Genomic DNA, 144,179 nt, shown 5'->3' on the forward strand with positions numbered 1-144,179 from the left:
GCCAGATACATAGACACACAGACACATACACATACATTGTTGGTTGATCACAAATTCCACTCCCCACCTTTATTCTGGTATTCTTCTTTCAAGTTTCTTTTCTATAAAATCCTTCTCATATTAAAAATTCCCTATGTCCAAGGCACCCGGGTGGCTCAGTCAATTGAGCATCCAACTTCGCAAAGTTCGGGTCATGATCTCACAGTTCATGAGTTTGAGCCCAGCATCAGGTTCTGTGCTGACAGCTTTGAGCCTGAAGTCCGCTTCAGATTCTGTGTCTCCCTCTCTCTCTGGCCCTCCCCTGCATATGCTCTGTCTCTCTCTCAAAAATAAATAAACATTAAAAAAATATTTTAAAAAATTCCTTATGTCCTATCTTTATTCCCTAGCTCCATTCTTAGTTCACCTATCTTTTCTATTACTATACATAAAAGGAATAAAAGACACTGAAATTAAATATATAAGTATACATTAATTTTTCAGATTTGTTGTTAAGTGACATTGATGGAGAATAAAATATAATAAAAAGTAGATGTCATAATACTTTAGAAACAAAAAATAGGGGCGCTTGGGTGGCTCAGTCGGTTGAGCGTCCGACTTCAGCTCAGGTCACGATCTCACAGTTCGTGGGTTCGAGCCCCGCGTCGGGCTCTGGGCTGATGGCTCAGAGCCTGGAGCCTGCTTCCGATTCTGTGTCTCTCTCTCTCTCTGCCCCTCCCCCATTCATGCTCTGTCTCTCTCTGTCTCAAAAATAAATAAACATTAAACAAAAATTTTAAAAAGAAACAAAAAATAAAACTAAAAACTCTTCTAAGAAAGATGCAACCTCTCTAAAAAACGAGAATCAAAGGTACAAGGGCAGTGAGAAGCACAGAGTTGAACTGAAGACCAAATGTCATCACAGGTGTAAAGGGACCACTTGGCTTCCCATTTTATACTCACACGATAATGAAAAGATCCCACAGTGTGATCCCACAGAGGTTCCTGGAAAGGCCACTCCCTAAGATAGCCCCAAGGGAGGTAACAGACAGGAATTTGGGTGGAATCTTGAGTAAGAACAAAGGAAGGAATGTTTTATGGTTATGCACAAATATGTAAATTAAGCCATCAAAATCCATGCATGTCTGAGAACTTCTGGGACACCTCAGAACTCTTGTTTTTCCTGCAGTCCCTGACTGAGTCAGCATGGCAATATATCATGCAGCTGCCTATCCAAATTGCCTTGTCTACTGTAATAAGTGGTTGGCATTAAAGAAACTATGGACCAGGAATGCTGGTACATGCTTACCCAGTGCCCTGTTCAAGTTGGCCTGTTAAAGAAATAATAAGAACACCATTGTGTGCATCTTGAGTTGTCTTCCTTGCCTTTGTGGCTCTCTGGAAACGTCCAATGGGCCAAGGGGCGGGGGGGAATACCAATGTTGTTACTTTCCTCTTCACATCACCATAATAGTATCCACCTTGTTTTGTATCGGAGAAAATAAAGTTTAAGAAAATATAACATCATGAATGATATTAATCACCATGAACGCAGGAGCATTTCTCTTCTTTGATTCCTGCCCATACCTAAACATTGTCTATGCAGGCAGTATAAATTGATTACTCAGGGGCGCCTGGGTGGCTCAGTCGGTTGAGTGTCCGACTTCGGCTCAGGTCACGATCTCGCGGTGTGTGAGTTCGAGCCCCGCGTCGGGCTCTGTGCTGACTGCTCAGAGCCTGGAGCCTGTTTCGGATTCTGTGTCTCCCTCTCTCTCTCACCCTCCCTGTTCATGCTCTGTCTCTCTCTGTCTCAAAAATAAATAAATGTTAAAAAAAAAAAATTTTAAAAAAAAAATTGATTACTCATTTAATATTCTAATAAAAATGGTTATATTTTCTTGTTACAAATAGAAAAATAGGCAGAATGGCTTAGTAAAGGAGATACCTTTATTCTGAGGGATCCTATCCTAGAATGATGGGGTACACAGGTAATAAAAAATACACCTTAGAGTTGAAAAAAATAGGACAAGTCAAATCCTCCTTGAAAACCATCTGGTTTGATATATCTTTAAAAATAATTTTAATGACTAAGCAGATGGCCCTAGGAAACAACTTTGCCAACATGATTACAGATAATTTTATTAAATTCTCAATAACAGATATCTACCAGGGCTACTTAAGTGAAACATTCTACCATTAATCATCTCAGTTGTAACTGCATTTGTCTTCAGCATTAGAAGAGTTTTTAAAGGCTGGCCAAAGTCACTGTTAAGAGTAAGTAAACCACCAGAATGTCTAAACCAACATGACTTAATCAAATTTAAAAAGACAAAATGAAAGGACAAAGTACAATGTGGAAGGGAAAGACTTAAGTCTATAAGCAAAATAGAAATGGGAAAAATGTTCACAGAAACTGTAGCACCAGGTTTGTACAGCCAATGCTGTTGATGAGAATCTTCAGGCCAGTAGCCCCACACTGACACCTCTGTCTCACTCTTTACAGTTGGAATTTGAGAGAAAAGAAAGACAATGCTCTCTTCACATTCTCTCTACCCCAAAAATAAGGAAGATTTCATTCACAGTCACAATACTCCATGACATCCCAGCAAAATCTTATTTCAAGAAATTAGAATTAATAAAGAACTGGGGCACCTGGGTGGCTCAGTCAGTTGAGCGTCTGACTTCAGCCAGGTAATGATCTCACAGTTTGTGAGTTCAAGCCCCACGTCGGGCTCTGTGCTGAGAGCTCGGAGTCTGAAGCCTGCTTCGGATTCTGTGTCTCCTTCTCTCTGCCCCTCCCCCACTCATGTTCTGTCTCTCAAAAATAAATAAATGTAAAAAAAAAATTTTTTTAAATAAAGAACTGAATAGGTTAATGAAAAAAATATATAGAATATGCCTTGTAAATATAAAGGACTAGACATATGGGGTATAACAAGTGACCATTATTATAATGGGTTTATAGGGGAAAGGCTATTTAGAAAGTCATTAATGAGTTAAGATTGTAATTAAGCATATAGTTTATCTTCAATAAATGGTAAGTGTTACTATTAAATCATTATTATTAAAACACAGTTACTAGGGATCATGGACCACATCCACCAAACATTAGATAAAGTTTGTGATATATCTGATGTAATAAAATGGTAGAAATTCAAATAGTGATCAGGGTCCTGATTTCCTAATTCTTATTTCATTATATTACTTGGTCTTTAATCCTAAGAAAGTTGGGTACTAATGTAATTTTGATTAAACATAATAAGTTATGATAAATAAGCACATCTCACCTACAATTTTGCCACTGCCCCTTCAAAATTTCTCATTCTCACAATTTACTGTTTAAAAAATCAACTTATTTGAATTGAAAGAATATGGTTCAGTTGGAACAGTTCAATGCCCATTAAGTGCACCAGATCCATTGATGCAGAAAATCCCAGCCATTCAATGGTCAACTTTTATTTTAATGCTTTTCTTCTAAAAGTTTCTAGGAAACTGCATCCTTTTCAAGAATTCAAGTCACCCTGGTACCAATGAAGTAAAACTAGTATAAATGTACAAAGTCTAAGAACTGATCTCTGTTTTTCAAAAGAGGGTGCTGCATCCCAGATTTGTAAAGAAAACTGGTCTGGACACTGTGAGATTTCTGGAATTCCCAATTTTCCAGCAGGTGTAAACACTGAAATAAATCTTTTCTTGGCTGCCAAACCAGGAGGAATCTACCTGAAAAGAAAGGGAAAGAATGTCTTATCAGAGTGTGTTTTTTTTTTTTTAATTACATTGTTTCTTATAAAAGAAGATGATACAGTTAGTTCATGATCAATGAAATATGCATTTTGAGTTGGTCATTAGTGATGTCATCTCAGTCTCCATCAGGCCAATCAGCACTGACTCCTATTGTCTCCTGGACTGTCCATTGCCTCTTGCAGATCAACCATTCTCTGAAATGCCACATACCCCAAAATCACCTTTCTTCATTGTTTCCAGTTCTGTGAAATAATAGGAAAAATGTTTATATCCCTAGTTACTGGCACAGAGCTCCTAAAATTTTTATAATTTCCTAAGTGACAAGAGCACTAAGAGCATTTTGTTGTTGTCGTTAGTCTATTTGTCTTGGGCCCTGGTTCCTGACCCAGAGCTCCTAAATCTCTTGTAATTTGCTGGGTGATGGGCATGTCTTTTGTGCTAATGAGGTGACTCTTGGTGGGCTCCTGGATATCTTCAAGTCAGGGACTAGTCACCAGAAAGACCAAGCCATTATTATTAGAAACCTAGAAATTTCATCCACTTCCCATCCTCCAGGAGAGGGTAAGGGACTAGAGATTAATTTGCAGATTGACCATGATGAATGATCATGATTGATCATTTATATGATGAAGCCTTTATAAAAATCCCCAAAGTACTGGGTTCAGAGAGCTTCCAGGTTGCTGAACACATGGAGGACTGGGATGGTGGTTTGCCTGTTGAGGATACAAAACCTCATCCTTTCTCTGTGCCTTGCCCTAAGCATCTCTTCCATCTGGTTGTTCATCTGTGTCCTTTATCATAACCTTTTATAATAAACCAGTAAGTGTGTTTCCCTGAGTTCTGTGAGTCATTCTCACAAATTATCAAACGCAAAGAGAAAAAATCAAGGAACCGTGACTTATAGCTAGTCAATCAGAAGTACAAGTGATAACTTGGGACTTGGGATTAGCACCTGAAGGGGGGGGGGTAGTCAGTCTTATGGGACCAGCTCTGAACCTGCAGGATCTGACACCATATCCAGGTAAATGATGTCAGAATTGAGCTGAATTGTAGGACTCTCAGCTGGTCTAAGAGAATTGCTGGTGTCAGGGGGAAACACACATTTGGTAACTGGAAGTGTCAGAAGTCAAATGTGGTAGTAGCGTGACAGTAAAGGAAACACACAAGATTGTTTTTCCTATAGAAGTCCCCAAACTCTTATTCTTATCTCAGGCTTCCCTTAGTAACCCAACTCCCAGTTAGGAGTAGACCAGCTAATGAAACTAATTTAAACTAAGATCTAACATATGAAAGGGACTGTTTGTTAATACAAATAGCTCTCTAACCAGTAAGGCCTACAGAATTATGGGAGTCTGAAGGCTATCCCATACTCTGAGACCTTTCCATATACCCTCTAGCCCTCTATACCCTCTATCAACACCAGATCCTTCTCTTGACCAACAACAAATACTTAAAAGGAGGTAAACTAAGATTCAGAATGCAGTCAATCCCACAGATCAGAAATAAGCTTGCTGATATTGCCATTAGACCTGACAGCTAGGCCACTTCAGCATCATGCCCTATTTCATGTTACCCAGGTGTGGTCCACAAACCGGCAATATCACCATCTCCCGGGAGCTTGTTAAACGTGTAGACTATCTGGGCTCCCTCCACCTTGGATACACTAAATCTCCAAGGATTTGCAGACACAGTAAAGTTTGGGAAGCTGCTATAATCTAGAGAGCTGAACATCACCAGCAAGTTTTTAACAGGTGATCCATGGTTGCACTGTGTAAGCTGATCCCCTACTCTTTTTATTAGCAGGAATCATGGGGATATCTGCAGAGCACCTTAGTTCCTATCTGGTCCATATGAAGTAATGGGAGAAGAATGTTCTGGCAGTAGAAACAGCCAAGGCTGGAAGCAAGCTTTGCTCTGTTACCCTCATCTGTTCTCAGCTGCTTTCAGACTTCAAAAATGAACTTTCTGGTTTCAACATTCACACCATGTTATAGTCATTATGGCAGAATGATATCTGGAATCCACATAGGCACTGTATTGACACCTTGGCTATGTGTTACGTTACAAAACCAAAACCAAAGCTAAGGGACATTCAACATAACTGCTCCAAGTGACAAAAATACCTGGACAAAATTCTTTGATGAGCCTTTCTATTGCAAAGATAAATAGAATATTGTTGCCTATAGCAACTGTCACATAATTTTGTCATGTTCATTTTATATTTTGGGAGAGAAGTGAGGATGAGAGCTCACTCATAAAATGAATGTATTGGCAATGCATCTGAGCCAGCCACATCACCTAGAATGAAAAAAACTGTCAAGTGGTCCCCAAATAAGGAATAAAACTAAGTCTCATGTTTGACTCATGTGACTGCAAAAATGTATTTCTTTCATTTCTAAGAACTATGCAAGCCATGAAAGCTGGTGACATGCCAACAGTCAGGGCTCTAGCCTCTAGACCCACATTTGGGGACAAGGAAAAATACTTTCTCTGATTTAACACAGCTAAGCCTAGTGGAAGAATTGCATGTGTTCTCCCTAAAACTCTCCAAGCTAGCCTAATGTGAATATAGAATAGCATGTACTATGTATTTCTGCATAATTTTTCAATGAGTAGGAAAGAGCCCATAATGGAGAACGTGTAAGGGAGATCAAAAAAATGATTTAAAAAGTATAACAAAACACATTCTATCCCAGAAGAAATGGTAACCTGATCAAAACCACATCCTAGTAAAATATTTTGCCAGCATCTTCTGTGTATCGAGTACCTTTTTTCCCTTTGGGTTTTCTCATTAGAAATGAAAATATTAGATGTGGGATTTTTCCCCCAAGAATTTCCTCATTGGCCTTTTCTCACTAGTTTTGGTGTCCTTGTGAAATGAAGAGAAAACAACAGTGGTGAAGAAATAAGTATGTATATCAACCACAAGAGCATACACTAAGCCATGCCTGTGTCCCTAAGACTTGCAATAATATCAGGAAAGGCGCATTTAAAAAAATCAGGCACCAGAGTCCATGAAAACTTAGTCTGTATAATGTTTCGTTCTCATGAAAACTTGTCTTTCTAACTTCCCTAACTCTAGCTCTACTGTAATTACTTCTTCCACAGCTCTTAAACTACTATACAGACCTTGATGTGATTGTATGTGTAAGGACATTCACTGGACAAGGATCGTGTCTTAAATTCTTCCTACTGCCACAGTTCAGTGTTTGGTACAATGCACACAGAAGCAATCAATGAGTACTTGTTTTTTAAAAATAAATGAAACTCATAATTTTTGAAGCAAAAAAGGAAAGTTAAATGGCTCTTTGGTGGAAGCAGAGGGTTAAGTATGGTGAAGCAATAAAAATACTGCTGTCCAAGGAACAGCATGCTCAGTCCATACAATTTGAATATATGCATGTCCGTGAGACATACTGAGAGGAAATCCTTGGCCTAAGCTTTCAAAGCCCTGACCCCTACTGACAGCCATTGCGAGGGGGTGGCCTCAGCCCTTACTCCTGTTGGCTTTCACTTACTCAGAAGAGATGCTAAAAGTCAGGCCTGGATTGCTAATCCTGTCCTTGGGCCCCCCAGAACCACAGGACAAGCTTCCTCTCATATCCATTATATTCATTTGTCAACAACCCTGAAAATTTTGGATAAAGACAGTGGGAGTAAGGAAAAGATGAGATAGAAAGAGAGACAGAGACACAGAGACAGAGAGATAGAGAGAGAGTAGGGACTGCACCCCATCTGCCAACACACATACGACATAGCCCAGATCTACCAATTTGGTTTAAAAGATCTACCTGAAGCTACACTGTCCTCATTAATGCCATCAAGAAATGTCAGCCTTAGGCACCCTTTATCTTCATGACTCTTTCCTTCACTATGTCTTGTTACTATTTTGTTTTACCTGCCAATTGTGCATGATCTACTTAGCTGTCTCATGAAAATGCTATGTAACAATACCACAGAAGACATTAAACTTAATAGAAAGTCCTCTAATATTTTGGCCCTTCATTTTCAATATTAAGCTTTCTTATTCAATCACAAAAGAAGCAGTGGGTAAGGTAACAATGTTTAATTTAATGACTTCTTTGAATTTTGAAAATGATTTAAAATTATCTCCTGCTTATACTGGGAGAAAAATTTAAATAAAGTTCTCAAGTAACTTCATTTGGCAGTGAATTTTCAAAATAAGTGATGATCATAGAGTCATGACCAATTTTAGATAGATATGTGTGTTGTTCCCAGAAGGTTGACTACCTCTGGCATTGCTAAGTCAGGAGGGGACAGCCCATGAGTCTCCCTTTGGCAATGAGCACCCATATGTAGTCAGAAGTACATATATGGAAAACATAAAAACATCCTCTGTTTTGCCAAAAGCCTGTCTCAGTGTCTCCTCTGTGTGGGCTCCACCATGTCTTCCAGAGCCTAGAAGCCCCACATCCATGTCTTCTAGAGCCCCACATCTTTTGATGTCTCAGGAATGAAAACTTCTTGCTCTTGATGCTTATTGTCTAGACTTCATCATTTTGCGTGCTAACCCATGACATCCAGGACTACCTTACTGTATGAAATCAAAATCCTTCCCTTAGTCTGTCTGAAACTAAAGCAAACCAGGCCGCTCCTGCCAATTCATATTCTTTGTCCTGTTCACTTTCATTATTCCTGATCTTCTGCTGCCCCAGAGTGACAATTTGGCATGAGTTTGCATCCTTTACAAGTCCCTATATATGCACTCCATTATTAATGAAAATATGGCGTCACTGCTAAAATTTCTCCAAAGAGGAATTTGTGGTGAAAAGCCTTAGAAGGCAAAAAAGAAAAGGGCATGGCCTTTCACTACATTAGGAACATCCACGTGACCACAGAGAGGTTGAAATTAGCCATGCAACAGGCTTAGGGGTAGTGAATTCTCCACTTTATGCTCAGCTCCATCTTTGTGACCACCAACGACCAGTGTGATTCCTTGAGAGACTAACCCCCATCAGCAGTTGAGCTTGGCACAGAGCCCATTTTCTGCTCCACTTGCAAATACCTTCTTAAACCACCTTATATGAACAGTTCAGTTCTCAGGCTACTCTAGCACAGCTGTGGCCAGCTGCACTCAGCCTCCAGCCCAGTCATGGATTATGTACCAGATGATTCTTGTCCACTGAAAATACTAGAAACAACAAGGAATACATCATACTGCTGAGAAACTGGATCCACCAAGAGAGACCAAAGGAAAGCTATGACATCTGAGGAACAGGCAAACACTTCTGCAAGTATTTGCTGAAACAGGTATATTATGAGGAAATTAATCCCTGGATTCCCAGACACACATTTATTTTCTGGTTGCTTTGTTTTTAATTTTGTTTCTTTCTGGTGGGAGGAAGTTTAGGAGAAAGAGAAACTCATACTTTACCCAATACGTTTTCTTTTCTTCTCTGTCAGACTGTAAAAACAACTTTGGATACTCTACTGGAATGTTGTCACAGTGCTGAATTTGGAAGCCGATATAACTATGGCCGGAAAGGACAAAGAACGGAGGCTCCACGTGGTGTAATGAGTAACACCTTTTAAAACCCAGAAAACTGACCAACATTTGAGAACTTGGTCCAACCAAATATTTCTATATATAAGAGTAGGCAATTAAAATTTGAATTGCTGCTATTAGGTAGATAATTTAAACTCCACACAGTAGCTGGATGTTTTCAAGGTAAAGGCAACTTAAAAGCATTATTATTTGAGCATTATTAACCTCTTCAAAATGCTTCTTGGCAGAGGTTCCCAATGGCCTTCACTGAGTTTCTGTTGTTCTTTCCCTCCTGCTGCTCTGTGTCTTCCCACACTCAGTGAGTGGAACATTTGGATCATTTTTAAAGTGGGTGAGGGAAGAGACTGAGAAAAAGAAAAAATTGAAGAACAGTGTTACTCTCTAGTAGGAATAAATATTTGACTTGAAAAGTGCCTAACAATAAATCTCAGCTACACAGACAGACACACAACTGCAACACTGCTATTGTGTTCACATATAAGACCTTTGAAAAATACTCTCAGTATTCAAGCATGAAAAGTTAAATGTGCCTTGATTTGATTCACTCTTTCCCAGTGTGCCCAAGTCTAATAAAGTTTTCCTTTTCAAAGAGCTAAGTGAACTCCTACCTCTTGTCTCTCCACTTGCTAATTATTTAAGAGATGGTTTAATGCCATGGTTGAAAATGTAAGAAGTTTTTATTACTGAGGGTCAATATTCAGTCCATGGCAAAACAGTTTACTTCATGATACTTCTTAAAATTCTTTTCCCACTGACAAATTTGGCCCTTTCACAGAGGCAGGATCAGTGAGCTTCTGGAGGGAGAAAGACTCAGGTTTGCCAAGAGACTCCCCTACTAGGCTGATGACACCTATTAAAACTCCAGAAAGGAAAATCCTCCGGAGGTCAGGCAGCAGGATTTGCAGTCCCAGGTCCCAACTGTTTCTCAATTTAAAGTGAGTCAGGCAATGGCGCAAGAACATTCCAGGTGCCTGAAGGAGCCTGAATTGTTTTGCAACTTTAAAGGCATCCTTATGAAGCAAACAGGTCATGCAGAGATGATGCTACTGTTTCTGTGAAATTTTAGTGGGACCCAGAGCAAACGGCAAACCCATTTGGCATTCATCTTTTTTTTAATACCAGCTTCTGCCCACCATATATCTCAGGGCATTAAAAGGTGTTTTTGCATCTCAGAAACAAGTTGGAAAGAACAGATTTCACTGAAGGCATGCTCTTTCTGGATTTAAAATCATTTACATGTGGGACTTGGAGCAGAGAACAGAGTGAGAGTCATCTGTGGCAGAAACTGCTATAGTTGTCCCTCACTATCTTTTTTACTTATATTTTATTTTATTTTATTTTATTTTATTTTATTTTATTTTATTTTATTTTATTTTATTTTATTTTGCTTCCTATGGTCATAGAATTCCTAAGCTAGTTAGGTATTTGACCACCTGAAATAAAGACTTTTTTCCCAGTGTCTTTTCATTTAGGTATAGCCATTTTCTAAATTCTGGCCCGAGGGGTATAAATAGAAGTGATATGTGTGAGCAAATTGTAAATAATCTTAAAGGGAGAGGATAGATATATCTTCTTCCTTCTCCTTCTTCCTGCTACTTGAAAAGGAACATGATGGCTGGAGCTGAAGCAGCCTTCTTGGATCATAGGGTGACCTTAAAAAAAGATGTCATATGTGGCAAAACACCAAGCTAATAGGCACTAGATCCCTGAGGGCTTTGTGGAGAACAACCTTGTTAATGGCAGTGAAATTTTTTCTCCAGACATACAACAGAGACATAAACAATCTCATTTTGAATTTTAGTGTTACTTTAAACCAACTCTTTTCCCAATATATCATCTGACACATTTTTACAATGCTCTAGCTCAAAATGCTTCCAGATGCAGTTTGTGTTTATTTTTGTTTGTTTTTTAATGCATCCATAGCTTTAAAAAGGAAAAAGGAAAGGAAAGGAAAGGAAAGGAAAGGAAAGGAAAGGAAAGGAAAGGGGAGAGGAGAGGAGAGGAGAGGAGGGGGAGGGGAGGGGAGGAGAGAGGGGAAGAGAGGGAAGGGAAAGGAAGAGAGGGAAAGGGGAGAGAAGGGAAGGAAAGGGAGGGGAGAGGAGAGGAAAGGGAGGGGAGGGGAGAGGGAGGGGAGAGAAGGGGAGAGAAGAGAAGAGAAGAAGAGAGGAGAGGAGAGGAGAGGAGAGGAGAGGAGAGGAGAGGAGAGGAGAGGAGAGGAGAGGAGAGGAGAAGGGAAGGGAAGGGAAGGGAAGGGAAGGGAAGGGAAGGGAAGGGAAGGGAAGGGAAGGGAAGAGAAGAGAAGAGAAGAGAAGAGAAGAGAAGAGAAGAGAAGAGAAGAGAAGAGAAGAGAAGAGAAAAAAAGAAAAGAAAAAGGCTGCCATTGTAAGAGTTTCCTGTATATTTATTTCCAAGCAGAAGAAAAATAGGGAGGATTTTCCTCTCCCTTATTTGACCATCTACTCTCATACCATATCCTATTTCACTTTTCTCACCCAGTCTGGAGATTTTAAGCCTTCTACAGGATGAATTCTTCAGCAGACAGTTACAACATGTACAAAAATGAAGTGTTTATAGAGCTTTAGAGATCTTTGAAAACACTTTTATGAAAACAGCCATTTTAGTAATACAAGGCCTTTGATCAATCTTCTGGGATCAAATTCTCAGTCTCTGAATTTAGTAGGAACTTATTGAATTAAAAAAAAAAAAACATCTAAATAGTAATCCGTATTCTCCAAATGTGTTCATTCATGTAAGAAGCTACTGCTGTGGAAAGTTATTTATGGTCAAATAAAGCTCTTTGTTTATGCACATCCTACTGCACACACGCACGTGCACACACACACACACACAAGAACATGAGCTTTATGAAGTCAGAAATAATTTACCCAATAACTATTTCCAAATCAGGACAAAAATACTTTTTTTATCAGCACAAAGCTTCCTGGGTTATTTTTATTCATTTACATATCTCTTCCAACTTCCTTCTAAATCTGGGTTAATGGCAGGAAAGAAAAGGAGAAAGATTCTTTGGACAAGCATTGGGATAATTAGAGAGGTCCACTTAGTAAAGTATGAGATCTACATTCTCCATTCAAAGGAACTCCACCAGATATGAAATAGTCTCTTACCTACTAGAATCACACACCTGGTTTTATTATCCCACCAAAACTTCTGCATTGATCTTGTCACAGACTTGCTTTAAACCTTCCATATTTGACAACTGGTTTACCATGGCACCATTGTTTAATGGTAAAACAGCTGAAAAGAGACTTTGGGTTTTGAAGTCAGGGAGATGTAGGGTCAGAGTTCTTTTATCACTTAGCTGAAAAGTGAATTCCCCCTCGAATTCCCCCTCTCTTTTTTTCCCGTTCAACAAGGATGCAAAAGTAACTCATTAAATTATTGCAAGGATTAAATAAAACACTAGGACACTGTGTAGCACACACACCAACATAGCAATGATGATGGTAGTTGTTATGAGTCCTTGTGGTAGCTATCACAGGGCTTCTCTGTGATATGCCTGGCTGATGCCACTAGGTGTATGAATGAATAGGCACATATCAGGTCTTCCTCCTTCATCTGAAACAGAAAGACTTGGACCAGGTAATTTTCTAGGAACTGTCTAACTCTAATATGTGATTAGTATGCTACTATAACTCTATGTTAAAATAATTGAGAAAATATTAAACACATATTTCTTTTTTCTTAATCTGAATTTAAGGGAATAGCATATTTGTATTGGATATTTCTCACTGTGACTCACTTGTTGGATAACTTTTGTCAAGTCTAAATATATTAAACTTCATACTCTACATTTATCAAATAATTGGGAATCCTATGATTCACATAGCCAACAGGGGTATTGAGAAAACAATTTAACAAATGCAGATGGAATTCATGCAAAAAACATTGAGCTTATTGTCAAAATTATATTATTCCCTGAAACAGTTTTATAAATTTAACCTGTAATATAATTCTCTTGTGAAAATTATTTTTGACCTAAGATTGTTCATTGTCTATCTCACACAATTGAATCCAGGGGGCTGTATGAAGTAAGTGTGAGATAATAGAAAATATATATGTTCATCTTTGTCCCCCATTCATGGCACAGAGCTACTAAAACCCTTGTAATTTCCTAAATGACAAGGAGCATATTTTGTTCTAATATTTGGTCTTTAACCCTTGTTCCTGATCCTGAAACCCAAGTAATTTCCTGGGAGATAGAAATATCTGTTGCTCTAATGAGACATCTCTGGGCAGGCTCCTGGTTACAGGAAAGACCAAGCCATGATAAGAAGTTTAGAACTTTCAGCCCCACCCCGCATTCTCTTGAGAAGGGAGAAGAACTGAAAATGGAGTTAATTACGTGATGAAGGCTCTATAAAACCCAGAAGTACCAGGTTCAGAGAGCTTCCAGGTTGGCAGACACATCCACACCAAGAAAGTGTCACATCCCCACTCCACAGGGACAGAAGCTCCCTGCACTTGGGTCCCTTCCAGACTCCACCCTATGTATCTCTTTGTCTGACTATTCATTTATACCTGTTGTCATATCCTTTAATAGACTGGTAAATGTAAGTCTTTCCCTGAGTTCTGTAAGCTACTCTAGCAAATTAATCAAGCCCACAGAGGGGATCACTGGAATCTTTGATTTATAGCTGGTTGGTCAGAAGCACAGGCGATAACCTAGGCTTGTAACTAACATCTGAAAGTGAGGGGGTAAGGGCAGCCTTGTGGGACTGAGCCCCTGACCTATGAAATCTCACACTATCTCCACATAGATAGTGTTAGAATTGTGTCAAATTGTAGGACACCCAGGTGGTGTCACAGAAAACTGCTCATTGGTGTGGGGGAAAAAATTTTCCCATGCGGTGACCAGAAGGATCAGAAGTGAAGTTTTCTGTATGAGTAATAAAGGAAACACATAGGGAAGAGAATCACAGTGGGGAAGAACTGGGTTGGGTTGTTTTTTGATTTCAATAAATATATAACCTGAGATTCTAAAAGCATTATGTTCTTGAGCAAAGCATAGAATACGCTAAAGACTTTTACATTAAAGACATGAGATTATGTCTTCAGAGCTACTAAAACCCTTGTAATTTCCTAAATGACAAGGAGCATATTTTGTTCTAATAGAACAAAAGCATAGACAGTGAACAGGAAACATTTTGGTTAAACTATGACATATAGAAACTTAAGTGACTTTTCTATCACCTGTGTCAGAAAACAAATTACACTGTATATGGTTCCAACTTGCCACCACTAAAACCACCTAAAATAGCATGGCTTGCTTCTTAACTATAAAAGCCATGAGTCAAACCCAAATCCCTGGGGTGCCTGTTGTCCCTGAAATACATGAAGGCTGAATGCTCAGAGTAAGGGCAAAAAAAATTAGTTCTGAAACTTTTGGACAAATAAGGAAAATCATTCTGAACAGAGACTAAATTGGATTGGAACATATGTTTGGTTTATGCAGCCAAAGTACATAATCAAGTATAACAAAACAAAACGCTTGATACCAAACTTGCCAGGGAAACTTGTTTTGTCATTCTGAAATCTGCTCCACTTTAAGCAAATCTTCCCAAACCGAAACAAATATCTAATCAAACACTATGTTATTCACTGCACTGATTGTAAAGAATCAGTCCACTATTAAGAGAAAATCTTGATGAATTAAACTTAGTTTTGTATCTTACTAAAGTACATACCTACAATATCCTATAAGATGTATTTGTCAAATTAGTAGAAATCAATCAGTGAGTCAATCTTTTTACATACTCAACAGTGAGGCAGCCATATTGAAAGACATAAAAACACAAGGCTTCTGTCCTCATGACTGCTGCCTAATTAATTGAGCAGTTATTAATATTTGCAAAACCCAAGTCAAAAAACTTAGGATGAATGCAATAATTGAATATCATTGACTGTCAATTTCAGGTCTCAACTTCAATTGATTCAAATAATATAATTCTAAAATTAATTTATATGCTTACAAATACTCCCATATTAATTGTCACCACTCAAAATTTCTCTCTACATGTAGAACAATTTTTTTCTGTTCCTAGAACCACTTCTTCCAGGAAGTGGCTTCCATTTACAATTTAAAGCTGAATCTTTATCTTCAGCTCACTTTTTTAGCCCCCATCTTGGTCCAACTCTTGTGCTTCCCACTTTCCCAAACTTCTAGCCCATGTTGAATCCTTCCTCCTCTCTTCACCAAAGGTCAGACACTTGTATCAAGGCCACATTTCTAACATTAGCAGTAGACACCAACATTACAAAGTTTCTATGCAAATATATTCCATAAAAATCTATGCAAATTTATATAAACTTCTTTTTTTTTCTAATTTTTTGAATGTTTATTTATTTTTGAGAGAGACACACACACAGAGTGCTAGTGGGGGAAGGACAGAGAGAGATAGAGACACAGAATCCTAAGCAGGCTCCAGGCTCTGAGCTGCCAGCACAGAGCCTGATGTGACACGGGAACACACAAGTTCCGAAGTTGGATGCTCAACCAACTGAGCCATCCAGGTGCCCCTACATATATTTCTTTTAAATATAAATGTATAAACCTTTCAAAATGCTAGACTTTTAAGAAAGTTACATATTTTACACTTAGAGAAGAAAAACAACAAGGTGTATGGTTTCCTCGTCTTAGCTGGAAAACACGCTAAAGGAACTTTTAGGTACTTCTTTCAAAAAATACCTTTTCAGAATTTGTCTACAGGAAAGCACATGAAATAGAAGATCTTCACTCTTTTGGCCCAACCTGCCTCTCCAGACTTCCTTTTTCAGCAATCCTACACCCTTTCCCCACTCTCCCAACCCCAATCCCAAAATCTGCCTGAGGACTAACTATATATGTACTAAAGCCAAGCTTAGGTATCACCTTTTCCCTATAAGAGTCAACTGATTCTCCCAAGTGGAGTAAGCCCCATTTTATGCCCTCACTGATATCTGTTCAGACTTTTATCATGCTACGTATCATAGCAGAATATATATAGTTTGGCAGTCCAGAACTCTTCAGAATTGCTCTTCCAATCTCTACCCATGTAGCTGTTTCAAGAGGAGCCAAATTCTTACATGACCCTCTCCCAACAGCCACACTTGACCGATCTAGAATTGGACTCCTGGTCTAGGCCAAGATGATTGGAGAACATCTCAAGAAATTTTTAAATGCAAGCTTTGAAAGTTAATGAATCCCTCTCCTTTGCAGAAATCATAGAATTGGTAGCTAAGAGTTTCAATAGTGAATTCACCACTACAGAGAATAAACCTGATCTGTGATGAGGGATGATGAAGGTGTTACTCTAAAGAAACCACAGAGGTGAAGGAGACAAACTCACTCTTAGGATAAATTATTGCTGCCAGTTGTCCTCAAGGCTTGGCTGCATCCCTATCTTTTCATGCTTTGCTGTTAACTTCACTGGATTCTGAATAAATTTCCCATTTTTCTTAAACTAGTTTAAGTTGGGTCTCTGTCACATTCAACCCAAACAGTTTAGCTATACATTTGCCTTTCTTTTTTTTTTTTTTTTCATATGTCTGTTTCCCTTCAACAGATTGCAAACTTCTGGAAGGCATGCGACATGTGTTATTCATCCCAGTGCTAAGCATGACTCATGGTACAGAGTAGCCACCAAATGAATAAGTGAAAGAATGAATGAGTTATATGAGTATACCCTGAATTAATGAATCTAGTAGCTAATTACTCTATTCAAAAGCAACCTATATTTTTACTCTGGGCATAACTTTTGTATTGTCTCTGTTTTAGGTTCTAAGGTAATTAATTTAAACACATAATCTAAAAAGGAAGATGGAGTAGAAAATATACAAAGATAAACACATAAACATAATTAGCCATGGAAATAACTACTTATCTTGTTTACTACTGGTTAAATAACAATTTATATTAGGTACAAGAAAAAAAATCAACATCCTTTCTAAGCTTACCACAATTTTAAACTTAGGAACCATCATCATATGAAGCATATATTAAGTAAAAATTTCTCCCTCTTTTTTCCTGTTCTGACTTTAATATCTATGTCAATACATTTTCACAGAGCTCTTTATAGTCACAATAATTATAATACCAATGAAAACTTTAAAATATAATTCAAATGTCTTTGTAAAGACATTTCAAGAAATCATTCCTTTCAAAAGTAACAGAATGTTTCCTACACAAAGAAAAAATTTTTAAGAGAATAAAACGGAGTTTGAATGAAGATAGTATGGTTGGCTTATATTCTTTACACACACACACACACACACACACACACACATAATTGGTGGCAGGAGTGGCCTGGGTCTCACAATGCTGCAAGATGACTAATAATATATAAACCACACAAACCACCCACAATGAGCTGTTCATCCATTCAGTTTAATGTGAGAGAAAAATAAAGAGGGTTTTAGGCCTCCAAACTTCACACGGACATATAGTGCTCTGAGATATTCACTTTGCTTCTGCTTTTGTCGTACATTCCTGAATTCTAGACTCAGCCAACGCCAGATGGATTTTTCAAGTTTACTGAGGTCTAAACTCGAAGCCCACAGGAAATACTGTGAGCGCTCTGGGGTTTGAGATGCCGAAAGAGCTCTCAGGGGCTTACAAACAACCACTTTGTGTCAAATCAGCTTGATTTAGTTGGCAGGAGACTCACCACGCAGCTGTAGGGAGGTACACGGACAGTCCCTTAGCTACTGTAGCCATTGGCCAACTATTCTCTCTCAGAAAGGATTAATCAAATTCACCAATGTTTACTCTTCAAGGCCTTATTTCAAAACTATTAATGTTAACTTTCTGAGACCTCGAAGAAGAGATTTTATAGCAACTTCTGCAACCTGCTTGAACAATCACAGTGTCAGGAAATTTTGATTTCTAGATTAAATCCCTCATGTTTCAACCAAAGTCCTTTTTCACTTTCTCTTTCCAGGGGAGATAAAGTACAAATAGTCAACCTCTTCTGAGTAACAGCACTCCTCATGCTTGAGATAGTTCTCCCACTTAATATCTTCAAAGGCTTACTTTCTGATCAAATAACCATCTGGTGATTCTCCTCAAAACCATTTTCAAATTCTTATTCATAAATTGTGAAGTCCTAATCGGGATGTAATAGTCAACAGAAGCACTTCATAATATCCTTAACCAAGGTTATGTGAGTCACAATTTAGCTGTGAAAACTCTGAAGAGTCTTTTGTCCTCAATATATATATATATATATATATATATATATATATATATATATATATCCTGACACTACGCATTCACAATTCCTATTAGAGCACAAAGATGTGTCCAGAAAAAAGCCATACATGCTCACCATTTCCTCTCCCTCCCTTACATCTCAACCCAGGATAATCTGGCCTTGCTCACAAAATTAAAACTGTTCTTCCCAAGATCTTAGTTCACAAATCTAATGAAGATTTTTTGGTTCATATCTTAGACTTCTTGGCAGTATGTGACTACATGCTTCCTTCTGCCATGGTAACATCACTTTTTGTTCTACTTCTTAATGAGCACCTAAGTTTCCTTCAGGGTGCCTCTTGTCTTTCTTTTAAATTTCAATTATCCTCATGGTTCTGGTCCAGGCACCCCATCTTCTTTTCACCATACCTGCTCTCTCTGAGCCAGCTCTCTTTATTCCCACAACTTCAGCAATGCTTACATACCAGTGGGTGTTAGGTGAATGTCTTCAGCTTAGCTCTCCTTCATTAGTTTCAGTTCCTTCTACACAATGACTGCTAGAAACTCACCCACAAATACTTCAAACTCACCGTGTTCAAACTTCCACTTCTCATAAGCCTGTAAGTCGCCCTCTACTATCTATGAAGTGAACGGCACAGATTCTCAAGCTAGAAATCTAATTGTCAATCTTGCCTCTTTTGAATTCATTCATTATTCACTCAACAACCCTTTCTCCTTTTGCATCTCTTCTATTTCAGTACTGAACAACACATTTGGGATACAATAGTGAGCAAATCAAATAACTCTACCCTTGTAGAGTTACAGATTATTGGCAGAACAGAGGTTAAATAAACTACCATATAAATGGATTAGTGCTACAGACTATTATAAATTTGATGAAGTAGGGGCGCCTGGGTGGCGCAGTCGGTTAAGCGTCCGACTTCAGCCAGGTCACGATCTCGCGGTCCGTGAGTTCAAGCCCCGCGTCAGGCTCTGGGCTGATGGCTCAGAGCCTGGAGCCTGTTTCCGATTCTGTGTCTCCCTCTCTCTCTGCCCCTCCCCCGTTCATGCTCTGTCTCTCTCTGTCCCAAAAAAATAAATAAACGTTGAAAAAAAAAATTAAAAAATAAATAAATAAATAAATAAATTTGATGAAGTATAAGTATAGTATGCCATAAGAGGGCAAGCACAAGCATCTACTGTAGGCTTTGAGGATGTCACCTTCAACTAAGTCTAAGGATGAGCAGTGTAAGTCCTCCTGGTTCTGCCCATCTCCTTCATCTTCTCTATGACACATGGGTATTCATTTATATCATCACAATTCCTTCTGGGCTAAGCAATAACATAAATATTTCTTTCTCACCAATCACAACACCCATTCTCCTAATATGTAAATCTGATCCCTGTCAGCCCCACACTAAATGTCCCTGAGTATCTTCCCTTCACCATGAGTTTATAATCAAAACTCACTCAATATGGCACATAAGGACCTTCATGATCTGACCAGGGTTTTCCTCATCTGTGGAAAGCTTTGTGTTTGCAAAATCCCTCAAGTGGCTTGTCTTTCTACTCTCTCTAATCCCTTCATCTGATTTTTTTTCCCATCCATTTTTTAGTACCCATTTTGTGCTCATTCTAAGATTAATTTCAGTCCAGGTCATCTAATTACCCAACTCTAGAGAGCAATATTCACACAGGCTCCATGAGGTGCCATCGGCAGAGAATTCAGGGTGAATAGTGCACACCCAGAACTGTGTAGGCATTCATCCCTGTCCCCAGTCATGGTGTAGACTCTCTGCAGTAGTGCTTCCATGTGGCCTGAATACACATCTACAGTGCTTACATCACTAGTGTTCCTGCTTATTTTCTGTGACCTGCCTAGATGAATTCCCTATAGGCAGGACCATGTATTTATCTACATGTGGAAGCACATAGCAACACTCCTGGTACATAGTATGTGTTTAAAGACCATTTTTGGAAACTGGAAGCTAAATTAAATATTATAAAATAAAAAGGAAAGAAAATTTATCAATGGACAAGGATTTTGCTATTCTTATACAAGTTTGTACAAGAGATTGTACCTTGGATTGGTGGGCATTTTTCATGAGTGCCTTAGGGTGTTTTCCTCTTTTCATTCTTTTGCCACAAAGAAACTATTTTGTTAATAATCTGTTTCCAATGCTACAAGGCCTTGCCTCTCTAGAGCTAATTGGGAGAAAGAATCACAACTAAACAACGTTAAGAATGAAAGTGGACAACATTACTACATAGAAACGAAAGTAAAGAGAATACTAAAAAACAAGCCTATAATTTAGACAAAATAAGCAACTTCACAGAAAATTATACTTTATCAAGACTGTCTTATATCTATTTATTTTTTTAAATATGGAATTTATTGTCAAATTGGTTTCCATACAACACCCAGTGCTCATCCCAACAGGTGCCCTCCTCAATACCCATCACCCACCCTCCCCTCCCTCCCACCCCCCATCAACCCTCAGTTTGTTCTCAGTTTTTAAGAGTCTCTTAAGACTGTCTTATATTTAAGGGGCGCCTGGGTGGCGCAGTCGGTTAAGCGTCCGACTTCAGCCAGGTCACGATCTCGCGGTCCGGGAGTTCGAGCCCCGCGTCGGGCTCTGGGCTGATGGCTCAGAGCCTGGAGCCTGTTTTCGATTCTGTGTCTCCCTCTCTCTCTGCCCCTCCCCCGTTCATGCTCTGTCTCTCTCTGTCCCAAAAATAAATAAACGTTGAAGACTGTTTTATATTTAAAAAGAAGTCTGAATAGTCCCGTATCATTAAATAAATTGAGCAAAAACTTAAAAGAGTAAATACAAATTTACCATAAAGGAAAAATAAAACAACTGGGATCAAATAGTTTTATAATTAAGTTCTACTAAAACATTCAAGAAACAGATAATGCCAGGACACCCTGGGTGGCTCAGTCGGTTAAGCGGCCGACTTTGGCTCAGGTCATGATCTCTCGGTTCGTGAGTTAGAGCCCTGCATCGAGTTCTGTACTGACAGCTCAGAGCCTGGAGCCTGCTTTGGATTCTGTGTCTCCCTCTGTCTCTGCCTCTCCCCTGTTTGCTTGAGTGCTCTTTCTCCCTCTCTTTCTCTCAAAAATGAATAAACATTTTTAAAAAAGAAACAAAAAATGCCAGTATTATACAAACTTTTTCAGAAAAAATAAAAAAACAGAAGTATTCAACTCATTTTATGACAGTTACACTCTTGATTCCAAAACTAAAGAAAGACATAAAGAAGGAACAGTATAGGCTAATCTGATGTCTGAATATTGATGCAAAATGCTGAAACAACTATTAGCAAGCTAAATTCAGTAATTAATGAAAATGATGTGTTATACCAATCTGGTTTACCCCAGAAGTGCTGGAATGATTTGTCATTAGAAATTCTATCATTAAAACTCATTACTTTAATAGATTCAAGGGGGGGAAAGTGTGACAATCACAATAGATACAGGAAAAGCATTCAATAAAATGCAAATTTGATTCATAATAGAAGCTAAGAATGGAAGGATATTCCTTAAAAAGATGGTGATTACTAGACAGACAGATAGAAGAAGAAAAGAAAATTTCAGCAAAAATTATTATTTAATAATGAAGCATTAGAAGTATTCCCATTCAAATCAGGAACAAGTAAAAAGGAAAAAAAATGAAAGGTTATTTCCTAAAAGAGGAATAACTGAGCCATAGGGAATGAATATTTTTAATTTTAATAGATACTACTGGGGTGTCTGGGTGGCTCAGATGGTTAAGTGTCCAACTCTTGGTTTTGGCTCAGGTCATGATTTCACAGTTAGTGAGTTCAAGCCCTGCATTGGACTCTGATCTGGTAGTGCAGAGCCTGCTTGGGATTCTCTCTCTCTATGTCTCTGCCCCTCTCCTGTTCGTGCTTTCTCTCTCAAAAATAAATTAAAAAAAATAGTACTAAGTAATCCTCCCAAAGGTCTTGCTATTATAACCCCCACTATTAATATATACATTCCCATGCCCCACACTTCTATCAGCATTGAGTGTTATTGCTGATAAAAAAGAAAACCTTCATTTCAGCTTTGTAAAGTGCCTATCCATCTCCTTTGTAGAGCTTTACTTATACCGTAAGTTATTTTAGCATTCTATTATCACCGAATTAGTGTGTGCTGGAGGCATGGGGGGCACAGGATAACTGAGAGAAGTTGCTAGTAGTCTTAACTGAGCCAAATTTTTTTAGTCAAAAAGGAAAAGTATCTTGGTAAAAACTTGACCAAAGGAGAAAACAAGTCTGTGCAGTATGACAATGTTATCTGTGTCAGAAATTGAACCAGAAAATCCTTATCTCTGACTGATGCCCTATTCCAGCCACCAAACCCTTTCAGAGACTTCACAGTAGGAAACACGGTGGGATGGTTCTGCTGTTCCCAACCACAGAATTCTCACAACCACAAGGGAAGCCCTCTAAGATCTCCACCTGAGATGCTGCCCTCCAGCAATGGCCCTCAGGTGAATGTGGTAGTACACCTTCTAATGTCTCAAGTCTAGAATTTACTCACTAACATATATAGTCTGCATGCTGCCAGAATCTATGAGAACCAGTGATAAGAAAATCAGAGTCAAATTCTGTTAGGTTGTTGTTCTGAGTCTTTCTCCCAGCAAAGACCCCTTTTCTGGATGGATGATGTTCCACTGAAACCCATTCTGTAACCACAGATTCAGCATGAAAGTTCCATAGCCTAAACCTTTTGCTCAAATCACCAGAAAGAGGAGGGGCTAAAAAACATTTCAGAGTTGTATGAATTTTGAAACCTTTCCCAGCATCTAGGCTGCTGTTTTTTGTTGCTCTCCTTCAGGGATAACCTTAGTCCTCCCTCACAGAGCATACCAGGGTTAAGTTTTAAGAACGGAAGTGAAGAGGTCTTTAGATTCAGATAGTCCTGGATTAAAAACCAGCTCCTCGGGGCGCCTGGGTGGCTCAGTCGGCTAAGCATCTGACTTCAGCTCAGGTCATGATCTCGCAGTCTGTGAGTTTGAGCCCCGCGTCGGGCTCTGTGCTGACCGCTCAGAGCCTGGAGCCTGTTTCCGATTCTGTGTCTCCCTCTCTCTCTGTCCCTCCCCCATTCATGCTCTATCTCTCTCTGTCTCAAAAATAAATAAACGTTAAAAAAATTTAAAAAAAAAAAAAAAAAAAAAAAACAGCTCCTCCACACAGAGGCAGAGGCTGTAGGACCGTGGGCAAGTTCCTCTAAGTCTCCATGTCTCCATTTCCTCATCTGTTGAAGATAATAATAAAGCTCCTCATTAAGTGGAGTGTAAGAATTCAAGGACATAAATGCACTTAAATCATACCTGCCTCTTAGTAAGTGCTCAATAAATGGTAGCTGTTATCACTATTATTTCTCTCAAAGAATTTTCCATTTTAGGTTCCCCAGTCATCCTGTTTTTCAGTAGTTCTCTCACTTCCTCAGAAAGCTTCCAAATTCAGCCTTTGATTACCCAAGAATCAGTCTCATCTCCTAAGTGCAATTCATAGTTATGTCCATACTGCGCCCTCTAGTGGCATCTCAGGGACCATCTGACATTTTAGAGGTGCTTGCTCATGGCCTCTGGGGTGACGCTAGGACTGTGGGTCTATCTTATGATGTCAGGTACATACTCTCCAGTCCCAACTTCACCTACCCCACAGCTTGGCTGTGGTGATGCTCACAGGTCACTGATACATCCTGAGGTGTGAATGGGGCTCACACTCCTTAAGGCAGGACAGAAATCACCAGTCACTTCTGCCAGGCATCTTTCAAGTTCCAGTAACCCGGAGACTCAGCTACACCACACATTCATCTTCATATGCCCACCTGGGACTACTGGGTGCATAGATGTAAATTTTATTTTGAGCTAGCCCTCAGTATTTCATAATTCTACAACAGATAACAGATGATTAATAAAAGCCTATTAAAAAAATAATTTTTTAATGTTTATTCATTTTTGAGAGTGTGTGTGAGTGGGGAAGAATCTGAAGCAGGCTCCAGGCTCTGAACTGTCAGCACAGAGCCTGAAGATGGGCTCAAACCCATGAGCTGTGAGATCGCGACTTGCGCCAAAGTCAGATGCTTAACCGACTAAGCCACCCAGGCGCCCCAAGGAGAGTAGTATTTAAAATAAAATACTGGGCTCCTGTAGATGTCCTGATGTAATTTTTACTATGTTGTAAATGGTAAAGAGAGAGAGAGAGAGAGAGAGAGAGAGAGAGAGAGAGAGAGACTAACCCAAATCTTTCTACTAAGAAAATTCTCCTTTATAGACAAAATTTTAAAAGAGAAGTAGTATATATTATAAAAGATAGATTTTAGTTTTATGGTCAGGCACACTGGACCAGTCAGCTGCTCCCTGAAATTCAGATGGTGCTCACATCTGTGCTGAAGAACCACTCTAAACTCCTCTTGCTCTGGGTCACACTTTCTAAACCCAAGCCACATCTCCTCACCTAAGATTCTAAACCATACCTTCCACTAGGAAATAGAAGAAATGTAGCAGCTCTCCTGAAGGGCCTTCTTCATCCATTCACACAGATCAAAACATGGACAGTTAATCATGCTTTGAGAAGGTCCTAGGATGAGATGCTTATTGAGAAGTGATTTAAACAGGCTAAGAGGCTAACCCTGAAAAATGCCCTTGAGTAGAGCTGATTCTACACTGCAAGCAACAATAGTTACCCAGTTTATGTGTCTCTGGATCCTCCATTATCAAATTATTTATTCTTGGCTTGTTATGGTGGCAGTGGCAGACGACCATTGGCTGGGTACTAAAAGTGTGGTTTTCAACTCCCATCCCCAAAGGAATCTGCATCAGTGAAACTTTCCTTGGCTTTTCCAATTTATAGGAAGTGGGATATGCCTCCTTTTTGAAGTATAGTCCCTAATAATCCCATTCTCAGAGGGGGGACCCTCAAGCAACCTCAAATACTCTAATAGAGCCCTGCAGCATCCAAGGCCACTAATATTTGCCAGGCCACTCACACTGCCTCATCAGCTCTCCTCAACAGGAGGTTTTGTAGCATAGACACTCTTGACCTACTTAAAGAACTCTAAGCTCCTGTAGCAAAAATACATGCATAAATATGTACCAGATGCACAGATCAAATTTAAGAGGAATAGATTATGGACATGGAACTGTCAACATGACCCTCACAATCACATTTTTTTCATCCTCCCATGTGGTGTCCACCTGCAGTGCATTGTCAGTGGTTAGGTTGAAACTCAGTAGGTTCCCACTTTTGAAACTGGCTTTATGCCTGTGGATTTTTTTAGCTTTGCTTTCAGCAGTGTGCCTGACCATAAAACTAAAATCTATCTTTTATAATATATACTACTTCTCTTTTAAAATTTTGTCTATAAAGGAGAATTTTCTTAGTAGAAAGATTTGGGTTAGTCTCTCTCTCTCTCTCTCTCTCTCTCTCTCTCTCTCTCTCTCTTTACCATTTACAACATAGTAAAAATTACATCAGGACATCTACAGGAGCCCAGTATTTTATTTTAAATACTACTCTCCTTGGGGCGCCTGGGTGGCTTAGTCGGTTAAGCATCTGACTTTGGCGCAAGTCGCGATCTCACAGCTCATGGGTTTGAGCCCATCTTCAGGCTCTGTGCTGACAGTTCAGAGCCTGGAGCCTGCTTCAGATTCTTCCCCACTCACACACACTCTCAAAAATGAATAAACATTAAAAAATTATTTTTTAAATGTAAATACTACTCTCCCTGATAAAAATGCTTCCCATAAAATTCATTCTAAACTTTTCTGAATAGAGCCTCAAAAACATTTTTAATACAGATAAAACAGAACAAAGTAGAGGTATTGAGCTAAGCAGTAAGATCCTGGGTCAATTCCCAGGTTCACCTTGGGCAAGTGAATAAATTCCCCTTGTACTAATCAAGCAGCCTGCCTCTTCACCATCCAGAAAAGCTGAGAAGCAGGTTCAGTGCTTCTCAAAGACAAATTCTGTTCTTGCATTTATTCATATAAAGAGTTTCATAAAACAGAATCTGGATTCTCTGAAGTTCTTAAAACCAGACAATCTCCTGCTGCAGTTGACTGGGAATGGTATTATTCCCAAAGAAAGTCAACCATGTGATAAGAATATTGGAATCTTCTACCCCTTCAGCTTTAGAGCTAACATTCACAAAACAGTATACCAAGATATGTGCGAGGCTCTTTTAACTACATTGCTGTTAGTGACTGAGAACCTGAATCTTATGTAACCAAGAATGAAAGCAGAAACAAAATGGCCACTCTGAACTCATCAAACAAATGGAAAAATTCCTTTGTTAATAATAATCAGTCACTAGAGCTCCTCTATTCTGCCTAAATAATGTAATATCTATCCTCTTCCCTGTATTCCCAAGTGGTGCAGCCTTAGTTCAAGCCCTCAATACTTCTTGTCTGAATAATTACAATGGCCTCGTACTTATCCTTCCTGCCATCAGACTGGACCCCTGCAATCCATCCCTCCTACAATGATCTTTATGTAGCATAAATATAAAAATGTCTCTCTTGGAACTGAAATACTTCAGTCACTCCCAGAACCTTGTAGATAAACTTCAAACACCTTATCACCCTATCTAAGGGACTTTATGAACCACGTGGTCATTGCTGCTTCAGCCTCTCTCATCCCCTGGCCCTCCCTAGGCAGGCCGCTCTTTGAATCAGGACCTCCATGCCGAGATGGTTAGCAGACACATGGAGCCAGAGGGCAAGTAGTAAAACACTGCCAAGGATAACAGGTGTTAAGGGTCAGAGATCCCCACCTCAAAACAAAAGATGGATGAGGTGGTTATGGGTGCCTATGCATGGAACTTAGGAGATATTGGGGAATGAAGAAATTAGGTTAAAAATAGAAAGCAGACTCAATTATGCATAACGAACAAGTTCTGAAAATCTGAAGCACAGCATGTCCTTATAATTAACAATACTGTATTGTACACTTAAAATTTTATTGAGAAAATAGACCTCATGTTACGTGTTCCTACCACAACAAAATATATTTAAAAAGCAATAATAATGAAGAGCAGAAGGACAGTAAATCTGAGAGACAGTCTACTTTTCCCGCCCAAGGCCACGTTGTTTCCTTTAACTAAAGCGCTCTCCTTCCTCTCTGCCCTTCCCTTCACCTGGTTAACTTCAAGACTCATTACATATATAAAGGTCTCTGATAACAATTTCCCAGACTCTTCGCTGAGTTGGACCACCTCATGTGCTCCCTTAACACACTCTTTCTCTTTATTTCAATACCTCTTTCCTCATTGTATTTGTCAATGTGACCTCCCACTATCCTTGCAGAGCAACATAGCATTACTACACGTCAGCCATAACTTCACCTCTGAGCCATGTGTGATATTAGAGAATTAGAATCAATAATACTTGCCGAATATTTTTGTTAATTCTACAAACATATTACTACCTTTTTACATGCAAGTTGACATGAGACAATGTGAACAAAACGGATACTAAAATCAATCATTATAAAACCAAGACTGTTTGAATAAATTGTGAGTACTATATACTACAAGTAATCCCCTCTGTTCTCTGCATGAGACCATATGATCACAGACCTTTCCAAAGATTCCCACTGTGTCCTAAAGTTGATAATTTTAGAGACTGAGACAATTAATTTTTTTTAGGAGTTCTAAATCCTGAAATTACCAAGACAGCTTTACAAATCTGTCCTTTTCCTGATGGATGTAGAAATCTCAGCTGGGTTAACTACCCAAATTCCTCCAAAAAAAAAAAAAAAAAAGTAAAGAATCACCTCTTCTTATCCCAATTTGCAACCTTTTAAAATTAACTCCATAATTTTACAAACATTTGGTTTTATTTTGTCAACATCGTCATACTGTACCTTTTAAATATGTAGAGATTTTTTACTGATTTAGAGATAAGAGTACAGCTGAAAAAGACTTAGAAACTTGTTCAACATTATCAAACTTGTTCAACATTATCTGGCCACTTTGAGACAAGAAAAAAAAACTTACAAAGTTAGGCAAAAAGAAAACAAAGATTATTTATTTCTTAATACCAATTAGAAAAATAAGAATCTTTCCTATAGTTGAACTTGAGTGTTTATAATCTTGCATTCTTCTGAACTTCACATCCCACCCTCTTTTACTCTGAACTTGGACTGTACTCAATGAACTAACATTCCACAATTAGCCTGGGAACCTATGATGTTTTCCAACTAGTGAATCAGCCAGTGTACAAAACACTCTCACTGTAAGAAATGAAATAAAAGCTAATACAAAAGCAAACAGGATATTGGAAATATCAAGGAATGTACAGCAAGCAAAGAAAAAATAACATATAACCTGAGACAGAATTATCTAGAGTCGAGTACCTATCAATAATTTTTATAAGATATATAAATATATAAGATTTATAAGATTAAATGAAAATGAGCATCTTAATAGATTTATTTTCTGCTTCTAGTTTCTAGTGTTTTATAAAAGTGCTTGAAATTCAAGGTCAAAATTGACTCACGTGTGTATACTCAAGTGTAAAGTGGAGCATATTTTTAAAATAAAAACAATATACTTTCTTGCTTTGAGAGTGTGGCATAAAAAAAAAGCTGATGTAGGGCTTAATATATTTTTGACTGATAATAGTAACATAATTTAAACTTAAAAAAAGAAATATTTTGTCTTTAAAAAATACTTCATTTTCTTCATTTATTTTTTAAATTGAGATAAAATTTACATGGAATGAAATGCACATATTTTGACTGTACAATTCAAAGAACGTATAGAAATATTACACCAAATAGACCACCCAAATCAAGATATTAGATATTTCCCTAAGCCCAGGAAATGTTCTCATACTCTCTTCCAATCAGTCTATATCCCATAGATGTAGATCCCAAATCCTACTCTGATTTGATCACCATAGGTTAGACTTCCCTGGTCAGGAACTTCTTATCAGTGGAATCTAAACATATAAATAAATCTATATGCTGTATGTGTCCATAGTTTATTATTTTATATTACTGAATGATACTCCATTGTGTGACTATGCCACAATTTGTATATTATAAAGAAAGCTGCTATAAACATTCTTGTTGACATACTTTGTGAACAAAATATTTTCATTTCTCGTGCACACACGTAACCAATACCTTTTTGCTATGTCTTAGGCAGATGTTTAACTTTTGGTTATGTTTATGTATGTTTAAATTCATAAGAAATTGCAAGGCAGTTTTACAAAGTTATTGTACAATTTTACACACCTTCCAGTAGTATGGAAGAGTTCCAGTCACATCCTTGCAAATAAGTTGGTTTCGTTTTAAATTTTATTCTACAGAGAGTAAAATGCCATGTCATTTTGTAATTTCATTATGATTTTATTTGGATTTTCCTACTGATTATTGATGTTGAGCACCATTTTGGACATACATATATCTTTTACGAAGTTTCTCTTCAAGTCTTGTAGCCATTTTTAATGGAACTGTCTATTTACTATTACTATTTACTATATTATTTTTGTGATGATTTCATAAATACTGGTTGTAAATCCTTTGTAAGATATATGTATTGAGGGTCAGTCTGTCACTTGACTTTTCATTTTCTTAGGATTTTTTTAATCAACAGAAGCTTTCACTTTTGGCAAAGTGTGCTGTTTAGTATATTGTGGAACTCTACAAATTTTGTGCATGTATACTTCCTGAAGATACTCTCCAGTATTTTCTTCTCTATAGGTTTTACAGTTTTAACATTTACATATAAGTCCATGATCCATATAGCATAAATATATATGTTGGGTGTAAGTTAGTGATCAAGGGTTTTTTTTATATGTATTTAATGTTATTCTAATTTTTAAAGAATCATGCTCCACTTGTCTGCTATAACTACAAAGAAATTTCATTGATTTTTTAAAAAATATATAACAACCTCAGGGTGCCTGGGTGGCTCAGTCAGTTAAGCATCTGATTTCAGCTCAAGCCATGATCTTAGATTTCAAGAGTTCAAGCCCCACATGGGGCTTTGCACTGGTGGTGCAGAGCCTGCTTGGGATTCTCTTTCTCCCTCTCTCTCTGCCTTTTCTCCAGTTGCTCTCTCTCTCTCTCTCAAAATAAATAAATAAACTCAAATAAATAAATAAATAAATAAATAAATAAATAAATAAATAGCAACCTTGACAAATTTCCTTTTTACTTCTGGTAGTGATTTTGTAGATGTCTTTGAATTTCCTGTGTAAATGACTTGTTACCTGCAAATAAGCACAGTTGTATTTCTTCCTTTGCCATCAGTTTGCCATTTTTTTTCTTGCATTTTTGCAATCTAGACTTCTAGAGAAATATTAAATAGAAATGCGAACAGTGATTTCTTTGCCCTATTCTCACTCTAAGGAAAGAAGCATTCCAAATGAGCATATGATATTAAGTAAGATACTGCCTATAGGCTTTTTATAGATGTTCATTATCAAATTGTGGAATTTCCCTTCTATTGCTAGTTCTTAAAAGATTTTATCATAAATGGAGGTTGAACTTTTACAAATCCTTTTGCTATATTTATTGAGGTGGTCATTTTTTTCTCCTTTGTTTTGTCCATTTAGTGACTTACATTGATTTTTTTTTCAAACGTTAAACCAAACTTCTATTACTAGGATAAACCCCAACTTATCATGATGCCTTAAAATTTTTATCTATTGCTGGAATTAATTTGCTAATATTTTATAGAGAATATTTTTATTTATGGTCAAGAGATATATTGGCCTGTAGTTTTGTTGTTAGTCTTTTTCTATTTTCTTTATCAGGCTAATATTGGCCTCATAAAAGGAGTTGGAGAATCTTTCTCTTTTCTGAAAGTTTTCATAAAATTGGTACTATTTTTTTTTCTTACATGTTTGAGTGAATTTATCAGTGAAGAAGTTTTGATCTTATTTTTATTGGTAAGAAGATTTTAAATGAATATTTCAATTCCTACAATAAATATAGGGCTACTCAGCTTTTCCATTTCTCTTTCTAAAATCAGTTTTGAAATTTGTAATTTTCAAGAAATTTGTCATTTCATCTTACTTAAATTATTTAAAATACCCCTTTATTCTTCTTTCAATGTCCATAGAATCTGCAGTTATATACCCTTTTTAATTTTTTTACTGGTAATTTAAGTGTTCTTTCTTTTTTTTCTTTCTGTCTTAATCAGTCTTGCTAGGGGGTTGTGTTAGTTCCCATTGCTGCCGTAACAAATTGCCACAAATGCAATGGCTTAAGACAACAGAAAGTTATTCTCTAATGTCTGGAAACCATGATATTTGAGTCCTACAAGCCTAAAATCAGTGTGTCAGTGGGATGGCTGTTTCTGGAAGCTCCAGAGGGGTATCCATTCTTTGCCTCTTCCAGTTTCCGCCAGGTACTGGCATTCTTCAGTTTATGGTCACATCACTACAGTTCCTGCTTTGCTGTCACATTCTCCTCTTCTTCTGTAGTCAAGCGCCTTCTGCTTCCTTCTTATAAAGGCACTTGTGATTACATTCAGAATCCATCCAGATAATCCAGGATAGTCTCCCCCCATCCCAAAACCCTTAATTTAAGCACATCTGCCAAATTTCTTTGCTATTATTGTGTTCTATATTTTTACTGGTCCCTAGGTTTATCCTCATTGTTTCCTTTCTTCTAAGCACTTTGGCTTTAATTTGATCTTTTTTTTAGCTTAAAGTGGAAACATGGATCATTGATTTTAACCTTTTTTCCCTTTCTAATGTAAGCATAAGAACTATCACATTCCCTCTATACAATATTTATCTCTATCCCCAAATATTTTGACATATATTCATTAGCTGAACACACTCTCTAGTTTACCTTGTGACTTCTTCTATAACCCATGAGTTATTTAGAAGTGTTTTGTTTATTTTTAAGTGTTGAGTATTCAGAAATTTTTCTGGTATATTATTGTTATTTATTGTAGTTTAATTCTATTGTGGTGAGAGAACTGTCAAGGACTGTAAAAAGTCTGAGAATTCACCCCACTTGAAAGCAAACAAGTTAACCTACCACAAATTTATGGATGTTAGTAAAACACCCAAGACTCCTAAGTCAGGGAAGAAGGACTTCATTAGTCACAACAATAACAGTAGCCAGAGTTCAGAGTTCATTACACTAGTTACCTGAGCCTTCATTCCCATAGAGTAATATAAAGAGAGTGAGGTGATACCTACACATGCAGCAGGTTGTGACATGGGAGAGAAACCCCAAACTTAGGGAATTTGAATCTTTTACAAATAGCAGGAAACCTACCTGATCCTTATCCCATAAGTCATAAGACCCATCCATTTATTTTTCAGCACTTTTTCCTGTGTTCTTCAAAATGAATTGTTTCTATTGATCTGTGTCCAACCCATTGGCGCAACCTTTTTTCTCCCGTCTTCAATCTACTGTTCACTCCAATCACTAAACATTCCTTTTCAGTTATTATATTTCTCCATTTGATTCTTTTTTATAGGTTCCATTTCTCTGCTGAGACTTTCCATTTGTTCCCTCATTATGAACATAATTTCCATTAGATCCTTAAATATATATGGCTGCTTCAAAGTCTCTGTCTACTAATTCCAAAATTTATGTTAACTCAATCCATTTGTATTTGCTGCCTTTTCCCATGACTAAAGGTCATATTTTCTTGTTTGTTCACATGTATAAAAAATATTTATTGCATATGATACATTGTGAATGATACATTCAAGAGACACTGGATTGTATTATATTCCTCTAAAGAGTATTGATTTTTGTTCTAGCTTGCAGTTAAATTACTGGTTGACCAACTTAAATTTGAGGAGGCTTCTTTTATGGAACTTCCATAAATGTGGAGACTTTGTTGGGGCATGTCTTTTTAAAGTTAGCCCTTTGTACCAAGACAAATTGGTTAAGGAACTTAGTCTTTGCTGCTAAAGTGTGGCCCTTTATGGGTTTTAATCAAAAGCCCAAGGTATTTACCAATCCTTTCTAAATAAGCAGGGCTCAAACCCCAAACTCTGTCTCCCCTCTGGTGGGCATCTTTTGAAATATCTGTTCAGACTTACAGCCTTTCAACTGTTGCTTTCTACTAGACTTCTTGAAGTCCACGCACATTAAGATCAAGGATCAGACAAGGATTTGATGAGACACTTTATACATAGAGTTTAGTGCTCCCACCTTTACAAGATTTACCCCCTAAATTTCCAGTTACTTTTATAGTCCCAAGGTCTATCCTCCTTATACTTCAAACCAATAAGACTGCAGCTTTGTGCTAGTGCTAGTTGCCCAGACAATAGTCTGTAGTCTGGGTGGTGTACTTAGGAAAAACAATAAAAGACACAAAAATGTGTATCTTACCCAGAGAATTGTCTGCTTTCAGTGGGTAAATTCCCTTCAGTCCCTGCTTTCTCTCCAGTATTTGCAAATAATAAGAGGGTTGTTTTTTCTTCTATATTTTTTTTTGCAGAATTTATTATTATTATCTGTGGGAGAGTAAATCTGATACAAGTTACTCTACCACCACTGGATTGAAACTCAATTCCACTAGTATTTACAACACCAAATAGTAAAGAATCTGTATCATAAATAAATCAAAATAAAAGGTGATCCAAGGAAGAGAAAATTTTCCCATCTGCCCTCTATAAAATAGGTGAAGCAACCAACACAATATAATCAACATTGCAAGAGATGAGATTAATATTATAACTAGAGCTATAATACATATTTTATTAGAAATCTTCCAGAGAACAAGAAAAAGGGGAAGATGAAATCATTGACACTGGGGCTAGCTAAATCTCATTTGCAAATCAAGAACATTATTTAATCCTGCTTACCTTGGTGCTGAGAATCTTTTCTTATAGGCACAATAAAGCCAAAATTCTGTTTTGTATGTGTGCATGTGTGTGTATATTCTCATACATACGTGCAAACAGAATACATAGTCAATTCTGGTGATGGAAGGAACTTTAACCATCTTCAATTTGGCTGACAATCCTAAGTGAAAAAAAAGTTTTTTACATATCACTGTCAACCAAATGGAAGCAGAAAACTAAAATGTATTTGAAAACTAATACTGCAGCTACTAAAACCAATAGTAAAGTCAGGGAAAAGGAAAACAAAAAAACAAAAACTGGTAAATGGAGATTTCCAAAGCTAGAAGTATTTCATTCTGAAGAGTAGTCTATCATCTGAAGTTTTTGTTTTGATGATGATCATATATGAATCCATAGTGAAATGCAAACATTCTAAACTCTTTGGACCTCCCTTCCATCACAATTGCTACTTTCCCAAAAGGATCAATGGTGTCCATACACCCAAAATATTCCCTGAGGCAGCAACATCTATCACAATGACAATTGTCTAGAGCTGTACTTCTCAGAATATAACATGTATAAGAATGACCACAGATCTGGGGTGCCTGGGTGGCTCAGTCGGTTAAGCATCTGACTTTGGCTCAGGTCATGATCTCACGGTTCATGGGTTTGAGCCCCACGTCAGAGTCTGTGCTGCCAGCTCAGAGCCTGGAGCCTGCTTCAGATTCTGTGTCTCCCTCTCTCTCTGCCCTTCCCCTGTTCATGTTCTGTCTCTCTCTGTCTTAAAAATAAACATTAAAAAAAATTTAAGAATGACTACATATCTTTCTAGAATGCAGGTATTTATTCTGTAAGTTTGCAATGGGGCTCCAGATTTTGTGTTTCTTTCTTTTTTTTTTTTTAATTTTTTTTTTCAACGTTTATTTTTGGGACAGAGAGAGACAGAGCATGAACGGGGGAGGGGCAGAGAGAGAGAGGGAGACACAAAATCAGAAACAGACTCCAGGCTCTGAGCCATCAGCCCAGAGCCTGATGCTGGGCTCAAACTCACGGACCGCGAGATCGTGACCTGGCTGAAGTCGGACGCTTAACCGACTGCGCCACCCAGGGGCCCCGAGATTTTGTGTTTCTAACAAGCTCTCAGATGGTAATACTAGTCCACAATCTCCACACATAGCAGCAACACTAACAATCACTCATGGTCAGGCTAACACCATGCCCCGCTTCCAAAGAATTTCATTTCTCTAAATAGGGGAGATCATAGGAAGAGAGGTACCTAAAGTACAAATTTTAAGGAAGCACTCAGTCTCAGGTGTTGACCCTGCACTTGCACAACTCTGAGAGTGAATACCTCCTTAAACTGTGCACCCTAGGCACCTCTGTCTGGCCCATCTCTAGTCCTGACCCTGGGTGACAGTTAAGACAAGAATCATAATGAATTAGGGCATTGAGATTTCAAAAAGAAAAAAATACCAAACAGGAGAAGGAAGATTATTGGAAATGTGACATGACTTTCATCTATTCAGAATTATAATGGTTATAACTCTTTCTTAACCCCTGCAGTTCCTGGGACCACATGAAAGGAAGGAGGAGTTAGTCTGGTCACTCAGAATAGTAAGAACATCATAGTGGAGTTTTGCAAAAAGTGCCCAGTATTTCTTTTCTTTTCTTTACCTCTTTTTTTTTAGTAGCACATATTTATAATTAAGCCATTAAATATTTCACATAGATTGAAGAATTTTTTCACTATTATTCTGAATGAAAATTTGCTAGTTTTATAAGTAATTGAAATCAAGTAATTTAATCAAAATCAACAAATTCAAGAAAAGACAATAAGAAAGAACCTTGTTTAATTCCCTTGAGGTTACGAGTTTTGCTATTTAAAAATTATATTTATATTATTTATATTTATAACAGTATAGTATGGGAAAGAGTCATATGTAATATTAAGTGAAAAATACGTATGATATAAAAATTGTATCTGCAATATGATTACAACTATTTTTGGAAAATTTAGCATAGAAAAAATAACTAAAATAACATTTAAATTTTAACCAATGGTTTTCTCTGAGCAGCAGACTACAGTTAATTCATTTTTCTTCTTTCATGTCCCCTTTTTAATAACCATGTGTGTCTTTTTTTAGTGAACTCCTTATGTATTATCAAGATGAATCACATCCAGGTTTCATTCAAAATGAGATTTGATCAACAGAGAATCTAACAACTCATTTGTCAGTCATCAAGAATGTTACAAAGTCAGTTCTTATGTCAAATTTATAGTTAAGCATCAACTAGAACAATCACTATTCTAGAAAAAACTCTTATCAACAATGGAAAATTTTAGACAAAGTTAAAGTGGAAACTTGTCACCGTCAGAGTTCATGAAAGTCAAGGACAGAAACATAAGACATATGCAGGTGACTAGACTTCAAAAGAGCAGATGTTTTAAAGTTTCTTAAAAATTAAAACTTAAAAATATACATGATTCTACAACATCACATTCTGAAATATGAAGGCAAATCAAGTGGATTAGGAATGGTCAAAATAATTCTGGTAACTAGAAGCAGGGTCCAGGCCATGATGAGATCAAACACTAGGTAGGATGCAAGATATAACTCAATCTTAAAGACTGTCAAAGTAAAATTTTCAAAAAGCAAAAAAAAAAAAAAAAAAAACCAAAAACAGGATTCTCATATAGTTATAGAATAAATAGGTGTCAATGTCTTATTCAATGCATTAGTGAGGGGACCAGTAAGAAGAAAAGCTGGTTGAAAGAGCATGTGAAGAATCAGATGCTCACAAACATTTTGTAAAAGAACTTTAGACCTGTCGAATGACTAAAATCAAAAATATAAGAAACAATAAATGTTGACAAGGATGTAGAGAAAAAGGCACATTTGTGCACTATTGGTGGGAATACAAACTGGTGCAGCCACTGTAAAAAACAGTGTAGAGGCTCCTCAGAAAATTAAAAATAGAATTACCATATGATCCAATAATGCCACTACTGGATATTTATCTAAAGAATATGAAAACACTAATTTGAAAAGATATATGCACCCTTATACTCATTGCAGCATTATTTATAATAGCCAAATTATGGAAGCAACTTAAGTGTCCATTGATAGATGAATGGATAAAGAAGATATATAGATAATGAATTCTTGCCACTTGCAACATGAATGGACCTAGAGAATATCATAATGCTAACTGAAATAAGTTAGAGAGAGACAAATACCATATTCGTTCACTCATTTGTGGAATTTAAGAAACAAAACATATTAGCAAAGAAAAAAAAAAGACAAACTAGAAAATAAACTCTTAACTATAGAGAACAAACTGATGGTTACCAGATGGGAGGTGGGTAGGAAGATGGGTGAAATAGGGGAAGGGGATTAAGAGTATACTTATCATGATGAGCACTGAGTAATGTATAGAATTGTTGAATCACTATATTGTACACCTGAAAGTAGAATAACACTGTATGTTAACTATACTGGAAAGGAAGGAAGGAAGGAAGGAAGGAAGGAAGGAAGGAAGGAAGGAAGGAAGGAAGGAAAGGGGGGATGGAGGGAAGGAAAGTAGGAAGGAAGGATTTAGAATAGGATTGCTAGTTGGGTAAAAAAAAAAAAAACTGGTTAATGTCTAGAGGGCAGTAAGACCATAGTCTTCGGGTTATCATTTCTATTACAGACACCTCCATCTTATGATGGTTCAATTTTATGATTTTTTGACTCTATAATGGTATGAAAATAATATGCATTCAGAAGAAATTGTACTTCATTCAGATTTTGAATTTTGATCTTTTCCTAGCCACATGAGATACCAAAAACTCTGTCATGATGCTGGGCAGTGGCAGGCAGCCATGGCTCCCAGTCAGCCACGCCACCATGAAAGTAAACAACTGATAGACTTACAACCTTTCTGTACCCATACCACCATTCTGGTTTTTACTTTTAGTGTAGTATTTGATAATTACATGAGCTACTGAACACTTTCTTAGAGCTTTGTGTTAGATGATTTTAGCCAACTGTAGGCTAATGCCAGTGTCCTGAGCATATTTAAGGTAGGCTAGGTAGGCTAAGCTATGATGTTTGGTAGGTTAGGTATATTAAATGCATTTTTAACCTACTCTATTTTAGACTTATGATGGGTTTATCTGGATGGAATCCTGTCATAAATTGAGAAAGATCTATACACAGAAATATACAAATTAATATTTACTTTAACAGTGTCTGAGCTTTAACCAAATAATAATAAAATTGACGCAAGTGTATTGTTCTAGAGAATTAAATCATCCTTTGGTGAACAGCTAAACAATGCCATTGATGGATGTTGCCCTCTTTTGCCTTATTTCTACGTTTTGGATAATTTTCTTAGAGGGGGTAAGAAAAGTTTCCCAAAGAAGGTAATGTTTAAACTGTGATTAGATGACAAATAGTAATTTGTTATACAAAAGAGCATGCTGGAAGCATTCCAAGTGGAGGGAAATGCATTTTCAAAGTCACAAAAGGAAAAGAAAAGGGACTCATAAGTAAGGACACACATAAGGATGCAAAAACTTGCAAAATAGTGCTAGGAAGGCTAATTAAAGTATTATCTACCTGCAAGCTGTTTTGCCTCTTCTGGTTTTCTCTAGACTGCGGTCAGTGTGATCTTTCCAATGAGCTCACTGTGAGTCTGATCATTTTACCCATCAGCTTATAAAACTCCAATATGTCCCCTTCGTTTACTGAAGAAGATCCAACTTCCATAAGCTGGTTTCTAAGTCCTTTATTTGGACCTTTCTTAACCATCTCTGCTACCTCCACCCTTGGATCCAGTGATACAGCCTTGCTAAATCATTTAGTTCCCTGCCACAGTATCTCATTCCTCTCTTTTCTTCTGTACTATCTTTCTCACATTGTCTGCCTATGTCAGAAATTCTCAGCCTAGGTTGCATGTTAAAATAATTAGAAAACTGAAGAAATACCGATGCCCAGGTTACAACTCCATATCAATTAGAATCAGAATTCCTGGGGACAGATTTCTATCATTGATTTTTGTTAAGTTGCCCAGATAATCTTAATGTGCAGCATAGGTTAAAAGTTAATGATATCAACGGGCAAAGTAGAAAAGGTACCAGGTTCTACGAAATTCTTATCCCTCAAAGCTCTCCTCAAACATTGTATCCTCCATGAATGGTTCCTAACTCTCTGCTCCCACCTCTGTGCAGTTATCCCACTTTCGATACCCCCAAAGCCCTTGTAACATATCTCTTTGCAGTTTGCAATGGTTTATATGTACATATACTTCAGTGACAAGGAATTAAAAACTTCATTATGTCAGAGACCACATGTATTAATTTTTTTTTTTTTTCAGTTTTTATTTATTTTTGGGACAGAGAGAGACAGAGCATGAACGGGGGAGGGGCAGAGAGAGAGGGAGACACAGAATCGGAAACAGGCTCCAGGCTCCGAGCCATCAGCCCAGAGCCTGACGCGGGGCTCAAACTCACGGACCGCGAGATCGTGACCTGGCTGAAGTCGGACGCTTAACCGACTGCGCCACCCAGGCGCCCCATGTATTAATTTTTTAATTTCCACCGACTAGTACCATTTCTTACATATGGAAAGAATTATGTTAATGAAGAATAAATGAATATATAAATGATAAACAAAAGAAGGAGCCGTAAGCCTGTTTTTAACTTTTCACTGAAGAAAAAACATATAGGAGAAAAAGTTCACGTATCATATGTGTACAGCTTTCCGCACTCTCACAAATTAAACACAACCATACAAGTGTCTTCAAATCATTACCAATATCACAAAATCTCCCCCGCCCCCTTGCTTCCTTTCCAGTGCCTACTCTAATGCCCATTCATCCCCAAAGCACCACTATCCTGACTCCTAACACCACAGATTGGTTTTACCTGTTTGCCTACTTTATAAAAGGAACCATCAAGTATGATTCTTTATGTATTCTTTTACATTCAGCATGTGACACTCATCTTTATTGCTGAATATCATGTAGAATATCATGAATAATATTCATCATTATTGCTATATAGTAACACATTATTTGAGTAACAATAAAAGTTACTTATTCCTTGTTGATGGACATTAATTGTTGTGTTTTTTTTAAGTCTATTTATTTAGTTTGAGAGTGTGTGTGTGTGTGCCACCAGAGGAGAGGCAGAGAGAAAGAGAGAGAATCCCAAGCAGGCTTCACTCTGTCAGCACAAGGCTCAACGTGGGGCTCAATCTCATGAACCATGAGATGATGACCTGGCTGAAATCAAGAGTCAGATGCTTAACCACACCATCCAGTAGCTCCAGACATTGATTATTTTCTAACTGTTGCCTATGTGAATAGACTACAATGCTATTCTAGCACATATCTTTTGGTGATCATATGAATGCATATTTTCAGGGTATACACCTAGGATTAGAATGACCAGATCATGGGATACACATGTGCTCACCTTTAATAGATACTGTTAAGCAGTTTGTACCAAATTTATTCTTCAAATTGCAGTATATGAGAGATCCAATCCCCTCATCAACACTTGACATTTTCCATAATTTTTCTTTTAGCCATCTTGATGGTATCTCTTGTGAGTTGTTTACATTATATTGTTTTATTTTATTTTTTCTATTTTATTTAAATCCAAGTTAGTTAACATATAGTGTAATAATGGTTTCAGTAGTAAACTTTAGTGATTCATCACTTATATATAACACCCAGTGCTCACTCCAACAAGTGCCCATCACCCATTTAGCCCATCTCCCCTACCCAACACCCCTCCAGCAACCTTCAGTTTGTTCAGTATATTTAAGAGTCTTTTATGGTTTCCTTCCCTTTATCTTATTTTCCCTTCCCTTCCACTATGTTCATCTGTTTTGTTTCTTGAATTGCACATTGAATGAAATCATACAGTATTTGTCTTTCTCTGACCGACATTTCATTAGCATAATACATTCTAGTTCCATCCACATTATTGCAAATGGCAAGATTTCATTCTTTTTGATCACCAAGTAATATTCCAGTGTGTGTGTGTGTGTGTGTGTGTGTGTATCTCACATCTTCTTTATCCATTCATCAGTCAATGGACATTGGGCTCTTTCCATAATTTGGCTATTATTGTTAATAGTGCTGCTATGAATATGGGGGTGCATGTGCAAATCAGCATTTTTGCATCCTTTGGATAAATGCCTAGTAGTGCATTTCCTGGGTTGTAGGATACCTCTATTTTTAATTTCTTGAGGAACCTCCATACTGTTTTCCAGAGTGGCTGCACCAGTTTGCATTCCCACCAACAGTGCAAAAGGGTTCCACTTTCTCTGCATCCTTGCCAACATCTGTTGTTTCCTGAGTTGTTACTTTTAGCCATTCTGACAGGAATGAGGTGGTATATCATTGTGGTTTTGATTTGTATTTCCCTGATGATGAGTGATGTTGAGCATCTTTTCATCTGTTAGCCTTCTGTACATCTTCTTTGGAAAAGTGTCTGTTCATGTCTTCTGCCCATTTCTTCACTGGATTTTTTGTTTTGGGGTGTTGAGCTTGGGAAGTTCTTTATAGATTTTGGATACTAACCCTTTATCTGATATGTCATTTGCAAATATCTTCTCCCATCCTGTCAGTTGCCTTTTAGTTCTGTGGATTGTTTCCTTCACTGTGCAGAAGTTTTTTGTTTTGTTTTGTTTTGTTTTGTTTTGTTTTTTATCTTGATAATGTCCTAATAGTTCATTTTTTCTTGTTTCCTTTGCCTTCGGAGATGTGTCTAGTAAAAATTTGTGTGGCCACGGTCAAAGAGATAGTTGCCTATTTTCTACAATCGAGCATTTTTCTTTTGCTTACTGCATGTTTAAATATTCTCTTTTGTAAAGTTTTTGCCCACTCTGTCATTGGGTTGTTATAGTTTTCTTGCTAATTTGTGTTATTTCTTTATACATTAAAATATAAGTCCTTTGTTAGATACATGTACTACACATGATTTTTCAGTGTCTAATCATGTCTTTGGATAAACAGTTCTCAGTTTTATTATACTATTGCATCACCATTTTCTTCCATGTTATGGTATTTGATTGCTGTTTCAACTGGTTTACTTACTCCAAAGTCAGAAAGATATTCAGCTATATTTTTCTCTAAATATTTTATTTTATCTTTTACATTTAGACCTGCAGTCTACCTAGAATTTATATATATGGTGTGTGATGCATTTTTTTCACATGGATATCCAATTAATGCAGCACCTATTATCAAAGAAAACACTACATTCCAGTGTTACCTTTGTCATAGATCATTTGGCTATATAAATGTGTGGGTCTGTTCTGGACTCTATCCATTCCAATGGTCAGTCTGTCTATTCTTATACTAATATCTTACACTAATACTAATTCTTATACTAATATCTTATACTAATATCATACTATCTCAATTACTTATTATGTCTTTATAATAAACCTTACATCAGACAATATAAATGCTTTAGCTTTATTCCATTGAAGTTTACCCTAGCCATTCTTAGGTTTTTGTCTTTTCATGTGAATTTTAGAATTAGCTTATGAGATTTAACCTCCCAAAAAGAATCTACTGGCATTTTTTTGATAGTACATTGACTTTATAGATTAATTTGGGAAGAATTAAAGTATTAACAGTATTGAATCTTCTAACCTATGAACATGTCATTTATTTAGACCTTTTTGTTCCCAATATTTTTAAGTTTTCTATGTAGAGATATTACATATATTTTATCATACTTGTTCCCAGCAATAAGTTTGACCATTCAAGCAAAACGCTGTCTACCAGGAAAGCTTATTAGAGACCTAGTGTCCACTATATCAAAATCCCAGACTCCCAGAAGGAAAGCAGATATTCAGACTAAACCACATTATTTGCACAGTTTAGGCATAGTGAATAATTCTTATTATGGTCATTGGAACCCTCCTGAAATCCAAGTTCCCTGGCAATAGCTAAAGATCAAACTTGTTAAATCTTTTCTGCACATATCTTTTAGAATTTTATTTATTGTTTGGTTTTGGCTGGTATATAGGAATATAGTTGATTTTTACATATTGGCATTATATCCAATGACCTTGTTAAATTCACTTATAATAAAGTATGTGTAAATTCTTCCATATTTTCTAATTACAGAATCATATATCTATTGACTTTCTTCTTAATAGAAATATTGAACTCCTTCCCCCAGGATAGACAATTAATACGGTGATTTCATTGAGTTATAATTTTCTATTATTACATAAATACAGTGTGAAATATAACACAAAAAAGAGCCAAATCTTACTTCTTTTAAACTTACAAAAATGGAGAGGTGCCTAGTTGGCTCAGTTGGTTAAGTGTCTGCCTTCGGCTCGGGTCATGATCTCACAGCCGTGAGTTCGGGGCTCGCATCACGCTCTGTGCTGACAGCTTGGAGCCTGGAGCCTGCTTCAGATTCTGTGTCTCCCTCTCTCTGACCCTCCGCCATTCATGCTCTGTCTCTCTCTGTCTCAAAAATAAATAAACATTAAAAAATGTTTTTTAATTTACAAAAATGGAGAAGAAAAAGAGGTATAGACATTCACAAGTTTCAGAAAAACAAGCAGGCCTGTTACAATATAGGATAATAGTATAAGAATATAGTATAATATAATGGTGTAGTACAGTACAGTATGATATATTTTATAATACAGGTATACACACCCATCTAGTATTCCCAATCAGAAACATTTGGGGGGACAATCCTATAGGTAGGGGTGTATGGTTTTCTAATTTGGTTTTGCAATTAGTGATAAAATTATCTCATCCCAGAACAGGTTGAGAAGCTCTGCTCTAGGCAAGAATGGAATGATGAGCCATTTTTCCTATATCCTCTTATTAGTCTCCTCTTATATAATCACTTTATCCTTTCTGTGTAGCTTTTTCTTTACAAAAAGTGTTGGCTTAATATATATTAATTCAGATTCCTTTATGCAAGTGTCATAAGTGTATGTAGCTTAAGCAAAAAGGAAATCTTATTATAAGGAAAATGGTGTCCCACAAAACCTATGAATAAAATTGAAGCTGTGGTTCAGGAAGCCCTCATACCTCTCTGGCCAGCTTCTTAATCTGTCTCTGTAATTTGCTTTCTTCCCTCTCACACTCCACAAAATGTTCTCTCTAGCTCTCTGATGCACATAGCTAAAAACCTGGCCCCCAAAACTTGAGTTGTAGTATTTTACATCTTAAGTCATCGAAGGGATATTCACTTCCTTGGTCTCCCAAATCAGAAAAGATTACAAACAATATATATCTTTATCTAGCACAGACTTTATCTTATAGGTAGCCGTGATGATGATGATAATGATGATGATGATGGTGATGATAATGATGATGATAACCGAAGTGGTTAGAATACGAGGGTACAGCCCATAGTTTTTCATGAATCTCAAAGGCCAAATTCAATTGCTTGCACTCTGATCATTAGTATAGGACCAGGTCCCACCTCTTCATCATCCTAATCATTGATGGAAAAAGAAGATCTTTCACGTGATCAAGGTGAGCTCCATTGGTTTAAGAGCTAAGCCTGGTTGATCCTAGACATGGTTGATGTCCAGATCTACACCTTGGTGCATGCTAGGTACTGAAGTATCCCCACAACTACCACCAAATTCATGTTAAAGCCCTAACTTCCAATGTGACTGTTTTTGAAATAAGGTCATAGGGTGTGGCCCAAATCTGATAGGATTAGTGGCTTTTGAAGAAAAGGAGGAGAGAGAGAGATCTCTCTTTCTCACTTTCTCTCCATGTACACATGCCAAGGAAAGTCCATATGAGGACATAATGAGAAAGCAGCCATCCATGATCCAGGAGAAGAGCTCTCACCAAAAACCAATTTGACTGGAACCTTGAACTTAAACTTCTCCAGAACTGTAAAAACTTTAATTTCTGTTGTGTAAGTCACCTGGTATGTGGTAATGTTATAGCCTGAACTGACTAACACAGTGGACGTAGACAAAGACCAACAAACCTTCCTTGCAAATCTGTCCAACCATATAGTCTAACCCTGTTCCGGTTTCTATTCATTGCCTCTTCCTAGTTTGAGTCTGCTGATTTCATAGTGACGCTATAAGAAGGGCTTACTGTGGCTTAGCCTCCCTCCTCTTAGCCCACTCCTTGAGACCACAGACATTGAACCACTCTGAAAACCCATTCTTTTCATAAACTTTTGTTATCACAAAATTGCTTTGTCTCCTGAGTCCTCCCACTTGGGGAATCATTAAATTCCTGAGGCCTCCACCTTTTCTCCAGTTTATCATTCCAAGTCTCCAGGCCTACATCTGCATATCTGTCCACATCTGCTAGACTTCAAACCCCTGCCTCTGCAAGACCAACATGATCTGTGCATGTAAACAGTATGCCTCACAATAACCAGTCATGAAGGGTGGATGGAGCACCAGCTCTTCTGTTGAGGTCAAAAGGATCAGGACAGGAAGAAAGAGGTCAGTTTCCAGACAAGTCAACCATTACAGAGCCTGGAAAATTTATGAAGTCTGGTCTGCCATTAGCTTACTGTAGTTTATTTTTTCCCCCTTTCTGCCTACCTAAGACCCTTAAACTCCTCACTTTTCACATATCTGGAGGCTAATCCCATGTAAGAAACACTTAGAAAAACAAGTATGACAGCTCTGCTTGAGGCCCAGAAAGAAGGCTCTTTCTAAAAGGGGCCCTTTGGTTGTTTTCCCAGGTAAGATGTTTAAGACTTGATCCCTGTTGCCTGAATTCCTTTCTCACCACACCCAAGGTCATTTTAATGAAAATTCCAAAGTCCAAGCCAAGAGGATAGAATTGCTCTTAATCCTTCAGCAGTGCCGTCATTTGATCCCTAGACCCACTGGGGTGATTATTGTGTGTCTGCAGAGTACAGCTAAGCAGACAGAAGAAGGAAGTGGCCACTACTGCACGAGGCCAGTTTCCAACCTTTATTTCTGTGTTGGTGTGCTATTGTTAATTCCTCTAGTTCCAATGGCTTATAGCCCTCCCACCAGGCTTTCTCCCTATCGCCTCAAGATAATGCTGTCATAACTGTTCTTCACCTTTTGGAGAAGTTCACAAATTCACTGATATTTTTAAAATAGTATTCATTTTATTAAGAAAGTTGAATCAAAATGTAATTTATTTCCCAGTTTTCTCATACTCAGAGGAGGTTAAGTTTTGTGTGAAATTATACTTCTTGACATCCTTAGGTCTATGACTTAGCCTTTCATTAGAATGTTGAAAAATCATGTTGTATAAGGAAATGGAAAATGAAGGAAACAGCTCGGATGCTTTTTTTATTTTTTTAATTTGTTTTCATTTTCTTTCTCACTTCCTGAGTGATGGGGGAATGAAAGGGCTGACGACCAAATGTCTGGGATGTTCTGGGACCTCTCTGTCCCCTGAGCCAAATATGCATACATTCTCCAGTGCTGCAAGGACTAATCATCAATCTCAGTAGTTCCTAACTAATGACCAGACTGAGTGGCAGCCCCCAACTTCCTGTCATGCTGAACTTTGGAAGCCACTGATCGTTGGCCTGGCCAACCTGCCGCCAGCCCCTAGCAAACCAGCCGAAGTGATCTGTTTTGGTATTTTTTTGTCTCTGTGATTAAGGGGGTATATCCTTCCCTACAACTGGCTGAACAGAAGGGAGCCAGAGGAGCTCTGCTTCAGAGTGTAAGATGGACTCCTTTCTTTCCAAGCCTTAGAGGCAAACATGTCCAGGGAGCATCCTTCTCACAGAAGAAAATTTCCTTCTACTAAAAACTCAGGCTAAAATGGTTAGAAGCTTTAAGAGAGTATTGGACACTGAAAATCTAAGTGAAGATAAATTTGAAGATTGATCATGTAAGTGATGTCTTAAACTTTCTCATTTTTTTCCCACCACATACAAAAGTGCTTCAGGAAGATAAAAGTGAAGCTAATTAGAATGACTTAATCTCTTCCTCCTTCCCCCAGCCCTCAGAATTTTCTTCCCCCAAGTATTGTTCAGGGAGGCAAGGGGAGGTTAGGCAGTAAGTGGCTGTAACAGCCCTAACAGCCTAGGAGAATGCTGAGCCCCTACTATTCCTCATGACTCATCTACCAAGAGTCCTCTGGAGTTTTGACTTTCAAAAGGCACAGTTAAACATAACAGGAGTTTACTTCAAGCTGCTATGGATGGTGTGTTTGAACTTCTTGATTTACTAAGAGATATCCCTGACTTCCTTAAGGGAAAATGAGAATTTTTTTAATTCCATTCTAATTCTTTCAGGAAAAAAAATAATAAAGAAAAACAGTTTCATTTAGAAGGCCTATCAAGAACACAAAAGATGACTATTCCAGAAGTCACTCTATAAACTTCATTACCTGTCCCCTTGCCTCAATCTGTGCCTGTGTATGCACAAGGGACAGTGAGGTCACATGAATTATACTCCTGTTACAGCTTTTCAGAAAAGTCAAAATAATCCTCTCCATATAATTGTTGACATCATAAATAACCTCTTAAATAAACCAATAAAATGTGTTAACATTCCTTGACAGTTTTCAAATCCTACATTAACTTATCTGGCCCTCCAAACACCCTGTGAGATAGAATTTTACTTTCCTCCTTTTACCAGACAGGGAACTGATGTTCAAGAGGGCAAGAAAGATTAGAAAATGGGGTAGCAGCCAGAACCAGGGCTTCTGATTCTGAAATCACTGTCGGGTTCTGGTCATACATCCGTGTCCACTCACAAGCCATTTGGCCCTGGGTACATTGGACAATGATCTAGGTTAAGATTCCTTTACTGCAAAAAGGGGGAGAAGGAGAAAGAGATAAAGATTGGCCCACTTGATGTTTACAATTTCTTTGTGTCCACAGTTCAATAAATCTAAGAACCTTCTCAGGATACTTCACTGGCCGTAGCCTCATCTCAAGTTTTTCTAGAACAACCAGTAATGACTGTTCACTTTTTTTGTGTAAGCAAGAGGTCAACTAAAGTCAGCATAACCTTTGAGATTTCCATCAAGTTGGCAGATTCACTCCAAGCGGGCAGGCTGTTACCCTTTCCAAGATCTCTGCAGGTCTGTGGGGTTTATACCTCATGGTCTACATCAATTTTCTCATCCCCACTCAATCTTGAATACACTGTGACCTCTAGCAGCTGTTATTTCCATTTTTTTCCAATAGAGATTCAGATGTAAGCCACTGACCCCTCTCTGCAATTCCTCTCCCTACAGATACCACTCACAGAAGGATAGTCACTGGAGGATCTATCTATCCAGCAGAGTCCAACAAAGGAGGTGGCATCACAGCACTTCACATTAATATCCATGGTGACATAAGCACTTCTTAGAAGTACTCTGCTACTTTACCCCACATAGCATTCTGAAGAGACCAGCCATCTTGCTGCTCAGAACTTCTCAGACCACCACAGTCAGGGGAGGGGAATGAGGGGCTGGCCTTTTCATTCAAAGGGCCCAGCAAGAAGTTTTCTAAGCAAGAAGCCATCACCTCCAGTCAGCAAGTGCTCCCCTCCTATTGGGGCAGATGTAGCTGTAATCAGTTGTGTTTTTAAATAGCAGTTTTTCCCCTTCGCCACACTGATGTCAACTACTGTGGTAGAGCAGAGAGAACATTTGGGCTGCAGTCCAGTTCTGCTTTTGCACCTGGATCTTAGTTTCCCTGTTTGAAGAAGAAGGGGCTCAGAAGAGAATGGATTATATTTTTTCTAAATGTTTTCTTTATTTTTGAGAGAGAGAGAGAGAGAGAGCACAAGGGGGGGGAGGGGCAGAGAGAAAGAAGGGGACAGAGGATCCAAAGCAGACTCCTCTCCGTGCTGACAGCAGCAAGCCTGATGTGGGGCTCAAACCCACAAACCGAACAGTGAAATCATGACCCAGTCAAAGTCAGACGCTCAACTGACTGAGCCACCCAGGAGCCCCCAGAAAAGAATGGATTCTTAACTTTGTTTATAAAGACTTCTTATTATTCCCCACCAAACTTGAGACCACTGGAGAAGGATGCAATGCTGGCCACGGGCTGCAGGTGACAGCACAGCTACTGAGAGAGCAAGAACAGGAGAGCACAGTTGCTCAGCAAAAGGAAGCCAGGAATGGCAGTGCGCCTGACTGGAGTCAGAGAGCCCTGCCCTACTCTTAACTCTACAGCCCTCGCAGAAGTGTTGATTTTAGTCAAGTTGCCTACTCTGTTTAGATCTCATTTTATTCATGTGTATAAAAATCTCTAATTTCTGTCCCATCTATCTCACAGGGTTAAATGTGACTGAAATGAGGTGATGTGTGTGAAATCTAATAAAACGTTATGTAAAATGTGTAACATTTACTATCAGCTGGCAGGCACTCCCACTTCACTGGCCAGCAACATCAAGGAGCCATTCAGTGTAAACAGTTCATCCAGTGTAGATTTTGTTGAACGGGTCACAGATCCTGCTGACCAGCATTGCTTTGTGTCAGTTTTCTAAAACATGAACATCTAAGAAAAGGCAGGTGATCCTGTATAATGGCTGTGGGTAAAATTTGATCGCAACTGTCTTTTGTGTTGAAATATTGGCACCAGGAGGCTGTGTCAGCATCATACTTCATATATATTTTTTGTGAAACGCATATGAGGGGGTGGAGAAGGAACATAGTATTCCCCCCCTATATTTTATTTTCAAAGAACATAGAATTTATAGCATTATTATTATTATTATTATGGTATTGGTACCAATTTTTTTTATCATGCTTGTCATTATTATTGTGATAAACAGTTTATTTGCCTTTCTGGCCATTAGCCTAGATACTCTAAAGCCTCATCCTTTGAGATCAAAAGAAGACTTATGAGATATTAAAAACTGTTGTAATTAATTATATTAATTTGGGCTACCAGTTGCATCATTCCAAAGTTGTATAAATTAAGCCCACAAATATCATAGCTTTGGAAAATAAAGAAATAGAAATTAGATTTTGAACACAGGGATTTCAGAGAAAAGAATAATGGGATTAAGGCTCAAACCTACAGCCAAATTAGGAAAATAAGCACTCTCCACCTAACAATTTACTTTCTGGAGGTCCAAAGGAACATAAATATTTTGAATTATATACATCATGTTACATTTTAGCAATTTTTTTGCTTTTCTTTTTAAATATAGACTATGTGGAATTTTTACTGGAATTATAAAATTTCTACATGCTTATTTCTATAAAAGATAGATAAAGAGAATAAAATCTATCCCTGAGAGGTAATCACAGTACAACTACATGAAGTGAAGAAAAGGCTCTTGGGGCGCCTGGGTGGCTCAGTCGGTTAAGCGGCCGACTTCGGCTCAGGTCATGATCTCGCGGTCGGTGAGTTCGAGCCCCGCGTCAGGCACTGTGCTGACAGCTCAGAGCCTGGAGCCTATTTCCGATTCTGTGTCTCCCTCTCTCTCTCTGACCCTCCCCCATTCATGCTCTGTCTCTCTCTGTCTCAAAAATAAATAAACGTTAAAAAAAATTAAAAAAAAAAAAGAAAAGGCTCTTGAACACTCAGAGCAAGCAGCACTCAAAACTGCCAGGATTCTGTGCTTCCTTGTTCCCTTTGGGTTATTCTGGATTTGAGAGCCTGCCCTGTGGAAGGGGTGTTGAGTCTGACACTGCGCTAACCCAGAGGGTGGAAACAAGACCCAGCACTGACTGAAAGCACAGATGCAGGAAGTGTGACCCTTCCTGGGAGCTGTGCTGCGCAAAGCGCCCTCTCACGCTGCGCAGCACCAAACGCACCCAGGCAGACGCTCATTTTCTGAAACCCAAATGCAGAGTGAGCATGAATGTTGCACATCACTCCACTTGGATAAGTGCTGCCCCAGCAACTCTGAGCACTGTTCATGAAGCCTGCTCTGCATTCCAGAAAACCCAAAAATTAGAGCCCCGATAAGATAACCAGGTAATTAATGAGGCAATTGCCCCTTCCTGCTACATGCAGTATTTATTTTTTAATATAAATTTCTCATCATCTTAAGCAATAGCACACTCTCTTCCTGTAATCCTTAATAACTTGGCCAAACGAAGCAGTACAAACATATGATTCACATTTTTGTGTGTCTAATTTTTTTTTTTTTTTCAGTTTTTAGATTACACAAAACGATCTGGTAAATATATTCAGCCTTTTGGGGTTTTGGTTTTTCTTTGCTTTGTTTTGCTCCCCTCTCCCCACCTTTTTTTAAAGAACGGATTTTATCTTCTAGTTTTCTAATCAGCTTTTTTTTTTTTCAGGTTATAGTAAGTGAACATTTTTCATGTTATCGAATATTAATTTACTATCGTGAATGTTTAAACAATTTTACTGCAGGATTATTTTTCAATAAAATTGCATGTGGAGGTCAATATATAAAAAATAAATAAGAGGTACCCGGGTGGCTCAGTTGGTTAAGCATCCGACTTCAGCCAGGTCATGATCTCATGCTTTGTGAGTTCCAGCCCCACATCAGGCTCTGGCTGACAGTGTGGAGCAGGCTTCAGATCCTCTGTCTCCCTTGCTGTCTGCCCCTCCCCCCCCTTCTCTCTCTCTCTTTCAAATAAATAAACATTAAAAAAATCTCTTAAAAAATAGATAAAACCTGGGGTGCCTGGGTGGCTCAGTGGTTTAGCATCCAACTTCGGGTCAGGTCATGATCTCCTGAGTTTGAGCCCTGCATCAGGCTCTGTGCTGACAGCTGGGAGCCTGGAGCCTGCTTCAGATTCTGTGTCTCCCTCTCTCTCTGCCCCTCCCCTGCTCATGCTGTGTCTCTCTCTGTCTCTCAAAAATAAATAAACATTAAAAAATGTTTTAAAAAGATAACAGTTAAGCTATATGAATATAACATTATAGGGATGGCCTATAACCTACCCATGGGTCCCACCCCTTCCTCTTAACTCATAAATTGCCCAGGGGAGACAATAGAACATAAGTCCAAAAAGAGCCACTTCTGCTGCATCATTTCTTATGAACATATGGCATTATATATTGCTTACTATTCTATCAAAATACGTTCTTATACATTTTTTAGCCTCGTTGGGTAATTATTTAGATGGCCAGAAGGGAAATCGTTAAGCTGAGAATTTCATATTAGGCAAAATCATTAATGACCCAACTAGCAATGGGCAGGCACAATGTACAAACACTTATTCTTACAATTTGAGATTCTAAACCTTGTCAGAGAGTTCATGTATGCCAAATTGTTATGTAATCATTGAAATAACAAAGTTTGGAAGCACTGAGAAGATAGATAAAGCAATTTGAGATTATTTTGTTTTTGCCTGATCAGGGCAATCCATCTTTGAATTACCTATATGGCCACTCAAAGCATAATTTCCCAATGAAACTGTTTCTCAGCATATTATCTCCAATGGCACCCTGGCCTTTATCCTGATCACTGTTCCATTCGAAAATAATGAGCATCCTAAAGGACCATGGTTTCCCTACAGAACATCTTAGTTAAAAAGTCTATGCAATTGATTATAACCAAGTTTCACCAGCACTCCAAATTGTATAGACAGTGCCATGTTCTGAAAGAGAATTTTCTGAAAGACTATCATTTCAGCAGGCTAAAAATTCAGAAGATTTCTGCCATAGTAGATATCAGGGATTCACGCAAGTAGGTGGAAAAGAACATGAAATGTTTGTGTTCTAATAGACATTTGACCTGTAGTGGGAAGAATTTTCTAGGCTTCAAATCCAGTGCGACCAGACTCGCTGCCCACCTTTTATGGGCAGAAGCTCTATCATTTGTTTTCCAGGAAAAACAATGTGTGTGCATATGCATGTAGTGCTAAACAATAAATCTCTTATTCTTTCATAACCTTTCTGCCCCTTTTACGAAAAAGAATGATGTCAGGCCTCTGTTGATATGTACCTCAATTTCTAATCAAACAAAATATATGTATCTAGCACATTCATATCTATATCAGACCGTAAAAGTGTTATCTATCATCCATGCATTTGATTAAGAATACAACAGCAACAGAAGTATTCAGCGAACTCTCTGTTAAACAAGAAAATCCATGACAGACCACGGATGTGCTATGAGAAAGTGAAAGAGGGATTAAGAAATCAAGAGAGAAAATTAGGCAATGGGAATGAGAAGAGAAAAAAGAAATGAAAGTAGGTAAAAGTATGGAAAGCAAGAAAGAAGTAAAAGTGTTCTTCAGAAGACTTGAGTAGAAGTTTAAAGCATGGACACTAAGGTTGATTATGGAAAAGCTGCTTTACCTTTGTCCCAATTTCTTCGTCCATAAAATGTATCTCACATTTAACCCTATTCCCAGGCGTAAATGAGGAAATGCAGGTACAGCACTTAGCAAGGTAGTCAATGAAGTAAATGTTCAATACATGTTAGCTATTAGCATGAGTTAGTGTAACTGGCAGTATTATAATAACATATTATTTATAGAACTTATCTTACTATTTTAACATTATTTCATCTTTCATCTTCTAAAAATCAATTACTCAAAGTGCCAAATCTTGTGATTCTTCCTTTTAAAAAAATTTTTAAGGCTGGTCATAAGGTTTATGTTTCATATTGGTCATAAGGAAAATGTTTTAATATAAGGAATACTAGAAAAGATTAGTAACAGTCAAACCAGTTCATAAAGTATAATAGTTAGTGATCTGTAACCAAAATCTTTAAATCAAATTGTTCTTGTATAAATAAAACTGAGATCAGTTTCTTGTTTTTTTAATCCCCTGTCCAAAGATGGTTTGAATGTCCCAGAATTCTAGGAAAATTCTAAATCTTTCCACAAAGTTTATACTCCTCCCCAACTCTTCTTCTTCTCCTTCCTACTTTTAGTATTCTAAAAATCATTCACAAAATCTCATTGTACACAAGTGTTTATCTTAAAAGGGAACAACTTAATCATTCTTTCAGAGAAGTTATCATCTTTAAATTGAAATTTACGTCTATATTTTAACCTGATATTTTTAGTAACAGTGAGCTCTGAAGACAGAAGCTATATTTATTACTTTCATATCCATCACAATAACCATTTCAAACCTGTCCATGGAGCAGAAAATCAATTAATATGAATTAATGAATAATGTGTTTACCAAAGAGAAGAGGACGAGAAGCAGAGGTTAATTTCAAAGGTCAACCAATTTCAGATTCCTAATGAGAATTCAGTCTTTTGGGCTTCACCTTTTACACTATGATTAAAATGCCAAGTACAAGCTGAACAGTCTGTTAACCATCTGAAAAGAAAATATATTACCATGATTGTACAGGGAAACTGGAAGCGATTTTCTCTTGGGTTGGAGGTTTAAGCAAACAGGAAGCCCTGTTTAGGATTTGTCTTCATCATCTTTCATCACAAGTCAGCCTGACTTCCTGATAAAGAAATGTGCTTTCAGATACTTAACCAAACTGGACAGAAATGCCAACCCAACGATCCAACTTCAAATTCAAACTTGCAACTTCTGAACACCCCATCTCCATCAGATCACAGGTCTCTAAGTAAAGTTTTGCCTCTTAATTTCTATGAGAAGTGGGCAGAAAATGAGTCTTTGTTGGTATCTAACCTCATAATTAAAGGATTTCATTTTTTTTCTGCCACAGAACATCAGGAGGGTATGAGAAACAAACCACGTAATAGGGAAGAATAATAATCACAGACCCCTTAAAGTTTTTTCTTCATAACATTAATAGGGCAGTTCCTATAGCTGCTTAAAAAACTATTACTTAGGAAATGAAACTTTAAACACTTTCTATCTAAATCTTATAGTAATTTCCAGATGGAAAATGCATAATACCTCACAATTTGTCTCTAATACATACACCTAATATATACTTGTCGAAGCTATTAATTTCTCTTCAAACTTCAAGTTCCATGAAACTTTTTAGGTTAAACTACCATTGCTAAAACAACAAACACATCAGTTTTCAGTGAAAACTTAAAGATTTTTAATTCAAATAAATAGTTTTCTACAAAAAGCTCAACACGAATTGATAATTCTACATGAAGAAGCTAATGCCAAAAATTTGAGTCTGAAGTTCCAGGGGATACAAACTATAAAATGACTAGTATTTTGTCTAATATGAAGTAAAGAAAAATGCAAAATTAGAACTCTTGTTACTCTAAAAATTATATTGAATTATCAATTCACACAGTAGATTTTTATCCATTGGGACTAAATATATCTATTGTTTCACTTGATGAAAAATATTTTAAAATGGATTGTAAAATATATTCTCAGTAATATTTCCAAAAATTATTTATTCCAAAATTCCATTCTCATAGTATTTTTGAAAACTTTAAATTAATATGAGAAAGGGAGAGGTAATTGTAAGGCAGAGACAAAAACCAAGAGCAGATTCATCAAATATGATTTCTACTGGACTTATACCAATAAACATCTGTGATTTAAATATATCTTCAATTAAATTCTAGAAATCACTGGTTAATGTTGAAGCCCAGAAGAAGACAATGTAGACAACTACCACATCACAAACATTCCAGATGTTTCTTGAGCCCAGTTTGCTCCGCACTCACCAGCCTACAACAACCACCATTCAATCTTTTTTACTGCCTTTCAGAATCACATATTTAATATTCATGTCTAAAAAACAAAAGAGGCAAAGTAGAAAGAGGAAAATAAACTTGAACAAAGACATATAGCTTGTTTTCTGTCCAAGAAAATAAAATGTGCATTTGTTGAGAAACACATGAATGAATTTCCTTAGAATGATGCAACCCCTCCAAAAAACTCACAGGAGTCATCACCATGGGTGGTAGGATGCTGAATTTCCCATCGGAAACGGACTCAGGTAATTACTTGTTTGTTTTGTACTAAGAGCATTCTATTATGTGCCTACGGGTTTCTTCTATGAGGAAATCTGCTGCATGGCCCATTTTATTTCAGGCATTACATAGGCATTTGCCTCCCGTGTTTAGAAAGTCCATCATCTTAATAAGTTATGTAGAACAAATGACTAAACAGTAAATACATGCTGTTGGCAAACAAGCTATATTACAGCATAAGAAAAAAATACACAAATAATGTAAAGATATGAATCCAAGTTAGAAAGCATAGTCACTTCTGGAATAAGACCACAAATCGGAGAAGGGTTAGATTATCCGGCTGGTTAAGTTGTCTGGAAGGAATTTCAATGCTGAGGCCACTATTAGACAAGCCCCATGAAAGGAAGTAAGAATTACTTCATCACTGTCTCCATCCCCACAGATCCCAGTGAGGTCAGTTTAAGAGTTCTGTAAATGACCCCAACTTGTATACACTGCATCACACACCATGCTCCATGCTGGGGGTACAGAATTGAATACTATCTGGTCCTTGCTGTCATAGAATTTAGTTCAGCAGAAAAAAGCATACCCATAAACAGATCATTCCAAATTAAGAAACGACATCATGACAAAGCTAGTCACAGCATACAGTGGCATCCTAGGGAAAGAAGGGCATTTGGTCCAGTATAAAGAAGTGAAAGGCTGTCCTGGAAGGCTTCCCAGCAGAGACAGTCCCTGACCTGAGCTTTGAAAGATGGGTGGGGTCTTGTATTCAGCAAGGTGAAGATGGGCAGAGGAACATTCCAAATTACAACAGGTGTGAGCAAAGACACATATGTTCAAAGCAGGGTGGGATGTACCAGCAATTGCAAGCCATTTAGTATTACCACGGTATAAATTTTTAATTATACCAGGGTATACATTTTAAAAGCTAAGGCTGAAGAGGCTACAAGGACCCAGGCCTTGGAAAACACATCCACCATGTTGAAGAGCTTAGATATTATCCAGTGAGTACTGGGAAGTACCTGAAAAGCAAAACTTCTCCAATCCCTTTGCTGTCCTTCTCTTGCCACCAGCACACAAGATAGTCATGAGCCCATCACTTTCAGAAACCAGTGGGGAACTGGAGGGGTGAGGAAAATATCAGCCTGCTCTTTCTCTTCCTGCTGCTATCCCTGAATAACTGTTAACTCTGCTCCTTTGTCAACCTCATTGGATTGAATATAGGATATCTGCAATACAGAATAGAAGGCTAATGAGTATCACCTAGAAGCAATATTAGAAGAAATATTCATTCTAATACAGGGCAGGGGGAAATATATCAATAGCTAGAAACCAGAGGAAGAAGACTATGCAGGAATAAAGGAGCAGACATGTGTAGTATACATACATGTGGTATACATAAAATTCACAAATATGAGGTAATGAATATCCAGGAACACATAGAAGAACATAGAAATCATTGTTAAGAGGGATCATTGTAAGAGTAGGTCCATTCACATGTAAAATGTTGTTTGGATGCTTTAAAAAGTGAGTTCTATGCATACTGTAGGAGGTATAATAATACTGAGTTCTATTCCAAAAATTTCTCATGGGAACCAATTCCATTATTTTTAAAAAAATTTTTTTAATGTTTATTTATTTCTGGGGGGGAGGGGCAGAGAGAGAGGGAGCACAGGTTCTGAAGCAAGCTCTAGACTCCCCCAAGCTGTCAGCACAAAGTCCGATGTGGGGTTCAAATTCACAAACCGCAAGATCATGACCTGAGCCAAAGTTCAACGCTTAATTGACTAAGCCACCCAGATGCCCCCCCCCCACAATCCCATTATTTTATAAGCTCTGCTGTATATCCACGTATATAAAATAAATTAACCAAAAGACGGAAAACAAATATATTGGGGAAAATTGAGTGAAAGAGTTGATCTGAGAAGAAGAAAAACATAAGAAGAAAGAAACTAAACAAAGGAGAAGAAATACGAACTCCTGCTGTAATAATCAACAACCTAGTGAATGCTTACAATGTTCTACTCTATGTACCATGCTAAGGGCCTTAACTCTATCTCATTCAATCCTCCAACAGCCCGACTATTATTTTTCCCATTTTACAAGTAAGAAAACTGAGGCTTAGTGAGGTTGAATAGCAGAGCTGCTAAACTAAAGCCACGCAGGTAATAAATGGAACAACAGGAGCTGGAATCCAGGGGGTCAGAACCAGTCCCTCTGAGTGAGAAAATGTTGCTCTACTAAAGAGAACAAATCTGGGTTGAAAGCATGCATTAAATGAAGCAGTCCAACCCCCCCCAAAAAAAAGAGCCCCAAAAGGCTTCCCTGAACACAAATGCCATGACAAGAGAAAAAAAAAGTCATTTTAATTCTCTTAGAAGGTGTATGTTAAAAACATTGACATCTGCTATTTTCCACCATGTTCCAAAGGGCAGTACCATCGGCTATGAAGCATAAGTAACTTGTTACTAATAACAAAGCATCTTGGTTTGTAAATGAAAATTCTATAGGGAAAAAGTAATTTTGCACATCTAGAAGGAAGCTATAATCAACATAGATTACTTTATATGCATATGTATATCCTCCCATCAAAAAAAATAATAACTGATATGCACATAGGGCTTGGTTACAAAGGAAAAGAATTTTCCTAAAGTTATGACGGAGCAAGTGGAAAAATCACTTTAGAAAAGGCCTCTTGTCAGTAAAAAAAATTTCAACCTCGCTGTATCTTTTAGTTAAATAAAGAGAGCAACCAATTTCTCCGACCGGAAGTTTAGTCAACACTTTTTATTCAGAGCTAATAACCTCTACAGCTTCATGGTTCTGAATGTTTATTCATATTTGGGCAGTTAATCTGGGCTATTGGTCTGATTTCTCTATAAAAGGACACTGTTCTGAATATTGTTACATTACACAAACTACAGTTTAATTTTGTTACTTTTTAAATTTTTTTAAAGCTTGTTTATTTACTTTGAGAGAGAGAGAGAGAGATAGCGTGAGAGGGGGAATAGCAGAGACAAGGGGAGAGAGAGAATCCCAAGCAGGCTCCACACCATCAGCACAGAGCCCCATGCGAGGCTCGAACTCATGAAACCATGAGATCATGACCTGAGCCAAAACCAAGAGTTGGACGCTTAACGGACTAAGCCACCGAGGTGCCCCAACAAACTACACTTTAACTAAACCATAGAATAATGTTGGCTTTAAAATGACCAGCCTTGGGGTGCCTGGGTGGCTCAGTCGGTTGAGTGTCCGACTTGGGCTCAGGTCATGATCTCACAGTTCGTGGGTTTGAGCCCCGCATCAGGCTCTGTGCTGACTGTTTGCTCAGAGCCTGGAGCCTGCTTCAGATTCTGTGTCTCCTACTCTCTCTGCCCCTCCCCCATTCAAGCTTTGTCTCACTCTGTTTCTCAAAAATAAATAAATGTTAAAAAAAAAAAGAAAAAATTCAAATGACCAGCCTAGGAGACGCTTGGGTGGCTCAGTCGGCTAAGCATCTGACTCTTGATTTCAGCTCAGGTCATGATCTCACTGGTTGGTGAGTTCATGCCCTGCCTTGGGTCTGCAGTGATAGTACAGAACCTGCTTAGGATTTTCTCCCCCTCTCTCTGTCGCTCCCAGTTAGTTCTCCCTCTCCCTCTCTCAAAATAAATAAATAAACTTAAAAAAATAAATAAATAAAAAGACCAGTCTATAAGTCATTGTTTTTATACTTACAATGTCTATACTAATCCAATTAATGAATAATGCCTTTGTTATCATTATTAGTGCTTATTGGTAGCTGATAGTATCATTAAATAATTAATGCACACTTACACTCCAAACATCTTAAAATTCATTCATTCAGGGGCGCCTGGGTGGCGCAGTCAGTTAAGCATCCGACTTCAGCCAGGTCACGATCTGGCGGTCTGTGAGTTCAAGCCCCACATCAGGCTCTGGGCTGATGGCTCCGAGCCTGGAGCCTGGTTCCGATTCTGTGTCTCCCTCTCTCTCTGCCCCTCCCCCGTTCATGCTCTGTCTCTCTCTGTCCCAAAAATAAATAAAAAACGTTGAAAAAAAAAATTAAAAAAAAAAATTCATTCAGCACATCTTTATCAAATGTTTATTTGAACTGAAAGGATGTTTTAGTGATAAATAAAGCACTGAGCTGGAAATCAAGAACCTTACAATGTAGTCAACACCTCTTTTTATCTACTAACTCCTATAATTAAAATGTAAATATTTAAATAAACCAGCAAGCTAATCTTTCAGAATATCTCTAAGCAAAGTTTGTGTCCTAAGGGACAACCTCTGTTCTGTTTTCGGTATATCTTAACCATATTAAGAAACCCAGCCCACATAATAAGATTTCTATTTCTAAGACAGTAGTGAATGCTTGATATTTTTACTTTATATTTCTAAATTCAGCTAAGTTCTAAGTGTTCCTGTGGAGGAAAGAAAACCCACAACAAAAATCACTTGCTTTTTTTAATATAAAATGTTACATCCTCAAGTCATACTTTCCACAATGAAAACATGTCTACTTGTTGACATGTTCTACTCTAGCTGAAATGACACAATCATTTCAACCCCCTGAATTTAAAATTGAAATGCCTTTTCTTTCTTTCAGAAAAAACAAAAAAAAAAAAAACACCCTATGATTAAAACTTCCCACAGTTGCTTTTAAAGTGCTTGAACTTAAAAAAAGAAAAAGAAAGAAAGAAAAAGAAAGAAAGAAAAGAAAGTTGTCCTCTATTTTTATCAGAAATTACTCTCCCCACACAGACACTGTGGCTAGCTCAATGAGTGGTTGGCAAGTTGAGTTATTTACAACAGTAGACTTCCCCTCCCTCAATTCCCCCACTCTTTCCAGGAGCACCAGTGGACAGCTGCCTTTGAGGATATCCTGTCTTGTTCCCCTGCCCCCTTCAAGAACTCATTTCTTTCCCCTTTCCAGCTGTGGCTTCCCTCAAACTGCTGAACTGCACAGAATGTCCTCTTAACCCCACATTAGTTGTCATAAGAAATCAAGTCTACACATGATGTAATGTCCAAACAATATCACCTACTCAAATCTTCTCAAAGAAGAATATCTCCAAATTGCTTTTGAGGTCATTATTTGTCCATCTCTGCAGCCTTTATTAGGCCATTGCCATTATTAAGTTATATATTCACTCAATACTTACTGAACATCTATATTATGCAAGTCACTTTGCTAGGCCTTGCAGGAAAATTTTAATGCAAGGACACCATGACCGTCCTCTGGGAACTCATGGTCTAGAGGAGGTCAATGTAAGCCTCATAGATCTACTACAGAAACACTACTGAAGTACTAGAACAGAGGCTAGGGCTTGGGAGTGGGGGATGGCAGAGGAAATGGGAGGGTCAGGAAGAGAGTAGGAGAGTAGGAGTTGTTGACATTGCCAAAGAAAGATTTCACCGATATTTTGAGATCCAGCTAACTGAAAAATCAAAAAGCACAAAAAAATACTGAAATAAAGTTAATAGAGACCACAATTCCAAACAACTATAATACACATTGGCATTCTTTTTTGGAATAAGTATCAGTCTAACAATATCTGTGTTTATAGTTCTGGGGGAGATCCCTGAGAAAGGCAATAAAAATTCATATGAATCAAGTTTTAAATCATCATCATTGAAAGACATCAAGTACGTTCTCCAGGGACCTAGATGAGCCTGGAGTTTCTCTCTAGCTTATTTATAGTCTAATTGCAACAATCTACACTAATTGGTGCCACTCTCCTTTCAGACAAAGCTCCTTTGGTGGTCTGAATGGCTCAGGTTTAATGAAGCCAGAATGAGGCCTTCACCATATTCTTACGAAGCTCTGCCACTTTCAACAAACATTTGCTGAGCACCCACTACAGGCAAGTATCCGGGCTAAATAAATAAATAAATATGAACAAAATACAGTCCTTATCTTTAAGGAGCTCACAGTGGGGAAAGCCCACCTGTAAACAGTTATCTGAAACCAAACGGGAGAGGCATTGAAAGAGTAAGTAAGGAAAGGAACTTTGGACAAACACAGGAGGAGCATTTAAATGGAGGAGGGAGAAAAAGAAATATTCCAGAGAGAGCTCACAAGAAGGTGATCTCTGAGGAGCAACAACAAGTATGCTTGCCTTTTGCTTACAGAGCAGTAACCAAATTTCTAGGAATGAAGTCAAGAACGAAAATTTAAAGGGGGAAGGGTCAAATTAAAAGAGTTAAATATGCTCTGTGAAGGGATTTATACTTTATCCTCTAGGCATTAGGAAGAATTTTAAGTTACTGAAGAGTTTTAAATAAAAATAATTTTAAACAAAACAAAATATATAACAAATGCATATTTGTTATCTATAATCTAACATTATACTGTTATATTGTTATAATTAATATATTAATTACATATGTATGTAATTGCTCAGGCAAATTGGTACAAGATAAATGGGACAAATAAAGCTAAAAGCAGGAAGATGAATTAAGAAACTACTCTAATAGTTCAAATAAGAGATGAGGAGGATTTGAACTTAGTGAAAATTGAAAATGAGAGAAAGGGACAGAAAAATGCTTCAAATGTGTAATTGATAAATCTTGATTTTCATTACACATGTGAGGCTGAGAAACTAAAAATCTTGGAAGATCTGCAGGTTTCTGACTTGGAGAAGGGTTAGGTACAGAATTACCAGTAAAATATATCAAGCATAATAAAAGTAGAACTGTCTGTGGTGGAAGCTTGTTAACTATGAGGTACTCATGGATGATTTAAAAGGATAACTCCAGAAGATACTGGAAAAATTTGTGACAACACCCTTCTCCCTATACAAAGGTACATAGAGGAAGTGGAGAAAGAAATGCAGATTGATTCTTGGACTAAAAATAAACATTCACCATAAAGGTAGTTGGAAAATTAAAAGGTATTTGGAGATTTAACAACACACTTTTAAACAACACATGAGTCAAAAAAGAAATCTCAAGAGAAATTGAAAAATACAACTTAGCAAAATTGTGGGATGCAGTGAAAATAGTGCTTAGAGGGAAAGTGAGGAAAAGTAAAAAGATCTAAAAATCAATAAACCAAATTTCAACTTCAGGAAACTAGGAAAAGAAAACAAAATTTAATCCAGAGTAGAAGAGAACAAGTAATAACAATTAGAACAGAAATCAATGAAATTGAAAACAAGAAATAGAGAAAATCAATGAGACCAAAAGTTGGTTCTTTGAAACGATCAGTAAAATTGATAAGCCTCTAGTCAATATAACCAAGAAAAAAAGAGAGAAAACCAAAACTACTGATAACAAAAATGAAAAAGGGGACATCACTACAGATCTCATGGATATTAAAAGAATAATAAAGGAATATTATGAGCAACTCTATACCCAGAAATTTGAAAACCTATATAAAATTGACCAAACTTAAAAAACACAATCTGCCAAAACTCACATAAGAAATACGCCATCAAAATATATCTATATCTATTAAAGAAATTGAATCAATAATGAATAACTTTCAAAAGAGAAAGTACCTAGCCCAGATGGTTTCACTGGTGAATTCCACCAAATAGTTAAAGAAGAAATTTTACATTTCTTCTTTATCTACAATCCCTTCTAGAAAGTAGAAGCAAAGGGATAATTTCCTAAGTCATTCTATGAGAATAGTACTGCCCTAATACCAAAAACAAAGACATTACAAAAACCACACACCATATGTCTTATGAACATAGATACAAAAATCCTCCAACAAAATCTAGCAAATTGAATCCAAGACTGTAGAAAAAGAATTATATACTATGATTAAGTGGGATTCATCCCAGGCATCCAAGGCTGATTCAACATTCAAAAATCAATTAATGCAATCTATCACATCAGCAGGCAAAAAAATGAAAGAAATCACATAATAATATCAATAGAAGCAGAAAAAGCATTTGACAAAATCCAACACCCATTCATGATAAAAACTCTTAGTGAACTAGGAACAGAAGGGAATATCCTCAACTTGATATAAAGAACATCTACAAAAAATCTCCAGCTAACACTATTTTTCAATGGTGAGAAGCTAAAAGCTTTCCCACTATGATCATGAACAAGGCAAAGATATCCCCTTTTGCCACTCCTTTTCATCATCATACCAGAAGTGGAACTAATGCAATAAGACAAGAAGAGGCTTAAAGGAAACAAGGAGCAAACTGTCTTTGTTCTCAGATGACATGACTGTTTATGTAGAAAGTCTAAAAGAACTGACAAAACAAAAACAAAGCAAAAATAATAACAAAAACAAAAACAAAAAACGAAAAAAAAAAAAAACAAAGAACACCTGAAACTATTAAGCCATGATAGCAAGGTTGCAGAATACAAAGTTAATGTAGTAAAGTCAATGGTTTTCTTATATACTAGCATAAACAATGGAATTTGAAAATTAAAAAAAAAAAATATCATTTACCCAAAGGAAATAAAATACTATACTTAGTTATAAACCTAACAAAAGATGTACAAGATCTAAACACTTAAAGGTTAGAAAGTATTGTCCTATTTATGGCTTTCTGCTAAGTTGAGAACTTTTTAGTTTTAAGAATCATGTAGTAGAACATCTTCAGGGTTTTAGTCCATGTAATGAAGCTATTCATTCATGTGAATTAATTAAATAGATTGAGTACTCAAGGTATACAAACCATTGTGCTGGAAACTGGGATAAGAAGACCAATAAGGGACAGTTCTGATCATATTTAATTAGGGTATTGAAGAGGGAAAAGGAGAGTGAGGAAAAGTCAAAGACGAGAAAAGTTTACAGTGGGATTTGGGCTTATATACCCCTGGTTTGGCCTTCTTTATATTTTATATTTCTTCTGGGGGTGAAGTATAAGAAAATCACCTAAGCCAGTTTACAATTAAAGGTTTCCTATATGAGGAAATCCAACCAGGGATCTGTAATACAGGAAAAGTGCTTATCTTTCCATTAGAAGCACACTCCAAAGGATTAGGCACATACTTCAAAGAGTGTTTACCCTCCTGTCTCTTGGATGCCGTGGTCTAGTAGCCAGTACTAACACCCCATTAGCACCTCATTAGCCTAGGCTCAGGAATGCTGGAAAAGAGTCCTGGACCTAGGAAGCATCCCTACACTGAAACTAAGAGATTCCTCCATTTTTCTTACCTCTTTTGTAAATGCTCCAATAGTCATCCACCCCCCAAAATAATACATATCTGAGTTCTAGAGTTGGTGTCAGCTAGACATGTATAACAAGGTAGGGCAAATTTTAATATGCCCACATATTCACATCTTCCTTTAAAAATACACCAAAAATAAGCATCATGTCCAGGGGTACTTCGGCAAACGTGTCTCCAAAATCCTTAACTAATAATGAAATTTGCCCTCAACTCCAGATTTTTACAATAATTTCTTGATCTTTTCTGTTTTCTGTATACTACAATTCCTGCTGCCTGTAGACCATTAAACCCAACAATTCACAGTACGACATCTGGGATGTTGCGGACACCGAAATTCCCATACAGCAGTTCAAAACATTCTTTCCCCACAAAAAGCAAAATCATCTCCCTGAAGATTCTATTATTAGCACATGGAATCTGCTTCCACAGCATCCCGTAAGAGAACTGGACCCCCTCTATAAATTTTCCCAGATGCATTTCACATAGTGCCCATCAGACTGAAGAGCCAAACACTCCAACCTAACATAAACTGTACAGTTGCCAGGTAACTGAGATTTTCAGAAACTTTGTGTTGTTTGAATGTTAAAGAAAGATCAAGAATTCTATTATTAAGGGGTAAAAAGAGTGCCACCTCTTGGTGCGTTGTTCAAAAGTATAGTATAGCACTTACTCTCTATAAGTAGCTAAAAAGAAAACTGGAAATATATGATGAAAATGAAACGCCTATTATCCCTTTAAATTAATGGACATTACTGATAACAGTGGGTCAGTGCACTTCAAATCTCATGATCCGATTGAAAGGTTAAGATTTCCATAGAGTATTGAGCTGTGATTCTACTTGAGAATTCCAACTAACGAAGAGTGAGAGAAAAAAAATCTTCTTTGATATGCTATCTTTTAAAACACATTCATCAAATAAATATCCTGTCTGCAATTCTAGGCCAGTTGTGTAATCTAAGAGTAGTAGCTGGGGCAATTTACTGAGTATGTAAATTCTATTTTGTGGCTAAGAATCTGATGAGTGATTTAATGAAAATAATACAAATATAATAAAGAAAGGAATAAAAATACAAAAGAGAGACACAAGGAAAACTGATAGTTTGTCCCAGCCCTAATGTCAATTACTACGTCAACAGTTTCTTCATCGAATGCTCCATTCGAAATAAGTCACGAGAAAGTAATATATGCATAGAGAACATATAGTCAATAATATTGTAATAACTTTGTATGGTGACAGATGGTAATGAGACTTATCATGGGGATCATTTTGTATGATATAAAATATCAAATCACTATGATGCACAGTTGAAACTAATAGGATAACTGGTCAATTATACCTCAATAAAAAATGCTCCATTCATAAATCTATGCATTTTTACTCAAATGGACACATATACATTGTTCTGCACCTTCTTTTTTTATTTAAATAGTATATTTCAAGATATTTCCATATCCAAATCGGGATAGATCTACATTTTCTTTTTTATTGCTACATATTATTTCATTATCATTTAATTTTGCTTTGGATAAATTCTAGTTTAGTAAGCTAGGTATGAAATTTCCATTTTTTCAGAATCTGGCTTTAATGCTGTGGTAGTTTTGTAAAAATAAAGTGGAAGGCTTTTTCTATTCAGTTTCAGAGAAGTATATAAAGAGCTTTGAAAGATTCACATTTAAAATACCATGAGCTTTGACATTTTTCAAAGGGACAACACTTTAATATCTTTCAACACCATTTGAGTTTTCCCTGTTGTGTGATATCAATTTTAGTCACATGTACTTTCCTAGAAAATCATCCATGTACACAGGTTTTTAAATATTTGTGAAAAAAACTTAAACATATCTTATAATTTCCTCTGTATCTGGTTATTTTTCCTTCGTTTTCTAATTTTGTGTTGTTTGCGTCATCTCCTTTTTCTCTTTAATTACGTTAGTTAGTGATTTATCTGTGTTACTGGGAGATTGATTTATGTATTAGCACTATTGTTTTTCTATATTCTAATTTATTAATTTTTGGCATTACTTTTATTAAAACCTTATTTCCTCTTTCTTAAAAACCTTTTTAAAATTAGTTTTGCTGTTTTTTTCTAACTTACTCTGTTACAAGATCATTTCATTCATCCTTAAGGCCATGACTCTTCTCCTGAGCATGGCTTCAGTTTTAGAGTCTAGGTTTTTGTAATAGTGTTTTATTGTTATTTTCTACATGCTCTATAACTTCAGTGCTGAATTTTCTCTTTAACCTAAAAATTGTTTGAGAATTTGTTCTTCTTGTTACTTTTAATTCTAGATGATTGGGATTTTGTATTTTATTTCTGTAATAAATTAGTTTCAGTGTATGACCTGCTACTACATTATGTCCTCTTTTTCTGGTTTGTCCAATTTAGTAAATTCTGAGGTTTTCTTTGTGCCCAGACGTAAGTTTGTCTGTTTGTTTTTAATATTCCAAGAGCATTAGAAGTGAGACCATGTTCTCTGATTTCAAGTCAAGGAATTTGTATATACATATATATCTTTATGTATATATAGTTTAGGTTTCATCACCATGTACCTTTATAAAGAAAGACACATGAGTATCCTGTTGCTCCATTCTTTCATGTCTATGATGATCTGTGTCCTGTATACTCAAACAGCTCAGCTGGGCCCAAACTTCTCAGATTGTCTGGCAACACTTCCCTTACTTCACGACTTTCCCTTCTTTATTTTTCCTAAATGTTTATTTTGGGAGAGAGAGCACGTGTGTGCATGTGTGCCCACACAAGTGGGGCAGGAGCAGAGAGAGAGAGAGAGAAGGAAAGAGAGAATCCTAAGCAGGCTCCACGCTGTCAAGCCGAGTCTGATGCAGGGCTCTGTCTCACAAACCATGAGGTCATGACCAGAACTGAAATCAGGAGTCAGACACAACTGACTGAACCACCCAGGCGCCTCAACTTTCACTTCTTTGATTTGTTGTTTCCCTTCTGTGTGACTCATTTCACAAAAGTAATATTGTCTTTAATCTATTTGATAATGTGGAGAACTGTATGTTTGAAATTTTTTTCTAATTGTTATTCTGATGTGAATTAGTCATCTGTCTTATACAATAAAAATAATAATAATAACTTGATCACTTTCTACATGCTACTTTCTTTTGTCTTCAATACCTGTATATAGATCCCACGCTCATTCTTTTCAGAAAATGATATCTCTGAATGGGGATAGTTCTTTCAGGACCAGTCAAGACTGGTGTGGGAGGAGCCTGAGAAAAAAACTGGGACTGTGAGTATCTTGAATTCAAATATATTGTCTCAAAGCACTTTCTCACTGATTCTATGGCATAAATACGTCTCCTGCATTCAGGTTGCTAAACCTCTATTTTTCTGTCCCCATGCCCAGAACAGAGTGAGGACACTATCTTGCTGCGGCATTGCAAACATCTGTGGGTATTGGTAACTCCTTAACAGACTATCTTAAAAAATAATGTACGCATTTTTACATGCACATACACTTTTACATTTCCTCATTTTACAAACACATAATAAGTGTACTGTAAGTTTTACCGATATAAAGAATGCACAGCATACAATTTACAAAATAATCACAGAAAGATCTTCTAAAGTCTCTATAGCCAGTTGATTTTCCCAGAATGCTTTTACTGAGTTTTACCAAATTCACACACAACCTGTGGTCATGACTGACAAGGAAATGTGATTCTGACACAACCGTTGGATGATACTTTGTTAGTTAATAAGTAAGACGAAAGCGAAACAGCAAAGACACACATCTGCAAACTTCACTCTCTCATTGGTGACTAGAGCAGCTTACTCACTGAACCAGATAATAGATTCAAACACTAACAGGATATTTCCTCCACATTTTGTGCTGCAGACATGACACTGGTCATTTTAATCGGCATGATTAACATTTTCTCTATCACTTTAAGTCCAAATAATAAACAAACAACAAACCAAGTGCTGATCTTCTGGCATTTGCAGATTTTCGTGGAATAATACTCCCACCATGGCTAATCTCAAACTACTAAAGTGACATCACTAATCACAGGGTTGGGAGGAAATGCACGGAAGGGCACTTTCATATAACATTTTCACCAATTAGGTGCAATCGATGTAAATTCCTCAAGAACATAGGTAAAAATAAAATATGGTAATTAAGGAGTGATGAGTTTTGAGTACCTATTATCTTTGTTTTTAACATTATTGTAAGTTTGTAATTTAATTTTTAATGATTGTATTTAACAATCAACTTGCAAAATTTCAAACATTTATGAATCGGCTCTAAAGAGCTGGCTCGATATACCACGTAAGTCTTCAGCTGCCTGTGAGTCCCTAACAAATCTGTTTGCCTTCTAACATCTTCCCTCTTCCTAGTGGTCAGCCTGCTTATGATCAAAAGGGATATCTGCGTAATTCTGACTCTGCTTCTCTTCGGCCACGTAAACCTGAATTCGGTGACCTTCCTACAGCCAATCCAAACCCCCAGACCCTGTCATTCCAGAAAGTGATCCTCAGTTAGCCTTTCAGGACAGGACACCCAATGAGCGCTCTACTCATTACCAGGGATCAGAGATGTATATGCCAGCAGACTAAGGCTATCTCAGGTTGGTCCTAATTTCATTATTTTTGGCACCTACACTTTGTTGTCATGGCTCGCATGTGCCTGGTTTCATTGAAGACGGCCTTTCTTATTTGCTTTTACATCATTGTTATTTTTTATTATTTCAAGGCATAAACTGGGATGCAAACACATTTCCTCTGCCATCTTTAGCCAAAAATCTGCACTCGGTCTTTAAATTTAAACATGTTCACTTGAGAGTCAAGTTCCCCTTTATCATGCCCTTGAGATACATAATCTAAAAGAGGTACCATAAGAAAATTAAGCATGTCAGTACCAAAACAAATGTACCTCACAAAAGAAAGTGCTGAGTGTATAGAGAATGATTACAACAGCGAAAAAAACATCTATATGTTAGGACACTTGCCGATCATATACAAATGTTTAAAGAACCAGATCTTTCTAATCCCCAGCTGAAATGCATTACACACGTTGTTTAATGATAAGAAAGGAGGAACTATCTACATGTGTTTCCCATATAAATGGAAGAGACAATTTTTGAGCAGGGAAAACAAGGACATTGACTCACAATCAAGTCATTCCAAAGTGGTGGAGTCTGTGGTATTTATTCTCTGTGTGTGGAACATTTACAATTAAAAAAATAAAAAATAAAAAAGATAGCCCACATCATTCCCACAAAGTCTATTTGCTGAAAGGAAACATGCCATTGGACCGAAGAGCACCAGAAGAAAAACAGAGGTATGTGATTAACATTCTCAGTGTTTCTTTCTTTTTAAAATACCAATTTGTCTCAGAACATTTTGAGATATATCCTAATATTTAACATGGAAATATTTGAACAAATGCCTATTTGGGTGTATATTTGTTCTTCAAAATATGCCTCCAAGTGAGAAAAAAAAAAAAACAAAAAAACTATGACCTAGAGCAAGATAGAAAAATTTGTTTCTGGGAAGGACGTGAAAGGATCCATGAGACAGTAACAAGGCATTCAGTGTGAAGTTAGTTATCAGGCCAAAAGTCGGCTATCTTCCCATAGGAAGGTGTAGGAGGGGAGCCCTGGCAAATCTTATCTTCGAAGGGAGATAGATGGTCCCTAGAGTAACAATGACTCCATCAAGTCTTCACTGAAGAGTTTCCAGATAAATAACGTCTTTCCACAAATACTTTGCTCTCGAAAGGCAGCCCCCAGACATGGGAAGCAGAAGGAATGGCTAAGGGCTGCGGAATTTTCTGCACATGAACAGTAAAGAATGTCAGTCTTTGTAATTGAGAAATGAGATCACTTTGAAAAAAATAAATGTCTAGAACCGGGGCTATTGCACAAGTAAGGCACGTTTTTGGAGCCACAGAAAAATGCATTCTCAAGATTAATCTTTACATCTGTTTCCAGAGGCTTCATTCAAAAGTTGACACTTTGGTACAAAGAACAGCCTAGCGCCGACTGTGACAAGCAAGCAGCCCTGCCAGCAATGTCTTGGCGACTCATAAATCTGTGGGAGATAGGGCATCTATAACGCAGCCACCTTCACTAAACCCCTGCAACCTCTCCTTGCCCCCGAAATTGGGAGGCTTGGAGTAAAAAGAGAAAATAAAAGCAATATAGAGTGTGAGAAGAAAGTAGCCTAATATATAAAATGAAAGACAAAGGCAGACTGGATTATGCCAGTGAGCCATCTGCACAGCTGAAGGCTTCTTCCAGCAAAAAAGGCTCCACTGTTCCTGAATCAATTGCTTCCTATTCACAGGCTCGCTGTATAGGGCTAAATTCAAAATGGCTCTCGGGAAATTCTTGCCAATCCTGTGGTCTGATTTTAGGCTCTATTTTTCTCTTTCTTTTTAAGACCCGAGGATGTAAGTATGTATCAGTGCTGTAACCTTGCCAGCGTTCACTGGAATGAGTCAAAGGGACCTGGCATTAAATCACAGGGATTTGAGCTGCTAATAAATACAGCAGGCCCCATCCATTGTTGATTAATTCTGACTGAAATCTAAACACCAAACAACAAACACTCTTCTGAACTGCACTGGTACCCATTAGTTTGATGTGTTTATTAGACAGGGCTGTGTTCTTTCAAGTTTATTAACAACAGATTAAAAAAACTGCAAACAAATCTAGGTTTCTTTTTATGATTTAAAAGTGCGGGTACCATTTGCTAATGTTTTTAGGGTTTGACAGCAAATCCAAACAAAGCTAAAACATACGATCATGTCAAATTAAGATCTTGGTACAAAGTATGAATAGTTATTGTCAATGTGCAGCTTCCGTTGTTCAACAAATAATCAAAATTTCTACTTAGGTTTATAACTTTAAGAATTGTCGTGTTTTTAAATCTGTCTTTAAATAGAGATTTAAGCAATATCATAGGACAAGACATAAAAATCTTTACAAGTGAAACAATTTATTGCATACTTTTAAAGATTATAGAGGATATTTTGTGGTATTTGATTATAATTCTCATACAGCAGAGTTCCTATAGGTTAATTCTGAATTGTACTAACACATGGTCATGAATATGCTGTATATTATTTATTAACAGTGAAAAAATTTACAAGCAAATATAGTGTGTAAAGATAATCAATGGTGTCTCAGTATCAAGAAGTCAAGAGATCAAAGACCACAAGTACAAATTTTCAGACTTTTAATATTAACTCTGACCATTAATGCCTGGGTAGATCCTTGAAAAGGTCCAAGGTATATACTTTTAACAACATGGTAGGAGACACTAAAGTCCCAGAGACTCTCCAGAAGACCCAATTACTGCTACTCCAAGTTCATCAGTGGAAGCAAAGACATAGAGACACATAAGCCATATTTATAGGACAGAAAAATTGCCATAAAGGATATTTACCTTAATTTAAGCTGTCTAAAGACCATAGATTTTACTTGCAAAGTACACACACACACACACACACACACACACACAGAAAGAGAAAGATGAGACAGAATGGGAGAGAAAGATATATATATATAATTATATATAATATATATATATTATATATATACCCTATTAATAGTTTCTGCAAACCATGTAATTTAAAGATATGTAAAGATAACTCTTTATGTGTGAAGGGAAATGATTTTCAACTTTTGGCTAAACAGAAAACTTCTCGGTAAATCCAGAGCCTTGGGAGAGTCACCATATCCTAAGGTCATGTGAGGTAACATCTTGATTTGAAAAGCTTTCCATAAGTGCATCTGCTATTGCATGCACAAAATATTCCAACCCAAATATGTCACTGCAATATCTGGATTTTCCCCCGAGCTTCCCAGACCACCAGAGCTCAGCTCAGCAACTCCAAAATTAAATCATTACCTCCTTTAATCCTAAATCATGTCCTTTTAATTTTTACAGCATGTAAACTACTAAGCTTTTATTCTCTACTTTTTTTCATGAATACATAAAACCCGCGATAGTGAAGATCAGAAGACAACTACAACAGATTATAAAATTGATTGGTCTCTTCAACCCAAAGGTTACTGTTATTGTGGTGGTATTGGTGGTGATTATGATTATGTGAGTCAAGAGTAATGTTTGATTGTGTGACATGTATAAACAAATCCTTTTTACCAAAAGGAAGCATTGTAAACATTTCAAAGACCATATGGTATGAAAAATACTGCATTGTGTCTAAAATGGTAAAGATCCAGGCAACTCATTAAAAAAAAGAACTATGTTTCATCTAGTATATACCCCCATGATTGCTTGATAATTAACTGAGTGGAGAGAAGAAAAGATGAGGGAAGAGGTGTAGGGAAGAGGGGACAGGAGGGGTGAAGCAGGGAAAGGAATGAAGGGGAAGCATCTATTGAAGCATATCATAACATAAATCAAATAACATTTTCAATAAATGATAGATAATCATGAAAAGAGAATAAAAAGATAAAAGACACTGATTACCAACAAATAATGACTAAATATTCTGCCTCTATCAATTAGAAAGTTATCACTTTATAAAACTAAACCTTGTATCGTCAGTTTTTTGATAAATACATTGATACAATTAGCGTCTTGTTATCTTTCAACATAAAGGCAGAAAATGGTGAATTTTATGAAAAATTCGTGTTTTTTTTAAATTCAATTTGAACCAAAATTCCTCTATCCAAAAAGTAAGTGGTATTTTGGGTTGGCATCCTAGACCCTCAATAATGTACCCTTACACAAAATTTCCAGACTTATTTCCTATGGTTTTGCATCCGTGTGCTTGTGTTCCTGTCCTTTGTTTTATGTAAAATGATCTCCCTTCTCTATTCATCTGTCAACAGTAGACCCATTCTCCAAAGTCTACCTCAAAGGCAGCAGAGCAAATGAAAAGAGTGTAAGTTTTGAGACAGAACACCTGATCCAGAAAGAAATCTAGATAAAGAGTGAACAATAATTCCTTAAACTAGAATATCCTAAAATTGTTAGCTTATGTACAGCTTCCTCCTAAAATTGCACCATGAGCAGAATTATTGTCCATCTCTGTTGTCTCGCTTGAAAATGAATCTTCTGGATCCATTAATTATTTCTTGGGTTCCTACCATATTCTGAGTACTGTGCTCCCAACCGTGTTGTTAAAGTGTTGTTAACTGCCACCCTTTCCTGATCTTCACATTTGCTCTAAACCACCACTTCAAACTTCTGCTTTGATACTTAATACATTCTGTCTTTTTTGGTGTTTGGGTTTTTTGTTTGTTTGTTATTTTTCATGTCCCATTTTATTAAAAAGCCCTCCAAAACAAGGTATTTTTTCTTTAGAGTTCCCAAATGTCCAATACCTAGCACATAGCAAATGCTTGGTGGCCACTAGTTAAATTAAGACACAAAGCTGACTTTTAGAGAACGAGATTCAAAATGCAAAATCCACTGGCAGCTCTCTAAAGCCTGAATCACAAAATTTGTGAAAGAATTTCCAAAAGCAGTGAGGGCGCAGCAAAAGAAAACTGAGAAGAACCTGCCATGGGTGCAGAAAAAGCCAGCCAAGTAGTCATCTCAGAGGCAAGGAGCACACTGAAGTGCAAAACCTAAATCCCATTTTTGCAAGATTTGGAAGTGGATGTTCTGTTTGGTCTCAGGAATTTCCTCGTGCCCACTTTCAAAAAGCAAAGGAGAAGGAGACCAATGAGAAGCTATACAAACAGGCCATCTTTGCAGAGAGCGAGGCAGGAAGAAGGAAAACTGCACTGGAAAGGGACAAACATCCGCATACACAAAGGCCCACCCCAGACAGCTGCCCATCTCCATAAGCAAAGTAAAGGCTAACCAAAGTTATGCAAAAGCCCGAGTTTTAATACAAATTCCAGTTAGCCTGAAACCAACCCTGATCACTGCCTTATGCAAGCCTCCCACAGAGAGCTGGCCCCAGAACAACTCACCACATCCAAAGGCAGGTTACCAAAAAAGAACATTCACAATATCAACTCAAAGACACTTGACAGTGGGGCACCCTGTCAGCTTTGGCTCAGGTCATGATCTCACCGTTTGTGGGTTCGAGCCCCACATCACGCTCTGTGCTGACAGTTCAGAGCCTGGAGCCTGCTTCAGATTCTGTGTCTCCCTCTTTCTCTGCTCCTCCCCTGCTGGTGCTCTGTCTGTCTGTCTGTCTCTCTCTCTCTCTCTCTCTCTCTCAAAAATAAATAAGAACATTAAAAAAAGATACTTGACAGAAAAGGAGTACTGGAGCAGGAAATACAAATTACAAACACAGACTATTTTCCAGAAAAATTTTGTCACTGAGGAGATGAATAGCACGACTAGACATTTTCACCATTAATTTGAAAACCTAAAGAAGGATAACAGCTTCTTTTATGCCAGAGCACAAAGCTGTAGATACAAAATGCAAGAACTCAAGGAACAGTGAAACTACTGGAAGAAATGAAACATGAACTTACAGCTCAAGGAAGGAATAGAGGGAAAAATGAGATTATCACAGACACGAAGGTGAAATTAGAATGTGTGCAAAGGTAAATGGATACTGCTGTACAGTAAAGGACATAGAAAATAAAAACCAGAAATCAACCCCCCAAATAACAGAAATGAAGAGCTGAAAAGGATTAGAAAAGAAAATGATATATAGGGAAGGTAGCAAAAAGAAATTTTCATATTCCAAGGAAGAAAACTAAAATAATGGAAACACACATACTCTTAAATATAATCAAGAAATCTTCTTGAAATAAAAGAGAATTTGAAACTATACGCTAAGGAGTACAATGTGTCCCAAGAAAATTTGGTCCATAACATCAACAAATAGATAGCAACTAACAAAATTTAATGAAAAACAAAAATAGTCATTGGGAATTCAGGCAAAAATACCAATACTTTTTGCCAGAAAAAGTCAATCTGGCATACTTTGCAAAAGCAAGATATGATTAAACAATAGTGAAACCCATTTATAGCAGAAGATAGTGTAGATATAAGTATACCACATCTAGAAGACAGAGTAGCTACATACGGAAAATCAAGGAAAGAAAGTGAGCCTATGATTTTTCATTCAAGCTACCAATCAAGTATAAAGACAACAGACAATTCCACACACGCAAAAAATCAAGAAATATTCCTCAACAACATCTAGCCCCCTTTTCATTTGAGGAGACCCTGGACACAGTGGTTCAGGGCAGATTGTTTCAGGTATAGAAATGAACTAAGGAGCCATGACTTTGGATTATGGTGAGGTATGGTGAACCAGTCACTGTTTACCAGACCTAAGATACATGCGGTTATATAAACCAAATTGGACTTGAGTATTCTGTTCATCTATTCCAAAACTGTAGGGCCCAGGATCAACTAACCACTGCCAAAGATCCCCGCAGATCAAACCATCCCATTAACTATTCCAACCTTGCTGCCACATTTGGTAACTACACTGTCTGATGGCCTCTATCACTCTGATGCCCACATGCATTCCTCCTTTCAATAGCATCATCTCACACCTTCCTTCCTGGACAGGAACCATGACAAACCTGTTGCTGCCACTTGCTCCCATGATGGGCTCTCACCACACTGTTTGCCAATTGCTTGGTAGAGAGAGTATACTTTGGACCCTTTGAGGATATATAGTTAAGAAGTGAGTGAGTGGGTCATATATGATAAATCCTAAATCTTTGGATTCCTTCATCAATTTTTACCAAGGAATTTCTGGCATCCTGATTTCATTTAGTTTAAAAGGACACTCAGGTTTCAAGCCAACTAACTGAGACAGAACCAGCCCTCAAATTCTCAAGCTTGTGTTGTATTCAGAATTTCTAGTCAGTGAACCCCTATCAGTGAAGTAGCCCTGAAAATTATGTGCTTTCCTTTCTGCTCTAGCATCATTATATTCTGTCACATGACTTTTCTCCAGATATCCTCTGATGCATATTACCTAAATCTTAGACAGACTTTGTTATGTAAATATCACTCTCTGGTCACATCTGTACTTATCTCCCTAAGGCATATCGGGATTTGCAGGTATAAAGAGACCAAGGGGTGATAGAAGTAACGTACATGGGGAACGGACAACCCTTTTTTTGAGCTAACTGCCTTGAGTGAGGTACCACCAGCCTTTCCAGACAGCTAAGGAGGAAGGTCACTGCTATTTAGGGCAGCACAGGACTGATTTTGGTGGTTCAATGTATTAAGATTCATCCAAATCTACACAAAAGGCAATATTTCAAGTCTCAGACTCACTTTTTCCCTATCAATATTTTATGTTCTTATATAAGAGATCTGGCAAGAATATGGATTCATCTCATACTGGAACCCACAGGCTCAGACTCCTTTTCTCGGCTATGTTAGCCTTTCAACTACAAGATCAGAGATTTATTTAGAACAGTCAAAGAAGATCCCTGGACCCAGGTTCTTGAGCCAAGAATTTAGAACCTTCAGCTTGCCACTGTTTTCCTCAACATTCTCCAGCATAGCCAGAAGCAAGTACCCTACCTCATCTTGAATTTTTAATTAGTACTCTAATAACATACTCTAGTTATGTTACTAATAACTCTAGTAACATAACAATAAATACTTGGTCTGACAAAACACACATTTAATAGAACACCTGGTTCAAGGATATCACAATGATATTTTACGTACTTTTTGTTTGTTTGTTTTTTGTTTTGCTTTGTTGTGGGTTTTTTGTTTTTTGGTTTTTTTTGTTTGTTTGTTTTTTGTTTTTGCTACTACATGCCATGAACTAATAGTATTTCATTTTTCCATGGTACCCAGATAGTAACTGCATTCATATCCAACCAGATCAGGTAACAAATACCAATTTCCTGCCAGTAAAGGCCAATTTCCATAACCCCACTCCTAGTGTTAAATATTGTATCCATGGAGGTTCAACCCAAGAAACAAAAAATATTCTAGCTATTATAAACAATGAGACATTTAATTCAAGAAATAATCTGCTTTCAAAATCATTGGAATGCCTAGAACATCAAGAGTTAGGAGTCTGCCTCTGGAAACATAGAATCTAAAAACATATCACCATGGCTATACTCTAGAAACCAGAGAGCCTCAGCAACTGCCTCTCAATAACTCATGAAATTGGTGACCAAACACTAAGACACTGAGTGCATCTGTACAACCACTGCAACATCAACCTTTAAGTTGTACAGGTCAAGTAGGGGCTCAGTAGACTGCCTATTTATTTCAATCTCACAAACCAGTAGACCCAGGAAAACTGATTCCAGCAACTTAAAGTTCCTCCTGGCATTCATGTTTCCATAACCTTGATTGCCATTAGAGTAGCAAAATGACTTCTGCCTGACTTCCTCTCTTCCAAACATCACAAAAGTGCATCTAGTTGGCAAAATCTGGTTGGCATCCAGAATCCTACTGAGCAAAATTCCAGAGACAGAGCAGACTCCCTGGAGATCACATGTCAAAGGTGTGCTAAAACATAGACCCTGGGTCATGGTAAGCCACAGGACATCCTGAGGATTTCTCACCCTGTATGATGGACAGGCCAAATGCAAACCCCACTGCCTTCTGCAGTCTCTGCCACCTTACCACCACCCATACCACCACTACCACCACCAGCATTTACCTAATTCACACCCACTTCTGACCACCACTTGGCCTTTTAATTTCTTACTTCAGCCTCTTATAGGGAGAGGCATATCTAGCACACTATTCAATCACTCACTCCATTAGTTCAGTCCAAATTATGCGAATATAATGGTGATCAAAGATGTAACCAAAGCCAGCCACAACCGACAAATTTTGGCATAAACCTAACTAAGGTCTGATTTAGGATCCTGAAAATATGAAGCCATTATTGGATACTGGAAGAAGCTGTAACAGATGCTGTGTCTGTGAGCTAATGGCACATTTATCTCAGACATAAAAATAAGAGGTCATTAGTGATGTTAACATAGCATGAATTCTCACACTTGAGTAAGTAGGTTCTAAGCTCCAAGCTATATATCTAAAGATCTGTATACCGCCACAGGACTTTAGAAAAAGACAGGATTATAACCATCATATTAAACATATGTTACCCAAATAAACTTAGGGTACCTTATAACATCTCAATATAGTATCATTTTGGTGAAAACAGTCCAGCAACCAAAATTTTTAAATGCTTTATTTATTTATTCAGCCTCTTAAAGAAATAGCAAAAGGAAAACTATATTCTTTTTATGTAGAAATTGTCCAAAAAGAAATGATCTGCCCCCTTACTGCCTTCATCAATATTTCATACATACTTGGCAATCATTCCTAATTGCTTACTATCAACAACCATCAAAAAGAGGCACTGAAACTTTTTCCTGCCCCTCTCCTATTTATTAAAGGATGCCTGGTTTTATTAGTTTTTCTCCCTATTTTTCCCAAAATTCAGAGATCTTAGGACCAGATTTAGCCAACAAAACTTATTCCCCAATAGCAAATGTTCTGAATGATTATGCATGAAAAACTGGGGGACCTTGCTGCATTTGTGTATATTCATAAAATAGGCCTATGTTATCCCCAGTGATTGAATAGAAAACCAAAATTTGAATTATTGATTTTTGCGTATCTTACATACTAACCAATGTATGTGAGTTCCTGCTTCTTAGAAAAACTGAATTGCCAAAAAAGGAAAACTGACTAGAAATGATCTTTGGATTTAAACGAAATCAACAGTTAAGCTGCTGTATTGCTGCCTATAAGCAAATCACAATAGCACAGAAAGAGCCATAGCTCCTTGATTTGGTCCGAAAGAAAAGGAAAAATATCCAGCGACACAATTTCTAGTCAGTTCAAGAGATTTCATCTAAGAATGATGTGTAACTGTCCACATAGGTTATTTCTTCACTAGTAACAAAGAGAAAGAGCAAGAGAAAGTAAACATTTGTTAGTGATGGCCCTTAGCAAAATGGTTTTCTTAAAGGTAAATTCAATCCCTGAGTCTATTTCTTTTTTTTTTTTTTTTTTTTCATGACCCTGAGATCAAGAATCAGATGCTCTGCTGACTGAGCCAGCCAGGTGCCCCTCTGTGTCTATTCAGAAGAGTCTGTAGACTGGCATATCAATCTCAATGAACTCTTAAGAAACCAGATATTTAGTCAAACAAGAAATAGCAAATATAATACAATCCATTCCAGAAACCACAAAAAAGGCAGAAAAGTGACTGGATTCTGGTCCATGTAAGAAAGGAATTTATTAATGTAGAAGAGAGAGACTTGAATCTAATCCTCAAGAGAAAATTACACATAGCAAAATGTACACCTCTAATACATGTTACTAACAAAAGTACAAGTTAAAGAGAAAACTTTAAAATATTTCTGAATATTTTACTTTGTGTATAAATAAGTACTAATTTCTTGGTGGAAAGAATAATGGTTGGGATATAATTGGGGCTCTGACTGGCTTCCAGACCCAAAATTAAGTAGTTGTGTCCTAAAGGTTCTATCTTTTAACTCAATCAGCTAGTCAGTAATGTAGTTATCCATTTATTGGACGTCTAACATGTTCAAAGTAAACTATTCAAATGTTCGAAATAACAAAAAACTATGTAGAGAACAAAACAAAAGCTGCCCCTCCCTGATGGAGCCTAGACCCAGTTTCAGGGGAAGAGGCGCTCATTAAATGAAAAGTATCACGAATAAATATATGATCATTAAGAAATAGCCAAGAAGGAGAAAACGGAAGCAGGAGGGAAGTGATGCTTAATTTGAGATTTGATATGAGGAGTTTGCTCAGCAAAGGGTAAGTAAGAAGAAAGGACATTGCAGGCATCAGGAATTGCATGTGCAAAGGCCTTGAGCCTGAAAAGAAGTGTGTTAGGAACTGAATGAAAACCTATGCTATTAAGCAAAGGTTTGTCATGTAAGCAAAGAGCGTGACTCCGGGTAGGGTTGGAGAGGGTGAGCTGGGGTCAGACCATGCAGGTTTGTTCTAAGTAGTTAAGAGGATATTCAAAGAATGTGGATTAACAATTGAAAGTTTTTAATGATGGGAAAAGTTGGTATGATTGAAAGGTACTTTCTGTAACTCTCCTCAAACTGCAAACCCAAACTCCTGACTCTGACCTAGGTAGCACAGCATAATTAGAAAATATTGTGACACAGAAAACTGTCCTACCATTAATTGCAGTGGAAGTAAAAATAGTCACTTGTTTCCCCCTATAGTTGGTATGCTGTCTTAGAGAAATATGTTTACCCAGTAGGGGAAGGAGACTGTGCTATTAAGAAACGATCTGGTAGCTATATTCCCCATTAGAAAATCAGAACATGAGAAATGCAAACATCATAACAGAAACAAAACAAAAAACAAAAAGAGCAATGGACATAAAGAGGGTTTCCACGTAAGGGAAAACTCAAATAGTTCATAAACTTATGAAAAAGTATTCAATCTCATTAATAATCAGAGAAAAGAAAATTACAGTGAAACAAGAGGCTTTTGTGTCTCTTATATTAGCCTGTTAGATTGGCCAAAACATTTCAAATGCTGGTATATGTATGGTGGGACTGACACTCCCATGCTCTGCTGGTCTGGGCTACAAATTAATAAAACGTTCCTGCAAAGCAAACTGACAACGTGTGTCATGATCTCTACAATATTCATTAATATACTTCTAAAAGTCTATCCAAGAAAAAGAGTGAAGAGATAGGATTTTTTTTTAATTTTAAGGTTTAATGTAGTATTATTTATTTTAGTAAAAATGAAGAAACTAAAACTGCAAATGTTTGACTAGCACGGAATAGTCAACAAGACACTAAATAATGTAATATGTGGCCCAAAAAAAATCACACAGTAATATGTCTGAGTGTCAAAATTGAGAAAGAAATGTTTTAAAGACTAATGTGTGACGTTAATTAACTGGAATTTAAATAAAAACTTGAAGAGGCGCCTGAGTGGCTCAGTTGGGTAAGCCTCCAACTCTTAATTTCAGCTCAGGTCATGATCCCATGGTCATAGGATCGAGCCCTGCATTGGGCTCTGCACTGGGGATGGAGTCTGCTTGGTGTTCTCAATCCCTCTCTCTCTGTCTCTCTGTCTCTGTCTCTCTCTCTTTCTCTCTCTCTCTCTCTGCCCCTCCCCAACTTGTGCTAAATAAATAAATTAAATTAAATAAATATAAAAACTTGAAGAGAAAAAGGCTAACATGTGAGGTATATGGCAATAAGCACAAAAGCTTTACTAACATACTCAAAATAAGTGATCGGAATATGGAGATGGGACTATTTCTGACACTATGGAAGGGCTAAGAAGACAAATATTCAAATTCTTAGTGATCAAAGGGGCATGGATTCTAGTGAATCTCCCTCTTGGTGACTGGATTGCTGAAGGAGTTTATCTTAAGAAGTAGGGTGGTCAGAAGTAAACAGGGTATCATAGGAACTAAAGTTAACTTGCACACAATTCCAATTTCTAAAACTGAATTGAGATGATACTGGAATGCTAGTGGCTACAGATGCCTAGAAGAAGAAACTGTAAGTACTTTTAGGAGAAAGATAACATCATCCTAGAAAAGTTTAAAGCAAACAAAGAAATAAAACACAATACCTTCAAATAACAATTGGAATGAAAACTAAAGTCTCAACAGAAACAATGGAATAGATTCAAAATTATGACAAAAAAGACCAGGCCCAGAATTCTACACTCATAGAAAATATCCTTTCAGAAAGATGATGAGAAAAAAAAAAGAGCAAAAAGGAGAGAATTTCCTATATTTCTTCTAAAAGTTTTAAATGTTGAGATATTTTATCTATCTGGAAGTGATTTTTATGAATAGTGTGAGGTAATATTCCAATTCCATAATTTTCACTTTGATAACCAATCATGTCAGCCGAATTACAAAAACTATAACCTCTTCCTACTAAGGAAAGGTCATCATGAATCAAGTATCCATGTATAGATGGGTCTACTTATGAGCTCTTTTGTATTGTTCCACTGGTCTGCTTGTTTTTATGGTGATAACAAACTAATTTTTCTACTACAGTACACTTGGTATGTAGTAAAGCAAATCACTGTACATTATTCTTTATCAAAAATATCTGGGCCTTTATGGACCCTAGCACTTGTACACAAATATTAAAATCAGGCTCAGGTCATGATCTCACAGTGCGTGAGTTTGAGCCCCGCATTGGGCTCTGTGCTGTCAGCTCAGAACCTGGAACCTACTTTGGATTCTGTTTCCCTTTCTCTCTGCCCCTCCCCTGCTCGTGCTTTGTCTCTTTCTCTTTCAAAAATAAATAAACATTTAAAAATAAATAAATAAATAAATCAAATAAAATAAAATCAGCTTGTCAGATTTCAAAAAAAAAAAAGAAAGAAAGAAACCTATTGGAAGGTTGATGCTTCCAATCCTTGAGCATAACTGTCTCATGTTATTGAGATATTTTGTATTTCAATTTATTTTTTTCATAAAGATCTCACATAAAGTTTTTAAGATTCATTGCTAGGTACTTGATACTTTCACACTCCTGTAAATGACATTTTAAAATTCCACTTGTTAAATGCTTGTTGTTCATTTATAGAAAAACAATTCTGAGATGCTTTCTTATAAAACTGACAATTAAAATTTTTATGTTTATTTATTTTTGAGATAAAGACAGCCCGAGTGGGAGAGGGGCAGAGAAAGAGGGAGACACAGAATCCGAAACAGGCTCCAGGCTCTGAGCCTTCAGCACAGAACCCGAGGTGGGGCTTGAATTCACATACTTTGAGATCATGACCTGAGTGGAAGGTAGACGCTAACCGACTGAGCCACCCAGACGCCCCTGAAACTGACAATTTAGCTGTTGGATTCTTCGTAATTGACTAGGTATACAATTAGATCATCTTCGAATAATAGCAGTTTTCTTTCCTCCTTCCTATCTTTATAAAATTTATTTCTTTTTTCTTGCCTTAATAAACTAAGGTTACCAGTACAATGTTAAAACATTCTCATTTTATTCCTAAAGTATTGAAGATGGTTTCAATATTTCACCATTTACCATTATATTTAGTACAGTCTTTTTTCAGACACCCTTTCTCAGGAATATGCCTTCAATTCCCAATTTGCTAAGAGGTTTTTTTGGCCATAACTGGATGTTGAATTTTATCAAATGCATTTTCATTCTCATTGAAATGATTATATGATTTTTTTCTTCAATCTGTTAGACACTAATTGATTTTCTAATACTAAACCAAATTTATACTCATGGAAAAAATCCCAACTTGGTCATGAAGTTTTTTCTAATACATCATTGGAGTTTGCTTACTAATGTTTGGCTTAATAATTTAGTATGGGGGCGCCTGGGTGGCGAAGTCGGTTAAGCGTCCGACTTCAGCCAGGTCACGATCTCGCGGTCCGTGAGTTCGAGCCCCGCGTCGGGCTCTGGGCTGATGGCTCAGAGCCTGGAGCCTGTTTCCGATTCTGTGTCTCCCTCTCTCTCTGCCCCTCGCCCGTTCATGCTCTGTCTCTCTCTGTCCCCCAAAAAAATAAACGTTGAAAAAAAATTAAAAAGAAAATTAAAAAAAATAATAATAATTTAGTATGTAGGACACTGTGCCACTCAGTCAGTTAAGTGTCCAACTTTGGCTCAGGTCTTAAGCTCATGGTTTAGGAGTTTGAGCCCTGCATTGTGCTTTCTGCTGTCAGCACAAGAGCCCACTTCAGATCCTCTGTCTTTCTGTCTGTCTCTCTCTCTCTCTCTCTCTCTGCCCCTCCCTTGCTAGCTCACTTTCTCCCTCTCTCTCTCTCTCTCAAAAATAAATAAAAATTAAAAAAAAAAAATTAAATCTACTATATATTTCATGAATGAGTCTGATGAGTCATTTTTATTCTTTATTCTCTCTTTGTTAAGTTTTTCTTGCCAGGGTTATGCTACAGTCATAAAACAAGTAACTGATTTCCTACTTTTTATATGCCTTGGAATAATTTGCACAATATTGGAATTACTAGTGCTCCGTTTGCCAGAATTCTTCAATTTAAAAAGATCCTTGTGAGGGGGCACCTGGGTGGCTCAGTCAGTTAAGTGGCTGACTTCAGCTCAGGTCATGATCTTATAGTTCATGAGTTGGAGCCCCTCGTCGGGCTCTGTGCTGACAGCTCAGAGCCTGGAGCCTGCTTCAGATTCTGTATCTCCCTCTCTCAATCTGTCCCTTTCCCGCTCACACACTCTCTCTTTCTCTCTCTCTCTCTCCCAAGAATAAATAAACATTAATTTTTTTTAAATAAAAAGGTCCTTGTGATTCCTTTGTAGGAAGATTTTTTAGATATTTGTTTGATATCTTTAATGATATCTTTTGATACCTTTAATGGTTATGATATTATTCCAGTTTTCTATCTCTTCTTGACTCAGTTTTTAGTGCATTTAGCCACTTTATCTAAGTTTTCAAAATTTTTGGCATAAAATTCTTGAGAATAGCTTTTTATTATTGTCATTTATATCAGAAACTCATTGCCCTTTTTATACTTATTATTGGATATTTGTGCCTTCTCTCCTTTTTGCCTTAATTAACCCAACCAGATATTTGACATTTTAGTCTCTGAAAAAAAAATGAGACATTTACTTTATTAATGTTCCCTATTGAATTTTATCTACTGTTCCATGTATATTTTTGTGGTATTACTTCCTGTCTCCTGTTTTCTTTGGGGCTATTTTGCTACTATTTCTCTAACTTCTTGAGATGGAACTGTATTCATTAATTTTATCCCTTCTTTTATAATAAAAGCATTTAAGACTATAAACATCTTACTAAGTAGCAAGAATGTCACAATATTTTATATGTTGTATTTTTACAATGTTTAGTCCTTGATAATTTCTAAAATCCATCATGACTTTTTATTTGACTCATAAAGTATTCAGAAGTATCTTTCTTTATTTTTAAAAATATGGAGTTTTCTTGTTACATTTTTGCTATCAGTTTCTAACAATTGTTTGGTTGTCAGAGAATGTGATCTGGACAGCATCCAGCTTTAAAACTTATTGAAACTTGTTTTATAGCCCAATGTGTGGCAGTTTTTATAAATGTTCTGTTTGTATTTAACTGTATTGTAAAGAGACTCTTATCAGCTTTCTTTAAAAATGTTTTTATTTTATCTTCACTTTTGAATGATAGTTTTTACTGGATACAGAATTCTAGGTTGACAGTTATTTTCTCAGAAGATATAATTTCCCCTAGCTAGTGTATATTCAGGCTACATATTTGCACAAGAGTTGATTGTGGTTACAAATTCTCAGAGATTATTTTTTCCCCTACCCAGCATCAGTGTTTGAGACCAATTTTCCTGGGGTTCTCATTTAAAAATGGAGGAAAAAAGGAAGCTTGTTTTCATCCTCATTCAGATGGTGCACCCCTTAGCATCTCAACTTTATGGGTACCCCTCCTTGCAGGCAACTTGGGTAGGCCCTGGGCTTTGACCTCTATCCTCTGAACTCAGGTTCAGTAAGTATCATCAAGGTGAAAGCTATCTTTACTTCTGTGCTTACCTCTGAGTTCCTGCTTTCACTCAGTACCACTCAGAATACCCTCTTATGGTGTTAGCATATGAATGCATTCCAGAACATTTTAATCCAGCCTTTTAAGTTGTTTTCAGAGGAAGGGTTTGTTCTGGTCCCTAGAATATCATGTTAGAGAAACCAAAATTTCCAATCGGCTTTAGTGCCCCACTATTAATATGAACAACCAAAGATCATCAGACTTTTGAGGAAGATCTCTATCATGAAAGATGCAGACACATACAAATGGGGTGGGGGAGTGGAGGAAGAAGCTTGGAAAAACAGTAACCATACAAGTAGCAAAAGAAAACTGCAAAACCATTGATACCTTCAGAAACACAAGAAAAGATGTTTTATCTATGAAACAAAAACAGTTTAAACAGAGATGCCAATAGAACCCAAAAGAACTCTGGTAATTTTTTAAAATCTATTAGTAGAAATGAAAAGCAATAGATGTGTTAGGGTATAAAGTTGAGAAAATATCCCAGAAAAATAAATTAAAAAAAAAAAATTTTAACGTTTACTTGTTTTTGAGACAGAGACAGAGCATGAACGGGGGAGGGTCAGAGAGAGGGAGACACAGAATCCGAAACAGGCTCCAGGCTCTGAGCTGTCAGCACAAAGCCCGACTCGGGGCTCGAACTCACACACGCGAAATCATGACCTGAGCCGAAGTCGGCCGCTTAACCGACTGAGCCACCCAGGCGCCCCCAGAAAAATAAAATTTTAAATAAATATAAGAGATAGAGAGACTCTGAGAGAATAAGGGAAAAAATAAGAAAATCGAAGAAGCAGTCCAAGAGAACCACCGTCCAACTAATAGTAGTTTTAGAAATAAAGAACAAAGAAAATGTGCCAAAAATAAAGGGCGCGATTTTTCAGATTAAAATATTCTTCTGCATGCCCAACAAACATACAGACATATTGTCGTAAATCTTTAGCATACTAAGGACAACAATTCAGAGCAATGAGGGGAAAGGAACATGTCAAAAATAAAGAATCAGGAGTTATAATAGCATCAGAATTCTCTATTATAAACATTAGAAGCAAAAAAGGAAATGGAACAAGGACATACAATTTCTGAAAGATGATTATTTTCAAACTAGAGTTCTATGCCAAACTCCCAAGAAAGAATGAGGATAAAATAAAAATATTTTAAGACATACAGATGGCTAACAGTACATGAAAGATACAATATCACTAATCATCAAGGAAATGCAGATTAAAACCACAATGAGATATTACCTCACACTTGTTACAGCAGCTATTATTAAAAAGACAAAAAATAACAAGTGTTGGCAAAAATGTAGAGAAAAAGGAACACTTATGAATGTATACTTGTTCAGCCACTATGGAAAACAGTATGGACATTCCTCAAAGAATTAAAAATAGAACTACCACATGACTCAGCAATTCTACTTGTGGATATTTACCCAAAGAAAATAAAAACACTAACTTGAAAAGTTACATGCACCCCCATGTTCACTGCACCATTATTTACCACAGTCAGGCTATGAAAACAACCCAAGTGTGGCCTGATGGATGAATGGACAAACAAAATGTGGTATACACACTACAATATTATTCAGCCATAAAAAAAAAGAATGAAATCTTGCCATTGGCAACAACATGGATGGACCCTGAAGGCATTGTGCTAGATCAAGTAAGTCAGACAGAGAAAGGCAAATACCTTATGATCTCACTCACATGTGAATCAAATAAAAAAAAAAAAATGAGTATAGATACAGAGAACAGATTTGTGGTTACCAGACGCAGGGACTGGGGGATGGGCAAAATGTGTGAAGAGGGAGTCAAAAAGTACAGACTTCCAGTTATAAAATACATACGTCATGAGGATGTAATGTACACCATTGCAACTATAGTTAATAATACTATACTGCATATTTGAAAGTTGCTAAGAAAGCAAATCTTGAATGTTTTCATCACAAGAAAAAAATTCTTGTTAACTATGTATGGTGACAGATGTTAACTAGACTTATTGACTCACTTCTCAATATATACAATTATCAAATCATTATGTTGTACATCTGAGATTAATGTGTGAAAAAAATTTTTTTCAAACATACAAGGTCTCAACAGATGTACATTTCATGCACCCTTTGTGAAACAAGTACCAGAAATTGTGGTAACCAAAAAAAGAGAGCAAAGTAAGAAAGAGGGAGATGTGGTTCCAGGAAACAAGAGGTCTAACATCCTAAACAATCAAAGAGAATTCACTTTTATAATGATGAGTGATCAAAAGAAAAGTGCAGTGTCACAGGCCCAGAGAAATTCTCCAATAAGACAAATTCTACCGAATATTTTATATGTTACAAGGTACTGAAAGGAGAATTTTAAAAATGACCTAGAGTTTGCAATTGATAAGACTACAGAATACCAATCAAATACACAAACAGGAAACCACCAAGACAATTATTAACGCCAAGGAAAATAATACGTTATGCAAGAAGGAAAGAGTAATCATTTTAAAAAACCTGCATGGCTTAGTTGGAAATAGTATTTATCTGATCATAAAAACATAAACTTCCAATACTTATGTAAGCAAAAATTTTATACCCTCAAAATGTAGGATCTCAGGGGTGTGTGCATGGGATAGGGGTCTGTGAGAACTAAAGTCTCCTTCCTCTCAGAGGGAAGGAGCCTCAATGCCAAAACCAGAAATATTAACAACCAGCAGTAGGAACCTAGCATTTGAAGACGTTGGAATTAGTACAAAGGATAGGCTCACTTTGTTGAAAACAATAGCCTCTGAGAAGGGAAAAAAAAAAAAAAAAACAGAGAAGAGTGGAGGGGGTTGATGGTTTCCAGTGACAAAATTCACAGAAAAAAATGGATTCTTTAAACATATATATTATACTTTTGATTAAAAAAAAAAAACTAAGAAGATTCAGCCACGACTTTATTTGGGTCTATAGTGTGGGTACCTGAACACCATATAATTTAAATATTTTTATTTTCCTCCCATTTTCCCGATGAAAACCAATCTAAGGTAATACCTATTTCAGGACACCTGTATGACGAGGAGCTCAGTTTATGCCAGAAAAAGGGAGCAAAGTGAGAAGTGTTGCCACATTTCTCTTGTCTTGAGTAGCCACCTCGTGATACGCTGCCATATGGCTTATGGCGATGCATTATTGGGTAGCTACACCTGACACCACAGTGGTTATGAGAAATATATATGGTTTTCCTTTCATAGTGATATAGCAGAATCTTGCCAACGAAAGGCACTTTTCACCCACTTTGAGCATCATTATCTCTTTCTCACAGTTTCTGCCTTTATAAGAAACTTCCCTTCCACCTCGAAAGGATTTTCCTGCGCTATTTCTATTATCCTGAAAATGTTTTTCTCACCCACTCCCTCATGCTGATATGACTACCACACAGCACTAATGAAGCTTGATGCATAGGTTGGGGTGGGGAGGGTGACAGTGCTCTCTGGTTTTTGCTTTACACAAATCATTTCATATGTTTCATATTTAAGTAGGTTGGACTCAATCACTTATTCAATCTTCCTAAAGCTCTGCTATGTTCTGGTGCCAGAGCCCATAATTACCATAAAACAGGTTGATTTCAGGCCGAATTGCACTGGAAAATGACATTTTGCATTTTTATTGGCACTTTGAAGAGAACATATTCTTCTCCAGTTATTGTACTTTTAACACTAAAGTACTGAGAAATAGTCTTTCCATATGTATTATAAGAAAAAATATTTAAAATTTAAGATTGATTCCCTTCCCTTATAATTTTTATTAGCATTTTAAGCAAGTTCAGTGCCCATCAGACCTAGGTCTAGTTATTTTTATTGATGCCATATAGACAATCCATAATCAAAACCACCAGCAGAACTGCTATGTCTCCTCCGCTTCTGCTAGAAAATTGGCAGAAAATTCTCATTTAAAACTTGCAAGAAAAACCCAGAGGAAGCTTGCAGAAATTCTTTATGCTATATTTCCCAGCAACAGAATATTTTCCTGCCTTTGAAAACTCAATTAAATTTTACTTCACCAAAAGTGTGAAAACCAGGTGGCACCTAAGATTCTCATTCCCATCCCCACTCTGCTTGATTCTTATAAAAATAACACTGTGATATTTTTGCAACAAATAGTATAAATCCCTTTTGACCACCCTAACAAAATGTTATGTCAAAGACCATGAATATGGAATATTGAGTTTCCCTCCAAGCATGAAAGGAAGAAACTTGACTAGAGCATAAATCTCCCCGTTCTGTGTACCTCACCAAGAAAATAGATATTCCGCTGCCCAGTGTGGTACTATCATCTCCTTTGTGTTCTCAGCTCTCTTGGGTGTTCTGTTCCTATAAAGGAGGCTTAAGGAAGCTCATGCCACATTTTGAAAGAAAATCCCTCAAGTGACCATTGAAGCCCCTCGCTGCCCCTAAACTTCACCCAACCTCTGAGCACATCAGAGATTGACCTTGCCCTTCTCCAAAGAGACCCAGTTACTACTGTTTCTTTTGTGGGCTTAGAGAGGAAAGCAGTTGGATTTCATTTTTCCTTTACTCATGTTCAATTAGTTCAATCAGCTTTAACGAGGCTGATCTCTTAAGAGACCTGAGCGGAAGAGAAGCAAACTATGGAAGGCTTCCAGCAGTAGCACCAGCTTTCATAAATCTGAGAATTATCTCCGTTTTGCTTGGTTCTGCCAGGGCCAAAGTTCCCTCCACACTTTGGTTTATTACCATGTTGGATTGGTAGAGATAGAACCACAAAGCAAGTGAAAATATTAAACAGAGATCAGAATTCTTTCAGCAGGTTAGTTAGAGAAACTATGTTTTAGGAGTCTTCAGGGTTTCTCAGGAAAGCCTAGAGAAGTCAAATGACCATTCAAATTCACTAGAGGGTTAACGGCAGTGCCAGGTATAGAAGGCAGTTCTCACACCACCCTATACCATGTCAACAGTAAGCTACAATCCCTAGGTGCTAAACTTCACAAGTCAAAGTAGACATCCTGTTGTAATTAGATATAGGTCTGGATTCACATGAAAGGACTGAATTAGAGACACACAAATGAGGGAGGGTTGCAGCCACTGACTTTCCCTAGAGAGAAAATGTGACTAAGGGACATTTAATACGAAAAAAAGTAGACTTACTTAAAATTTGTGATTTTGGCCATTTGCTAATAAAGATGAAGGCCCGAGACACATGGTGATTTGAAATTTTGCTAAAAATGGAAGATTAAGTGGTCTGTGAGCCTGGTCTGAAGCCTCACATGCACACCTCAGAAGAGCATTTGTTCTAGGTTTCTCCTCTGCACAAAGTAATTCCCATAAAACGATTTTTTAAAAATTTCTTTATAAAGAAAAATGGCCTGGAGGAGAAAGTCAACTAGATGTGTGAATGAGGAAATAACATAAAAGCAAAGATATCTATGAAAATGATGTCTCTTAGATGAAATATTAAGTAAAATACATACTGTTGAAAACAATCATTTAGTCAATTAACCAACAAAAAATACTCTTTGAATTCCTAATACACGCCTGAGCTACGTCCTAGGGGGACAGTTGTGAATACCTTTGACACACTTCATGTCCTCAGTGGGTTACAAGTAATGAATTTCAAACAAGATATCTGCTATAAAAGAGGAGTCTGAGGTCCCTGAGGAACAAGGAGCCTGACGTTGTCCTACAGAGAATACCTACCCGAATGGGTGGCATTGAAGCCAACACCTGTATTTTATGTGGAAGTAAGAGCCAGTCATTAACTTGTTTTAGCAAATGCCTCAGTCAGTCCAAAAATTATTTTTTATAAAGAAAATGATATCTTATAGCAGTTATTGCAAATTTGAGGATTCTAAAAGTTCTAGAACTATTTATCACTTGACAATGTTAATGATAGGAGGATCACTGAGGGCTGATGACTGAGGATCCTGTCAGCAAGTAAGAAGAGGAATATGATCCAGAGACACAGAGAAATGTGGCTAAGAGAGAAAAGAGGAAGTGAAGTGGTACAAAATGCTTTGAGAGGTTTAAGAAGAACAAGGAAAGGGGAAAGATGAGTTTATTAGGAATATTCAAGAAAGTGGTTTGAATGGAATGGAGATGGTGTGACAGGAAGAAGGAGCAGGGCTCATGTGGACTAGAAATGGAGGGAGCAAATAAATATCTTTGCTCTTTCAAAAGTATCACACATGGTCACCCTTCCTCACTTCAAGGACTTCCTGGAATCCTATTCCTTCCAAAAAATTGTTTTTAACAGGAAGAAGAGCAGAAGAATACTCTTGTTTGCTTTTCCTCAAAAGTCACCACAAACTGTCACTAAATGTCAGCATAATTCTAAACACTTAACGTCTTATTTATTCAACATTTATTTCACACAGTCGGGTGCTTTGAGATGGGCAGCAAACCAGAGAAAATATTTGTGATCCTGAAGTACTGATGATTAAATCAATAAAATCACTACCAGCCAAGACTATTCGAGGAAAATTTACTGATACAGAGCCTTCAAAGAGTGCCACCTTCAAAGCTGAGTTTGCCCTGCCTGTCACCATGTGGCAAAGTGGCCCCAGTGTTTTCCACACTCAGTCTGCTCTGCCATTCACAGCTCTTGGATGGGTCACCCTCTGCTCAAAATCATTTCAGGTTTCCTTTACCTGTATTAAAAAGTGAGCATGCCTTAGCTTGTCCTAACGTGTCCTCCACAATACAGTCCCAGCTTAGCCAACTTTCCAAAATTACCTTCTGAAAACCTTCCAGTCTGTCCAGCTGACCTACTCCCTATTTCCTGTGCCATTCCCTCCTAGATGAGAGCAAATCTCCTCCTTCATCTGTACCTATTGCTTCTGGATGTCTCTGCTTAATGCCCCTCATCTGACTCTAATTGAGGGAATATAAACTATTTATTAAGGTGTCTGGTGAGGAATACATTTTCTTTCGTTTTTCTCCCTTCAGGGGGCATTTATTAATGAACTTTGAGTGATGATCTAGTTTCCATTGTATCCTGTATTTGCCTTGCATGATTACTTTTTGTCTGCTTATTCTTTTTCAGAAGGCTTTTTTTTTTTTTTCATTTTAGTTCAAAGTTCCTAGAAGCAGAAAGTCTGCTTACTGACACTGTAAAGCCAGCACCTTAGTCATCCCATAAAGACCTCTGGATGATGATGATAGTTCATTTTCCTTAAATGAGTTAGTATATATAATGCATGCGATTAATTGAATTATGAATTTATTATCTATGATAGGATTAGCAGACACATACGCCAAAGGGTTACCCTTATGCTGTCCATATAATTATGATTCCACAAGAAAATACACTTTTTGTTTATTTTTTTTTAGGTTTATTTATTTATTTTGAGAGAGACAGAGACGGTGCGAGGCAGGGAGGAGCAGAGAGAGCGGGAGAGGGAGAATCCCAAGCAGGCTCTGTGCTGCCAGTGCAAAGCCCAACCTGGAGCTCAATCTCGTAAAATCATGACCTGAGATGAAATCAAGAGTTGGATGCCCAACCGACTGAACCACCCAGGTGCCCCAACTTTCTATTTATTTTTAAAAACCAATGCCATCTCTCAGTAATTTTCCTGATTCATCTCACTATGGCTTCAAATGGTATCTTAAGCTTTTAAAGTTAATATTTTTTAAATCCAATATCAAATACGAGTCAATGGTATGCAATATAGTACCTCTCCCTCAGTTCAGGGAAATCATATTTTCCACACAATAAAATATGCCCCTGTCCCTTAAGAAATGCATAGAAAATCTCTACTTTTTAGCTCTCCAATAAGTTTATTTTCTGCAACATCTATAACATCATGGTCTTACTTCTCTGTTTAACTGGCTACATAATAATGACATAAATATTCCTAACCCACATTTATTATAGAGTAGCACCATCTTTCACACTAGAAATAAGTGCTAGTAAAGTTGTGCAAAATTCAGTGGTTGCTTCCAAAACTTTTTGTCAACATTTTTCAACTGCTCTGTTTCAAGACCATAAGGTTTTGAACCAAAGACGTTTGGAAAGAAACTGAAACCATGTGAATCAAAGAAGATGAGAACAAGAATAATGAAAGTTGACTGATGTGAAACCCACAAATCTCTCCCAGTTTTAACCAAAAAACCATATAAGATGACTGTGTTTTCCTCTCCTCCAGCTCCTCCCTCCCCTGCCCCCCACTACCTCTGCCAGTACCCTTTGTAATTTTATGTGGTTGTTACTAGACTGAAAGGTCTTACCTTTTCCTACCTCTTGAGAAAATAAGGAAACATTAACCACCTGGCCTAATAATTACCACACCCAAAGGATAATATCCTTTGCAGACATCATTCAATTTTTATTTAATTCTACAACTCCCACTAGGCAGATTACTTTTTCTTGAACATTAGTAAACTCTGCCCATATGTATACACCACCACAAACCAGTTAATAAAAGAATAAATAAAAATAAAAATCCAAACACTTAATCAATTATTTTGTCCATGTAGTGGCACACATCTGGTCTTTGGCTTCATTTTCTCTTCATTGTCTTTTCTCTTCATTTCAATCCTTTTTTTTTTTTTTTTTTTAATTGAACTGACCCCAAATTGGGTGTTTTGTAGACACAGATTAAGATAATAAAAAGTATATTCTTTAAGGTCACATAGATAATTGATGGAATTCAGCAAACAGAACAACAGCAAGTTTAAGGGTGATGGAGGCTACTCGACACACAGCACTATATCACAAAAAAGAAATTAATATGAGTCAAGAATCATATCCTCAAAAATGTAAATGGGGAGATAGAGAACACAAAACCATTATAAATCTCAACCCCATTATCTCTTACCTGTTCAACCTTGGGCTGCTCATAGACATTCATGTAACCCTTACCTGTAAAAGTGATGAAATGGAATTTAGTCAACTCTTAAGTTTAGCTCAAAAACAGGGTCAAAAGTAGGATGCAAAATATAAGAGAGTGCCAAAAAATGCAATAATAAAGATAAGTAATAGTTCAGTATAATATTTCTAAAAATGAACAAACTATACCCCGCAGAGTAGCTTCCTGATTGTTTTTTTTAATTTTATTTATTGAGAGAGAAAGAGAGCAAGCAGGGAAGGGGCAGAGAGAGAAGGAGAGAGAGAATCCCAAGCAGGCTCCATGCTGCCAGTCCAGGGCCTGATGAAGGGCTCAAACTCACAAACCATGAGACCATGTCCTGAGCCAAAACCAAGAGTCAGACGCTTAACCAACTGAGGCACCCAGGCGCCCCTAGCTGCCTGATTTTTAAATAAAGTTTTATTGGAGGGCCAGGACTAGGGTGAGGCAAGTGAGGCAGAGTTGTTCAAGGGCAGGACCAGATCTGCCTTTACTTAAAATTTTCATACAGTGTTTATCATGTAGGGGTTTTTTGCATTAATCTTGATTATTTTAACTATTGCTTTAAAATAGCATTTATCATCATTACTGAGGTTTTTGAAACCCCCTTAAATTTTGTCCCTGAGATGAGTGCCTCACTCAGCTTACCTGAAACCCAACCCTTCAAGACTCTAAGAAAAACTAAAAATAAAACATTAGGAAAATATGTAATGGACACATAATAAGCTATTGCAATTTTTAGCCACAAGCAGTTTTAATATCTAATAGATATTACGTTTTATTTTAAACATACAAATTTCACAAGCAACCTAATACTATAAAAAAACTAAGAAAGACATCTCCATAGGCAGACTGGTAATAGATGGAAAAAAAATTATTAGGAAAGACTGACAAATCAGCAGCCAGTTCTTGGTTTTCTTGCCCTCTTGGTATGACTGCACTGTGCTTAGTCTGGCCATTCCTTTTCGTAGCCAAGCCTTTGAGTGTTAGGCAGTGCAGCCTGGGGCACCTCAGTTTCCACCTACTGCTTAGTTCTCTAACAGTAGCCTGCTCAGAAAGGTAAAACTAGTTTCAAGTACATGTTAAGGTGAATTTCTAGCCTCTCTTAGAAGGCAAGTCCTTTCTTGACGCCTTAGAAATGGCTGATTCCCTGGTTTTGCTTCTGTCCAGAGCCGGCTCTCCTTGCCCTGCAGCGGCACTGTGTCACAGGCCATTGCTGTGCAGCTGGTCCACACAGAAGTCAGTAAGCATGAGCACTGAGGCCTAGTTTAGGGAGGTTCAGCAGGTGGGAGAAATGTGCGGGTTGGAGGGGATTTGAGATTTAGAACTTTTGAGAACACTCTCTTAGTCCCCCTGTCTGTAAGCAAGGCCCAATTGAAAGCTCTATCATAGGTGTAACTCCCCTAATGTACAGTTCAAGGTTATAGAGAGTAGTTCAAATTAGTATTTATTTATTGCAACTCATCATTTTGACAACTGATAAATACAGGAGAAGAATAAACAATTTTTCAACCTTTTCTGTAAGGTCTGAACCTCATGTAGCAACACACTTGATCTTATTCTCTTTACAAAAATATTCCAACAAATTTCTAAAAATAATAGAATAATCATGTTATCTTTCAGCAGCCTTTAATGAATTAATGAGTCTATAGTTATACTACCCTATAGGGTAGTCACTAGTCACACATGGCTATTCACATTTAAATTTAAAGTAATTAGAATTTTAAAAATTAAAAATGTAGTTTCTCAAGCACCCTACCACATTTAAGAGCCACACATGACTAGTGACTACCGTATGAAGATACAGAATAGATATAAAACAATAAGTACAGTTACAGAACATACATAGTACTAATATAGAACATGGCCATCACCATAGAAATTTCTATTGGAAAGTGCTGCTGTAGAAAGTCTACTCCATACAGTGAACTTTGATTGCTGCCAGACATTGTGTGATAGAAGTACACAACAGCACCTCGCCAAAAAAATAAATCAAACCTGAATAAAATTAAGCCTCTGGATCTAACTACCAATTTACAGGAAATACAGGGGACAGAGGAATGTGTTACACAACACCATGGGGATCCAGTCAGCAAATTCCAGATTGTGGAACACTATTCAGAACAAATGTTGCTGTTTTGTTACCCCCCCCCAAAAAAAATGATGGAAGAATCTTAAATCTCATAAATTCCATGAGATTTAAGGAACATATGAAATAATTATAATCAATAGCCCTTATAAAATGCCTGTTCCAAATTGTGAAATAAATAATTACAATTTTAAAACAATTGTGGAAATTTGAACACTGACTGGATATTTGCTGGTAGAACTATCACTAATTTTGGATAGGCATAAAAATGGTGTTATGGGGATATTTGAAGCATCTTTACCTTTTAGGTACTTACTGAAATATTTACAGATGAAGTGATTGCTTGTACTGTACTTTAAAATGATCTGGATGTGGGACCTCAGAGAAGTAATAAATGAAATAAGCTTGGCTCTGACTTGTTTGCTGAAACTCAATAATGGGCACATGGGAACTCATCGCATTTTTCTCTCTCTTTTTGTGTATGTTTGAACTTTCCTATAATAAAAAGTTTTTTAAAATTTTATTGTGCCAGCCAATGATAATCCTGTGATATAAATCTGTTAATTGCAGATGAACTAGCAACACTATTTAACCATCCCTCATCTGTGATAAAACAATTTATACTCTAGATCTTAGTAAAAGCTCATTGCAACACAAACCTCTATGGCAGGATGCTTAAACTTTATATTAAGTATGACAGTTGTTGTTTTTTTTTTTTTTTTTTCCCAAATAACAAATGAAAATATTCATCTTAACTAAAACACTTCTTAGTTAAAAGAAAAAAAAAAGTCAGAAATCACTCTTAACATGACACCAGTAGGGGGAGATAGATGCTGGTTTTCCTCTGGGAAAATTTTTTCAAGAAATAATCTATGTTTAATCTGAGAATCTGGATAATTTGGGGGGTAGGGAGATGGGAAGGACATTCTCCTACTGGGTTTTCAGTAAAAAGCATGTCTCCATTCTCAATTCTTTAGCTTTCATTTCCAGGGGAGGAATCCTTCTCTCTGCATCATGACAATCTATTTTCCAATCTAAATATATGTTCAAATTATAGCAATAATACTGTCCAAGTTGTCCAGCTGCTCCTGTCTTATATCTCCATAATGGACTTCCTAGATATTATTCAAGTATTTCTTTAAAAGTACTTCTTTTACTCTTCCATGTATAATGCTAAGTTAACATTTGTGTTAAGCTAGCACTCTTTCGAGTAATATTCATTTATACAACTGGTTCTTGAATGTCTCCTATGTTCAGTGCTGCAGTTATCATGAAGAATAAGAATTAGTCCTGCCCTTAAATAGCTTAATGTTTAGTAGAAGAGCACAGCATACCTTTGGATAAGATAGGGGATGTGCCTGTAGTATGGGAGCCTGTGGAAGGGCCAATAACCCATCTTGGAAAAAGACTTCCCAAATGGGATATTGGAATATACAACTATGTCTTTCATTTACTCATCAATTTGTTTAGTTCCGTAACATGTTTTTATTTTATCCATTCAACCAATACATTTTGAGCACCCCTTATGAACAAGACACAGTGTCCTCTTGATTCAAATTACCATAAAGTTGGGGTGCCTGTGTGGCTCAGTCAATTAAGCGTCTGGCTTCAGCTCAAGTCATAATCTCACGGTTCATGGGCCAGAGCCCCACGTTGGGATCTGTGCTGACAGCTCAGAGCCTGGAGCCTATTTTGGATTCTCTGTCTCCCTCTCTCTCTCTGCCCTTCCCCCCCACCCCCACCCCACCCCCCCGCTCATGCTCTCTCTCTTTCTCTCTCTCTCTCTCTCAAAAATAAACATTTAAAAAATTACCATAAATTCTTCTTGCTCAGGATATACCATCTTTGACAAAGTGTGCCTGCCTGTAACAATAAATGGTTCCAAGCAATTTTTCTTCACTTTATGAAGTTCACATTTTCAATATAAACTCCTCTTTCCACTGGAAAACCCCAGCAATTCAAATATTACTTCTGGGTATTTCACACTACTTTTTAAAAAGTATTTTATGTTATATCCTTAAATGAAATTAAACAGATTCTCTTTCTTTAATGATTATGCAATTTCTTATACTCTTTAACCAATTCACTTAAAATAGTCTTATTGTCAAGACCATAACTCCATAGAAAAGACTTCTCTATTATGGTTCTCCCTCTACACTAAACTTGAGTTAATTAACATGATCATCTCATGGCCAGTAAGGATCAGGTTTCTTTTCCAGGAATTAGATCCTTTGAGTGATAGCCGTTTACTGCTTTCTGATATCCTTAAGTATTACCCCTTCTCTACAGTCCATCACAGGCAGATAACCAAACATGGATATAACCTTTCTATTTCGTGAGGAAATCTGAGTTGCAAAATAGTCCCTAATCGGCAATGGTCTTGAGTATTCAGAAAGTTCCACAAGAGGCTCTCTCGCGCTACTTATATTTTATGTCCCCAAAAGGCTCCTCTTTGTAGCTCTCCATCTGGTCTCACCTCCCTTCTTCTCTAGATTCAAGCTGGCATTTCACTCTGAGATCCCAGAGGGAGTAGTATGGGATCTTTACCCATTTGGCCCCAACCCTTCCATTTCACTTCAGGTCTGAGCAGCTCAGGATCACCACCTCAGCCAGCATGTCCCTGAGTTTTCTTTTCAATGGGGTCTCTGATTAGTCTTTTGTGTGTTTCTGGGCATTAAGCCCCACACTCAGCTTTCCCTTCTCCAAAGTGCTTTCTGAATTCTGTTTCTATTCTTCATGCTCCTCTTCCTGATTTTTGTTGGTAATCTGCCCTTGCTCTTGAGTTACTTAAGCCTTCTATTAGGAATTCTCTCCATCAAGTTCTCTCAAGTTTCTTCCTCAAATTTCACTAGCGTGCCCTCTTATTTCTGTCCTCTAAGCCCTTGAATCTGCTGGTCTAGTATGCAGGTTGCCTGCTCCCAATACATGGTTCTCTTAGTCAGGCTTCCAGGTACTCCTTCTCTTGCATAATTTCCAGCAGTCACCAAACAACTCTTTAAGAGAGGTGGTTTTTCTCTTACAAAAACCATGCCTCTCTGAACTTTGCCCTCTCCTTCAACTCTGGCCATTCACCGTACCCAGTATGTCTATGGGATCTAGCACACACAGTCTTTTCAAGGGTACAACTGCTTTTACTACAATAAAAAAGACTGTTCAGATACAAATGATATCCAGAAGAGTGAGGTTACAAGTATATAGTTCCATGTTCTTTGGCTGGCAGAGGTTTGCAGCCTTAATCTTGGCTAAGCCCTCTCTGTGTTTACACCATTTCTTGTCACAGGCAACCCTCCCAGCCCTGATTCTGGGAGTCAGTATTTTCACTGGCTTCTTCTATTTTCACTTCTTGCTACAGGCCATACCTCCCTGAAATTGTTGGGTCCTCTTCTACCTTGACCTTAAGGTCACTTCTCAGCCTTTGGTCTTAATTGTCCTCTGATCAGATGCCCTCAGCACTTCAGGAGTATCCCACATTTACTGGTTCATTGATAGTTCCTTGTGACCTTCTCTCCTCTTCTTTTCAGTAGAGATACATTCGCTTTCCATCAGATCATACTAGAGCTCCTCCTTCTCTTCTCTCTCCCTCCCTCTCTCTCAAATTTGTATTTTAACAAAAAGCTTCAGGCTTCTTCACAACTGAGCCAACATCTCTTGGGTGAAAAATCATCAGGGTCAAACCAGGCACATTAGCATAGTGAACTTTCAACCAACTGCCACCCCTGAATTCAGATCAGGGATCTGACTATACTAATATTCTTTCGACCTTAATTACATGTGTTCTTTAAAGCTTCTATTTCCATTTTATCATATCTAATTCATAAATCACAGTGTGTTGAAAGGAAGTATACTTTGATACTTTTTTTTTTTTTTTGAGAATCTCTTTGCTGTACATTCATTCTTGTGAACTGGGTACCTGATGTAAACATAGTGTAGTCATGCATCTTCACTTGGAATAAATAACAAACAGACCAATTCTGGAACTCTGGAGTGAGAGTGGAGTGAGAGTCTCAGTCGGCTGTCTAACCTGGGTTGCACATCAGAGCTATCCATAGAACATTCCATATAAAAAAGCTCTACCTCTGCCTGTTCTTCTCTCCAGGGCCTCAGATTCAGAAACTCCTTAGGAACTCAGAACCACTAATCTAAATGATTCTTGAGATAGTGATATCAATAGCCACAATGAAGGTAAGGAGCCTGGAATTTCATCTCTGTGAACAAATGTAAGTGAGAAGATTGGCCTTCTGTGATTTTGCTTTGCCTTCATGTTGCCTCTCTTCAAAGAACTGCCCTTTGCATGTTTTTCCCCACTCCTGTGGACTCCCATCCTAATGTTCTAATTTGCTGGGCATGTAAATAAACAATATAATACCCTTTGCCAAAGGAAAAAAAGGTGTCATCAGGCTCAATTTTCACACTCTGGCTTGTCATGCTAATTTATCTCCTGGGATGTATGAGGATTTCTTTCAACATCCAGAATGGCCCTTTGACTTATTGAACATCTAACAGTCTCCTGAAGGTGGGGATGGCTGAACCAGGATTGAAAAAAATATTTGGAGGAAAGGGTCTCCAGAAAGAATGAAAGCAAAGAAAATTACCAAGGACCTCACTTGCTCATGCACATTTACTAAACAACCACTGTTGTCCATAGAATGTCAGTCACGGTTAGTCCTTGACAGTTTCTACAGTCCACCTTAGTAGCCCTTCATTCATTTTAGGAGACTGAGTCTATGATAATAAAAGAAAAAGAGAGGAAGGGCTAGTTTCTTTATGCTTTTATCAGGCCCAATATTTCATTAGTGTACACCTTTTCACCCCCATTTTTTTTTTCAATTTCTTTCTTTGCTGTTAATTCAGTAAGTAAAAGAGAGAGAACTGCTTTCTTTTCTAAGAAACAGCAAGAGACCTTCAGTAATTGTCCCTGTAACACATGCCAAGTGAATTTTTTCTATTTCTGGGGTGGCTATTAGATCGCTGGGGGTTCTGACATTGCTGATGGTTTCTAGATGACAGATTTCCCAAAAGTGGGACCAGTTACTCCATAAAATACTTGAGGAAGTAGGGGGTAGACAGCATAGAGCAGCAAACCTGGTTTAATTGTAGCCTCATCTAACCATCTATGTGGCCAGAGGAACGTCCTTTATGCCTGAGACTCAATTTACCCCTCTATAAAATGGAGATAGAGATCTACATAAAGGGTGATGAGGAATATAAACAAAGTCCATTAAGCATCTCACATAATTCCTCTCTCATGGTAGATGTCCAATGTCATTATTATTCTTTACAACTCTTAAATGTCAGCAAGAGTCTTTGAGATTCCCATATGACCAGGACCATATGCCATTAAGTTTTGGCAATAAGAGAGTTTTGTCAGTAAATATATCATGGGCTCATAGATAAACACTTCAAATAATCCATCACACAACGACACCACTGCCTATCATGCTGCTACAGAGCCCTTATCAAACAAGAGGATATGTCATGTGAAAGACACCAGATACATTGAACCATATTACATGACCACTCTGTTTTGTTTTTACCACTGAACTATGTAAGACTGAATGTTTTGTTTTGTTTTGTTTTATTATTACTTACAGCTGTTCCAGGAAAAGAAATGAAGGAAGCTTCTTCCTTTGAATGCTGAAGCTTTAACTTGCACCTAATTTTGAACAGAAAGCAAGGAGAAAATATCAGTTTTCTTTTCAAACTCAATTTTTATACACCCCAATTGGTTGAGTAGCCTCTTGCCATCATCACACATAGATAATGGACTGACAGCTAAAAGAGAAGAAATCTCCATAATAGCAAACCTGCCTGGATGCAAAATAAGGGGATATCCAGTGACATTCATCCATTCATTTCCAAGTAAATAATCCCACAGAAATTGGAGGAAAAAAGTTAATGTACATTCTTTTACTTCACAGCATTGTTCCAGGTATAGTCTTTGGTTTTATTCTCATTACAAGTCATGTTCTTAACATGTTATACTGCATTTCAGTGAAAGTATTCATTTGCCATGGTTCCAAATATTAATGTTGAGCATAAAACTGATGATTCCATTCACTTCTAGCTGTTGAAGTTACTATTCCTCAAAGTCGTTTCTGCTTCTAAAATTCTCAAATTCTTTAAGGCCTTAGAGATGACTCTTGATATAATTTATTTGTATTGCATACCATGTTAGACCTTCAGAGACTACCTTCTCCCTGTTCTGAGAGAAACTCATTTGGATGAAGGCCTGTGTCTTCGAAAGTGGATCGCCTGCTGGTAATGATCAGAAAAGTAACAGCCATGCAAAGAGCACCTATGGGCCAGGCATAGCATTTTATATGTGTATAGCAGTTTATTTAATCCTCCAAACACCCTGTAAACTAGGTTTTCATTTCCACATGTTGTAAGAGAGGCTTCAAGAGATTAAAGTGGTGCAGGTAACAATTTGGTAAAAATCTGGAACTAGTAAAATCCACATCTCCCTGCCTCCAAAACTTGTGTTCTTTCCTTTATGCAGTACTACCTAGAATAAAAAGTGAAATGAGTAAATAAATTAGTCACCTGACAGTTTTAGAACCTAAGAAGCTGAGAAATGCAAAGTCTACCTGCAGTGGATCAGGAGCAAAGCCTGGGGGTTGGATACTGTCAGTCCCGAACATTCAAGAATCGGCCATGTTTCAACTGACCTTCACATTTGGCTTTACTTCAAATGACTTGCCAAAATTTAAAACTATACAAAATTCACATAAAATCAGGACTGGGAACTTCGACTAGCAAACCAGAATATCTGGTCACACCAGGCTTTCACATTCCCGCATGACAACTAGGAGGACAGCTAAGCGGCAGACCCCCTTTGGACAGGACACTCTTCCCATACACCACTGCCTACCCTCCACTGACATAGCTGGTGTGCCTGAGCCCTAGGACCTTTGAATTTGTGACCTTTTCCTTTTCTCTACGGCATCCTACCTAGAAAAATTAAAAGGTAAAATGCTCTCAACTTCATAAACATACAGTGTGTCAAAACTATAAGAAAGGATGTAACATGTGCCTTTTCCTCAATGGTTTCCTCTTGGGAGTGACCCAAAGATTATGAGGGTTTGGAGAACAGCCTAGGGCCTTCAATTAAAATAGTTTTGTCTTTGGTTACTACCGGAATAAACCTGTAAGCAGACAGCTGTTTCATGCCAGCTGAAATTCTAGTCTTGGGTGGGATGGCAGAGGTTTACGACTTCAGATGAGAAACAGGCAGGAACAGATTATATTCTCATGCCAAGTTTCTTTCTTTATTGCCATGGAAGCAAGAAGAGAAATGCAGAAAGGAGAAAGCTTAGCTAGACCCAATGTTTCACTCAGACTTTCTGCTAAGCATCAGGAGCTACTCAAGATTTTGCAAACATTTTACGGGAAAATCATGGCTATAGAAAACCCCTAAAATTAAAACAGAACTGGAAAAGAATAAAGACCATGCATTTGTTTTTAAACTCAGAAGTGGAACCCCCCGGGATTTGGTATTCTATAACAAGACTGGAAACATTATTAACGTTAATAAATAAACATCTGGATCGACTTGCAGTCTAAATTTAAGTATCCTAAATATTTTGGCTCCGTTATAACTATATGCATTTTCCAAAATTCTCCAATGTTTCTTCTGTCCTTAGCCTACAGTTCAATTTCTTCTGAGTCTTTTAATTCAGGTCTTGTTTGCCATGAAAATAGACCTTGTTATATAAATGCTTAAGCACCAAATGTCCATAAAAGATATGGAATTGTTCTTGATTTCATCCCTCATATTGCATAATCTGGGTCCTTTACATACCCATATCCTTTTAATAGGAACCATATAATCATACCATTTGCTTCTCTTCCGTTCATATAATGCTTTGTACTATATACAATCATGAGAGTGCCAAAATTTACCAACAAAAATTTTGTTGAGCTAAAGTTAAAACTTAAGGCCATTACATTAATTCCTTCTTTTAATGTAAAATTTATCCAATGTCAGTCCAGGTTTGGATAGTGTTAGGGAGAAAACATACAATATGGTAGCATAAACCAGATTAAGCCCTAATCACGGCCAAGTTTCATTTAGCTCCTCAAGTGTACTCCAAAAGTAAGAGTAAACGTGAAAGTAAAGGTCAGCAAAACACACCTTCACCAAGAAAAGTGCAATAAAACCAGTTCAAAATTAAATGAGCCAGCTACAGAGCATTCTACTCATAAACACAATGCTTAGACTTAATCCGTTCCTCACCACCTCCATTTGAGAATGTTAGTCTCAGGTCCCTGGGCTGCTGTTGCTGCCTTGAGTCTTTCTCTAGTTGCAAGCCAAGGGGTTGCTATGCAAAGTCCCAATGCATGGAACCAGAGTTAATCATTCACAGGCCCTTTTGCCTGAAATAAGATGCTTTTCATTTCCCTTGGCTTATGTGAATAATGAAAAAGGAAAACAAACAAAGGAGATAACTGCACTATGTTAAAAGATAATCCCTTAGCATAACTATTGTCTAGAAGGCTGAGCACCATAGGCAGGCAAAAATCCAGTCTGCATTCAGCGACTACGTTGACATTTATTTACAAGAGATTATGCCATGACAGAGCTTCAAGAGCATTTAGAAATGCTCCCATTTCCCAAAGCCTCCACTATATTTATATGCAGGATCCCATATTATTTTTCCTGGTGTTATGGCAACAAAGACTTCAATGTTTACAGAGCTATCAAGTTCTGACAGGCCAAGCTGGGGACTTTGCATCACTGGCTCACATGAAAATGGAGCGAGGGACTTGGGGAGCAGAGCAGGAGCACAGCTGTCTGAACAACTAATACCTGAGCAGAAGAGAGGTAGGAAGCAGGCAGTGGTGCTAATCAACTTGCAGAGCCACTCTCCCCCGCAAGAGAATTTGCCTTCATGAACCTGTGGTTTAAGGAACATATTACAAAGGATGCTGAACCTAGTAAGTCCCATTAAACCCGAAAGAAAAGCAAATCCCAAATTCCTACTACAATTTTGTACTCCACGTGGATTTTTAAAACTCTGTTGAATACGAGATGTTAGAGCCCATTATTAGACCTCTGGGGTAGTGGAAGGGGAAATGAAAATGCAGTGGGTGAAGAAAGGGCAGAACAAGTACTCTCTCTGTGCCCACTTTTTGTTTTTAACTACACAATAGAGAGCAGCCCAGCTTACCTTCACACCTAATTCAATCTTTGCCCATAGCTTAGTAGTTTCCAGTATACTCCAACTCTGCGGCTGATTATGGCATGAAGCTGGCTGTGACAATGTCCTAGAAATACTTGTATCTCACAAACAAGATTATCTTGAGAATTCACCACCTCTTTCCTGAAAATAACACCTCTTTCCTGTAAATGTGGCTTCATGGAAGGCGGTTCTCTGCACTGAAGGTGCCCAGATTTTGCCCAGCCTCCTCCATACCCCATGTGACTGAGACACAGAGCTACAAACAAGACACAGAGTTTAAAAAAAAAAAAACAAGTCCTTCAAAACATACTCTTTGGATACCTTGGTTGTGGTTAAAGCAGGAAATAAAAGCCATCAGCTTAACCTCAGATAGAATAAACCACCAGTTTTCAGCCCTGTATGTGGGCCAGGGAAATGATCAAGTCAGAGTAAAATGGAACAAGAAATGCTAGGCCAAGTCTCTCTCTTTCTCTTTTTCTTTTCTTTATGTATGTGTGTTCATAAGATTATTGGTACTTACTTGGTTAAAAAAGTGTAGGATGGGCTTTATAAGCATGTGTTTAAATTTTTTTTTTGAGGCTTTGTTCTGTTTAAAATTTAAATAGCAAGAAATATGCATGTGTCCTAATGCTTAAGATGAACATTCCGACAAATAATAAACTGTGACTTACCATGTAACATAAGACATGTGAAAAAAAAAGTTTTGTTTACATGGTATGGACTTTCCACTTATATAAAATAAATGTAAAAGTATTGGGGAGAAAGCTATTAATAATAATTGCAATAAATGTCTCTATGTCTTTCTGGATAAACTAGAGCTGTATAAGAAAATAGAAATGAGTACCTATGACATTGTGGTCTTTCCTTCTGGAAGTTAATAGTGTTGACAGGCCTGTTTCCCAAAACTAGTTGGAAAGACTAGTTGGAAAGACTAGCTGGAAAGACTAGCTGGAAAACTTAGTTGGACACCTGTGAGAGAAGAACAGAGCTTTGTGCTCTATCACCACATCAGGCCCATCCTCTCATTAGCAACTGTGACCACGGTTTGCAATATCTGTTGCTATCCATGACTTTGCCTTTCTTTCTTCAAAAGCTGACTTTGCTCACAGTTTGCCAGCTCCCTTGAGATCCTGGCACACAGACAAGTTTATCCATGGCTGGTCTTCCCAACAGTCGGAGATTAAAGGATATTGTGTGAGGCTATGCTTTAGCGTGTCCTTTTATTTCTTCTGGTCAACTCACTTCAGCTTACCACCCAGCAGCTGCAAAGGCAGCTGACATTAACATCTTCATCATCCTCAAGAAAAGAATTTATTACAAACACAATTAATGGCCCAGATATCTTTCCTAAGTACTCATTCAAGAAAATTATGTAAGCTTGAGTCTTACCATGAACTCTGTAAATGTGTTATTCATTCATTTAACACATATTTTTTAGCTCCTAACTTATGTATGGCACTGTACAATATACTAGGGATGCAGCAATATGTAGGGTAAGCATGGTTTTGCCCCTGATTGAACTTAAATTGTACTGGTGAATCAACCAGTAATACAATTGCTAGTGTCAAATATGGAAAAAGGAAAGTAAGAGAATATTATGATAGCCAATACGGAATATTTTCAGATATTGGATGCTTAAGAACTTCTTTCTTGAGGGGCGCCTGAGCGGCTCAGTCGGTGAAGTGTCTGATTTCGGCTCAGGTCATGATCTCACGGTTTATGAGTTTGAGCCCCAAGTTCGAGCCCTGCGTCGGGCTTTGTGCTCTCGGTTCAGAGCCTGGAGCTTGCTTCGGATTCTGCGTCTCCCTCTGTCTCTGCCCCTCCCCCGCTCACACTCTACCTCTCAAACAATGAATAAACGTTAAAAAAAATTTTTTTTAATAAAAAAAAAAAAAGAACTTCTTCCCTGAATGACATTTAGGATTGGACTTGCTGGATAAGAAAATTGTTCTGGAACTAAACAAACTAGAAGCATTCCATTGATGGTAAACCTGATGCCGTTTAGGCTTCTTAGTGACTACTTGTAAAGTCAAATAAAATAAAATATTTCTGGCACATTTGATATCTTATATATCTTCCACATCTTCTGGAAGATAAATAGAATGATTAGGGAGGAGGCTTATGTCTTAGTCCAAACCTTGATACTACAGTGTTAACTAATTCCATCTGTTGACTTCTTGTGGCTATTTCGGCTTCCACAACAAAACCAGTACCTTCCTTTACTGAAGGAAGATACAGAAAAGAGTTTTTAACCTGTAAGATTAATAAGGGATTTCTCTTAGTATCCATCCTGAATTCATACGCAAAATAAACTGTGTATGATTCATATATACAATTTAGTAGTGAGAACATCTAACACTTTCATCAGATTTTTAAAGCGCTCTGTGATTCAAAAAAGGATATAGCCACTCAGACAGAAATGGTCTAATGTGGTTTATTGCTCTAGAATCTTTCAAAGAGCTGACTTGTACTCAGGCCTTCAACTGATTGGATGAGGCTCACCTACATTATGGAAGGCAGTCTGTTTTACTCAAAATTCACCAATTTAAATTTTAATCTCAGGGGCGCCTGGGTGGCGCAGTCGGTTAAGCGTCCGACTTCAGCCAGGTCACGATCTCGCAGTCCGTGAGTTCGAGCCCCGCGTCAGGCTCTGGGCTGATGGCTCAGAGCCTGGAGCCTGTTTCCGATTCTGTGTCTCCCTCTGTCTCTGACCCTCCCCCGTTCATGCTCTGTCTCTCTCTGTCCCAAAAATAAATAAACGTTGAAAAAAAATAAATAAATAAATAAATAAATTTTAATCTCATCCAAAAACACCCTCACGGAAACATCCCAGAATAACGTTTGACCAAATATCTGGACACCATGGCCTAGACAAATTGACACATAAAATTAACCATCACAAAGTATATGCTGCATCCTGAAGGACAGTGGCCCAGACTCAGAGGATACCACTTCCAAGCTGATGCCTAAACTATGCCTCCAAAAGAATATTACAAAGCTTTATCAGCCCACAGCTCCTAGATGATGGAATGTGTGTTATGATAGGACCCCCTGGTCATTTATCCACTGCTACATCTCCTTTGCAGTAAGGTCGGTCCCTTGGTTCAAAGAAATATTTGGCCAGATCTCATGTAGATAAATCAGATATTCTGTGAGATGCTGGATAGCAGGGAACCTGAGGAACTCCAGGCAGGAAAAAAAATCCATACCTGGAAATATATGTAAATCCTAGTCATGACAAATCATTGCCCTCTTCATGCCAGAAAGTGTCCAATGTAAATAACTTGCCACTAAGTGGTTTGTTGATCTCTTTGAGGGATAGTAGTACATTAGGGGTTCACCATCATATTACAGCAAGGGTCTCTGCTGCTGACAAGTTGCACATTCAGCAACAATAACTAGAAGAACATATGCCTTTTGTCTCTGCAACCATGTCTACCCGGTTCACGAGTATATTTTGGTAGCCAAAGACAACATACTAGGGTAGACAAAAACAAAGGATGGCTGCATCTACTGGATGAGTCATCCTGTTCACCTGATCTGCCACTGGCTGGCGTCTGGTGGGCATTAACAAGCAATAGAAAAATTCCCATACTTTTTGCCCACTTCTACACGTCTATCCAACTGCCTCTAAGCCATCTTCCTGTCTTCAGTCTTCCAATTTTGCTGCTTTCAGATCCATGACTAAACAGATAAACAATCTCCACCACTCCAGAGTTTGTATATGCCTTTACATTGGACCACTTTTCTCTCCACACAAAGTGGATAACCAGCTACACTGCCCAAAGCCCTGCCTTGTGGAAGAATTTCTTTCTACCATTGTTTTTCTGGGCCACCCATGAATGATCTTTAATGAAACAACCTGCTAAGCAGACCTATCTGAACCAAACTTGGTATTCTCTTCTCCTCCATCAGCTAGTCATAAAGCTATAGGTATAAACTGAGGAAGAAGAACTAATGCCATAGGGAGTGGTGACATGGGGATTTGAACTACATATTTGTCAAAATTATATATGCCCTCAGAACCTGCTGGTACCTGATTCTGCATATACCACCTCCACTGTATAACGGATTGCTGTTGGGCCTACCCAAACTTATCACCTAGTGGGTCTGAAAACATTCAACTCATGTTGGGCAGTTTTGGTCATGTAATCATTTGATGTTCCATGTTCATATGACCAGTATCTGTCAGGACCAGTAGTAGATCAGGAGCTGTTTTGAAAATGATGTATAGTACTCAGGTGTAGACAGCTGCTCCAGAAACTTGGGTTCTACACTATGATTCTGCTATTAGATCTTGCCAGAGACTCCATGTAGTATATTCCTACCGATTCCTCTAGAACTATGGGATCTACTTGGTCAAAAGACCCAAGAAGCAGGGCTGCTTGTACTATACCATAGACCTACTCTATAGCCCTTGCTTTTTCTGTGCCCCACTCAAAATTGGAAGTCTTCCACGTTATCCAATAAATGGATCAGAGCAGTATTTCTAAGTGCAGTATATGCTGCTACTAAAATACAAAGAGGTTTAACAAATGTTGTGCTTATTTTTTAAGTGGTAAGAACTCAAAGGTGCCCAAACATGTTCTTTAATTTAGATGGTCTATTAGTCAGGGTTCTCCAGAGAAATGGAGCCAGTAGGCTATATATAGTTATCTAAAGTACACTTATAAAAAAGTATACTTATTGCAGAAAGTATACTTATTATGAAGAATTGGCTCGCATGATTATGGAGGCTGGGAAGTCCTGTGTTCCACTGCCTACAAGATGGAAATCCAGGAGAGCTGGTGGTACAAATGCCAGTCCAAGGGCCAGAGAGGAGGTGAGATGGCCCAGCTCAAATAAATGAGGCAGGGGAAAAAAGAGACAACTTTCTCACACTTTTTGTCCTATTCAGGCCCTCAAAGCATTAGAGGATACCAACTTACAGTGGGGAGGGCAATCTCCTTTAGTGAGTCCACTGATTCTAATGCTAATCTCATCTGGAAACATTCTCACAAAGACACTCAGAGATAATGTTTAATCTGGGCACCTCATGGTCAATCAAGTTAACACATAAAATTAATCATCACAAGTCTATCCCTCATCAACTTGGCACCCATACATCTCCTTAAACCATACTTAATCTCCAAATAAGGACAATAACAAGGTTATGAACTGTCCTACATGCAAAGAAAAACACACTAACCTTTTCTCTAGAAGAGGAAGTAATTCTTTGAGTGATGTTTCCTCTTCCCTTGATGTCTTGTAACTTAAATACCATGATGTAAAATTAATAATACTTAAATGCAATAATATAAAATCAATAATCTTATATTACATAGTAAGTAAATAAGAGCAGAAAGAAAACAAAGGTTGTAGCTGATATTTATAACTACCTTCTTCCGTTACCCATTCTGTATTTCCTTTGCGTTCAGCAAGCACCTCAGCTGGTCATGGTTCTTTACCTGGTGGGGTAAGTAAACCAAACCTTCATTCCAGAAGGGAATTGGACTATTAGTAGTCCTGCATGGATTAGGCTGTTGTAGTTTTTCATTAACCTTAATCACAAGGCATGATACTACTAAGAGATGCTCTTAGGGATCTCCTGTACCCCAGACATACTCTTCCTTACCTCTATTATGGAGTAGCAGTCCAATTTCCCCTTTCATAATCAGGATCATTCATAGTAACTCCCTTCCTTTCCTGTTAATTCAAAGGCATCAAAAACCCAAAGTACCTGGGCAGCAGTCTGACAATTCAGTGGAATCATTGTTGTGTTTCCTAGTAGAAGCATCCATCCCTCTGGAACTAAGAACTCTGAGCCAGCAGAGCATAACAGGAAGCAAAAATTTTGCTACTGGGTCACAAGGTGTAATAGTAAGTGGTACCACTCCTATTTCCATCCCTTGATTCCTGGACCCAGGAATTCTGGCTTTTAGAGAAACAGCATCATATATTGGGCACCTGTTCAGAGCATATAGAGACTTCTGGAGAACCTTGCCCCAGCCCTGAAAGGTATTACCACGTAGCTGGTGTTCTACCATAGCCTTCAAAAGGCCATTTCACCACTCTATCAAACCAACTGCTATAGGAGGATGGGGTACATAGTAAGACAGTGAATTCCATGAATGTGGGCCCATTGCTGCATTTCTTTTGCTGTGAAGTCCTAGCATTGCCCAAGACTAGTGGAGCCCTAAGAGCTTTACTGATATGGTAGGATCGTAACTTTTTATAGAGTTTCTCTCAATGTCCAGAGGACATGCATCTTACCAGGGCATCCGAAGTGCTTGCCATTTCCTGTTCACGTGTGATTAGCATGCTATCACCAAAACGGTGGACCAAAGTGATGTTTTACAGAATGCCCAGATGATCAAGATTCCTCCAAACTATATTGTGACAGAGAGCAGGAGATTTAACTTAAGCCTAGGGAAAGTTTATGAACGTATATTCCTATTCATCCTGGTGAACTGCTTCTGATCTTCATTAATAATAAATATTGAAAAGAACACATTTGCCAACTCAATAGCCACGTACCACAAATGAGAAGTAGTGTTAATCTGTTCTCATAAAGATACTATATGCAGCACAACAGCTGCATTAGGGCCACCACTTGGTTAAGCTTCTGGTAGTCCAGTGTCACCTGTCAGGATTCATCTGATTTCTGCAGGAAGTAGAATGATGTATCAAATGGGGATAAAATGGGGCCAATCTTCTATTTGGTTTTGAGTCTTTGAGGATGGTGGTAATCTCCACTCCATCCTGTGTGGCAGCATCCACACAGAGGCTAGGGGACAGAATTATTTTTGATTTACCACCTTGGCCTGGGTGACTTCCACTTGGTCTTTCCTACTACAATAGCTTTTACTCCATAGGTTAGGGAACAAATGTGAGTATTCTGCCAGATGCTAAATATGTTCACCCTGATTATTCAGTCAGGAAATTGGAAAATGACTACCAGATGGGTCCAGAGGCCAGTTGGACCCAATTTGAGATGGTCCTGGGCCAGAACTTCATTTTTCATCCAATCTCCATTCTCCCTCATTCTAACAGAGGAGCCATGAGAGTGCTTTGGGCTCCCAAATAACAGTGTCACCTCAGGTCTTCTATCAGTCCTTTAAAATCTGAGTATTCCCCAGAATCTGAGGCAAAAATTCATGAGCAAATGATCTGTTAAGAAAGTGTCCTCAGCAGAACTGCAAAGGAACTGGAAGGAGTTGAAGAGAGAAGAGGAAGAAGTGGGGGAAGTGTGTAATTTCAGGCAAAACCCTGGCTTAGGAGTAATCTAGCAGATGAGCTTTCAAGTGTAAAATTAAAACTAAGAGTGAATTCTTCAGATTGGAGGCAAGTTGTTCAGATTGGAGAGTTTCTTTTTTTTCCTGAAATTCTTGAGACCCAACTGGATTCGTGTTGTTACACGAATGTTCCTAGGGCAGCCTATTAAAAAACCTGAACCCTAAGGAGTGCAATCTGATGTAATTCTGGAAGATCTCTCAAGAAGAAGGAACTCATAGCTTTTCTTTAGTTTTAGTCTCTATAGTGAGAAAAAAGTTTATTTTTATAGTGTATTTGAACAAATAGAATTGACTTCTGTTTTAATGTTTCATATATATATATATACATATATATATATATATATATATATATGAAGCTGATTTAATTTGTGATTGTGTATTGTAGCATCTGACATTTTAGGCTGTCACCATTGTTTTCCAGTTGGACATTAATAATCTAATTTTCAGCACATCAGTGTCCAAGAGAAAGGTCTCCTATAGTGTGGAGACATGATGCTCACTCTGACAATCTTCTATGGGAATCTATATGTCCACATAAGTTGAATAGCTAAGCATCAAATATCATCGAAGCAAAGATCCCATCTATAAAATTAGTCCTGAGAGAAAAAAGAGAGAAAGCGTGTGATGAGGAAAAGAAAAGAAAAATGTGTAAGACATAAAGGGCAGGGGTGGGGAGTGGCAGATGTGATAGAACAGAGGAATTACGTGAATTGATAAGAAATTAGTGAACAATAACTATTGGCAAAGTAGTTAATATAAGATATATAGTTCTAGCTTACTACTCATAATTTCTAATCTCAAAATAAGTCTGCCAGGGTAGATGAATGGATAGGTGGTAGATGAATGTAGAGATACTCAGCTATTGGAGGTATAACCATTGATTGATAGCTGTTGAAATGAATTATTAAGGAAGAACATATTCCAAATTTCTAAAAAGTTATGCACTACAGTTCCCAGATGGAGGCTTTATTTTTCCATGTGTCTTTGTCATTTTCCTTCTATGTTTTACCACCTGGCGCCCTTTTGTTCCCCAGCCTGGCCCCATAAGAATGCAAGTTGCTTGGCAACTGATCCATCCACTCAAGTGTCTCAAGGAAATAACCCCAGCTCCTAGGATGGTGCATGATCCAAGTTATTATAGTAAGCTCTAGTGTTTACACCTAAGCCTGGAGAGATAATCCTTGTTCACAGTATTTCCATTGCAGTCTATGAAAATCCGTGTACAGCCAAAAAAGGTAAACGGGAGCTATATGACCTGTTCTTTATTTCAAGAACCATTAATTTGACAATATATGAACAGGTGCTGGTGCTACTTAGTTTAATGCTGAAATATTCTAGGCTCAAATATAACCAGGAAAATGTGCAAATCTAAGCAATGAAGATGACAATTATTAGATATTTCCAGTATTCTAAATGAAAGAAGTCTTATAATCCAAATAATGTGATTGAAATGAGATGTATTTTTTTTTTGGCTTGAAATCTTCAGCCTTTCTAACCTAAAGCTCACAAACACATGCATATATATACACATGCTTTCCAGCTGTAGTGCCACCTTTCACACTTTGAGAGGGAGCAGTAAAGCACTCAGAGGAAAGTGGTATATAATCATTTGCTTCAAAGGTTTTAGGACTCATAGAGCCAGAGACAGAGCTAATCTCTTCAGGAGTAACAGGAGCAGACAATGGAAAGGGTCTATTGGTTTACACGGACATATTTGTTAGCCAAAAATGTATAATTTTACTGAGCAAGACACAAGAGGGTGGCTTGGAATCCTTCTGTCCCATTACAAATGGAATTATTTTTAGTAACCTGGAAGCAAAGCTCCTACATATAGCATGAAAGCTAGGTTCACCTCATTACAACTACCCTTGACAACTAAAACAATATTTGTAAACTTTTTTTTTTTTCCCTTAAGAGGTATGTTACTATGTGCAGGAACTCTACATAACATAATTATTCCCTTTCCCAAAAATTTAACCACTTAGATGCTCATATATGGAGCTTTCTTACAGCAAAATATATACATCTTTATTATTTATTGGCATTTTTAGAAAAGCATGAGGGATTGAGTGAGTAAAGCTCAGTCACCTCTACAAAAGGTTTTCCAAAATTAATCAATGTACAAAAGTGTAGAGCCATTTAGAGGCAGTCTCCAGAAAAAAATGTGATGCAGCTGTATTTGGGGAGGAGTAATTGTTTTATTTTTTATTTTGTTTTTCAGTATGATGCAATAATGAGACCTTCTTTATATTCTGTAGTAAGATGCATGATCCCTATCCACCCAGAATCTAACAACAGAATGAGGACATTTTACTCTAAATTAAAAATATCAACATAGCACAGTGACTATAATTAGTAATACTGTAGTACATACTTGAAAGTTGCCAAAAGAGTAAATCCTGAAAGTCCTCATCACAAGAAAAAAAATAGAGTATCAAAAATGTGTAAACCTGGGGCACTTGGCTAGCTCAGTCGGAAGACCAGGCAACTCTTAATCTTGGGGCTGTGAGTTCGAACTACCCTGGGGGTCGAGTTTACTCAAAAAAAATGTCTAAATGTACATTTTTTTTAAAAATCAGATTCTTTTTCTTTTTTTCAACTAATAAGCTGGTAAAGATTTTGAAGTATCATGCTTGGTATTGCTGAAGAACCATAAAGATTAGCACACCCATGTACTATTTTTGTTAAATATTGAGAGAGAGAGAGAATGCATACACATACGCATGACAGAGAAGGAGCAGGAGAGAGGCAAAGAGTTGGAAGCTTAACTGACTGAGCCACCCAAGTGTCCCATGTACTACTAACAGAAATGTGATTTGTTGTAAATGTTTTGGAGGAAATTGGTCAATATACATCAAATTGTTTCCAATATGCCCAGCACAGTTTAATCTAGAAATTCTATTTCTAGGAAACTACACTTAGCAAAATTGGGTAGTATTAAGAAATAGCTGCAAAGATGTCCTACAAAGTAGTTTGCAATAATAAAAAGAAACAACCTATGGGACACCTGGCTGTAGAGTAGAGCATGTGACTCTTGATCTCAGGATCTTTAGTCCAAGCTCCACATTGGGCATAGAGCTTACTTAAAACAAAGAAACAAACAAAAAGGAAGCAACTTATACATTCAATAATAGATTTATTCAGGCATTCATTTGATATTTATTTGCACACATACCATTCTTACAGGGATATAGCTTACATTCAAGTGGAGGAAACAAACAAATAAAAACTACCTAATTTATGGGTCACCTGGATGGCTCAGTTGGTTGAGCATCCGACTCTTGATTTCAGTTCAGGTCATGACCCCAGAGTCATGGGTTCAAGCCCCACATCAGGCTCCATGCTGAGTGTGGAGTCTGCTTGAAGCTCTCTCTCTCTCTCTGTCCCTCTCTCTCTCTCTGTCCCCCTCTACCTCTTTCCCTCACCACATGCTCTCTCAAATAAATAAATAAATAAATAAATAAATAAATAAATCTACATAATTTATAAAGAAAACAGGAGCAGTTGATACAATTGATATGAAATGTAGGAGTGGATTCACGCATGAATCAAATAATCTTGGCCTAAGCAACTGAGTGAGTGCACTAGTGAGTGTCTAAGTTAGAAAATATCACTTCATCTCACCCAATGCTGTGTCCCTAGGAGAAGGCAATGAAAAACCCAGACAAGTTTAAGGGGGCCTAAAGAAAGAGGAAATAGTGCCTAACACTCCAGGAGAGCCAGAAGGAAAAAGTTTAATAAGGAACCCTGCCAGCACAGAGCAGTAACCACAGAGAAAGGCAGCGGGGCCTGTCTAGTGTGTGTGTGGGGGGGGTGGGGAGGGATGGGGTTAGAAGTGTCTCCAACAGCATGCTAAAGTCCAAGTGCCACCAGAGATAAGTACCTAAGGAGGAGTGGGGGACCCAAAGGAATCTGGTGGTGTATAAAAGAAGGATGCATAGTAACTTATGAGGGCCTGATGACTGGGTACCATGGCAGGACACTCATGAACAAAACTGGAAAGGAGCACAGTAGACGTCAGCAGGGGCCAACAAGGAAGAGCATAGACTGGAAGTCTGCTCCCCACTAGAGTCACAGCCTAACTCCCCAGAATATAACACAAGAATAAAGACAGAGAAGAAGAAACCAGAATTGTGTTTACTTCTGTAATGCATGAATATTACTGACTTGACAGTTTATCAGAATAAACCGGATCTACATTCAGAATAAAAGCCCTAAGAGTCTAGGTTGAGTTTATAGAAAATTAATATTACTCCTTTTCCTTCTTCCTTTCCTTCCTTCTTTCCTTTCTTTTTCTTTTTTTCTTTTTTACATGCCTGAGTTTGGGGCTGATAAATCCATAGCCAAGATATAGAATCCAAATATCCTCTAGGTGCTCGAGCTTGTGGATCCCAAAAGGGACCTATTGAACAATTAGCCCCTAAGATAATAATAGACTAAGTACTTAGCTAGATATGAGCAGGGAACAGGTGCTTTCCCATGGACAAAAAGGGCAGAAACCAAGTTTTAAATAGCTAGGAAAGACCCCCAGGGGATACACATGCATCCCTCCTTATAACCACTGTCCTAGAGTAACCTGTAGCTCATTATAACATGTTTACACTGTGGTTTTGAGCCTCCCCCACTGTGGAGGAAGGCTGCCATGACAGTTCCAACAAGGACAACATAGAGCCCAAAACTCCACCTACTTAGATGACTGGAAGCAACTTCAGTCAACTTCAGTCAGAGACTGCCTTAGTCATGACCCATAACCTACACAAACATAAAAACAAAAGACACCCTTGACCCCCGGTGCAGTTGTCACCCCTGGGCCTGCCCGCTCTTCCATCCTGAGAGTGTACTCTCACTTTGGCCACTATAATAGCGCCAGACGCTTGCTTGCTTGCTTAAGAGTCTGGCTCTGAATTCTTTCTTGGCCAAGCTCAAGAACTGAAATGAGGGAATAAGACACATCACTAACAATAAAAGTTAACAAATATTGATGAGGATGTGGAGAAAGGAGAACACTTGTGCACTATTGCTGGGAATGTAAACTAATAAAACCTCTATAGAAAACATGATGAAGGCTCCTCAAGAAATTAAAAATAGAACTATCACATGATTCAGCAATCCCACTTCTGAGTATATATACAAAGGAAAGGAAATAAATACAAAGGAAATTATCTCAAAGAAATATCTGTACTCCCGGGTTTATTGTAGCATTATTTACAATAGCCAAGGTATGGAAACAACCTAAATGTCCATAAAGATATGAATTGGACCAAGAAAATGTAATATAAATTTACACACACACACACACACACACACACACACACACTGGAATATTATTCAGTCTTTAAAAAGAAGGAAACAACATGGATGAACCTGAAGGGCATTATAAGTGAAATAAGGCAGGCAGAAAAAGACAAATACTGCATGGTATCATTTATTATGTAGAATCTTAAAGAAACAAAACAAAACAAAACAAAACAAAACACCTCATAGAAACAGAGAATAGAAAACTTGTTGCCAAAGCCGCTCCTGGGTGGCTCAGTCAGTTGAACAACCAACACTTGATTTCAGCTCTGGTCATGATCCCAGGGTCATGGGATTGAGCCTGCTTAAGATTCTCTCTCTCTCTCTCTCTCTCTCTCTCTCTCTCTCTCTCTTTTTGCTCCTCTCCCAGCTTGTGCATGCATGTGCTCTCTCTTTCCCTCTCTCTCAAAAAAAAAAACAAAACATTCTAAGGATCTAATATAGAACATGGTGACTTTAATTGATAATTTTGTATAGTAAAATCGAAATTTGCTAAGATAGTAGAACTTAAATATTTTCACAAAAACAAAAATAGTAGAGGGAGATAAATATGTGAGGTGATAGATATGTTAATTAACTCAGTGGGAGGTAAATCTTTTCACAAAGTGTAAGAATATCAGATCATCACATTGTACACTTTAAATATCTTACAACTTTATTTGTCATCTACACCCCATTAAAGCTGATGGGGAAGCAAAATAATAAATAAATAACACACTAACTCTTCTGGATCAATAGTTGTATTTCCAAATGGGAAAATTTGAACCCACACCTATCTGAGTCTTTAGACTTTCCTAAGAACGTGGCACTATGGCATTGGTGGCTCACAGCCCTGAGCATTGGCTGCTGCCCTCATCATAGTGTCCCACTGACTCCTTGCCCTTGACCCATCAAATCTACTCTCAATTGGGGCGCCTGGGTGGCGCAGTCGGTTAAGCGTCCGACTTCGGCCAGGTCACGATCTCACGGTCCGTGAGTTCGAGCCCCGCGTCGGGCTCTGGGCTGATGGCTCAGAGCCTGGAGCCTGTTTCCGATTCTGTGTCTCCCTCTCTCTCTGCCCCTCCCCCGTTCATGCTCTGTCTCTCTCTGTCCCAAAAATAAATAAACGTTGAAAAAAAATTTAAAAAAAAAAAAAAAATCTACTCTCAATAGGGCAGTGTCAGTGCTTAACTGTACATGTGCTATTAATGAGGCAATGTTTTGATAGGAGGACGTCTTCATGATTCAACATTTGAAAAAAAAAAAATAGATTGATCCATAGTAAGAAAGTGTCAATATCCTCAACACTAACTAAAAAGGTACTTGTGCTTCTGAAGGATTTTCCTTACTTCTTTACATAGAATGTCCATGGTGAAAAGGATAGTCTTTAGGCTATTATAGGTTAATAGAAATTTCCCCTAAAGACACCCAAATGTCTGTGTTGGCTCTGGCTCAATCCCAACCTAGTATGAGGCAAGACCTTACCCCAAGGTCAGATGTGTCTCCACTTATACAATAGAAGAGTGGGATTTTGATTTTTCAATAAATCCCTAATAAAGTTAATGACTATTAACAAATCCCCCAGAGCCAGAAACATCTGCAAAGATGAACACTAGAATGACCCACATCTGTCTCAACAGTTAGGCTCACTGGTACTTCACAATAGATCTTTTTTCTTTAGAAGTTTTTGGAAAGGAAAGGTAAATGGGGCCTGCTGGAACACCATCTTGAAAATAACTTTATAGCAATAAAAGCCCTGAAAGTTATGCCAATAGCAGGGCTAAAGACTAAACACAATTACAAGTTTGAAAGCCACAGACCCTAATTCCTTCACCCAACAATCAAAGACTTGGCTCTCATAACCTTCTGAAAGAAAACAGGAAAAGTTCTCAAAATTTTAGTTTCATTTCTGAGTTGATTACTCTAAGGTCTCATCACCAAAAATAGAAAAAGGATGAACACGAGAATGGTATACAAGAGTTGCCCATCATCTGATAACCCTGATTGCATTTTCACTCACCACATATTTCCAATTAACAATTTTGTGCCAGATGATGCCTTAAAGGAAATATTTTATATACAATCACTAAACTCTTTTTCAACATAGTATGAGATGTTCAACCACTGTAAGCTTATTTGGATTGGGGGGGGTGTACACATTTTCTTAGACTGATATTTTCTTCAGAGAGTTCTGTATACAGGGTACCAATTGGACTGAACATTAAAAATAAATACATAAGTTTCCATGTGCCTATTTCTGAGCTCCTGAAAAAAATAGAAAATAAGATGTGAAGCTATGATACAGCTATCAGGAATCCAAAAAGTACTTTGTGCGTATGTAGCACAATCCTTGTAAGTATTCAGTCATATACTCTGGTCGATGTTATAAGATTCTGTAAACACTCAGCACAACCATCTGAGAGTTATGTGCTGTTGTGTGGTCTTACTTCATCACAGCTGTAATAAGTTGCATGTAGGTATTTTTGTTTGTTTGTTGATTTGTTCTTCTCTACCTCAGTTCTAACTCTTCATTTAAAGCCAAATAAGGACATCAAATTAAAACATTAACTGAAGAGACAGATCAGACAGGAAATTCCAAAGTTAAGTTTCTTGTTGTGATTTTAACTTTCCCATGATACACATTTTCTGTACTAGTTACATCTTGCATGTGTAGCTTTGTATGAAAAGCCAGATTCTGACCTCAGTCACACTCATTTTATTTTTACTGAAAATGTAAGAGGGAGCAATGAAGAATCAAAGTAGGGCCAGAGGTCAGTAGGCTGGAAAGCAAATGCTGAAGGCAAGGGTTATGGGATGCACGCAAATATGGAGAATACAAGACTCACATGGAGTTCTGTTAGTGAATGCACAATTGCATTTCAGAATTTCTTAATATGCAAGTTTTCATGTACTTCTTTTCAAATATCCATGAAACAACAATTTGAATCACATTAATTTTTTATTTTTTTTTTTTTATTTACATAGAACTGGAGCGTTTGGTTTTCTTTGATTTCACCTCTTGCTTATAAATCTTCCGACCAGTCATTAACTGCTTGTAAAGCCCTGGCACCTCATATATTGTCACTTAATTATGTTATGCTACAGTGGGCTTCCTAGGAGGCAAAAATTCTACACAAAAACACTTATAAAGAAAGCCAGGGCAGACAGCCTGACTAAGCCAGTAAGAATAAAAATTGTTGCTGACAAGGGAACAGAATTGACAACTAAAGCTTTCTGAACCAAAGGGGAAAATGAATAGCCAAGACATTTGAATTGTTGAAGGAAAGGATGTTTCAGATCTAGGCAAGGGGGAGGAACACAGCATAAAACTGGAAATAGAAGATTAACCACTAAGCCTGCTCAGAATGAATCATAAAGAGAGAAAAGGGATTATTAGCCCAAAGAATCTAGGCAGGAAAGGCCCAGGGCAAAGCCTCCTGGTGCATCCTGCCTTCAAGTCTAAGATGTTGAAAACTGTACCCTGTTGGAAGAAGGGCCTCACTGGTGTGAGCCTGCCCAAGACATGAAGGAATAAAAAAGAACTACAGAAAAACATATTCAAATTGCAGGGCACTATTAAATTTTTAAAAATTGCGATCATTTCCATGATAATACTCAATGCTGGTGAAGATGTGGTAAAACTAGTACCCAAATATTACTGGGGGCAGCATCATTTGATATAGTCCCTTAGAAAAGTAAGTAAATAATATGTATCAAGAGCCATAAAACTGCTACTAGCTTTAATATAGAATTTTCTTTTTAGGTCATTTATCCTAAAGAACTAACTTAGGATACAGAAATATAGAAATTAAATACAGACAATACAGAAAAAATCTCTATCCACAGAAATATTCAGCATAGTACTATATAGAAAGTAAAAACAAAACAATGCCCAAGAATAAAAGACAATTTAAATATAATATTGTCTATATACTCAATGAATAAAAATCATATTTTTATTTATATTTATTTATATTATATTTATAGTTATATATATCAAATATATATATATATATATATATATATATATATATATATATATATATATATAATTGAACTGGAATCTATTCAAGCTTTTAGATAAAACATCCTATATAGGAAATTATCAGGTTGAAAAGAACAAGTTAAACTGTTCATAAGTAAGCAATACAGAATTATGGACAATTGACCTAGTTTCTTCAGTAATTCAGTGATTTGGGACCAAGCAGGGGAGATGTTAACCTTCTGGAGCCTGCTATCTAAAGAAGTTTCTGCAATGATGGAAATGTTCTGTATCTCCACTGCCCAACATGGTCATCATTAGACATGTGGAACTGTTGAGCACTTGGAAATGTGGCTAGTGTCACTTATGATCTGAATTTCTTAGTCTCACTTAATTTTAATTAACTTAAAGTTTTAAAGTCTCTTGTGGCTAGTGGCTACCATATTGGATGGCACAGTTTTAGATTTAAAAGATTGCAGAGACACCAAATCACATGCAATGTGTGGATCTTGTTGGATCCTGAAACAAACAAACCAATTTAGGATGACCTGAGTCTTTGGGGGAAATCTGAATATGTCATGAGTTAGACGTTAATTTTGTTCATTGTGATAAAGGTATTGTGGTCATATGAAAAATTACTTATTTTAGAGACCCATACAGAAATGTCTAGGGGTGAAATAGCAAATGTCACAATGTAGGATTTGCTTAAAAGGCTTCCAGCAAAGAAAGAAAACAGAGACAAAACAAGTGTGACAACATGTGGATAATTGCTTAATCTGGGTAAGGGGTATGTAAGGTTCATTAGATTTTCGTCTTTTGTGTGTGTATGCATGTGTGTGTGTGTGTGTGCTCCGCTTGAAAGACTTTCATAATAACAATTTCTAAATTCATAATTACATCAAAAATACTTATAAATAATATTAAGGGAAAAGGCAGAATACAAACTTGCCCCTTCAGCATTATGACACCCATTTAACTAGTAATGAGCTAGAGTATTAATACTGAGTTACAAGCAATCTATAAGATGTTCACATTTGCAAATGATTTTACTTACATTTCAGTGACAGGACAGAATACAGTCACTGTGCTAGGAAATGCTTACAGGAATATTTTGAGCATGTTTAAATAAACATCCATTAAGTATGGCAGCAAAACAACTAGTTTGAGAATCCCTGTTACTAACACCTCTCTATACCCATACATGTCCATATATCAAAGAGATTGGATGGAAGCACACCATATTTTATTCCATAATGTTTTTTCCACAATGGTGGTTTTGTTCATGTGGCTGAACTAAATAAAGAATAGAAAATGTTTTCTAATTTGGTTCTGTTATTTTTAAATTGAGATTAAAATCACATTTAAAATAAACTTTTTAGGGGCGCTTGGGTGGCTCAGTCAGTTGAGCGTCTGACTCTTGGTTTTGACTCAGTTCATGATCTCCTGGTTCATGGGTTTGAGCCTCAAGTCAGGCTGTATGCTGACAGTGCAGAGCCTGCCTGGGATTCTCTCTCTCTCTCTCTCTCTCTCTCTCTCTCTGTCCCTCCCCAGTTGTTCTCTCTTTCAAAATAAATAAACTTAGAAAAAAAGAATTATTCTTAATAGATCCCAACAATTGTTACTGCCAAGACACAAATCTATTTCTCCACATACTACTGCCTTTTAAGTGTTTTCAGATGCATGTGAACAGAAAAAACAAGCATAGAGGCGCCTGGGTGGCGCAGTCGGTTAGGCGTCCGACTTCAGCCAGGTCACGATCTCGCGGTCCGTGAGTTCGAGCCCCGCGTCAGGCTCTGGGCTGATGGCTCGGAGCCTGGAGCCTGTTTCCGATTCTGTGTCTCCCTCTCTCTCTGCCCCTCCCCCGTTCATGCTCTGTCTCTCTCTGTCCCCAAAATAAAATAAAAACGTTGAAAAAAAAAATTTAAAAAAAAAGAAAAAATAAGCATATTTGCAAATGTGAGGAAAAATTTTAATGTAATATGTAAAAAGGGGTGGTAATTTATATTACCTAAGAAGCTGAATAAATTTCTCTTTCCTTCTTATTTCACTGGCAATGGTTAATACTATTTAAAAATTAACTAATGCTGGGGCGCCTGGGTGGCGCGGTCGGTTAAGCGGCCGACTTCAGCCAGGTCACGATCTCACGGTCCGTGAGTTCGAGCCCCGCGTCGGGCTCTGGGCTGATGGCTCGGAGCCTGGAGCCTGTTTCCGATTCTGTGTCTCCCTCTCTCTCTCTGCCCCTCCCCCGTTCATGCTCTGTCTCTCTCTGTCCCGAAAATAAATAAACGTTGAAAAAAAAAAAAATTAAAAAAAAAAAAAAAAGAAAAAAAAATTAACTAATGCTAATAGTTAATATTGAATATTTGTCATTTATGTAACATATACTGAATATAATAAGACACTGTTTTAAGCAGTCTCCTTATAGGAACTCACAATAATCTTTTGTGGTATGGGATATTTTGAAGCTGATGAAATTAATACACAGAGAAGTTAAGTAATTTGTCTAAGACCACACAGCCAGTAAGTAGTAGAGCCAAGATTTAAGAATTCTGCCCCAGAGTCCATCCTTTTAAGCACTATGCCATGCTAGCTAGCTTAGGTAATAAACTCTATTGCCTTTGTTCATTGACAAGTGAGAATCAAATATCTTTGTCTCTCTCTGCAAAATGCACCCTTCCTCCTGCAGCCCAAGGAGCAAAGGACCTTCCAGCACCTCATGAAAAGAAAAAGTAAATTGAGTCAAAGAAAGGGACATAGCTTGCTATTATCTAACTTTCATCTGAACCAAATTCCCACTCAGCCCTTGGTAACTAAACTTCCCTTTCATGGGCAATGAATCGTCCTCATGTCCTCAAGCTCAATGAGCCTACGTTGTCATTGGTAGCAGGTGAGTTCACGTGGTACAACAGGTAGCATCTTCCTGGAAATGCTAATTGCAATGGTTTGTTCAGAAGCAAAATACCAACTTTGCGCCAGGTAAAATTTTACCAATTTCAGAAGCAAAATACCAATTTTACACCAGGTCATGCAATGGATGTTTTTTTATATGTTGTGCCTTAACTCAGCCTCACTGAAAAGTAAGAGTTTTCTTTCTGTTAATTTTCCCAATAACTAAAGGCTAGTCTTTTAAAAAGCTGTTCTTTTTTTTTAGGTACACCTTTCTAGTCAATAACAAAGAGGACACTGCCTTGTTAGACAAAGTATGTGGAATAGAATACAATCTTATCTCACTGTGAAGGTCATTTTATAACAGCATGTACAGATTGCAGCACATTATCACTCCTTAGGTTATAGAGACAGGAGGCTTTTCAGTCCTACACTGCATGCTTTTGGGAGCTGTGCCTTAGGATAGTTTTCTGGTGTCTTTGATGGAGGTTATCAGTTGTCATATCAGTTGCTATTCTTACTGTCCTTTCTCTAGCGATCATTCATCTCCTTCTAATTTCCAGCTTCAAACTTGCTGTGGTTTTGGAAACCATGTGACCATCTATGCTGCAATGAATCTATGATACAGAAATCTATGAATGCATGAATTTACGAATGTATATATACATATCCCTTTTCACAAAAGATTTGTGACAGCTTTTTTAAATTATGCAGTTTAAAAGATAATGATTTTTCAGAGAATTTGAACAAGAGGAAAATAAGGATAGGTAAATAATAAAGCCAAGAGTAAGTAACACATACAGGCTATATTCCCTGTAGCCTTCTATAATTGCTGGCATGAGGAAACAAATAGAGCTCCCCTGGAAGTCATAGCAAAGATGAAAAGGTGATCAATGAATTTCCAGTTCCCAATGCTCAGAAAGTAAAAACAAGCCAGATATTCAGAAAAATTACTACCACTCCCAACATGAATTTTTTTGGTTTTCATAAAAGGATGTTCATGAAAAAGATGATAAAAGAATAGATAGCATCTTCAATGGCATCCTGACAATGGGTAGTGTCGTACATTTTAAATATTGTTTCTTTAAAAATCCTTTAATATAAGCCAAAAGCAAATATCCAGGTAAAATAAATATGTAAAGTAAGAGTGAAAGCAATTGGGCTGAGGAACTATAAGACTCTCAGGAAGCCACATCACAAACTTTAATATATGAACTTCGAGATGACGATTTTCCTTGACCGAAGTTTCCCAGCACGCACATACTTCCTAATTGATGGCCATGTTCCAGATATGTAGGTTTATAAACATTTACACATATTTTATGGGGAAATCTATTTCTTTTAGGGACTATCTCTTTAGAAACCACTATCTACTGCTGCCTTTTAGATTTAGTTCATTCTCAATTCCAGCTTCGTTGCTATCGTTATTTTATGAGAAGTGCCAAAGAAGTCTTAATCATTTGCACACTCTTTATAATCTTCAGTTCCAAACCTTCAATACAAAGATGAGACTGCCAGATTTTTAAAGGAAATTTCTAAATCTGTAAATTAGCAAAGTGAATTGAATAAAGACATACTCTAATTCACACACTAACTTGGAGATATTCTTTCATTATGAGCCCTCCTCTGAAGTGAATTTAATCAAAGTTTATTCAGTGAATTTCAAAGCAAATCCACCAGCTCACTTTACCTTCCATTTAGGTCCCTAACAACGGGATTTGAGGACCGTTCTTCACTTTAATTCTTTAGTTGTGCAATGCCTACTGTATGTAGAGAGTGTTTGCAAGTTTGGATTCTCTGAACAACACAATGAATTCCCTCTACCATACCGCAATACAATCGCTCAGCTATCAAGTAAAGCTTTTTTATCCTGCTGAGTTCAAAGTTCAAAATTTATTTCTTAGCTTAATGCAATGCTAGTGCAAGTGTGTTTAATATATTCATTCTAAATGCCATCAGAGGACGGTGGTGTCAACATTTTGGCTTTGTTTGGACAGCTTTTGTGCAAGTGCAAACACTGAGTGTATGAAATCTAATGAGATTAGGCGCTTACTGCAAAATTAAAGGCAGGCGACCAGACTTCAAAGACATTACCGCAGTGCAAATCCCTTACTATATTTCTTGGGCCATTTCAACAAACTCAAGTTTGAGAATCACCTTTACCAAAAGATTTTCTTCATAGCAACCCTTTATTAGAAGACTTGATATTAAATACCTCCTAAAGATTACATGTTTTTAGGTTTTTTTTAATCATCATTAAAGAGCACTATAATTAAGGAGGATGAAATTGAATCAAGACAAGTAAGAATTAACCAAAAGCTCTTTCAGATCCAGAATTAAAGATGAATCCTTTAAAAGTTGTGGATTTCGAGTGTGGTTTGGTTTTGTTTTTGCAAAAATAGAGAAAACAACAAAAGAAATTTGACCTCATCACAACATGATAATGAATCTTCTGACTTTTTTCACATAATTAACATAACAAGGGTTTACTATGTCCCAGGCACTGTTCTAAGTGATTTGTACGTATTACATTAATTCCAACCACAACCTTATGAGACAGCTAATACTATTAGTCCCAATTTACAGATTAGAAAACCAAAGCTTACTGAAATTAAACTGTAGTTTATTAAACTCAAATAATAGACCCAGGGGAGAGTATAGATATATGCTGACCAAATGAGCGAGAAAGAATCTTGTTTCTAATTACAAGTATTTTTAACTTCAAACAAGAGCTACAAAGGACTCTCCAAAGAAAGGGCAATAAACAAGCCCATAACACCTAAGAATCCCTGCTCCTGGGCATAAATCAGATTATAGAAAGGGGCATGCAAACTTCAGTATAGTACTCCAGGGATAACACAGTCAGGAAGAAGAAAAAATCAGAGAACAGCTATAAGCCTTCCCACTTGCAAGGGAGATGGGGGAGAAATGGAGGAATGGATGAAAGAGGATCTACTAACTTGGGAGTTGTGCATCTGAAGGTTTTGAGATATTCAGGTAGAGAGGCTTCTGATAACAGTATTCTGATAACATTGGACATGTGTCTGTTAAGTAGAAGATGCAGATATGGATACATGCATCATCTAGACATGGCTGATAATCTGAAGCCACGTCAGAGGTTACATTTCCAGGAGTAGAAAAGTAGAGGTTTTCCAGGGAGACTCATAGTTAAAAGAGAAGAAGTCAGCAACATGTAAGAATAAATAAGAAACTCTACCATGACTAATGTGAAGCCAGAAAGAATTGATATTTTTGGAGTCAAAATCAGAAGCAAAACCTTTGGGTACAGACAAAAGATGACCATAGTATAAATGATTTCTGTTGAATGGAAGATTGTAGGGACAGGGGATATTGTAGGATGGATGGCAAAAAATATGGCTATAAAATGTATATACACATTCCATGAGCTTACTCTTGAAAGAGAAAGAGAAAGGTGTTTTTTTTTTCTTTCTTAATGAGATGACATCATAATCAAAAAGGAGTGGAGACCCCTTGGTACTTTCCTGAAAACAAAAGAGACCCAGGTATTTTTACCAGCAAGAAAAAGAAATAGATAACAGTGCAGCAGATAGTATCCAACAGCAAAGGGTGAGAAACCAGGATCTATTTACTTGAAACAGGATAACCCTCACCAGATGAGAAACCACAGCCACAGATGGGTGGAAATACTGGCAGATGACCGAAGGTTCCGCCTTCAGAGAAGGACTATTTGTGTTTTTTGTAACTTCGTGGTACAGAAACTTTAAGGAAAAATTCTGATAGAAGTTCTCATTAAGAAAAATCTGCCCTTATCCTCAGGCAATCTTGTTCTCAGAAATATTATAAACGCTAATGTCCACTAGGAAATCTTGCTCCTGTGTGCATATAAACAACTGCAGACTGTTCAGATGGAGGCCAGGGGGAGTAGTTGAGAATCTCAACAGTCTTCCTGAATGTAGTGAGATCAGCCTTTGTTAGGAGAAGATCAAGAGTTTCAAAAACCATTGGAAGTTGTAAAAATTCAGGGAGGTTGCTTCAGGAGAAACTCATCAAGGACAAACAGTAAATGATGAGCCAGTACCCAGAAAGACAGACACTGAGCAAGATAATATATCACCGAAGTTTATTTCTACCATTTCTTATCCCCACCTCATGTTACTTATTTTCTGTCACACACACACACACACACACACACACCTTGAAAGGGCAGGGATTATTTCTTATTCATACTTCTAATCCTCAAAAGATCTGGCATGGTGTTTTGCACATGGTTGACATTTAATAAACATATTAGATGAATGGGATCGATTTATAATAGGTTACTATCTTTGATAGCCAGAATTTTTAACCTAACAGTTTAAAGATATTCTTAATGATTTATGAAAATGAGAATAATAATAACTAACATTTATAGAGTACTTACTATAGGCTATATTTTTACACAGATTATTTTATTTAATCTCCATAATAATCCTAAAAGGTAGAGTATTGCCATTTTACAGATGGGAGAAATGAGGCTTCCAGAGGTACATGGTAGTAGCAGGATTTAAGCTTGATACTTTCTCAAAACCATTATGTATATAAAATGCCTGGCCAGGGGTGCCTGAGTGACTTAGTTGGTTAAGCATCCAACTTCAGCTCTGGTCATGATCTCATGGTTTGAGAGTTCCAGCCCCAAATCAGGCTCTCTGCTGTCAGCACAGAGCCAGCTTTAGATCCTCTGGCTCCCTCTCTCTCTCTGCCCTTCCCCCACTCATGGTTTTTCTCTCTCTCTCTCAAAATAAATAAACACTTTTTAAAAAAAAATTAAAATGCCTAGCCAAATGCCAGGCTTCCGTGAAACTGCACACAGAAATAGACACTACAGTACAGCATGGGTCTCGATACAACAGCTAGTCTGCACCTGGCATATTTAACAACCATGTGGCCACCAGGCACTCCAGCTTTCTATTTCTTTATCTGCGTAGTAAGAAACTCGACAAGATGTAGAGTACCTTCCAGGTCTGAATTTTGACAACATTAGACTTATTCTTAATAATGGAATTAAAGGCGGTTAGAATTCTTGCATCATTTTAGTTGGCCAGTGCCCGAAAGGACTGATAATCACAGCATTTGTAAAACTGAAAGCAGTTTGTAAAAGACTAAAAGCAGTTTGTAAAAGCAGTTTGGAAAGTTAGTTGCCGGTCTTGGAATTTGCTTTCAATCTCCAGCAACTATTTATGGTACCAACAGACAATAAAGCAAAAACTCTAAAACTTTTTTTTTCTCATTTGTCTTAACTAGCAACATGCAATGGATGTAGCCAGATAAGATACAATATAATGTCACTCTTAGCATAGTCTCAGGAGTGAGACAGTCACAAATGAAATAAAACAGGGTATTCTCATAGCAAGTGTGAGCACCCTCCTCCCAAACAACCATATGGATTCAGTGATGCAACTTTACAGTATCTTTTATGAGAAAGCATACATTTTTAAAGCATGAGGGACTCAAATGACAATGGTATTTTAAAACATAACACCAAGGATACCTGAGTGGTTCAGTTGGTTAAACATCCAACTTTTGTTTCAGTTCAGATCATGATCTCATGGTTTGTGAGTTTGAGCCCCACATCAGGTTCTGCGCTGACAGCAAGGAGCCTGCTTGGGATTCTCTCTCTCTCTCTGTCTCTCTCTGCCCCTCCCCTGCTATCTCTCTCTCTCTATTTCTCTCTCTCAAAATAAATAAATAAACTTTAAAAAAATAAATAAATAAAAATGAAAACATAACATCAAACACCCACTAAACTACATCCTCTCAGCCACTAGAAGGCAGAGGCACCATACGCTGTCCCCTATATATAAAATAATCTTGTTGATACCTGAACAGGAAAACATATTTATCGCTCCCAGGCTAGTTGGAATATTAAATATTTCATTATTTCACAGCTTTCTCTTACAGCTTCTCAAATGATGCTCAAATACCTCACAAGACAGAAACAGTAGCTAGGTTACATAAGTGAGGAAGCAATGGCCCTTCAGCCAGGAGACCGGAATGAGACATTCAAGTGCTTGGGCCCTGTCCGGGTACACTTAGTTATAGAATCTAAGGTCACTGGAAAAGGACCATTGTATTTTCAGTGGAAAAGAAATTGATGTGGATTCTGTTTAGTTTGTCCAAGGAAAAAGTGTCTTCCTCAAAAGCAGAAGGGCCCCCCAAATTTCTTTTCTCCTAAGGAGAATGAAGAATTGTAATTGTACCACAGTTTTGGTGTTTCTTTATAGTGACTCCCTCTACATAGATTATACCTACAGTGTGTTAAGGTAGGTTGTCATCAACTATGAAACTGTTACCCTTGTTTCTCTCCTTTTGGCCTCCCAAATAACTTAGTCTGGTCCAAACCTCCAGGATTACAACAATTTCTCTTTCAGGAATTCCAAAGCCTTTTTAAAACTATAGATTACTTTCCCCCCTCATTAATAGAGGAAATCCTGTCCTTTTGTCAAAGCCACAGAAAGTATTTGCTGAACTATCATAAAACACAAGAAAATATGGCATGACTTATCTTCAGAAATTACTTAGTACTTTGTGGTTCAACACATAGGGGATTATTTGCAGAAGAGAATAAGAACAAGAGGTGTATTTTCTCAAGTTAACAGACGGAGGCAGGGAGGGTGCACACTGCTCGTGTGTGTGTGTGTGTGTGTGTGTGTGTGTGTGTGTGTGTTTAATTTGAAGGAAGTCTCCCTTTCACAGGAAAACCACCCGCAGTAGTAAAGACGATGGCTCTGACCCACCATGTTGGCAGTTGGGTGCAGATTCTTGGGAAACCAGTCTCTGTGGTTCACCTCACTGTCTGATAATGACAGGCCCCTGCCTTACCCTCAACCCTGAGAAAGAAAAAAATCAACACTAAAAATAAGAAGAAAAGGAGAATGATGTCCTTGCCAATGCTAGTAGCCAGGAGGCCTAGAAAGAGGCCACTGGATACCCTGCTATTTATTGCCCATTTCCACCCATAGGAAGCTGGGCTGAGAGCCTGCCAAAGGGAAAGAAAAAATAAAAATGTTCTCCATCCTTCCTGTTTACATTAATAGAACAGAGTCACGTACATCATTCCAGCCCTATTATTTTCCCCTTCTACACAGAGCAGTTTTTTTTAGGTCAAAGTTTTTAAGAGAAAGAATTTTAAATTATATCCTTAAGTTTTATAGCCCTACCTTTCATATGTCTTATGCTTTCTTTTATTACTCAACTGAATTTATAGAAATAAAAGACCATTTTAATCATCTTATCTAAAGGGCCTTGTTTTCTTATTTTAATGGCCATAAGTTAAACAATCAGAAGTTCCTCTAGTCTGATATTCCAGAGTAAACCAGCTATTTGTTGAGACTGAGTTTACACATTAAAAAAAAAAAAAAAAAAAAAAAAAAAGCCACCACTTCTTCCCACAGGGAAAATAAGGTTAAATTCCTAGGATAAGAAACCATAATAAATTTAACTTTACTGCAGAAACCAGTGGTTTGAGGAAAGCTCAAACCCAACCCAACCCCCCCCCCATCCCCTAAATCATCACATCTTAAAAACAAAGAAAGTAAACACTGTTATTGATACACAATTATTTGTGTACTTCTCTGAGAAGGGATTTTAACATATATAAGGGTTTCCCTAGAATCGAAAGAACCTGACTTATAGACTATAAAGCCTGCAAAGGGATGGGGTGCTGTCATAAGGGGCTTTTTTTTTTTTTAACTTTTTGCATACACATTCTAACTAGCTCCCCACACCGTTTCCCGGCCCCCCACCCCCCACCTCCTATCCCCCCAGTCTCGAGACTCAGCATCACAGCCTTCTCTCAGTTGCTGCAAAACTTCCAGATCCCTGCTTCCTGGAGGCTCTCACAAATCTATTCCCTCCTGGTAGCCCTGATAGGCTTTTCCTCCTCCCTCACCCACTGCCTTTGCTTCTCCCACCCCATCGTGTTTTTCTCATTTTGGTGTAAATGTCACTTCCTCGGGAAATTCTTCTCCGAACTCCCAGTCCACATTCAATCCCATCCTCTTGCTGCTCTCACCTCCACCATTATTTCCTCTCATGTCCTTATGTTTCATAGCCCTAAAGGCATTTGTGATAAATTAGTTCTGTGTGTAATCATATATTTAATGGCTATGTAATTTTTGTGTAATGCCTGCCTTCTGCACTTAATAAGCTCCAACACAGCACGGGCCGTATCTTTCTTCGCTGCTGCTTGAGCATAATGTAAATACTCAATGAACTGTTCCAAATGAGTGACTACAGGCTGGCACAAAATAGTCATTATCATTCTATCCATATCATTTTCTATTTTCTGGGAACCCTAGAGAACAGGATTGGGAATATTTCATTAGAAATCATCCTATCTGAAGCAATAGTGTCAAAAAGGGAAAACAGTCCACGAATCTCTGACCTATGAAAATAGAATAGCAAATAAAATAAACCTTGCCTAACAGAGGGCCACTGACTGGCATGGGGGATAAAGATAGAAAGGCAACCAAGTTGGGGGTGCGAGGGCCAGATTTAAATTGAGGCTTTAATATATTATAAACAATCAAAACTATTTGTGTAATAAAGTGACATGATGAAGTTGTGAGATTACTTCAGAGGTGAAATGCAATATTGATTCAAAGGCTAGAAGCTGAAGGAGGTAACCAATCCGAAAACTAAAATAGTCTACTTTTGATGCAAATAAGATCTCAATTATTATGGCAGGAGTAGAAACAGGAAAGGCTAGATCATGAGATCAACAAAGAAGGTTTGAGAAAACTGGGTGTGGGAGGAGGGCTTAAAATGCCTAGAGACATCAAGCCTGGGTGGAATGGAGTGGGGTGCATCATAAAGAGGTCTTCCTTCTGTTCCTAACAGTTTGGGTGACCTTGAACAAACCACTTAACCTCTTCAGCCTCATCTTCTTCATCTACAAAATGGAAAAGACTGGACCAGATGATCAGCAACATTTAGCATTCTCTGAATTTAGCTATTCATGGAAACCAGGGAGTCAGCAAGGGTCATGGGTTGGGGAAACAAAAGAATTGTGTTTCCTGTTGGATATGTTGAGCTGAAGATAAAGTGAGACAACCAGAGAAAGATCTCCGGCAGGCACTGGAAATACAGGACAGTGGAGCCTCTAAGAAAGGCAGGCTGGAGGGGTGCCTGGGTGGCTCAGTCGGTTGAGCGTCCGACTTCGGCTCAGGTCATGATCTCACAGTTTGTGGGTTCAAGCCCTGCGTTGGGCTCTGTGCTGACTGCTTGCTTAAAGCCTGGAGCCTGCTTCAGATTCTGTATCTCCTTCTCTCTCTGCCCCTCCCCTGCTCACGCTTTGTCTCACTCTGTTTCTCAAAAATAAATTAAAAATGTAAAAAAAAAAAAAAATTTTTTTTGAAATAAAAAAAGAAAAGCAGGCTGGAGATGCAGATTTCAGAGTCGGAGAACCTCAAGGTTTAGTTGAAGCGATGGGAGTCAACAAAATAGCAGAGGAGGGAGACTATGAAGAGACAGGAAGGAGTGGCCGTCTCAAATACTCTCTAGTCTAGGGAACCTCAACCTCAGGTCACTTGTGGCCATAAATCTCCCCTGAGGATAAAGGGATTCATTTCTGTTCCAGGACAGAGCTTCTGATCCCATTGTGCATTTTGCACCTTCTTTCATTCAGACTGGTAGTAAATTGTAACTGGTAAGCAAGGTGGGAATAGAAGATGCTAAGAGCTTGCATTTCTTATTTGTTCCCGTGGCAAGTGGAGCATCACTGAAGGCATGCTGCAAATGCAAAAAGACACTATGGCCTCTAGTGGTCTCCACCAAAAAGCCATTTAGCCATTATGCCCTCCCTCCCCTGACACTCCCCTTCCTGGGCCACTGCAGAAATACCCAGAGGCAAAGCTGACTTGGTAGGACCACAGAGTACACAGCAGTTGTGTAATGCTTCAATGGAAGTCCTGGGAAGAGAATCCGGGTTCTCTTCCTTTCAATCCAATTCTCTTTTCCAGCAATCATCCCACCTATTAAAAGCATATGTGCTACACCTTTAAAGTTCCCTTTGCCCTTAACTGAATAGTGTTCCATTGTCCGCTGTCATCCTACCAGAGAGGGAGCTTTGTGCAGTTGGACAAAACTTGCACCCTTGAGCAGCTGAGAGCTCAGTTTCCTCCAGTGATCTGCAGGCAGGGGAGCACTGCCAAGGGCATGATTGTATATCGGCTCTCCTTGAATTGCATATAGGAATATTGTTGCTATGTGGCCTGAGCCAAACAATCCGAGTCACCTGACATCCTCCATCCAACATTTAGGAGTCATCAAACTTAATTTCCCCTTTGTGCAATAAAACACCAAGAGGAAGCTTTAATAGATTGTATTATGTAACGGTTCTATAAAAATAGCAGGCCAGCGCTGGAGCACTTCCTTCCTGGGGCCCAGTAACCTATGCTGAAAGGATACACACTGGTTGCCCAGGCAACCATGAGAGATGACACTAGGGAAAAAAACAGCAACAAAAGGACCATTTTTTGGCTCAGTCAAATGAGGTCTGGCTTCAAGCTTGTGATACAGTGAATACAGACAGCCCAGCAAAAGAGAGAGGAACCAGTTAGCAATTCTACTCAGGCACCAGTGGCCCTGCAAAGCTGCCCCTGCTTTTGGGTTTTTTTTCCCCCTTTTGTTTTTCTAAAGCGGGGGGAAAAAGGCTTTTCCCTCTTAATTTCATTTTTTATTTAAAAAAGCAAAATCTTTGCTGGGAGTTGAACTGTGGCAATCGGTAAACAATGTTTATTCTACTTTTTCTTTCTCTTCCCAGGAGCTCAAAAAATAATTTCACTTACAAGCAGTTATCTTTTTGTCTTCTCCTAGTATGTTCGGGATCTGATTACACAGGAAGCAACTGGTTTAATGGCAATAACCTTTATAAACAACCTCTAAATAAAAAAATAAATCAGGGGCACTCAAGAAATAATACATTTTAAAAGTGAATAATAACATTTCTGGGATCCCTCCTCACAGCAGACATCAAAGGACTTTGTTTTAATAGACTATAATCTCCTCTCTCCTGCTGCACTGAATGAGAACCCCTACATTTTATTATCATCATTACCATCATCATTATTATTGCCTCACAAAAATAGACTGCCATTTTAATTTCAGAAAACTGGTTTCCCCAATATACTGAGAATAGTGACAGAAGGTTCGTAAGTTCCTGACTTGCACCTAAATGTTTTCCTTCTTAGAAGAGGAAATGGGCCCTCAAGGATTTACAAACATGGTTTGAAACCTCCGGAAAATAAAACCAAGGATGAATCAAATGGGATTAAGTTCAGATCGCTAATATAGAGCAACATCAATAGTTCTTTCAAAGTGATTCTTGAAATCAGTGCTCATAAATATGTAATGCACTTTTCATCCAAAAGACTTGTTTAAATCCTCATATAGTAAATGATTTATTTCAAGATTAGGTCCTCTGCACAAAGCAGGCACCCTCTGATCAAGTGGGAATAAAATCTGTGAAAGCAAGTGGTAAAGCATTATGTAAATGTAAACTGTTGTGATTATGATCATCCTGTGAACTGGTATGTTTGAAGAAAGAAAGCCAAAAAAAAAAAAAAAATTAACTATGTGTTCTTCAGAAAAATGTCATATCTGTCCCGTCTCTTCTGGCTCTGTTCCTACCTCTTACTTCCCTGCATCAGTTAATTCAAATCCTCACAGCATCTTTTAATCGTGTGTCTGCTTGGCAATTATCTAATATTAAAACTGTCTTCACAGACCAAAGGGAAATGGAGATTTAGAAATTATTCACTTATTTTTTATTAATGTATGTTGCCAAACTCAGGATTCTTGTCTCTGAAGAGTACCATTTAAGGCAAAATTCCAGTCTTTCCCCATAAAGTTGGTCAAATCATCTCTATATCCCACATCTGGGTCTCCTGCAGATGGATTTAGAGATAGATTAATCTTTAAACATCTGATGCTGTTGAAACACAAAAAATCCTTTATTATCAAAGTTACAAACTTCAGGCTTAAGTCCTTTAAGACCTAGTACCCTGTATCTTTGGAGAAAACATATGCAGAATGCATGTGCCTTAAAGTTGCTCAGCCTTATTTGCCTTTTGTGCTAAGGGTTTTGAAATCAACAGGATTAAGTTGCAGATAGTTGGGTGTTATCCAGATCTTTATTTTGACTCTAAAAAAGGATTGAAGAAGGCTTTGATGAAATGGACATAGTATTAGCATTCAATAGGAGCTCAACTCCAGGGGAGAAGTCTGTCTTCAAGGAAATAGAACAGTGTATCTTGCTTGGGTTTCAGGTCTGTGATTTCAATTTACTGATGCTTAAGCACATGTCACAAAATAAAGCACACAGGAGTCACAAAGTTTGGTATTTGTCATTAAAGCTATAAATCCTTTTCAGTTATTAAAGAAATACTAAATAAAAACTAAGCTACAATAAATATTTCCCAAGCTTCAAGTTCTCAATTTAGCATCTCCTCTGATTACTTCCTGTGTGGACTATGCCAGCATGAATAATGATGTTAATCATATGGCCATTCTGTTTAGAGGTCACAAAATATATAGTATTGCTACGTATATTTCCACAGGAAGAAAAGTATAATAAAGGATGAGATGATATACCAGTATTCACTGAAGCTTGCTATATGCAAGGCTGTTCTGCCCTGAAGGAACTCACAGTCTCGATTGGGGTTTAACACATACACTTATCCAAAGATAACCACCACTACTAGGGACTCAGTAAGCACTAAAGAAGTACCACAAGTAACAAATGCCAAGGGAGCTTTTCAGATAACAGAGATCTCCGTGGGCTAAACAGCCTAAGGAATGCTTCACAGAGGAGCAAGAACTCAGACTATCCTCAGGAAACAGATAGAATTTAAGCAAATAGAAGAGAGACTGAGAAAGGAGAAAGCAAAACCAAAGGGGTCCAGATGCTAACACCCACAGCATATTCAGAGTACTATGGGTAAACCAAGTAAAGTTTACAGGTGAAAATAGTGGGCTTGAAGGAGAGAAAGGCTGGAAGAGAGAAAGCAATAAATGGTACTGCATGGATTTATAGGAAAGAAATTATAAATCATTCAGCACGTAATATTGAACTACAAGGAAACCTAAGCAACATTTTCAAGTGATTTGGGGCAAGACTCAACCTCTGCTTGCCTCAGTTTCCTTGTCTATAAAATGAAGATAGTAATACAGTAATAATAATACCAACTTACAATGCACTAAATGAATATAAGTGGTCATGTTATCCAGGGCCCTCAGTTTGCATTTTAATTTCATTTAATATACCATTTCTTTGTGGATTTACTCAGTCTCACGTTGTGACGTCCATTCGGTGAGACTAGATACCCCCAAACCAGCCATGGCCATGTCCTTTTTAAAAGGTCAACTGAAGAGTTGAAGCCAGTAATTTCTCCTCACCGGTCAGGAGGAGGGAAGAGGCCCTGAGAGGGTAGGGCTATCTCCAAATTGAGTCAGTCCCTCAAAGAGATCACACAGTTTACCCACTGACATTTTCATCCAAGGGTGACCAAGAGGAGAAAAGGATCATGAAGTCAGATCAGAGGGCATGCCTGCTGGAACCTTCTTCTCCCCGTGGCCAGACAGCATTCTGACTTACTGTTTGAGGCTCCTCATCAAATGCATCAAAGGTAGTGAGTGCCTGAAATATGGACTTCAGTTTCGTAGGCTCCTGGAACAGCTCTGACGGCAGCAGAAGTGACTCATTCTCCAACTTTGGCATTCTGTCAAGAGCCCCACAATAGAGAAGAGTTCCCTTGCCCATTTCTTTCAGAGCATCTTGATTTTTAGTAATGCCTCTCTCATCCCTGTTGCACATCAAGCCATAGACTCATGGAACTGCTTACTTGTGACCCACTTCATTTTGTTTACTTAAAGATTGTTTTTGTGACTTTTAGAAAGCCATGCTTGCATCTGGGATTTGTAATTCTAAGTCAGAGAAAGACAGTTGTTATGTATTGTTTACAATTTGTTTAATAAAAAGGAATTTCTTTGAAAACATCAGGCCAAGCTTATGATGTAAATTTACTGTCTGTAAATTTACAGTGTAGTGACAGAAACTATAACACAGTATGTTAATTGATCAGTGTTGTAAGAAACATTCACTACAGCAATGAAAGAGTATATGGTGTTTTGTTTAAAAGACATTAATTCAAGATGAGAAATAAGATGTTTTTCATTTGGGTAATTTTCCCTTTTATGGTGTTTTTTTTTTCTTTTTTATCCATCTATATTTACTATACTTTACTAACTTTACTAACTTTACTATAACAAATATGAATGTCTTACATGATAAGAAATGAAAAATTACATACTATAACTTCAGACTATCCAGCAGGTGATTTTCAACTGAAAATGTCATCTCTCAACACCAAAGATGTTTTCTAGCCCTACCTGCAGATCTAGACAAGTTGATTTCAGGTATGTTCCTGAGGCTGAGCAAGCCCAAGTTCTGATATGATATACTCACCTCTTTCTGATCCAGGTAACATATTGTTCCTTCAGACTAATCAGAAATTAATTCCAGCCTTTGACTATGGTCCTTTGGAAAGAAAAGGAAAGGTGAAGCTTTAAAGGAGAATTTTTCTTAATGCCACCAAGTTCACAGTTTACATTCCATACAGGCTCAAGTAAAAAGATAGCAGGTCCTTTCGAGACCTCACCTTGGTTTTGTGTTACGTAAATTCTACTTAAGTCTTTCCTTAGTACAAAGCAAATCCTGGGACTTGAAACCTATATTGGTCCCTAGCATCAGGGGAAAAGCCACTTGGAGTAGTATTCTAATCACCTATTCAGTAAAACATTACTGAGGGTCTATCCTGATCACTGTGGGACAGAGACAGCAGAGAATGCACCCTCAGTCTGGCTCTAACGAGCCTAGGCTGTAGAAGAACAGATAAAACTTCAACTGTACCATAAGAGAATTGTCCAATAACACAAGAAAGTTATGGCTGTCATTAGTGCCATCCCCTGATGTTTCTGGGCTACGATCTTCTGAGCATTTGGTGAGATTATTCTTCCCTGTCCCTTTGAAGTTAGCCGTGGCCATGTGATTTGCTCTGGTGAATGAAATGTGAGGGGAAGTGATGAGCATCGCTTCCAACAAAAGCTTTGAGAATCAACACGCAACTCACTACATCCCCTTCCCCCTGCCACAGTGACCTGTATTATTCCAGTCAGTGAAGGTTCTGGGAACCTTGAATATGAACAGTGTAAAACAGAGTTCTGCCAGGCTGAGAAGGACACGTAGGGTGAGAAAGAAATAAAATGTTGTGGTTCTAAATGTTGTGGGGTTGACTTTTCCTGAAACATAACCTAACTCATCCTAATTAATACACAGTAAATTCTCACTCATTATATTCTATAATAATAGTTACTCTTATTACCTCCATTTTACAACTTAAGGCATTGAACCATAAGAAAAGAAGTTCATCCATGATAAGTCGAATGAGGAAAGGAGGAAACACCTATATTTAAGGAAACTGAGTCTTAAATATAAAGTGACCTAAGGTCACATAGACAGTAAGTAAAGGGATCAGTATTCAAACCTGTTCTCTTTTCATAATACCCTGCAGTAAGTGGTTGTGGCCAAACCCTTGGTTTAACAAGGGGTGGCCGAAGTGGGAAAGAGCTAATAGGGGCAGCTTTCAGAGAAGAACTAGGATGTGCTATGGGCTTAGAACGGTCAAGTTTGTTAAGAATGACCGGGCAAGAAAAACATTATGCACAGGTGGAGGTGGAGGAAGACCACTTGGCAACACTGGATCCAGGTCCACATAGAGGAGTAGAGGTAGGGGATTCGGAAAAGGCAGACTGGGGACAGTTTATATATATCCTTGAATGTCACCCTTAGGAGTTTTATCTGCAGGTAACTGGGAGATATTAGATGACTTAACAAAAATGGTGGTTCAGTATATTAATTTAGTCACATCTCTCAGTGTAGACCAGAGTCAACAGGGACAAGTTAACCATTCAAGTGATATGTTTTAAGGACCTGAATAGTATTTTAACCTTTGCAATAGACAGGAAAAGATCAGTGTAATGCATCACCTGAAGGAATAATCCTAGGACTAGATTAGCTGATGGGTAGAAGACAGGCAGATGGTAACGGGTATGCAAATATCTGTATTAGGCAGAATGCTGCTTTATAACTGTGCCCATGGGGAATTTGTGCAAACTATGATACTATAGATTTGGAAAATATTATCTATTTTATTAGCAGCCAAGACCCAGGAATTCTAGAAAAATTGACTACTGGTATAGTCAGAAGGGCATGGGTTTTCATAAAAGATTAGTTTGCACTTACTACCTGACTGACCTTGGGAAATTTGGTTTAACCTTTAAAAGTTTCAGTGACTTCATCTTTAAAATAGAGCTAGTGGTATGCCTGAGTGGCTCAGTTGGTTGCGCATCCAACTCTTGATTTCGGCTCAGGCTGTGATCTCTTGGGTTCATGACATCGAGCCCTGCGTCAGGCTCCGTGCTGATAGTGCAGAGTCTGTTTGGGATTCTCTCTCTGCCTCTATTTCTCCCTCTCTCTCTGCCTTTCCCCCACTTTCACATGTAGGTGTGTAAGTGTGAGATCTCTCTCTCAAAATAAATAAATAAACACTTTAAAATTTAAAAAATACTAATAAAATAGAGCTAGTAATACCACCTCAAGGGATCAAATATGCTAGTGTATATAAGAACCTTGCAAGGTATCTAGTTCATAGCAGGTACCCAATAAATATCAGTTTCTTCCATTAGCATTCCAAACCAGATGGAGGCACATATCATTATGCAATGTTGTTTAATATTCCCTGAGAACCCACAATGTGCATTTATAAATCTTGAGTTGGCTAAAATACTTTGGAAATAGCTCTACTCATTTTTTGCAACATATTTTTTCTAAAATTGCTTACCACTCACCTACTGTTACTATCAGTACTTTAAAATTAAAAAGTTTAGACAACACAGTAAAGTTGCTCCTTGGCAATGGAAAGAGCTGAATTAAGAACCATGAAAGGTCGTTAAGCCTTTCCTCAGTTTAGAAGACATCTCATAACAAATGTTAACCATGACAAGCAGAATGAGGATCAAAGAGAAGAAGCTAGATGTACCACAGCTCCCTTCAGCTACTCATCCAAGATAATAACAATACTCACTTGTGGAAAATAGATATCCTTGTTGCATTTATGATAACCTGTTACTGCTACCTCCTTACTCAACTTGAATACACATAAAGTGGGCAGAGAAGCATTTAAAAGCATGTATATCAAAAATGGCTCACATTCTGAACCAACAGCCATATAATCAACAAAGTCTCTTTCCAAAGAAGTATTATTTGGGGAAAACATTCTTTTTAATAGGAGAAACATATCCATCCTGGTAGATACTGAAGCTCATGTTCTAAAGACTGAGTCCAGGTTATATATACCAAATACTAAGCAGATATGCACTGTAAATATGTTGTGTTCCTGTGTGTTTTATTATTTCTCACAATGACCTCAATAAATATCCATACATGTTTTAGACACTCATTTTAGTCCCTCAAAATAAACTTATTTTGAAATTCTTTGGCATTGTAGGAAGGAATTTCAGAGAGTATGATGATGCTGGAGCTGTATGTTGCTTTGTTGTATCAAGTATAACTTTCTTTTTTTTAAGAACCAATGAGAGAGAGAGACAGCAAAAATGGGGGAGTTGGAGAGAGGAAGAATCTCAAGCAGGATTTGCACTGTCAGTGCACAGCCTGACTTGGGGCTCAAACTCAGGAATTGTAGGATCATGACCTGAGCTGAAATCCAGCATCAGATGCTGAACTGACTGAGCCACCTAGGTGCCCCTCAGTATAACTTTATTTCTTTTTTAAGTTTCTTTATTTTTGAGAGAGAGACACAGAGCGAGTGGGGGAGAGGTAGAGAGAGAGGGAGATACAGAATCTGAAGCAGCCTCCAGGCTCTGAGCTGTCAGCACAGAGCCTGATGCAGGGCTCAAACCCATGAACCGTGAGATCATGGCCTGAGCTGAAGTCAGATCCTTAACCAACTGAGCCACCCAGACGCCCCAAGTATAACTTTCTTAGAGACTTGAGAAGTTCTGTTTCCAGGGCAATGGCACAAAGTA

At 37.7% G+C, this 144,179-nt stretch overlaps 1 long non-coding RNA gene across 1 annotated transcript; it reads right to left on the reverse strand.

Annotated features, from left to right (window-relative positions):
• Window positions 1-1,908: 1,908 nt before the first annotated feature.
• On the reverse strand, window positions 1,909-109,195 carry LOC147581779 (uncharacterized). The gene is made up of 4 exons (XR_015250242.1): window positions 103,048-109,195; window positions 95,340-95,383; window positions 43,536-43,720; window positions 1,909-3,699 (listed from the first exon to the last, which is right to left on the reverse strand). It is a non-coding gene; the product is annotated as an uncharacterized LOC147581779 (long non-coding RNA).
• Window positions 109,196-144,179: the final 34,984 nt, after the last annotated feature.

This window comes from Puma concolor, chromosome B1 (genome assembly GCF_028749965.1).
Source record: "Puma concolor isolate L17-30 chromosome B1, mPumCon1.1.hap2, whole genome shotgun sequence".
In the NCBI taxonomy this organism is placed as follows: domain Eukaryota; kingdom Metazoa; phylum Chordata; class Mammalia; order Carnivora; family Felidae; genus Puma; species Puma concolor.